General features: G+C 37.3%; 9 protein-coding genes across 9 annotated transcripts; 6 read left to right on the plus strand and 3 right to left on the minus strand.

Moving 5' to 3' along the window:
- Positions 1 to 6,620: 6,620 nt before the first annotated feature.
- On the minus strand, positions 6,621 to 7,455 carry LOC125237433 (STING ER exit protein). Its single transcript, XM_048144502.1, has one exon. The coding sequence runs from the start codon at positions 7,281 to 7,283 to the stop codon at positions 6,636 to 6,638; it is 648 nt and encodes a 215-aa protein (XP_048000459.1). The 5' UTR covers positions 7,284 to 7,455; the 3' UTR covers positions 6,621 to 6,635.
- A 186-nt stretch (positions 7,456 to 7,641) lies between these two features.
- LOC125237432 (mitochondrial import receptor subunit TOM40 homolog 1-like) lies at positions 7,642 to 19,717 on the plus strand. Its single transcript, XM_048144501.1, has 8 exons — positions 7,642 to 7,865; positions 9,175 to 9,242; positions 9,858 to 10,049; positions 10,946 to 11,077; positions 15,692 to 15,803; positions 17,222 to 17,298; positions 17,723 to 17,819; positions 18,245 to 19,717. The coding sequence occupies exons 1-8, from the start codon at positions 7,736 to 7,738 to the stop codon at positions 18,382 to 18,384; spliced, it is 948 nt and encodes a 315-aa protein (XP_048000458.1). The 5' UTR covers positions 7,642 to 7,735; the 3' UTR covers positions 18,385 to 19,717.
- Positions 19,718 to 33,678: 13,961 nt separating this feature from the next.
- LOC125237486 (adapter molecule Crk) lies at positions 33,679 to 54,513 on the minus strand. The gene is made up of 7 exons (XM_048144597.1): positions 54,062 to 54,513; positions 42,687 to 42,809; positions 39,904 to 40,144; positions 37,233 to 37,361; positions 36,255 to 36,359; positions 34,756 to 34,851; positions 33,679 to 33,907 (listed from the first exon to the last, which is right to left on the minus strand). Exons 1-7 carry the CDS (start codon positions 54,109 to 54,111, stop codon positions 33,803 to 33,805), a joined length of 849 nt encoding a protein of 282 aa, XP_048000554.1. The 5' UTR covers positions 54,112 to 54,513; the 3' UTR covers positions 33,679 to 33,802.
- A 322-nt stretch (positions 54,514 to 54,835) lies between these two features.
- LOC125237408 (ubiquitin-conjugating enzyme E2 H) lies at positions 54,836 to 76,516 on the plus strand. Its single transcript, XM_048144451.1, has 5 exons — positions 54,836 to 55,009; positions 64,917 to 64,993; positions 67,706 to 67,873; positions 70,363 to 70,491; positions 71,503 to 76,516. The coding sequence occupies exons 1-5, from the start codon at positions 54,957 to 54,959 to the stop codon at positions 71,682 to 71,684; spliced, it is 609 nt and encodes a 202-aa protein (XP_048000408.1). The 5' UTR covers positions 54,836 to 54,956; the 3' UTR covers positions 71,685 to 76,516.
- Positions 76,517 to 79,888: 3,372 nt separating this feature from the next.
- LOC125237334 lies at positions 79,889 to 85,289 on the plus strand. Its single transcript, XM_048144327.1, has 4 exons — positions 79,889 to 80,021; positions 80,198 to 80,278; positions 82,151 to 85,107; positions 85,196 to 85,289. The coding sequence occupies exons 3-4, from the start codon at positions 82,184 to 82,186 to the stop codon at positions 85,287 to 85,289; spliced, it is 3,018 nt and encodes a 1,005-aa protein (XP_048000284.1). The 5' UTR covers positions 79,889 to 80,021; positions 80,198 to 80,278; positions 82,151 to 82,183.
- On the plus strand, positions 85,278 to 87,742 carry LOC125237541. Its single transcript, XM_048144664.1, has 2 exons — positions 85,278 to 87,082; positions 87,668 to 87,742. The coding sequence occupies exon 1, from the start codon at positions 85,721 to 85,723 to the stop codon at positions 86,981 to 86,983; it is 1,263 nt and encodes a 420-aa protein (XP_048000621.1). The 5' UTR covers positions 85,278 to 85,720; the 3' UTR covers positions 86,984 to 87,082; positions 87,668 to 87,742.
- Positions 87,743 to 88,794: 1,052 nt separating this feature from the next.
- On the plus strand, positions 88,795 to 105,269 carry LOC125237499 (zinc finger protein 668-like). The gene is made up of 11 exons (XM_048144615.1): positions 88,795 to 89,636; positions 90,544 to 90,704; positions 91,315 to 91,360; positions 91,506 to 91,696; positions 92,955 to 93,083; positions 94,491 to 94,567; positions 95,396 to 95,512; positions 96,262 to 96,471; positions 99,443 to 99,544; positions 100,482 to 100,701; positions 103,924 to 105,269. The coding sequence occupies exons 1-11, from the start codon at positions 89,399 to 89,401 to the stop codon at positions 104,470 to 104,472; spliced, it is 2,040 nt and encodes a 679-aa protein (XP_048000572.1). The 5' UTR covers positions 88,795 to 89,398; the 3' UTR covers positions 104,473 to 105,269.
- A 3,069-nt stretch (positions 105,270 to 108,338) lies between these two features.
- LOC125237474 (carbonyl reductase [NADPH] 1-like) lies at positions 108,339 to 121,550 on the minus strand. The gene is made up of 3 exons (XM_048144584.1): positions 120,677 to 121,550; positions 112,647 to 112,705; positions 108,339 to 108,684 (listed from the first exon to the last, which is right to left on the minus strand). The coding sequence occupies exons 1-3, from the start codon at positions 121,308 to 121,310 to the stop codon at positions 108,550 to 108,552; spliced, it is 828 nt and encodes a 275-aa protein (XP_048000541.1). The 5' UTR covers positions 121,311 to 121,550; the 3' UTR covers positions 108,339 to 108,549.
- Positions 115,384 to 118,219, plus strand: LOC125237473 (piggyBac transposable element-derived protein 4-like). Its single transcript, XM_048144583.1, has 2 exons — positions 115,384 to 115,561; positions 115,894 to 118,219. Exons 1-2 carry the CDS (start codon positions 115,445 to 115,447, stop codon positions 117,475 to 117,477), a joined length of 1,701 nt encoding a protein of 566 aa, XP_048000540.1. The 5' UTR covers positions 115,384 to 115,444; the 3' UTR covers positions 117,478 to 118,219.
- Positions 121,551 to 121,896: the final 346 nt, after the last annotated feature.

The raw sequence follows: 121,896 nt of genomic DNA on the forward strand, positions 1-121,896 counted from the left end.
CCGTGTCTATCGCAATCTTATTTCGTTACCTTTATTTAACACATTTGGTAAATTTGCGATAGATCCAGGTAAAAATATGTTTTCAGAATTTGTGTGTTTGAATAAGTCAGGATATAATGAGCTAGATCATAGGGTATACTAGAAATTAAATAAGAAACCTCGAAAATCAGCAACCTGTTATGTATAGCGGAGTTGGAAAATATTTCTGTATATGTGAGTGTGCACGGGACGACGTCCCACTTTGTCGATTGCTATAAAGCCGCTTTGTCAGTTTATTCATAGAAAGATACAAGTAAAATCTCGCCTTAATGGTAACCAACAAAGTGGGACATTTTACTAAACACACTCACATATATCCAGTCGTTTTTAGTTTATAAACTGGTACCTAGTTGACGTTGGCCAGAGGAGCATGGTCGCGTGATAAACTACTTATATAACGTCAGGCCGTCCTTTTCGTACTATTTGTAAGTGAGATAGGGACGCACCGATGCGATGAAGTTTATCGAACTAGTATGCTACGACCACTAGGGTGGTCCACATTTGTATGGAAGAAAAATAAATATGACTAATCCTTTCTCCACATGGTTCCCTTTGTTTTATTATGAATTAGTAGTTTATGTACCAAATTTTAACCCATTTGCTCATTATTTACAGGTCGCTCAAGATACATTTAAAATTGGATATCTCCTATAATAAAATAAAAACCGGAATAATTAAAACATTGCAAACTGCCCGGTTCATGTTTTATTTAGCTCTAATGAAATAGGGAAAAATATAATTAAACCATTAAAATACCTCCATGTAAGATTTTTTCTTTAGTCAAGTTCATTTCATACATTTCAGTATGGCATTATTGCTTTATTTTGAGCGACCTCTAAATAAAGTCTGATTGTTCTCAAAATTGGTTGACATGATTTTAATAAGTTTTCGTGTAGAAATAACCATGTGGAGCTCAAACAATAAAAAAAAATTTTTTTTGGACCACCCTAACGACCACAGGTCTACAAAGTAAATCAATATAAATATGAAAACTATGTTAGCGTAAGTGATTGTGTCGTTGGCTAGGTACCCCGTAGCCAAGAGTACTGTCGTTAACGCTCCGTGGCGAACGATACACAACTGGCTCTGTCGCACTAACACGGAACAGCGATAGAGATAACTACGATACGCTACGGAGTGCCATCGATAGTACTTTTGGCTACGGGAGCTGGTTTCCCATTTGTTTGTACCAAGACAAAGAGTCCAACCGAAATTAATGGGACTTCTACATGTATCACTATAGTATAGCATTTTATAAAATTAAACAAAAAAATAGTTATTAAACTATTATTTCTACAGATTTTTATAAACAAATAGAATTATTCGTAATAGCCAGAATTTAATGAAAACAGTGGTAAAACTACCCTTTTTCTTTCAATTTTTTTTATTTTTATTATAGCACTATTTAGCGAGTTATTTCTGTAGGTAATCCGAAAAATAAGCCCTTCTTCTAAAGTTCTAGATATATGTTAATTATTTCCATAGTTCTACTCATGTGACAATACCTGACCAGGAAATCGTTGAACTGATAACATGTCTAAAACAGTAGAAAACACAATTTTCCGTAGAGATTTTATAGTTAGCAGTTGGTTTAGCGACGACTGAGATTTTATACTAAAGAACATTTCAGTGGCTCAAACCTTTGTACCATTAAAACACGTCGTATGCAGAAATAATTTGTAGGCAGAAAGAATTTAGAAAGGGGAATCTTGATATGATGGAAATAATGGTGGTTTTATACGACTTTCTGAATTACCCTAATGCACCTTACCCACTTAAATACTTACTAATATTTCAATTTCAAACTAGTCGGTAGTCAAAGATGACATTACACACTTTCATTTTAGGTACAGCGGGGCAAATCTCGACCGGGGGGCAATTGTAACTATTTTTAGGGTTCCGTAGTAACCTAACCTAACAAAACCCCCCCTACATGTAAAGTGGGGACTGATTTTTTTTTTCATTCCAACCCCAACGTGTGATACATTGTTGGATAGGTATTTAAAAATGAATAACGGTTTACTAAAATCGTTTTTTGATAATATTGATATTTTCGGAAATAATCGCTCCTAAAGGAAAAAAAAGTGTGTCCCCCCCCTCTAACTTTTGAACCATATGTTTAAAAAATATTTAAAAAATCACAAAAGAACTTTATAAATACTTTCTAGGAAAATTATTTTGAACTTGATAGGTTCAGTAGTTTTTGAGAAAAATACGGCAAACTACGGAACCCTACACTGAGCGTGGCCCGACACGCTCTTGGCCGGTTTTTTTCCATTATTACACTATGATGTTGAGTTGTACATGTATCCACTGAACAGTGAACACGCCTACCATTGTATCACCGGTGGCAACTCTATTTAATAATGCAAACATTTTAAAGCATGGATAAATGGACGAATGGATTTACCCCCCAGTCGACATTTGCCCCGCTGTACCTTACCTAGTTATCCATTAATAACGGGACGAAAAAAAAGTTTTAATGTAAATCCATTACCACATTATTTATAAGTATGCACGGTCCATTCGAGCTTACAAAGGAAGTTTCTAAGACAGTTTAGATAACTTTAATACCTATCCATACTTTATTACTTTATTATTATATTATATTATAAAAGGGAAAGTGTGTGTCTATTTGTTTGTCCGTCTTTCACGGCAAAACGGAGCGACGAATTGACGTGGTTTTTTAAGTGGAGATAGTTGAAGGAATGGAGAGTGACATAGGCTACTTTTGTCTTTTTCTAACACGAGCGAAGCCGCGGGCAAAAGCTAGCTGCATTAGCTACATATTACTATATTTAAAGAAAATTATACAACTTCAAAATAGTTCTAGGTGTCTAAAACCTTTAGTTATGCCTCGTTTACAACTGAAATTAATTTATTACTTAATTTTTATGCAAAATGTTAGCCGCAAAGCAGAAGGATTGTTTACTTTGGCTATGAAAATAGTATTTTAACTGATAGACTGTATTTTATATGAGCTACAAGAAAACCCAGCGTAATAAAAACCAATAGAAACATAAATAAAAATATAGGTATGAAATGAGTCAACTAATTGTTTTCGTTTCATTTACCGTGTCAAATTTTACAATTTAGCTTTGTAAGAACCCCTAGGAAAGTGCCCTTTTAAGTAATCGAATAAATGACGTAGTTTAGCTGCCATCTCTTCAAAAAAACAACATTCCGTAGACATAAGAAAATAACATTTAAAATAATACACAGATTTTTCGTTACGCCCAAAGAGAAAAGGTAAACAAAACAAGAAATAGTTGTACTCTTACAGTCAGTAGATGGCGTTAGTAGTAGAGATTTACTAACGCCATCTAGTGCAAGATTATGGGAAGTATTCTAGTTTCTTGTTTTCTCAGTATGTAATGAAATCGCACAATCATATGCTTCCCTATCTTTATACGTGCCAACTGCCATGTCTGGGTTTAAATAATGTATTATTTAAAAGACCTAAGAACAAAATTTTCTTTGGACGGTCGTGCAAATTATCTTGGCACTAAAAAGGCGAAAATTCTAATTTTCTATGAGACGATAAACTTTTGCCCTTATATTCATAAGTGTTATGGCTCCATCGATGCCGATGCCGTTGATGCTGATTCCGCCAACTAAGGCACGCGGTTTTTTATGAAGAGAATAGGCATTCATTCATTTATTTATTCATAACAATAAAATTATGTTGAACATTAGTTTAGGATTAGAAGTAATACTAAGCTAGTTTCCTATACCTAAAATAGAATATTTTATGCAGTGCACGAAATAAAGCACCACATAATTAGAAGAAAAATGTGGACAGTAGTTGCGTTTAAACATAATTTCTATTGAATATGTCAAAGAGAAAGATATAAAGTAAATGAATTGACCGTGACGTCACTCCTCAGTATTTCATAATAATTCCATATTAGCAAACCGTTTTGACAGTTCTTAAAAAGAAGCTGATTTGACTAGTAGGAAACTAGCCTCAAACCCTACATTTCGTCACTACTTTTAAAAAAACTTGTATCTTCTCTGTCAATGAATGAAAAGAAAATTGTAGTAAGTATGTGGAATGCATATAGACTTACTGCGTTTTAACTTTGAGGAACAGCGTGAGATACGAGATTTTTTAAAAGTAGTGACGATTTGTCAAATTTGCCGCCTTTTTTAGTGCTAAGATTTACTTGGCCGTCTATATTATGTTGTTAACTTTCACGATTATTTGATGATTTTTATTAAAAGTAGCACATACCTAATTATATTTACGTTTTTTTTATTGACCTAAATTGTGCCCACTTATTTCTCTTGATATTTAAATATTTGTGATTTCCTATAACCTAAATGTTTTGTTAGTCCTTGTTGTGTATATTTGTCTGTTTATTCTATGCTATCAAAGTTTATTAGAGATAAAAATATTAAATATTTTTATTAGTTAAGCATAGTTTCAAATGAGGAGGTACAATAACATTTTATCCCGCCAGGCGGCGCCTGTGCAAGTGTCTAGGCATGTCACTTGTGAGAGAGAGAAAAAATATCTTCCCGCTCTCACGTATGAAATTATTTATCTGTGCAATGGACTCGTAAGGTGGCGCCATCTGTCATAATCTTTGAGTGTGCCTCCTCATTGATAATTGTTGTGAAATACTGATGCTACAAGATAAAGTGAAATAATAATACAAAAAATGTATTAACACAACTTTAAGTTTGTGAAATTTCATTTGTAAATTCAAAATTATACTGATGAGATGTCTTTTACTATTTAATGTGCCTCGGACTTTTTACAATGGCCATCAATTTTAAAGTTGTTTACAAGAAAAACATTGTGTGAATATAAAGCTAGGAACATACTACGCGGACGTCCGTCGTAAATCGACCGCGACCGCGACCGACCAATCTGGACAATGAAATTACACATAAAGCTCGGAACACACTACGCGGACGTCCGTCGTAAAACGACCGCGACCGCGACCTATCAGTGTGCACGGAACAAAAGATCCAGCGAGTCAGATTTCGATCGGACGTCCATGCGCTCAAGGCCACGTCCGCGTCCGTCGACCGATAGTTTGCACGGTTATGTGTATTTCCATTGTCCAGATTCCCGTTCGCGGTCGATTTACGACGGACGTCCGCGTAGTGTGTTCCTAGCTTAACCGTGCAAACTATCGGTCGACGGACGTGGACGTGGCCTTGAGCGCATGGACGTCCGTTCGAAATCTGGCTCGCTGGATGTTTTGTTCCGTGCACACTGATCGGTCGCGGTCGCGGTCGATTTACGACGGACGTCCGCGTAGTATGTTCCTAGCTTTATGAGGAGGCACACTGACATTTTAATTTTATCCCGCCAGGCGGCGCCTGTGCAAGTGCCTAGGCATGTCACTGTCATTCATATATGAGAGGGGCAATTCCACGTAACTGTAATGTAAGTGACCACTTTATTGCATGTTTTTTTATTTATGATGCAAATTGAAGTCTTAATTTATCTCTAGATAAGCCTACTTTTAATCCTTAGATATATTGTTAGCACCATGAATAAAAAAACATGCAAATAATTGGTCACTTACATTACTCTGTTACATGGAATTACCCAGAGAGAGATAATAATATCATCTTCTCACTCACATATGAAATTCTTTATCTGTGAAATGGACAGTAAGGTGGCGCCATCTGTCATAACCTTTGAGTGTGCCTCCTCATTGTTGTGAGTTAATACATGTTTTTCAACTCCTACATTTTTATTTGTGAAAAAAATCAGGAAATAATCTTTAATTATTCTTTCAAACAGGAACTTATGCCACCTTTAGCGAATAGTATACAAAAATGTGTAAATAATGTACAAAATTGAATTTTCAGAATTTAAACAATTTGTCTTCTTTTTTAAGTAAGTACATTTTTATATCCTAGTACAGATTGGCTAGTACATCTGATTGTACATAGTTGTTGTAGTGTAAATACAAAATATAAGTGAAAGATATATTTATTCCGTCAGTCATATTAATATTTAAACATTATATTTATTGTTTAAAAGGAACATTGTAAAATTGTTTTCATTTAATAAAAAAATGGATGAGATTAGATTTGTTTCAATGTTTTACAGGGAATTTATGTCTATCATAATAAAAAAAACGGCAGCTCTAATAAGGTAAGGTGCATTAGGGTAATTCCGAATGACAGAAATGCTCTGGTAATTCCGAAAGTGGAATCTTGACATGATGTAAACAATGGTGGTTATTTATGCAACTTTCGTAATTAGACGACTTTCAGAATTACCCTAATGCACGTTAAATAAAAAACATTGCATAATTAGCCACTATATTGCATAATAGCTTGAAATGTGTCTGCAACTCTGCAGTTATTGATTTTATCCTCCTAAATACTCAAAATTCTTCTTCAAGTGCTTATTAAATTAATTTTAAATAATTTTCAGGTTCACAATTTTTTTTTAACATTCATACAAACCACAACTCTTTTTTTGTAGATTTTCCATTTATATAGCTGGGCCTAGTGAGTTCTTATTCTTATTCATTGTGTTATTGAGAACAGAAGTTATAAATAAAACAACGAAAATTAAATAACAAAAAGACTTAAATTAAAACTCCATAGTCATCAACTTAAATTTATTTATCAATCAAAGTCCCCCGCACTCTCTTCTCCTGGACCTGCACCGGAGCCTCCGCCTGCCTCTTATTCATGCCCTTCCTCTCCAACTGCTTCTCAATAATCCTCGCATTGTTAGCATAACTGTCCGCTACCTCTCTCGCTTCAATTTCATCCTCTTCTTCATCTATTGTTGAAACTGTCACCGAACTGAACTTGCCCATGTTCTTAGTGTGTTTAGTAACCATAATCTTCTTAGGCTGCGTTAACGCTACCTGTTTGTACATATCTGTAACGTTATTTTCACCTGCGGTTTGTACTAAGGCTCCTCTCATGATAAAAACGACATTGCTGTCTTGATCTGCCTTGTAGTAGATAGGGATCGCGCATTTTTTGCATTTTAACCTGTACTGTCTCTCAATACCTTTCTCACGCTTTAGATAAACTGTCTCATCGGGATCTGATGTAATTTTATGAGCATGTTTAGAACCATCGATCACGCGCGCTCCGTCCGTAGGCCGTAACGGTAATCGGTCGATCGTGCAGTCTAGAATCAGGGACATCTGGCCGCATATGCAATAGTAGATGTGAAGTGGCTTCGTCTCGTTGTATTCTTCTTGATCTTTAGTGTCTGAACAGACGATGCTACGGGATACTACTTTCGGCATTATGAAGGTTTGAAACAAAGTATTGTTAAGTAATTGGAGTCCTTAAAAGTTTCTGTTATTTCTTCTTTTAATTACACCTTTTACTTTGTTATTTTAATAGATATAGACATAGTAATGCTAATGTTACAAATTCAACATTGCAGGACGCAACGCAACTCCAAAGTCAACGTCAAACTGACAGTGACAACTTTTTTTTAACTTGTGTTGCCAGAATTACCACTTTATTTTTAAATAAAGTGACTTTCAGTAGTTTTAGTAGTGTCTTAAACAGCTTGAGGATCACTAATAAAAAAAATAATACTTGTTTATGGTTATCCGTTATGTTGGTACACATGTGTACTGTCAACTTCACACTGCTGCGATTGTCTTTTATTCGACAGAATTGTGTTTCATTGCACATGTTCATCGATTTCTGAGGAATTTAGGGAAAGTATATTAAATTCCTCAATAAAATGGGTGCTATAGCGAGCAGATATCGCGTCTCCAATTCTGGACTTACACCCACGGACATTAACAATTTAGAGAACGCGGAAAAACGTGAAAACCCAGGGACATTGGATGAGTTGCACAAAAAAACCAAAGGTGAGTCGTGTGGGTGGAAATATTAGTATAATCGTGATTAGAAATGATAACAAAAGGTATTCGCATCCTACGGAAATATTGTTGTTTTATGTTCATTCAGAAAAATTCATAACTTGAGGTCCCTCCAAAAGTTTGGTTATCTTGTGATGTAATATTAGTAAATTATTATAATGAATTCTTATATCTAATCATGGAATGCTAGGTGATCTAGGTAGAAAGTTATTTTGCGTCAATTTTGTCATCAAAGTGTGGTACTTGAAGTGAGCTATGTTCCGACCTAATTTTGATGTTTACTTACTGATAAGGACTGATTTATGAATACTGAACCCTTTTTATATCTTGGCAGCACTCCTAAAAGTGTTGCATGTGTCAACGAAGGTTTCTGTTGAAAATGAAGAATATATGATGAGCATGAAAAATATAAAAATAAAAATATTTTGACCTTGAATTCTTAATTGAGTAGCATCCATCCTACAATTCTGTGGCACTAACAGAAATAAATTTATTTATGCAAATGACAATTGGACAGACAAGGTATAAAGAATAATAATAAATACTAATTAATTTTTTTACAATTGTAAAATTATATATAAAAATAGTAGTATACCTACCTAAAGGAACCCGTTCCGTGCCATGCCAGGTCCAAAGGTCCCCATCACGCTAGCAGCATTACCCCGCTGTATAATAGCCAGACATGCAATTTAAATAGTGAAATACAGTAATACCCTGCTTAACGCGAGTGATGCGTTCCAGGAAAAATCGCGTAAAGCGAATATCGCGTATATCGGGGTCACTTAATTAAGGTACTAAATTTAAAATCAAACCGAAAAAAGTTTATATTTTACTTGAAAAATTACAATCAAATAGCTTGTTTAAAGAAACTTTAACATTTTACATTTAAAAAAACAATAATAGAGTGCTATTTTAATTAAAAAAAACAATCTAATGCTGTCTTGAGTGGCGTTTTGCTTCCGATCCACAAAATTTTAAAGTCGCGTTATAGCGAATCCGCGCTAAACGGGGGCTATTACTGTACTACAGTTATTTGCACAGCTCAGGTGCCGCAGTATGTTCATGGCGATAATCCAATAAGAAATCTTGCAAATATCTTTATCTATAGTCGCAGGAACAAGACACTTTTCTAAAAGCGTGATTTATATTTTATGACTTTAAATTTTAAAATCAAGACATCAACACTTGAAAATATAACAAGTATTGCTTGATAATTGCAGTCCTGCAAAAGTGAATTACTAATAAACCTATGGTATCATTTTATTCATTATATTGATATCCATTATTTGTGTCACAGATGTAATGCCAGTGAATTTTGAAGGAGGTAAACTAATGGTCAACAAGGGCATATCCAACCATTTCCAGGTAAAATTTAAACACTATTTTCTCTCACAATTTGTTCTTCTTTCAACCCCTTAATTGCCAACCCTGTTTGGAAGTACAGGTGTGTAAAAGAAATTAAATATAAGATAGCCTAGTTACCTCTGCCTAAAAATTGGAATCTCAGTGAAATAATTCAGAACACCACAGCCAAATACCACTAGACCCTACTCATAGTGTTGTGTTCCTGCTGGTGAGTAAGGCTGCCAGAGCTCAACGAGGGTGTGGTGTGCTGGTGACGGAAGGACCTATGGCACTTATTTGTTCCATCTATTGCCCTTTGAGTTGCAACCCAAACCCTCCTTAGAACTTGTACACTCTTTTTTGCTGTGTACAAGTTTCTAATGGGTCGGCAACGCGCACGTGACACTCCGTGAGTTGCAGGCGTCCATACGTGACAGTGACCTCAAAAGATCAGAAAGTTATTTTTTTATTATAGAGAGAAATTCATATTGATTGCTTTCGTTTCTTTGCTTGAGAGATATAAAATGTTATTTAAGAATATCACCTTGTAGGAAAAGATTTTTTTTTTCAGGCTAACTTGAACTCTATATCACATAGTAGTAATCATAAGCTTACTTTTTCCAACCATAATTCCAGATGTCACACACACTAACAATGAGCACAGCTCAGAACGGCTACAAGCTGGGCGCCACATACATCGGCACGAAGCAGCTGTCACCCACAGAGGCGTTCCCAGTGCTACTCGGAGACGTAGACCCGTCAGGGAACCTCAACTTTAACCTTATCCATCAGCTCACGCCGGAGATCAGGATCAAAGGAGCTGCTCAGGTGAGCTAACCCAAAAAATAATTGTAACCTCAAGTAAACTGAATATATTTACAAAATTAAATTCTTTGTTTTGCTACTTTAATCTGACAGTTAAGGGCCACAGAAAAAAAAAATATTCAGATTTTTTTCTTTTCCATAAATAACTGTCAGTGATACAAAATTGGTACAAAAAATCCAGATAAAAGATAAATTTATGTGGGATTATGTTATTCCTTGATTGAAGAAAAGTCTTCGTTTTATTTAAACACCAAATACAGATATTATATATTCATATCATATGATTCTTTCCTCCCTTTCGCACCTGTCATTATACTCCCTCATTTTTTTCGATTTTTAGATAGTAGACTATGTACTACCATACCAATAATATCTGCTCTGATATCTACTAAGATAGTAGTCAATTGATTAATGCAAATGTGTATCAATAGTTATTCACTCGTTAGTTTGTTTCACTCGGCGGCAAAGTTTGTTTAACCTTCGTGCCTTGAAACCCTCGCAACGCTCAAGATTCCACTTTTACTGGCTTACTAATACTGGCATCTTTCGCTTGCTCGGGTATCAATATTGGCACGTGCGGTTAAACAACAACTTTGCCCCCTTGTAAAACACAAAATTTTTCACCACACCAACACGAACAAAATACTGACTACAAAACATCAAACTAAATCAAATCCATCTATCTATTCAATATTTATGATTCTAAATCATAATTTATTGGTAAATTCTACCAGTCAGCTTAAGACATCAAGTTAAAAATTTTATGAAATTACTTTACACTCTTGTGGATAAAATCCAATTTTGCTATCTGTTTTCGAATAGCAAAGTAAGCCTTCACCAGTTGGTGTGGTGAAAAATTACTTTATATAAAAGTATAACACATTGTTTTGTCTCTCCAGGTTCAGGAATGCAAGCTGACAGCCACACAAGGCACGCTAGAATACAAAGGCTCTGACTACACATTGGCCATGGCCGTCGGCAAGCCAGACTTCAGCGAAAGCTCCTCCGTCTTCGTCGGACACTACCTCCAGGTATGTACAGATTACATGGAACCTGACAAAACCAAATTGTGCAATTCACACATTTCCACCCCCCATTTTAGGGAATTCGGGTGTTAGAAAGAGACAAAAAGTAACCTATGTCACTCCACTCCTTCAACTACCTCTACTTAAAAAATCACGGCTCCGTTTTGCCCTGAAAGACGGACAAACAAACTGTGTCTGTTTGTTTGTCCGTCTTTCAGGGCACACTTTCCTATTTATAATATTAGTATGGATGTAGAATTTCTTATCAAAATTATTTTAGAGTAAAGAGTAGCCAGTATTATAGAGAGTTACTGTCGAAGTAAAATGTGTAATCATAGTGCATAGACTGCCGTGCATAGACTGCCATCTCTTGACACAGGCTTAAAACTTTTGGACCTCAGTTTTGACAATTTGGCCCGTATTCTTAATTTGATATGTGTTAAAATGTCAAATATTAATATTAGCTCCATCTAGCTGAGCATACCCCAAAGGTGTAATGCCATCTAGGCCACCGTACCTTTATCTGTATGCAACCGAGGTACGTTTTTTTCTTAGACTTTATCTGTCTATACGGAGTTATATATGTCTTTGTTCTTATATTACAAGCAGAAGAAATTGGAAACAGAATACTGATTAATAACTATTGTAATATTTGCTAAAAATTGGTGAGTATTCGACTTTTCGTTCGACACATCTATTGACAAGTAGCAGTACTGATAATTTACGCTAGTTGACGCGTGATTGTCGCTAGATGTCACTTTTATTTTATTATTATTTTATTTTTATTCATAATAATTAACACAGCATTACAGATAAACCAAAGCACTGTGAAAATACATATATGATCCCTATATATACATAACGGGAAAAAGTTGACATACAATAAACACTAATAAGGCACAGAAGAAGGACGAACATCCATCATCTCGCTGAACCTCAGACATTCATCACGTACAACCATCCATCTACTAGCAAACACATCACATTCAGGCGCTGATGCGAGGAGTAAATTCAAGCTGTGTAATGCTCGAACAAAAGGAGAGTTCCTTCTCGACACTGTTCGGGAACTTGGCACTGACAGAAGACAGCGGTTTCGAGGCCGAAACTCAAATTTAGACGGTATCGGGACAAGCAGCCGTACTACTTGTGGTGTCAATTCGACACAGTCAGAGTCACCGCGTAGGATGGTACAAATTGCAGTGAGAAGTGCCGAACTGCGTCTTACCTCGAGTGAGTTATATCCCAGCATTCCTAACAAAAATTTGGTGGGATAGAGAAATGGGTAATACCCGTACAATTTTCTGTATAGGAAGCGCAAGAAAACTTTCTGCACTTTTTCAAGTTGCAAGACATATGTTGTCTCGTAGGGACTCCAAACGACAGAGGCCGTCTCAAGTTTACTCCTCACTAAGGCGTTGTAGAGCAGCTTTATTGTATGTGAGTCAGTAAAATCCTTGACACTTCGAATGACAAATCCTAACCTCCTGTAACAATTACGGGTCAATGCATTCAAGTGCTCATGGAAATTGAGACGAGAGTCTAGGATGACACCGAGATCACGAATAGAGCTAACACGAACTAAATTGTTTGAACCTAAAGTATATTCGTACATCAGTGGATTCCGAGCTCTACTAACACTTAACTATGCCTATACAAATAACCCGCATTTACCGATGTATGGAGTTCTCCCTTACTATGGTTTAATTTTTAAAAATGTGTTGCAGGCTATTAATACTCTAACCCCCTTATTCATAAACGTTCACTAAAGTTAACAAGCCGATAAAGTTCGTTTGTCCCTTTCTATCACACCAATACGTCGAAAAGGGACAAACGAACTTTATCGGCTTGATAACTTTAGTGAATGATTATGAATAAGGGGGTTAGAGTATAAATGTCACAAAAAATGTTACCACATGTTACTCCCAAGTATCGCATCTCCACTACAGTTGCCTTTAAGTCTATATCATTAAAATTTAATTTCTAATATACTTGCTCTTTCAGTATAATTTCTTCTACAGCATAATAGTGATGTTGGAAATGCAATTAGATTATTAATGATGTGAGACATAATGAGTGCTTGATCGTTAATTATTTCTGATGAACATTTTACTGAATATTGGAAACTGAATTGTAATAATAATAGGCTAGTTTCCTATACTTAAAATAAAATATTTTATGCAATGCACGAAATAAAGCACCACATAATTAGAAGAAAATTATGGACAGAAGTTATTTTTAAACATAATTTCTATTTAATAAGTCAAAGAGAAAGATATAAAGTAAATGAATTGACCGTGACGTCACTCCTCAGTATTTCATACTAATTCTATATTAGCAAATCGTTTTGACAGTTATTAAAAAGAAGCTGATTTGACCAGTAGGAAACTAGCCTATTGTTTAGAGTTTATGTTCAAATGATAGGTGAACTTGATGAAGGCATTTATGAACTTAATAGATGTATGTAATTATTTTTTTGTTTCGATGCCTAGACGGATGTCCCAGTGTTACATTATGCATGCAGTTTATATTGTGTTTTAATTCGAATGTATTTGCTAAGTAAAATAACGATTGTACGCGAGAAGTGGTTAATTATGTACAATGAGCTGCAAAATTTTATGGAGAAATTATGAATGAATTCATTGATAAAGTCGCCATGCGCTTTTGCAGCTGATAGCGTACCTATGTCGAAACTTCAAATGGCCACACGTACTGAGAAACGTAGGCGGCAACCCACACTCAGGCGACGCATGTCGTAAGACGCGGAACGGACGTCAGCACCGCGCCCCCCGCCCGAGTATAATTTAAAAAACGTCTCCTCAGTACACTTGAGGCGCGCGCCGCGTCGCTTGGGGCGCGTCTTACGTCTTTCCGATACAAAATGTACTGGGGAGACACTTTTTAAATTACACTTCTTCCGCGTCTTACGACGTGCGTCGCCAGAGTGTGGATAGTCCCTAACGCACAATACAAGTGCGAAGTGGTAACTCGTAACTTGTGTTTTTTTTATCCCCACTCCTTTAGACCTCCTTCTTTCTGCACTTGTATCGTAATATCAAAGAGGATCAAGTATTATAGAGAGTTACTGTCGAAGTAAAATGTATAATCACAGTGCATAGACAGCCATCTGTCGACACAGGCTTAAAACATTTGAACGTCAGTTTTGACAATTTGGCCCATATTGTTAGCTTGATATGCGTGAAAATGTCAATGAAATATTATTATTAGCGCCATATAACCGAGCGTTCCCCAAGGGTGTAACGCCATCTAGGCCACCGTACCTTTTTCTCTATGGATTTGAGGTACGTTTTTTTTTTTAGATTGTATCCATCTATACGGAGTGGACATATACTAATAAGATCAAAAATAAAATACTATCATGCCAGCACGCTATGGAAAGGAGAATCTTAAAACTAAGAAGAATAGACAAAACACGAAACGCAGACATACGCAACAAAACAAAAATTAAAGACGTACCAAAACACACCATGTCATGGACTTTGCTAACAACGAAGTGGCTTGGTCCCGCAGGAAAAAGACGAGATGGACGTCAAAAGGCAAAATGGGTCGACGATGTTGTAAAAACAGTTGGTAAAAATTGGATAACCACAGCCCAAGACAGACAAACATGGAAAAAGATGGAGGAGGCTCTCTACCCGAAAAGGGGCCATACAATAATATAAATACATATAAACATTGACAGAAGTATGCGCCCTTGGGCCCGGGGTACTTTTTTGTTCTTTTTGCGGTGGAAACGGCGGGCTGCTGGGTAGGGTTGCAAAAAAACGTTTTTTTTTCTGGCTTGAAAAAAAAACATGAAAAAAAACCGTGAAAAAAAACAGTTTTTTTTCTGGAGTATGTTTTTTTTCTAAAGTATGAAATCTCAAAATTTGCAAAGTAGTTAATACTTTTATACGGTTTTTTAGACTTAATGTTAACTATTAAACGAATTTAGTCAAATAACTTTAATTTCTGGTCTTATAAAAGTAACATTTATGAAATCTGTAGTTGGTAGTTATCACTATTTACTGTTGGCAACACCACCGCCTCTCCACGCTACACGCAGCATCGGGGATTTCCCAATAAACGTTTGTATACTGAATGTTAATTGAATTAAAATGTACGTTATTGTTATCGAAACACGTTACAACTCACGAAAAACCGTTATTGTCGTATTATTTGTTCATCTGAAAAAAAAACCATATTTAGAAAAAAAACCATAGTGCTCGGTTTTTTTTCATGTTTTTTTTCATAATTCTGAAAAAAAACATTTGGTTTTTTTTCTATTTACAACACTACTGCTGGGGCGCGGACGCGAAGCATTTTGTGCGTGACGTGGGCCGTCGACTTAGGTTAAAGGGTTCTGGTGCAAAGGCTGGCCGTAGCGATCCAACGGGGTAATGCCGCAAGCGTTATGGGCACTTTTGCACCGGAGGCGGTGCGGAGCGGTATCGACTAATTACTGTTTGTAATTATTTTTAGTTAAGGTTTTTTTTTATATTTCTTACCAATAAAACTATAGGTATTAAATATTGAAATATGCAATAACATGTATAGAAAAATAAAAGCTATAATAATACGGAGTTACATATGTATTTGGTAATATACTATGTTTGTTTGCAGTCGGTAACCAAGCGGCTAGCGCTAGGCGCGGAGCTGGTGTACCAGTCGGGCGCGCGCGTCATGGGCGGCGAGATCGCCATCGCGTCCGGCGCCGCGCGGTACACGATGGACGGTGAGTTCGCTACGCGGAACCTTGCCTTCGGACCCGCAAGCCCCGAGCACCCTGCCAATATTTCCTAGGAGATAGGACATAGCGAATGATCGGCTTTGTGTGGTAGGGCACAGCACAGCGGATATCATCTCGCTCGAATCTAGAGCAAAGCCCGACTGGGGAAATACCTCCGCCTTACAGAAGACCGCAGTCAAATAGCACTAGACCCTACTCATAGTGTTGTGTTCCTGCCGGTGAGTAAAGCTGCCAGAGCTCAACGGGGGTGCGGTGTGCTGGGGACGGAAGGATCTACGGAACTAATTTGTTCCGTATATTGTCCTTTGAGTCGACGGAACCCGAACCCTTCTTGGAACTTGTACAGTCCTTTTTGCTATGTACTTAACGCAAGTTTCTAATGGATTGGCAGCGCGCATGTGACACTCCTTGAGTTGCAGGCGTCCATAGGTTACGATGCCCGCTTTCCGTCAGGCGGATCGTATGCTTGTTTGCCACCGACGCAGTATTTAAAAAAAATCGATATGGAGAAGACGTCCCCGTAAAATCTTGGGAACGTGTCATGCTGTTTCAGTTAGTCCGCTATTCCATTTCTGGGCCATTTTTTCGAAGTGGTCCACCTCACTTTTTTTGTAACGTGAGTATTTTTAACGCGATTCATACTCAAAATCGCGAGGTCTTTCGATCCTGATAGGAGAAAAAAATGTCCCAAGATACATTCTTCAAACCTTCCAATCCATTACCGTTATACAAAATGTATGAAAAAATGGTACGGACTAAGAAAAAACCTGGGGACACTTTTTTCTCTTATTAGGATTGAAAGAGCTCGCGATTCTGAGTGTATCCACTACATCTGTACTAGGGATGTTACGAATATTTGCATTCGCATTCGCATATGCGAATGATTCGCATTCTTTTAAACATTTGCATTGACATTCGCATTCGCTTCAAACGATGCGAATGTTTTGCGAATGCGAATGTGTGCAAGTCGCAGCTTGTTCCTCGCCCGCGCCGGCCGCTCCAATTGCTACTTGTCGACTGTCGACTCGCGCATGCGCAGATAGGTCAAATTCGTACGGCGTGAAGTTCGTACTCGGCATTTTGACCAATAGTAAGCATTTCAAATTTTTTACCTAGCGGGTTGTTGGTGATTGCTTGGTTTTTATTTTGGTTTTTTATGAAATTCAGCGATATTCGCATTCGCACATTCGCATTCTGAATATTCGCATTCGCGAATGTGACACATGCGACATTCGTAACATCCCTAATCTGTACCTAGAAGTCAACTGTCTATCTGTTTGAAAGGACCCCACATGACCCCGATTAATTATATATAAACTGAATAAATATTCCATGGATACATTGAACACTTACATAATTGAGCTTTATTACAAAAAACCTTAGAAATTTATGAAATATTTCAGACTCTGAAGTATCGGCGACATTGGGAGCTGCCGGGTTCCATTTATGCTACTTCAAGCAGGCCAGCGAACAACTTCAGGTATGGATTTATTCAATAGGCTACTTGCCTTCTAGTCAAATCAGTTTCTTTTTAAGAACTGTCAAAACGAATTTCAACGTCTTGCTAATATGGAATTAATATGAAATCGAATTGAGTGACGTCACGGTCAACTCAGTTACTTTATATATTTCTACCTGACTAATTAAATAGAAATTAAATTCAAAAATAACTTCTATCCATATTTTTCTTATATTTATTTGATGCTTTATTTCGTGCATGGTATAAAATATTTTATTTTAAGTACAGTCAAGTTCCCTTTTAAAAATATAACTAATACAATTGAATTATTAATTAGAATTAGCACATATTTTAAACTTACTCTATAAACCCGAATTACTAGAAAAAGGAACTAAAATTGTAGTATTTTTTGTATGAAATTTATGTCTTTTTATTGTTATTTCAGGTGGTAGCAGAGATGGACACGTCCTTCCGAGGAATGGAGTCCGTCGGTACCATCGGATACCAAGTCACCATCCCTAAGGCGGAGCTGGTCTTCAGAGGTAAATAAAAAATCTAATCATTTTTGATCTTGTAATCTAATCTTTTTTGTATCAGAATAACTCATCTGATTCTTTGCTGATGCTGGAATATTTCTTAAACCTCTCACACTTTATATTATTTCCATTACGTCACAACGTGTTGAATAAAACTGCTATTCATGTAAAGGATATTTTAAGGTCTTTGATACTCTTCGCATTTCCTTAAAAAAATGATAACTTTGAGTAAAACTGAAGATGGCATCTATTTTTTTAGTGTAAATATTAAATTAGTTTGGATCTCGTGTGACATTTTGAATATATATTTCACATTTTGTGATGTTTATGTGTCATATTTTAACCATTTAAATTATATTTACGTCCATACGTACGTACTAAAATTTAGTCTTTTTGTATTTTTTCTATATATAAATAAAAATAATTTTCAGGGATGGTAGACTCAAACTGGAACATCGGAGCAGTTCTCGAGAAGAAACTACAGCCTCTGCCCTTCACGTTCGCCCTTTCCGGGATGGCCAACCAGGCCAAGCAACAGTTCAAGTTTGGCTGCGGACTCATCATCGGGTAGATCCCAGAGCACCACTCGCCACCACTGAATGTCTACATCATGTGAGAACTATCACCGTTACATATACTGTGTGTATTTGTAAGTGCTCTTGCACCATATGTTTACTTGTACAGGTATTCCATAGCAGCGGGCATGAATGGACTGACAGAACGAATGAATGTGACTATGTTTGTGACAGATTAACTAATAAAATGGTAGCTCCATGACTGTATATCGATATAGATATCACTCAAAAAATCAGTTTTGTTAATTCCATTTGTGCCAGCTTTGGTGTAACCTGTAGTCGCCATATCAGAGCAGCCAAGGTGCTCATAAATAGCTGCACCGATAAAACATCACGCCGTCCCTATCGCACTTACATATAATATGAAAGGGACGACCTGATGTTATATCATTTATCGCGCAGCCATGATTGTCTGCCTGAACACGCCTTTTCAAGAAGTTAGTATAGATGTACTGATATTTTGAACACCTCAGGCGCTCAGATATAGCTTCACCCTGACGAGTTCATAAAGAACAGTTATATTATAAAATGATTTCAAATCATCAATTTTGTTATGGACATTGAATGTATGAGTGAATTTTCCTTCCCGCCATTTTGTTTGTATGGTATGCTATTTGAATGTATGTTACCATGCCTTGAATCCAGTTGCATTTATGGGATCTTTGGTAATGGATAGCTCAAAGAATTAAAAAGTGCCCCTTTACCTGTGTGGTATAAAAGTAGATTTTTTTTCCTCGGTGACTGCGATCAGGCGGGCCGTATGCTTGTTTGCCAGCATCGTGGTTTACAAAAATTATGTTATATGGGGGGTGACTTTTTAAGGTACCTATTTTAAAACATGTCACTATAAGTGTTGCACTATTTGAAATTTTAATTTCCGACGTCTTTTTTTTTTTATAAATGGGCTTACTCTTGACTACAGACTAGCCAAATCTACGTCTAATCAAATAGTGTGATACTTCGTTAAGGGCATTGAATATTTAAGATAATTATAAATATTGTAACTTCTGTTACATAAAAATGTCAGAAAAATAGTATAAATATAAATGAAATTTCGTTAGCGAACCAAAAATATGTGAACTCAAATTTCATCACAAAATGCCTGAACAACATGTATTTGGAACTGTGAAATGTTGCAACTTTGACGTCTTTAGCAAAAAGCCACCTTTGCTATGCCATCTGAAACATCAAAAGTATATGTCTCAAAATTAAAATTTTGAAAAAACCCCCGACCGCGACATAGTGGACCGATTTTCATGAAACATGGCTAAGAACACTCCCGACTAATTCAGCTTTCAAACAAATAAAACTAAATTTAAATCGGTTCATCCATTCGGGAGCTACGATGCCACAGACAGACACACACACAAACAAACAGACAGACAGGCACGTCAAACTTATAACACCCCGTCGTTTTTCGTCGGGGGTTAAAAAATATGTTTGAAAGAAGAACACAGCATATTTGATTAAACTAAAATGTGAAGTCTATCTAAAATGTATAATTTTGTTGAACTTCGTACATAATAAATACTTAATTAACCGACTTCAAAAAAAGGAGGAGGTTCTCAATTCGACTGAATGTTTTTTTTTTCAAACGGATACCTTGCGTAATGTTGCCACAAAAAAAAACGGGCAAAGTTGCAACATTTTTCAGCACAGCAGTGTAATACCATGTATGTATTTTCTTTTTTTATGAGAGCGTTTTTATATTTGTTATATAAAGCCCCGCCAGAGAGCATTTATGCCACTCTAGGATATGCCTGACTTCGAATTGACTCATTGTTTTGAGCACATTCAGATTAGATCAGTCGAATATTTTACCAAAGCAAGTTCTTTTCTGAAATGTTACAAACGAAATGTGTCAATTAGATTTAACATGGTGCTTATAGCACTGGATTTGATTCGCAAGTCTGTGTGAGCGAGACAACACTATATGTGGCGTTGGGATCGCATCCAGTGTGTTATATATGCCACTTTGAGCCTATGCCAATACCTATATGGGTACACAGATTAGTATATTACGATACAAGTGCGGAAAAAAGGAAATTCGAAACGTTTGGCGAATTAAAACGACCGATGGATGAGTCGAATACGAATTCCCCCCTTCGCACGTGTATCGTACGACGTTATTCAGTACTATATGGCCCTTTCAAGTTTCACCTGACAAAAAATGTACTAGTGCGAAAAAAAGATCATAATGTACGGTCGACTACAAAGAGATGTATACACTTTTTCACCTTATTGCATTGTAACAAGGTGAAAAAATGGATACATCTCTTTGTAGTCGACTGTACTAATGTTATGTATTTTCAGTTCCCAAACACTGAGCGATTTATGTTCATTATGATTTATTTTTGTTATGTATACCTTGGTATAAACTTTGACGACTTGATGTGAGAGAGCCATAACCAAAAATTAGGTTTTGAATTTTGATATTTGCTTTCAGAACATAAAAATCTTGATTTAAACTTTCACGATTTTAAATAATTGTTATTCACTAAAAGACGTTTAAAATGAAGTTTTTAAATTTACGTCTGACGTTTCGAAGATAGCGTTGTCACCGAGTTTGGTGGAATGTATATTTTCCGTGCAATATTATAAACGGGAAAGTTTAATTCACACTAAAGTGATTAATTGACTGGAGTATTAGCCCGATACGCGAGTCCTAGAGTGGCCACTCTACCGCAGACCGCATGTAGATAATGGCATTGTACATAGAAGCCTGTTGTTGAAATGTTTATTTTTAATAGAGTTATGTTAATAAATCAGGCTGTTGTTTTATTTACTAGTTACCTATGAAACCCACCTTAAGACGCTGACAATACCCAATGGCCTTGACGCTAGCGTACACTGTCTATTCGTATGGGAGTAAGTGAGAGCGCGATGTCACTAAAAGAGGCGGCTAGGTACGAAAAGTACGGAAAAATAAGAAGCATCATTTGTGGAAATGTTTCGTTAGTGTATTAGATATGTATATTTTGCTATTGTAATATTGAAGAAAAGTAAGTCATTTGAACGACATAAAACCGTGTAATGACGAACTCTACACTAATCTTTGCTTTCTTTTTCTATCGAGCCGATTTCATTTAATCGAGTACGGCTTGTTCGTTGAAATGTAATGAATAATAACATATAATTTACTTGCCTTACTAAAACTAATAGTTTATCTTAAAATACTGCGCAAGTAACATCATTTTTGCGCAATTGGGTGTTGTCAGGACAACAGAACCATATAAATCATCTTTCGTAAACATAAAGATATCAGAAAATATCTATAAAATTCTAGGACCATTTGAAAAAAATCAATATATTTAAAAATATTTTAAGCGGGTTACTCACGTATTAAGTCGATATAGCGTTCGACATGTTTCGGTTCAATTTCGAGAACCTTTCTCAAGAGTAGCGACACCCCGCCTTTACATGTCGAGAGCGCGACGCATACTGCAACATGTCGAACGCTATATCGACTTAATACGTGAGTAACCCGCTTAAAATATTTTTAAATATGTATGAGTCTCACGGGAGTTTTATAGTTAAAAATCAATATGCCTAGTTTTTGTGTAAACCTGATTTCAAAGCTAATTTCTGATACAGAGCTCCCTCATCCATACTAATATTATAAATGGGAAACTGTGCGTGTTTGTTTTTTTGTCCGTCTTTCATAGCAAAACGGAGCAACGAATCGACGTGATTTTAAGTGGAGATAGTTGAAGGGATGGAGAGTTACATAGGCTACGTTTTGTCTCTTTCTAACGCGAAGCCGCGGGTAAAAGCTAGTATATTATATATTTACCCACGTTTGAAGATAAGAGACACATTTTTGTGAAGGATTACCGGTAGGGAGATAATAAAAAAATCATTGTAATTCCTTATTTTTATTACTAAGTCGTTACACATAACTAATTAAAAAATTAGACAAATTTCGATTTTTAAATGCCTTAAAGTATACAATATACAGTACATCATATGACACATAATCTCAAATAATCTATGACTCTATACAGTGAGATTTGGTATATACATTCCCAATTCGTTTATAATAACTAAGATTGAGTTCAGTAAGACTTAAGAAATTAAAATTGATTTGCTAAAAACTAAAGTAGGTAACAAAATATAATAAATAACACAACTATGAGAAAGAAATTGTGTAGAAAAATATATATGAATACTCCATGACGGCATGTTGAATATTATTTTTAATATAGGTAGCGTCCAAAAGCCAACAATTTTTTAAAAAGTGAAATAAGAGAGATATATAGATATATTATGTTAAGAGATATTAGGCATCTGTCGGACCGCTGACGACTAATTTTGAAAGCAAGTAATCTGTTCTCAAAATATCTCGGCTGATATCGTACCTTGGTACTAACAGCAACGCTTTTAACAAACCGTCGGTAGACTTTACGCCTTTGTAATAAGGATTACATATGTACAGCTAACAGTGTTGCCGATGGTACAGTCAACCAATTGGAACCCTAGGCCACTCTACAACCATGTCAAAATGACAAGCAGTAAGAGATTTCTTACAATCTGATTTATAACGTTATAATTATAACGTTATGACATAGTTCTACAGTGGCCTAGGGTTCCAATTGGTTGACTATACGTAGCCAAATGCACAAATCTGAATAAATCGGTAACGGTACGTTATTGCTTTTCCGCATTGGCGCGATAAAACCAATCCCGTTTCGATCGGAGTCTAGCGTCAATGACTGTGATTTCAGTTAGGCTGGCAGGGTCAAAATGACAAGACATAGACAGACATCAGCATTATTGTCATCTTAGGCCCCTGATAATCCCAAGATGTATAAGCATGCTACTTGAGCTTGAAAATACTTAACTGCTCGCTTTCTCGTCATCAGTCGGACAGAAGCCGTAATATAGTAGATTACATACCTAGGCCAGTAAAGTATTTTTTTTTTTATATTGGGGACACTTTACACCGATCAACTTAGCCCCAAACTAAGCAAAGCTTGTACTATGGGTGCTAAGCGACGATATACATACTTATATACATAGATAACATCCATGACTCAGGAACAAATATCTGTGCCCATCACACAAATAAATGCCCTTACCGGGATTCGAACCCAGCGGCTTAGCAGGCAGGGTCACTACCGACTGAGCCAGACCGGTCGTCTAATAAATGTCTCAAATCACATATCGGCCGAGTTCAACATATTACTTGAAGCTTTCTTACTTACTGGCCAAGGTGTGTGCTATTCTGTTCAACGGAGCCGGGAAGCAGTAACTCGTTTAGCGCAGCGGCCTGAAATTTAACACTTTCCGGCCGAAGGGCAGATTTATAAAATTGAGGGCAACATTTTATGAGCAAATGTTAATGATGCTAAGTAAAAAAAAGTTTTCAATGTGCCCTATTACATAGAATAATGATAACTAGACTATTATTATTGCACATAAAATAATGTACAAGATTAAGCACTATAGGTTAAATATTTGTGACTCTCCACGGAAAAGGGTCCTTATACACCATGAACCATTACAGTTACCATAAGGACGACATTTGCTTGTATCATTATACAAGTAACCGGTCAAAACGTTCTTACGGCAAGCGATAAAGACATGTTTCTGGAAAATTATACAATTTTTTTGTATAGGGTCTCTTCTCAGTAGTAAAGTCACATTGAAGTGAAACAGAATTAAGAATATATTTTATACTTAGATCCGCTCATGGCCGACTGACTACATACATAATACTATACTAAATACTTTTTGCACCAGCAATTTTTATAAAAATATTGACTATCATTATTTTGGAAGATTATCAAAGTATACATGAACGGTTGAGACACAGGTGTAGATAGCAAATAAAGAAAAAAATATATACATGCGTTACGTTCATAAGCAAAAAATAACACTTCGTTCTACTATACGATAAGAAGTGATATCTGATTATTGTTTTCTGTCACGATGCCTGCACGTACCAAATGCTTCTTTTTAACCCAGTGGTTGACTGGTAGAGAATGCCTTAAGGCATTATGTCCACCATTTGTACTTATTTTTTTATGTGCAATAAAGATTAAATAAATAAATATACTCGTAGAACGAAGCGGTTTATTTTATATTGATTTTATCTACATTCATACCATAACTTCTCTATAATCATAGCTGGGCATTAACTCGTTAATCCGTTAATCGTTAATTAACGAAGTTAACATTTCGATTAACGGATTAACTTTGAAGTTAACTTTAAAAAATGTTAACGGATTCGTTAACTTCCGTTAAATTTCATCGAGTCCGTTAATCGTTAATCCAGTACCCCAAGCGGCTCGCTGCGCCGCGAAAACCACGTTCTTACTGCTACTGTAAAAGCTCGTAGTACGGCAAAACCTAGGATTTATCGGTAAAAGCAGATCCGTCGGTTATAAACAGTCTAAAGACCAATTGGCGACTTTGGATCACTTATTCGAGAATCTTATTAGGCGTGCTAGATCGATCAATAACCTGGGAATGAGTGCAATCATCAGGCATGACAGACATCGCGCAACCGACGCCTCGAGTTAGAGTCCGGCGCGGGCCTTAGATTACTCTACCAAGTTATCGTGGCCCACAGCATCGAGTTGTCATCTCAAATCTCAATTTGAAGAACCGACGCACCACGATCGCGACCGCATGAATGACCCAATAATTACCAATCCGAAATAAAACCTAGGATTTAGTCAACCAACGGCGGTAAAAGCCCGAAGAGACCGTAATTACATTTCGGTTTTTTACCGATTGGTGTCACAGGTTTTAATGGTTTTTGGTGGATACTTAGTAAATAGAAATACATAATACCTACAGTGAAGTCCTATTTTTATGACATGTTAACGGATTATCGATTAACTTTAACTTCCGTTAAATCTACCGAAATGTATCGCTTTAACGATTAACGAAGTTAACTTCTTAAGTAACGGATTAACGATTATCGAAGTTAACTATTTGATTAACGGTGCTCAGCTATGTCTATAATATGTGAAAGTGCACGGGAAAACGTCCCACTTCGCCGATTGCTATAAAGCCGCTTTGCCAGTTTATTCATATAAAGATACTAGTAAATTTTGCCTTAATGGTAACCGACAAGGTGGGACGTTTTACTAAACACACTCACATATGTTTAGGAGCGATAAGCAAATGGCCTTAGGTATAGAAATAAATCTATATTAATGTAGATAAAATTATGTATGCAACTGTAAGGTACTGCGGGGCAATTATAAATAGTCCATTTTTTCATTTATTACACTATGATGTTGAATTCTACGTGTATCCACTGAACACTCTATTTAATAAAGCAAACATTGTAAAACATGGAAAAAATTGATCAGTTACATTTGTCCCCCAGTCGAGATTTGCCCCGCTGTACCTTACATAAAACACGAGTGTTTTAATGCCTGTCATTATGGACCTGTCACATAAATAACTATTATGAAAGTGCAAGATTAAACAAAATGCATATTATTGCTATATTGATATAGCTCATTATTGCATGCCAAACACACCTATGTTACAACCTTTTCAAGTTATAATATCTTATAAAATATATGTTCACGTATTTCGCAAGTACTCATCTGCAAATTATTTATCCTAAATGGGCATTTTCGCGAGAACAATCACCAAATATTTTTTTCTAAGGTAGGTAATTTTATGTTTTTCCTACTCAGAATCACGAGCCCTTTCGATCTAGGACAAAAATCAAGAGATAAAAAATGGTCCCAAAATTTTCTATTATTTTGCATACTTTCCACTTTGTAACCGCTGTACAATTTGTCTGAAAAATGGTAACGAAGTGGAAAAAATAAATATGGGACGATTTTTTCCGCCTAGTAGGATGAAAAGGTCTTGTAATTCTGGTAGGAAAAACATTAAATTTACCTATTTCGCGAAAATACCGAAATGGACGTAGTTAAAAAAAGGATCTAATAGACAAAAATCTGTCAATATAATTTGGACTTTCTGTCAACCAAAAGGTCCGAAAGTCATCCATTTCAAGGGTATTTTTGGTGGATGGATCCTTTTTGCTGAACTACGTCCAAATTCAGATGTAAGACTAAGTAGGTTGTTCTCATAAAAACTAACACCAATGTATGAAAAGTTTTTAGATTCAATGTTTTGAAAAACCAATAGAATCCGTCTAAGACAACTTGGCATCCGCTTAAAGTGTGTGACAAAGTCAAGAATATTATATACCATGAGGAAAGTCGCATAGAAATCACCATTATTTCCGTCATATCAAGATTCCCCTTTCGGAATTATCTGAACATTTCTGTCATTCGGAATTACTCTAATGCACCTTACTAATTTGTCAACCGCCAATAAGGTCCATTTCTATACCACTCTGCAGTTACTTTGCCTTACGCCACAAAATACGGTACAGTTTTTACCAGTGGTAAACTACTGGGATTTTTTTTTCAGAACCGTTCCAGAATAAGAGCGTGGTGAGTGTTGCAACACGAGGCTTAAAATATAACTTTTCTTTTACTGACACCTGTATTTATTAAAAAATGTTTCAGTCACTTTAAACTATCACAATAATATTTTGGTAGTAACTACTGGGAAAACTAATCCCAGTAGCTATCAACCCCCGGTGTGGTAATTAACAATGTGGGGAAAATCCCAGTAGTTAGGACAGGTAAAAACTTGGTGGTAACTAGTGGGAATAGCCACAAAAATATAAGGGAAGTATTTGTCAATGGGGAAATAATGAAATACTAGGAGGTTTTAAAACAGTATCTTTATTTTTAAGCGCCGCCCCAAATCTCAAGGAAGGTGGTTCTCAATTCGTACGTATTTCAATTCTCTTCGCATGTATATATATATATATATATATATATATATATATATATATATATGTATCTCAATTTAATGTTTATGCCACGATATCTCCGTCGTTACTGGACCGATTTTTAAAATTTCTTTCTGTGTCATAATCTTCAGGCTTAAAGTGCAAATCTGCAAATTGTCGAACGCTCTGAAACATTTCCTTTTATCGGTACAATCGACAGCCAACGCTGCCTCCTTCCTTCATCTTTTGGAACACTGAAAAGTTTAATATTATTCATGTTAATTGTAAAGACATAAACAATAAAGTTGGTATTATTATACTGTGATATGAACTATGAACATAGAAACCGTACCAAGTTGATAGATTTAGCTCCATTCAATAAGAGTAAATACCATGCAAGAAAAAAGATTGGTCACCCTAGTCGTAAAACCACACATAGCATTATTTTTCTTTAAAGGTCATATTTATCGTTCTAAACCTATTCGTGGGAATTTTGATATAATTTGAGACAATGAAAACAATATAATGATAAGAACTAACCAAGATTACAAGCAAAATAGCAGAAAATTTATTGCCAGCGAGGTTTATGAACATTTTGGTAAAATAAGTACTTACTTGTGAAATTTTACGTCGGATTTCGGTTTCCATTTACTTCCACAATGGTTCACTATGCAATACATAGCGCAGAACTTAAGTAAATCGTCGAAAAACGTTTATTTCGCAAAATAAATATCTGAATCGGTGAATGACTTTTGACAATTCTGACATATCGGGCATATTTTTTTATTATTAGTGTTCCCATAGTACGCAGGAGGTAAATACCGGAGAAATAAGGTTTTTGATTGAGTTTTTTTTCGTATAATACAAAGAAAAGTAAGTCAATTTGATTGAAGAATGTTTTATACGTTTCAAAGTCATAAAGTGACATTGTAAATGTCAAATATTCAAAGATATTTGACATAAACAATAACATTTCAGTACTTGATCATTGCAAATACCATACAAAGTTAAGATGGTCCGACACGGAACGGTCAGTCTTTGTGGGGAGGCCTTTTGTGCCTATCCAAGATATCTAAACATTTTTTTTTATGGTAACAACCTATTTTTCTCTATTCTAACAATAGTACAGATGTAGTGCCTATTTGCCTTCGTATTGTTACGGAAACTTACGAACGAAATTTCAGTCAGTACAAGATGTACTGACATTGACTGAACTAGCATGACAAATACGAACGTTTCCGGAAAAATACGAAGGAAACCCTCTTTTGCACTACATCTTTAGTGTGACACCAATTCCGTACTTCACAACTCTAAAAGTTCAGTAAAATATTCGTTAAGAACATATACTAATTACATAATGCCGTATGTATATAAAATGTTTGGTATAAAAATCGAACGACGCCCAAGATTCGATGTATCTTTATTAAAATATTCAATTCCTTATGGAGCTTTGAATGAAGTTACTTAAAATATGTGACGTTTTTGAGAAAAAAGTACCGCAAGGATGGATCAAGGTATTATTATATTATATGTATAGATGCGGTCAAGGTGCCAGAAATATGTATACACGACTTTATTTCTTACGTTTAGATTGTGGATTCATATGTTTGTCACTTCGTTCGCATCTATATTTAATATAATAATACCATATAATAGCACATATCGTTTTTTTTTCAGTATATATTAAATAGTATGGGAAGCGCATAAATGCAATATAGTGTAGAAAAGTGTATTAATAAGACTCAAAATGCATGTTAGGTCAAATGCCATATTTTTAGAAATGTCACAACATGCAAAAACATCAAATCAGTGATTAAAAATACATTAATTGAATTATCGATGTTTTTTGAATTTTAGTTTTTAATTGTGATCGGTAAGGCACTGTCCCACCAAAAGCGAAGCGATAGAAATTAACAAAAGATAGTCGCTCCCGTGTAAATAAAAGAGAGAGCGTCCGATTTATAGCTTACTAGCTTTTACCCGCGGCTTCACTCGCGTTAGAAAGAGACAAAAAGTAGCCCATGTCATTCTGCATCTCTCCAACTATCTCCAGTAAAAAAATTACGTCAATTCGTCGCTCCGTTTTGCCGTGAAAGACGGACAAACAAACAGACATGGGCTATTTTTTTCAAAGTTGTCCACCCCACTTTTTTTTGGATTTGGAAATTTTTATGTGGTTTCCACTCAGAATCGCGAGCTCTTTCCATTCTAATAGGAGAAAAAAAGTTTCCCAAGGTTTTTTCCCATTCCGTTACCATTTTTTCATACATTTTGTATGGCGGTAACGGAATGGAAGGTTCGAAAAAATGTATGGAAATCTTGGGACATTTTTTTTCTCCTATCAGGGTCGAAAGAGCCGATTCTGAGTATTAATCGCGTAAAAAATACCCATATGTGGGGTGGACAACATTGAAAACAATGGCCCACATACACACTTTCCCATTAATAATATTAGTATGGATAGCTCGGCGACGATCTATAATATACCTCGCTCGCGCTCAGGGTTCGAAAATATCCGATATTTATAATAAATATCAAAATATCGAATATATATCAACTTTGATATATATCCATTTTGTATGGAAGGCATAGTATCATTTTGTTGCATTATTTATGAATACAACTTTAGATAAGGAAAATTCTACTAAAAAGCATAACATTTAGTAGAAAAACAGTAACAAACACAAAAAAAACTATATTTTTAACAATGTCACATTTTTTAAAACCATTTTTGTATTGCAATATTTATAAACAAATGATAAATATCGGATATTTATATCCATTGATATATATCGTCGAACCCCGCTTGATATATATCCATTGATATATATCCGATATATACCCATTGATATATATCCGATATATATCCATTGATATATATCCGATATATATCCATTGATATATATCGTCGAAGCTTTAGTAGTTTCATGTGTTCTGCCTACCCCTATATGGGATACAGGCGTGATTGTATGTATGTATGTATGTATGTATATATCGTCGAACCCCGCTCGCGCTATCATCGCCCATTTATTTACACGGGAGCGACTATATTTTGTTCGTCTATCGCCGACAACTCATAGCTTACTAGCTTTTGGTGGGAGCAGTGCCTAATAATGGTTTTATTTCATGGCAGCGTTGTTTTCTATCATATCTCTCGGAAACGTTCGTATTTTGTCGTGCTAGCTCGGTCAAAGTGAAACCTTCTTGTAATGAGCCTGACTAAAATAGCATGACACGTTCGGGAGTTTCCGAGAAAATACGAAGGGGAAACATTTCGCACTACGTCTGTAATGGTGTAAGTTAAATTAATATTTAAAGTTAATAAATCTTATAAACCTTAGGGACTATCCACACTCAGGCGACGCACGTCATAAGACGCGGAACCGACGTCAGCGCTGCGCTGTCCGAGCGTAATTCAAAAAACGTCTCCTCAGTACATTTTGAATAGAAAGGACGCGTCGCTTGGGGCGCGTCGCTTGATGCGCGTCTGACCTACTGACCTTCCTACTGTTATTCCTATTCAAAATGTACTAAGGAGACGTTTTTTAATTACACTCGGGCGGCGCGGCGCTGGCGTCCGTTCCGCGTCTTACGACGTGCGTCGCCTGAGTGTGGGTTGCCGCTTAATCAGTTTATGTGCTCTGCCCGCCCCTTTTGAGAATATGTATGTATAAACTTTAATTCCTTCCTGCGCTGCCATGAAATCAAAATAAGATTACCAATCATACTAGTTTTAATACTTTTAAATGTTTTAAGTCAAAATATTATGTTTTAGTTACGACAAAACGTATAAAATACATATATAAATGAGTTTCAATAATCTCAATGTTAATAAATATTGGTGTTTAATTCGTTAATATTCTTGCAATTCATATGTTACATTTATTACTCCGTTGCCATGTAAAAATATTGTAGCCATAGGCAGCTAAAATAGATGGCTCTCTACGGCACTAGTTCTACATACTGTGTGTAGTTGCAAAATTGACAACTATTATACATAGATGGTATTGCACGGTCCAATACATTTTGCAATGGGTCAATTCTCGGCAAGAGCAACACGAGTCACGATTTTATGGCATGTTCCATTTATTCACGATGCAAGTTCAGGGGGCCGATTTTTGAGTCTCACGGCGTTCGAATTCAGAAAATTGTCACTGAAAATAATAGGCAATTCACCGTTTTCAACCGGTATTTTAGTGACAGTGAGACTCAAAAATCGACCCCCAGGTAGTAATCTATCTCTAAATAATTTCCTTAATTTCCTTTCATTTACAGCTGTAGTTCAAATGAACACTAAACGAAGTCGTGACTCGCGTTACGTTTACGTGGATTTACCCAATAACCCATGGAATAAAAGGTAAGGAGGAAAATCTGTCGAAGTAGAACAGTCGCAAAAATTACCTCTATTCTCCATGCAATAAGCAATGGCCTATTTCACCATCACTGTATGCTGAAATAGCCCATTGACATTGACAATTCCATGCCTATTTCTGGGTTGATACCAAAGAGGATCGAGTATTATAGAGAGTTACTGTCGAAGTAAAATGTGTAATCACAGTGCATAGACTGCCATCTCTTGACACAGGCTTAAAACTTTTGAACCTCAGTTTTGACAATTTGGCCCATATTCTTAGCTGGATATGTGTTAAAATGTCAAATATTAATATTAGCGCCATCTAGCTGAGCGTACCCCAAAGGTGTAATGCCATCTAGGCCACCGTACCTTTTTCTGTATGGTACTGAGGTACGTTTTTTTCTTAGACTTTATCTGTCTATACGGAGTTATATATGTCTTTGGTTGATAAGATAAGTAACATTGTTACTCAGCGTCAATATTTCCTTGTTGAACAGGCAATGAACGGCGAAGTAGCACTGTCGGGCGACAATTAATTGTCACTATTATGAAATGGGCCACAGATTGTCAAATTTGATAAACAAATTTTTATTTGTGACGTTCCGCAAGTAAAGGTACCTTTCAGCGCTTTAATGCTAATACGCTTCTCTGAGATGTAAGTGCCATAAAGTACCTTTTTCCATTTAACGTCACATTTTGGTGTTTGTACTGAACCATGAAATGTATATTTTGCACTATTTTAAGAGTTTCACTATTAATTTGCGTATTTTTATAGTAATCTATCTAATGCATGCACGGGCCCGGTCGGTGGGCAAATATCTATATATTGTTTACATGAGCATTTCACCCATTCCTCTCAGTCAGAAACGAAACAACCATTTGAAATCAGTCCGGTATTACTTTTGTAGAATTATATATTTTAGAACCCACTTACACGCGAGAACAGTAGTTACAATCTCAATCAAAAATCTTAGTGACAATCGCATTCAGTAAGTTCAGTTACATCTACGTAGTTACGAGGACAAAATTATATGAAAACTCTAATATTATGGCTATAAAAGGGCATTTTCACGAGAAGAATCACCAAAAAAAATGTTTTTTGAGGTAGGTAAATTTTATGTTTTTCCTACGACTCACGAGCCCTTTCGATTTAGGACAAAAAACGAGAAACAAAAAAATGGTCCCAAAATTTTCTATTATTTTGCATATTTTCCACTTTGTAACCGTTGTACAAAGTGTTTGAAAAATAGTAACGAAGTGGAAAAATAAATTTGGGACGCTTTTTTCCGCCAATTAGGATCGAAAGGGTTCGTAATTCTGAGTAGGAAAAACATTAAATTTACCTATTTTAGAAAAAAAAAACGATATTATTGTTCGCGTAACTGCGTAGAACTGAACTCGACTGAACATTGCGGGCTGTAGTGGTTACATACAAATGAGCACAGCACACCAATCAAATACTGCCATGTAATGAAACTATATACAGTCACCGGCATAAATAAGTGATGATTTTTGTACCTTAATTATAAGATGTAATGTTTTGTAAAGAAGTGATAAAGTATAAGATGTAAAGAAGTGGCCCGCCGAGTTCCTTGCCGGTCCCATAGTGGATACCCCCCTCCTACTGAGGGGGACTGAAAACTTCTCGAGGCTGAGGCGTAGGGTTAGAGCCGGCGTAGCTTTATTTGACGTTCATATGCGCATTGTAATATGCCTCCTTGAAAAATAAATATTTCATTTTCATTTTTTCACTTGTCGCTTTTAATCGTTTGATAACTTCGTATGACATTTCAAACACGACATTAAAGTGTCAAGGTACGGAAATCATCACTTTTTATGCCGGTGGCTGTATACAAGTTCTCGCACCATGTAAATGGGCCCCTAAACTTTTCTTTCTTTCTTCCTAAACTTAGTTCACTTACTCGTCGGCATTGAATGTGGGCATTTTTACGAGAAGAGTCACCAAAAATATTTTTTTAAGGTAGGTAAATTATGTTTTTCCTAAGAATCACGAGCCCTGACGATCTAGGACAAAAAACAAGGGACAAAAAAATGGTCCCAAAATTTTCTATTATTTTGCATACTTTCCACTTTGTAACCGCTGTACAAAGTCTTTGAAAAATAGTAACAAAGTGGAAAAATTAAATTTGGGACGCTTTTTTCCGCCTAGCAGGATGGAAAGGGCTCGTGATTCTGAGTACGACATTAAAGTTTTGAATCTTTTTTTGCGAAAATTCCCATGTATAATATTCGGTAAGCTGAACGTGAGTGGAGTAGCTTAGCTGGTGGGCTCGTCCAGGAACTCCACGTAGGTGAAGGGGAAGTGACCCGTCCGGCCGTTGAGCTCGCCCTCCCACTGCCCGTTTATGTTCATCCGGGTTACCTAAAACAGATATATTCTTTTAGACATGTAACAATCTCGAGATTTTGTCCTAGACTTTGTGTTTAAAACGAAAAAAAAACCTCAATGTCTGAAGAGAGAACTCGAGAAATAAACTTCCTACGGAAATTAAAAATAATACGCAATTTAATATCTAATCTCTCCGGATTTCCCATACACACGTAGTATTTATCCTCCCAAGACTCCCTAGATAGTCCGTTTAAAACGAATCCTCAGCCTGCAAGTTGCTACAGTCGGACCAAGCTAAGTTGGCAACGACTTTGATAGCCCTGCCTGTGTTACCCGTACACATCATAATTTCACCGAAGTTTTTCAACGACACTGCCAAATCTAGTCAAAATCGCTGCCTACTTACCTCGAGATGGCTTTACTTTCTGTCCATGCATTATTTTTCGATATGTTTTTTTTAAAGGTGCTGTTACAAGGGCAACATAGTTGCCAGCAATCCACATGCCATTGCCGCGTTTGCTCAATACCACAGTATAATGAAAGAGTACTATCGTACAATATGGCCACTCCCGCTCCCCGCTGAAAGTGCCGCCCACCCGCTCTCGGTTACCTTACGGTCACCGCCTTTCAAAAACACGAATAGTCGACCTGTCATATTTCACTCATACAAGTATAGTACGCGTTCACTTACACGAGCTAAGACTGTGTGCTAGGAATGCGCCTCTTTCAATATATTTGATCGCCAGTGTCCGAGGTGTGTCAATACTATTGCGTATTGAACAAACGCGGCAATGGTACGTGAATTGCTGGCGTTATCGCGTTATGGCAGCATTTTGCCACCACTCCAGTTGAAATTAAAATGGGTTAAAATAACGACTCACCCGGACAATATCTCCCTCTTCAAGCCGCAGCGCCGTGCGGTCGTACGCGTTGGGGACGCGCGTCTGTCGCACGCGCGCTAACGCCGGCAGGATACGCTGAAACATACAAACTAAGTATTAAAAGCTCGGCCACACATGCGCGTTTTGATAGCGTAGGCGGAGCGATAGCGGAGCGTCAGCGGAGCACAACGATAGCGGTGCGCCGGACGAACGCTAGCGTTCCGCCCAGCGGACGCCGGCGGGAACTAACGAGCGCGGATTGCGAGAGGAATGCGCGCGGATTGCGAGCGGAACGTCATCGGGACGCACCGCTATCATTGCGCTCCGGTAACGCTACGCTATCAAAACGCTTTATGTGAGGTGGAGGCTTAAAAGTTACGCTAACACACAATACTTCATGGTCCAACCACAGACACGAATACCCGCCTCGAGGAGGAATGGCCGCTCAAAATTGGGTTGACAACTATCAAAAGGGTGAATCCACGTAAAAGTAACGCGAGTCACGACTTCATTGCGTGTTTATTTGAACTACAGCTGCAAATTAAAGGATCTATGATCTATATATATATTTTTTTATATATCGGGAAAGTAACACTTATTTAGAGATAGATTATCACTTGAACTTGCGTCGTGAATAAATGTAACATGCCATAAAATCGTGACTCATGTTACTCTTGCCGCGGATTGACCCAAAAGCTCGCTCCTATTTTGTCTCCATCATAAGAAAAAAACATGTTTGGATTTTAGATAATTGAGAAGTCTATGTTGCTGACATATGGTAAATACGTCAACTGCCCAAAACAATAGCTTCGGGCCAAGCAAAATCAATCGCGAACGCCGTTCCTTGTAAGGGACCATCCACACTCATAAGACGCATGTCTTGCGGCGCGCAACGGGCGTCTCCGCCACGCCGCCCGAATGTAATTCAAAAAACGTCTCCTCAGTACATTTTGTATAGGAAGGACGTAAGACGCGCGCCACGCCGCCTGGGGCGCGTCTTACGTGGCGGAGACGTCCGTTGCGCGCCGCGAGACACGCGACGCCTAAGTGGGGACGCTGCCTAAGATAAACATTTACAAAGCAGAGATCGTTTAGGTACATTAAAGCCTGGCCAGAAATATATCGTCACTACTTTTAAAAAATCACGTATCTCACGCTGTTCCTCAAAGTTAAAACGCAGTAAGTCTATATGCATTCCATACATACTTAATACAATTTTCTTTTCATTGACAGACGAAGATACAAGTTTTTTTTTTAAAGTAGTGACGATATGATTACGCGCCATGACGCAGAACTATTTTCTTCATACTTATACTGAACTGTCATCGCATACATCAGAATAACAGCGCTTTCTTAACAATAGTCATATCTTTCTGGTCGGGCTATACATCGCAAGGTGGCCTGTTCTATGTTGAACCGGCGCGGCCTAATTGGTTATTAATATGTAATTACTAGTATACTAGTTTGATCAGTGTCATTTGTATTGAAATTAATCTTACCTGCATGTTGGTTCTCTGCGGGTTCCTGTTGGTGGGCGGACTCGGCGGGTCGCCGAGCTGTGTCATGCCCTCCGTCACTATCGGCGCTCCAGAGGCCTCCAAATTCTGGAAAACACATTCAATATTTTAGTAATAGTATGGTATTTATTAATCAATATTTTAAACGATTCAATTTTGAGGATAACTAAAGTTGCCTTTAAACTCATGAAAAAAAAAAACAATGTCAACATTATCAAGAAGTTGCTGGAGTTAAAAATTGATATTTGTAAGAGCTGTGTTAAAGCAATATGTTCCCCAATTTGTTACAGAGAAAAAGATTTAGCGGCGCAAAATGTAAAAAACTTTTAGCTATAGGGTAACTTGGCTGGCACATGTCAGATTATCCTAAATACAATACGGAATGGGGATGTGACTGACTAACACTAGCCATCCCCTAATGTTCATCACGTTTCTCACCATGAGACATTATCAGGGGTAAAGGTAAGTCCTTTTTAGGGTTTCGTAGTCAACTAGGAACCCTTATAGTTTCGCCATTTCTGTCTGTCCGTCCATCCGTCCGTCCGTCCGTCCGTCCGTCCGTCCGTCCGTCCGTCCGTCCGTCCGTCCGTCCGCGGATAATCTCAGTAACCATAAGCACTAGAAAGCTGAAATTTGGTACCAATACGTATATCAATACGTTTCACTTCACCACTGCGCTCTCCGGGTAAAGGTAAGTCCTACAATAAGTGTAACAGGGTAGAAGCACATCTCGGACAATGGCGATCAAATATATGAAAGAAGCGCGTTCCTACGCACACAGTCTAAGCTCGTGTAGGCGAACGGACCATGCTTGTATGAGTGAGATCGACTGGTCGCGTTCTTTACAGGCCGGTAACTGTGAGACGAGAGCGGGTGGGCGGCACTTTCAGCGGGGAGCTGAGAGTGGCCATACTGTACGATAGTACTCTTTATTATACTGTGCTAGCTATGGGTACATACCCTCTGCACGTAGGGTACCGGTATGGAGCCGGTCCTTCCTTGTGAGTTGCGAGCCGTCCACCATTGCTCTTCGTCACGGTTGATCACCATGAGACGCTCGCCCCGTCTGAATGGTAGGTCGTCTGGGTCCTGTAAAAAATACGTTAAGAAATTAGCACTCTTGTTTTTACATATTTTGACGACTGGTCTGGCTCAGTCGGTACCCTGTGCCTGCTAAGCCGCGGTCCTGGGTTCGAATCCCGGTAAGGGCATTTATTTGTGTGATGAGCACAGATATTCGATCCTGAGTCATGGATGTATTCTATGTATATATTTATCTATTTAAGTATGTATATCGTCGCTTAGCACCCATAGTACAAGCTTTGCTTAGTTTGGAGCTAAGTTGATCTGTGTAAGGTGTCTCCAATATTTATTTATATTTTTTTTATATATAATCCATACTGATATTATAAATGAGAAAGTGAGAGTATCTCTGTTTCTTTGTTCGTCTTTCACGGCAAAACGGAGTGAATTGACGTGATTTTATAAGTGGAGAGAGTTGAAGGGATGGAGAGTCACTGCCAGAGCCACTTTTTGTCTCTTTCTAAACCCCCACTTCCCTAGAATGGAGGGGTGGAAGTTTGTAATGGAGCAATTCACAGCGTTTCACCAGGTCATTACATCGGAACAGATGGTGCAGGAAGTCCGCACACGATGTTTATTTTAGGCCCACGGGAGAAAAATGACTTACGCGACTCCGCGTTGACAGCTAACCCAAGATTTGGCGTAGGCACTAGTTTTTACTTGGCACCTTCCAACCCGAAGAGTAACTAACTTACAGACAGACAGGCAGACACGTCAAACTTATAACACCCCGTCGTTTTTGCGTCGGGGGTTAAGAAGAAGACAGGTCGCATCAGCGACTAATGATGTAATGAGACCAATTTTTTATATTAGTAAAAGTGTTGGAGACCGTGTTCAGATATTTATGCACAACTCGTCCGCTCGGACAAATTTGATGGCGACATAAAGTTTTCCAGGTCATTAGATCGGAACAGATGTTGCAGGAAGTCCGCACGTGTGTTTATTTTCGGCCCACGGGAGGAAAACTATTAGTTAGTCAGCTACATTACTGGAGTATAATAATAGTTATTAGGCCATACAGTTTTCGGTATTTTTAAGATACAGTAGGCCTAGCACATGATGGTCGCGAGAGTATATCGCCGCGAGATAGATGACACGTCTTCTAACTGTATTAATGACATAAGGACGGGTGGTCTATCTGGCGGCGACATACTCTCGTGGCCATCATGTGCTAACCCTGCAGTTCCCTGTCATCTTAGTTACGTCACACTATGAAACATATTCGATTAGTCTTTCGTGGTTGGGACGTGAGTTTAATCCGAATTTTTGGCGTTGACAAAGTATTGTAATACGAGACGTATATTAATACTGTGGGGAAATAGTGTTAATACTACAGAGCTCTTTATTTTACAAAAGAAATGTATAAGAGAACTTGTAAATATAAACGATGAGGAAAGTTGCAAGCCTCACTTCCCTAATCGTAAGTGCATGTTTGTTGGTTGTACGTCAGAGTGCCTGGTAGATTTTTTTAAGGTACATATCGACGCTTAAGAATCAATATTGTCTAAGTAACATGTAATCTAATGTTAGTTAGACAATATTGATTCTTAAGCGTCGATATATCGATTTGCTGGAAGATGCACTGATCTCTTTTAAATGAACACAGAAGGTGCAATGTTTTGATTAACACCTGGTGCTGTTGCAGCAGTGCTTTTAGCTGGTCCGATTTTTTTTTGAAGAACTCCATACTGTATAGAAAACCTCAGCAGTGAACTCATTCCACTACCTGGAGAAAATTAACGATCTACATCATTGATACTTACGTTGCCCACGAAATGGAACCGCGCCACAACTACTTCTAATACTTGATATTGCCGAGGTGCCTAACACTGGCATGTGGCAATGGTCAGACCATACGGTGTGTCCAGAATCCAGATAATGTAGTCTGTAGGAGAGAAGTGCTGGTATGTCGAAGAGCTGAACTCTTATGTGCTATAAAGGCCACTCTTAAACACTTACATTACCAACGAAATCAAATCGCGCCACAACGACTTCCAACACTTGATGCTGCTGAGGAGGAGGCTTAACACTGGCTTTAGATAATGGTCGCACCAAAGGTGTAGTGTCCAGATAATTTAGTCTGTAGGAGAGAAGTGCTGGCATATCGAAGAGCTGGACTCCTATAAGTTGTAAAGGACATTCTTAATACTTACATTGCCAACGAAGTCAAATTGCGCCACAACGACTTCCAACACCTGATGCTGCTGAGGAGGTGCCTTTACACTGGCTTGCGGCAGTGGTCGCACCAGCGGTGTAGTGTCCAGATAATGTAGTCTGTAGAAGGAGAGAAGTGCTGGCATATCGAAAAGCTGGACTCCTATAAGTTGTAAAGGACACTCTTAATACTTACATTGCCAACGAAGTCAAATCGCGCCACAACGACTTCCAACACCTGATGCTACTGAGGAGGTACCTTTACACTGGCTTGCGGCAGTAGTCGCACCAGCGGTGTAGTGTCCAGATAATGTAGTCTGTAGAAGGAGAGAAGTGCTGGCATATCGAAGAGCTGGTCTCCTATAGGCCATAAAGGACACTCTTAAACACTTACATTGCCAACGAAGTCAAATCGCGCCACAACAACTTCCAACACTTGATGCTGCTGAGGAGGTGCCTTAACACTGGCTTGCGGCAGTGGTCGCACTAGCGGCGTTGTGTCCAAATAATGTAGTCGGTAGAAGGATAGCAGTGCTGGCATGTCGGCGAAGAGCTGGTCTCCTATGCGGAAGCGGGTTGAGCCGTCCTGGGAGACCACGCGGTTTATTATGTAGTGCGAGACGCGGTCGTCTTCTCTGTGGAAGAAGAAATAGCCTTTAAAAAATCTGATACTAACATTTTGTACATGGAGACTGTGGTATCTCCTCGTGTGGTGCTGAAATGCATATAGGCTACATATAGGACAAAAAAATGTTAGATCTTCTCCGAAATACTAAGTACACAATACAAGGCCTTGGTCCTTCTCGACTGCCAGCGGAGAACGACCACCGAACGGTTTCAAACATAGCATATAAAGGCCGCGAACAGAGAGGTCAGAACAACCGAGGCCTGTGAGGTTTGATAGGTCACCTTGGAGAATTGGGTTAGTTAGAGTTTAGACTATCCGGGATCGGGACCTACGGCTCTGCCCCTTCGTGCAGAATAGGCACCAGTCGTCAAGTTATTTTTTTTAATACTACGTCGGTGGCAAACAAGCGTACGGCCCGCCTGATGGAAAGCGGTCACCGTAACCTATGGACGCCTGCAACTCAAAGAGTGTCACATGCGCGTTGCCACCCCATTAGAAACTTGTACATTCCCTTTTGCTGTTTTAAATACACGATAAAAAGGAGTGCACAAGCTCCAAGGAGGGTTCGGGTTGATGCCGACGACTCAAAGGACAATAGATGGAATAAGTCAGTTCCGTAAGTCCTCCCGTCATCAGCACACCGCACCCTCGTTGAGCTCTGATCCTCGTTGATCTGATTTAAATCTAACTTGACGACTGGTGATTTTTTTTTTATCGAAGTCTGTGCAGACAACTTAACAGTCAACCTACAAATTTCGTTACTATTTGTTGTTTCGTTTAACCGCAGAATTCCCATAGCCACATCCGATCTTCATAATCATGTCAGTTCATCATAGTGCGTTGTCAATTTGTTGCCTTACGTACCTACTTCAGCACAATACAATCACAAATTCTTGACAAGGAAATATAAGTTAAGGATATAATGTTTTTAATAATTGTTGGAATTCGCATTGTTTTGCCGCCAATACAACACGTCATGGTGAATTTGTAAGAAGTTAATATGATACAATGCACAATGATTGACGTGAACGTTGCGTTTGTGTTGACCGTTTACTATGGCAGTATAGAATAGAATTATGTAATGAGGCGTACAATTTAAAATCTTGGAGGTCCTTTTGAAGCCGGCAAAAGCCAGTCCCTGGGATTTAGGGTCCCCCCACATCTAGCGTCTCGCGAGCGTCGCGTCGGGCCAACTGTATGGAAAAAGACGTCGCGTCGACGCGGCGTCAGGCTTTGCCCATACAGTTGGCCCGACGCGACGCTCGCGAGACGCTAGATGTGGGGGGACCATTAGTGTTACGTCCTTTATTAGACGGAGGCGGGTTGTCCATCTTCGCCGCAACTGACTTGCTATGGGCATATTTAGAGTTGTGCCGTTCTCGGGAACGTTCTCATTTTACTATGGAGAATATTCTCCTGAGAGAACATTTCCCATACAAACGGGAGAACATTCTCGGGAACGGCACAACTCTAGGCATATTCTCCATTTTTACAAGCTTTTATTCAACTTGCTCTGTTAATATGTTAGTTTGGGTCAAAACGTAGAAGCTAAATTTGACCCACTTCCCGGTTTCTGATTGAGCTGAAATTTTGCACACATACTCGTATGTAAATCACGGCAATATTATGGTATCATGGACCTGGCCCCGTAGCCGAATGGCATTTCTCCGACGCCAAACGAAAGCGATACGCCGCTGGCTCTGTCGCGCCAATACGCAAGCGCGATAGAGATAGATATCTACTAGCGCTTCGTTTCGTGAGCGTTTCGTGAGCGATTGTGCCATTCGGCTAGCCACCCTGATCTGATGATGAAACAGAAAGGTGGTCATAGGAACTCTGATATGAAACGTCGTATCCCCATCGAGTAAGGGGTGTTTGGAAACGTCTCGGAGAGCAGTAGATGACTGTAGAAGAAAGGTCAGCGATAAAAGCTTGTGCCAAAATAGTACATTACGCATTTCCTTTTCGCACGTGTATCGTACGACGTTTTTCAGTACACGGTTACAATACAATGCGCACACATAAGACACCTTGGGCGTCATCCATATATTACGTCACAGTGTAAGGGGGGGGGGGTCATACTAAATGTGACAATCCCTGTCAAAGGGATACAAAAAAGCGTGACATAGGGGGGGAGGGATCCAAAAACCTGAAATTTGATGTGACGTAATATGTGGATGATCGCTTGGGCCTATTTCTCAAAACTGAAAGTTACGAGTTACAAGCTGAAATCTCTTTCCAACTTGTCATATTAGACATTGACTACCGCTTGTAAATTGTAACTTTTGGTTTTGAGAAAAAGGCTCCTGACGTATTCGTAAAACCCTAGCTGAGTATACTAATGACAAGACTACAAGAATGACCCATGGCAGAGTGATTTTGCCAAGCCGACTCTTGCCAGCTATTCTCGAAGGTGTCAAAGTGGTCCTGCCACTCCATTTAGGCCTGCTACGTCCGCCCTTAATCGGGAGCTGTGGAAATTATGGCAGACATTTGTCCAGCAGTGGGACACGATAATGGACTGATATAGAAAATACTAGTTAAATTACCTGACGCACAGCACGTAGTCGCCGTGTATCGTCCTGGAGTCTCTGACCAGGAAGACCCCGCTTTCAGTCTCGCTGAGTAATAGTCGTGTGGCCTCCGGCCGGGAAAGCCCGCCGAAGTACCAGCTGCAACAAAAAAGTTCAGGTTTCATAGGCAGCAAAGTTAAATCAAACTATCATTTGTGTCGCTTAGTTTCAAACTTGGGTAAATCCATTCTGCGTTGCTTGAATATATAAAATACATAATATTAAGTAATCTGAAAGATAATCAACCTTATAGCAGAATGGATTTACCCATGTTTGAAGTTAAGCGACACATTTTAATTCAGAACTTCGAGCCTCGAACCCACATCCTTAGTTTGACCATTTGTCAGACTGCGAATTTGACCATTGCATTTAATTTGATACCAAGTATGTAAAAACATAGAAGACAAACGATGGAAACGATGGAAGCAATTTTCGGCGCCTATGGACACCTATGACACTATAGCGTTCGCAAGTGCTTCGCCGGGACTCAAAAAAGGACACTGTATTTCAAAGGTCAGATCATTTAACTGTCCTAACAAGTATGTATTTATTAAGTGTTTTATTTTGTCTTCGTACATCAGTAACAAAATAATCTATCAATGATAGGAGTTGGGCAAATCAGAGTAATTTAATCCTGCTTTTTCATGACGGATAAGATATATTGATTTATTTAAACTAACACGATTTGCACTCATAATGAGATGTTCGAAACGTCGGGCCAAATATGTGTAATGTAAGTGTTTACGCATAAGATGTCCACTTCCTTCATATTGACACAGTATAAAAAAAAGTATTATCGTACAGTATGACCACTCCCGCTCCCCGCTCAAAAGTGCCGCCCACCCGGTTACCTCACAGTTACCGCCTGTCAAAATTCACTCATACAAGCATTACATAGTACGCATGTACACGAGCTTAGAATGTGTGTTAGGAACGCGCCTCTTTCACATATTTGATTGCCAGAGTCCGAGATGTGATATTGAGGAAGCCGGCCTGCTTTTTGAAACTTAGATGGTGTATTCGGAGTCTTTTCGTAAAACCCCCATACAAACGGTTTTCGTTCAAGGCTGAAATGATTAGACGTTCTTATAAGTCCTCGGCCTTTGTGATTAGACGCAATTAAGGATGGTTAAGTCTAATAGCGTATCAACAAACTATTGTTCAAAAATGTGGCTTCTAATCCAATAGGTAAAATATCAAAGCAATGGAAAATAATGAGACATGACGATAGACGAAACACGTAAGTCTGGTGGTACTGTTTAAAAAATAGATAAAAACCTTTCCCTCTTCCCTCGGTCGTGTTTTAATCTATCGCCACTTGTTTCGAATTCTCTCTTTTCGGGACTTCCCTTTTTTATGCGAGCGGAGGCAAAACCAGACAGGTCCCCTGATGGTAAGTGATCACTGCCGCCCATGGACACCCGAAACACCAGAAGTGTTGGAGGTGCTTTTCCGGCCATTAAGATGGGTGTACGCTCTTTTCTTGAAGGTTTAAAGGTCACATCGGTCCGGAAATACCGCAGGCGACAGTTCATTCCACAGTCTAGCTTCCATTTTAGTATTATTTATGTTACGATCGCTCAGAATTACAGAATCGCTTACGGATAGACTTTGTTCTTCGGTTCTACAATCCATACTAATATTATAAATGGGAAAAGTGTGTGTCTGTCTTTCACGGCAAAACGGAGCGACGAATTCACGTAATTTTTTAAGTCGAGGTAGTTGATGAGATGCAGAGTGATATAGGCTACTTTTGTCTCTTTCTAACGCGAGCGAAGCCGCGGGCAAAAGCTAGTAATGTATATAGACAAGTATGTAAATAAGTATTTGTCGTACGGCAGTTCTCAACCATCACCTTTCTTGCTCTTGACAAGAAATGAGAATGCAATGTAATCTCAAGTAAACCGCTAACCACTTTCGCCGATCAGCAAATAATTGCTTTCAATAAAAAGGAAAGTCTAGCACTTGTATGACATTGCATGTTGAGTTGTAGACTGACAAACAGCGTAAAACACACGGGATTCGACATGCGAGTTTGTTCACATCACTTTCTCTGTGATTTAGTATTATGTTAGCTCGGTTACTAAGTAGTGACTTCTGCATATTTGCGTAAGCAAATAGTATTGAGAATTTATTACTAGTCATATTGGCACTGAGCGAGTGACGTTGATTGTCACAAATTTCCTTTATTTATGAGCATGTCAATAAAGCATTAATATGCTATCGGCGGCAGTTGGCATTAATTTGACTGCATATAATGTTTGAACTGCAGTAACATACGCTTAAACAGGAATAAAAACCACCATACTCCACCATATAGGCTTAAGTAATTAAACTGAAAAATTGACATCGGTCTATGCGTTTGGGATCTAAGATGCCACAGACAGACAGACGCATCCAACATAATCACCATTGTTCAGTACTATTCGGTAGCTTAGCAAATTAGTGGATATAACTTTAACCAAAAACACGTAACACCATTTTTTTATAAAATAGGCAGCAAACGAGCAGACGAGCCGCCTGATGGGAAGCAATCATCGCCGCCTGTCTAATCTTCGCTGGTCTCAGGTCTTCGTAGTGGTGGTAGAATAATAAGCGGACTGTAGTTTTAATCTGGTTTAATCCGAATTGTGGAAGACAAAGAAAAGTGGTACAGTGTCGTTGAAGAGCAGAACAACGGAACAATAACAACCGTAAGTTTTTGAAAGCTCTAAAAGCTGTCAAATTTGAATTAAAAGTTGCCATAATGAAATTAATGAAATATGAATAAACAGATTTTGACTTAAGATTAAATGTATACAATGCACTGAATATTTATTTAAAAATATGCAATTTGAGTATAATTGATTGAAACATTATTAAATTAAAATTTGAATATTAGAAAACCTTGAAGAATTTGTACATTTTGCATTTTGAATTAAATTAGTTATTGAAATATTATTAAAAAGTGAATTAAATTATTTATAAAATTATTAAATGAATTGGCTAATTGCGACACAGAAAATAAGGATAAAAAATGAATACAATTTTTGAACGTTTCTGAACATGCTCCCGCCTTGGAGTCTATGACTTCAATAATGTGTTGACAGGGAGAGGGTAGATGATATTGAGAACCCGTGCGATGCCATCGCTGTCATGGATGCCTTCCGAAGTGTAGCTGCCACGAACCGGTGAAGTTTGAGGGCTGCAATCTGTGCATGTGCATGAAAATAATGGATCGCCCTGTGAGGAAATGGGAAGGAATCAAGGGATTTTAGGGACTGAAATTAAATTGGATAAAAATTGCCGTAATTTGAAACAGTGATGTACGACATGTAAGTTAATGTGTGTAAGTATGAATGTGTGAAAAAATAATAAATGTATGGGTGAATCCTCTTAACGCCTCATGCTCTCTTGATATGGTGCCCATTAAAAGCTGCACCGTTTTCCTGTTCAAAAGAGGCCCTGCATGAAAGAATGTGAGTCGGTAATATTTGAATATCAAGATGTACTTGTACACATGATGATACTGTATGAAACTGAGCAACCCTGGGCTATCAAGAACGTGATCGTAAATATGGTTGCTCGGTCTTCCCACCACACGACTGTAATTGCATCTGTGAACTGTATAGCCATGTTTGGCTTCCAAACTACGCTCCATGTGAAGAGACGCAGCCGATGTATACTGATATGAGTGCCCCTGAACTGACGGCGGCTCATTCAACTGTATGGATTGCTCGTCAGGATCAGCTTTTGAAAACTGCTCCTCACAAGCGTTTTGTTCTGGCACCAAGCTGTGCCTGGGAACGATTGAACCTGACTCCCTAAAAATCGAGACCTGGATATTTGAATCTAAATGAACGTCAAGTGCAGATGTGCATATATTTGTGTGAAAAGTAGACTGCAGATTGTGTGTTTTGCAGTCTATATTGTTTTTAAAAGCCTGAGTGGATACTTGAATGGTTAAATTAGGCCTTGAATATGTATGTATCAGTACCTTTGCACGCGACATGCTAGCGAAGTAGCCATCCTCGAAGAGTGCCCTCTCATCTCCGATATCTGCTCCGTTTGTGAATTCTGATAGTAATATGTCTATATCAGTTTGTATTGCATCGAATTCGTCATAAATATGTCCTATACTGTCAAATCTTAATTTCAATTCAGCAAGCTGCAAGTCGCTTAACTGTGGCTCGGCTGCTAAATTTGTAACAAACCTCTGAAAGGCTGTAAGTTTGCCTGTAATAATCTCACGCCTGTAAGTAAGTTTGTGTAAATCTGGGTCAAAAAACATTGTGACATAATAAAATAATTGAATTGCCTAAGAAAATAAATTTAAATAAAATGTCATGAATAAAATTTGCTATTCGAAAGTATCAGGCGCTCAAACTTAAATGCAAAGCTGATACGAGATGAGATGCACTGATGGTTATGTAATCACTTAATGAGTTTGTTTACACCTTACCGGCAATCTTCAGTTAGACATAAAATTGACCTAAAAACGTGTTCGCGTGAGATTAAAAGTGTTTAAAATTGAAATTAGACGTGTGAATTATAGAAATGACTGTATGATTAATGAATAAAAGTTAGGTATGAAGTTAAAAGTGAATTTGTGAATTTAAATGTTATGTATTGCTACGAAATGTGTTGAAAGGTTAGGATATGCCTACAAAAATGAATATTATGTGAATAAGTGTGAATATCTACTGTGTACCTACTGACCAAATTATGGCAATGAAAACAATGAATTTACTATTATGTGAATTTGATAGAATAACTGTTAATATGCATTTAATATGAATATAATTGAAATGTATGAATGGATGGAGCAGTTGCAAAAAAAAAAAACAAAGGAATGTGAATGGAATAGAAGGAAAAGGAACGATCTCACTATTTCGTGCTTCCTCCTTCTGCGCTGACTGCTCCTGAATATGATGGATGGCTGCCGCTGTTCTCCACTGGATTGCTCCTGGATTGGTCTGGTTGGTGCTGGATGGGCTGGATTCCGTAACTGTCTGATGGTTACGGTGAATTCCCACTGTAGTGAGATGCTCCGTGTGTCCGGTGGATGCTGTGTATGAATTCACTCGTCGCTCCTGACTGATGGGACGCGATGAGTGGCAGCTCCGGAACTGGCACGTAGCTGGATGTGCCCTACGCCAACCTGGATGACCCACGGCTTCGCTGAAGAAAGTCCGTTGAATATGTGGAGCTCGACTCGGTGCCACAATCTTGCCCTCTCGCAATTCCGAAGGCTCGAATGGACCATAGAAAATCCAAATTACATGGATATGGATTTGAAATTGTAAAAAATGTGAATAAATGCAAATTGTGGGGACAAAGAAAAGTGACACTGTGCCGTTGAAGAGCAGAACAACGGAACAATAACAACCGTAAGTTTTTGAAAGCTCTAAAAGCTGTCAAATTTGAATTAAAAGTTGCCATAATGAAATTAATGAAATATGAATAAACAGATTTTGACTTAAGATTAAATGTATACAATGCACTGAATATTTATTTAAAAATATGCAATTTGAGTATAATTGATTGAAACATTATTAAATTAAAATTTGAATATTAGAAAACCTTGAAGAATTTGTACATTTTGCATTTTGAATTAAATTAGTTATTCTACCGAAAATAAGGATAAAAAATGAATACAATTTTTGAACCTTTCTGAACACCGCCCATGGACATAAGCAACATCAGGGGAGCCACTTATACGTTGCCGATCTTTGAGAACCCTAAATACAATAGACCAGGCCCGATTACAGGCAGACCGAAAAGGAGAAGGTAGAAAAATCGACGGCAGGGTGGAGTGGAGTAAACTATAGGAGTGGCTTTGCCTAGTAGTGGGGACTAAAAGCTATCATCAGCCTCCTTGCGTTATCCCGGCATTTGGACGGCTCATGATGGGAGCCTGGGGTCCGCTTTTGACAACCAATCCCAAGATTTAGGCAGGCACTAGTTTTTAAGAAAGCAACTGCAATCTGACCTTCCAACCCGAAAGGTAAACTAGACCTTATTGGAATTAGTCCGGTTTCCTCACGATGTTTTCCTTCACCGAAAAGCGACTGGTCAAATGGCATTTCGCACATAAATTCCGAAAGACTCATTGGTGCGAGCCGGGGTTCGAATCGAACCCGCGACCTCCGGAACGAAAGTCGCACGTACTTACCGCTAGGCTACCAGCGCTTTTTATATAGCTTTTACCAGACTAAAAGCTATATAAAAACAATATAATTAAATAGAAAACACAATGAACCATGTCTCTTGACGACAGTCTGCTTTAAATACTAAAGGGATCCGTAAACAAATGTTTACAATGTTTAGGTTATTGCTTGTTTACATTTGGCGGCGATTAACCTGTCTTCTCTTTCTGGGGCGGTCGTAAACCGGTTTAGACAACGGACTGATTCAGTTACTATGTTAAACAGGGGAGACTAAGGCGAAACGGATCATGGGGTGACTAGGGTCACGATCTCACGATTAAAGATTCTGTTTAAGAGGCTACAGGAGCGAAAATGCTAAAATGGAAAGCAGCCCCAATTTCAATTTGGGAATTTTAGTTAAATATAACACTATTATTAACTAGATTTATCGAAAAAAATTGTTCTATAGAACAACTCAGTTAAAAGATATTGCGAAAAAATTTTTAAAATCGAGGTTCCGCTCTCAACTGTTTCCTCCTTCAAAACTTAACCAATCGCAACGAAATTTCAGAATCTTAATAACAATGAAATAATCTATGTCCGACCGTTTAGTTTTTTTGGCTAAGTCTTAGCAATTTTGAATATAACACCTTTTTTTGCGACATAATCAATAAGGCCGTTTTTGGAAAATGTTGATGGGCTCCAGCGTCTTTAAAAATAAGAATATCAAAAAAATCAAAACGGTCTGACACAGATAAAAATAATAACAATCTGTGTTGAAAAATCAGCGCTCTATCTTCAAAAACCAGGGAGAAAATAGTCGAGAGCGTTTGTATGGAGAATTGACCCCTCCTGAATTGTATTAAAATATTACGCAATAAAATAATATCACATCGTACATGTTTTTCTTTACATCATCTGAGCCTAGTTTTCGACCCTGAATCATGAGTTTTCGACGTTTTAGAATAAGTCTATTGGTACTTGATAGCATGAATGTTACGGAAGATGTATGTGATTTTTTGTTCTAGTAAGTAACCGAAGGGGGGTTCTGTTCACCTTATCCATACATCCATAGCCATACATTTTTATATGATTTGAAGGCGTACTTTTGTTTGCGTTGGGCTACCCAACAAAACAACGATGACATACAGATTTTTTTTTTTAAATGAAATGAAATATTTATGGGAAGGACACAGATTGACGCGCAAATGCCAAAGTGGCCAATGTGGCGCGTATCAAAGTCCTTCCTATAAAAAGTACCTACTATGAGGAGACGTTTTTTCATAAGGATTACACTTTCGGCGTAAGTCACAGAGGTCCGTTGCTATGCTTACTAGAGAAATATGTAAACCTTGTTGACTTAAAGTCCTTTTGAAAAGACACTCCTCATATGTAGGTACTCTGTGGCCATATCTATCACAACATTAACAACAGTATCAACACATACTTGTTCCCATGGAAGCAAAAGGCACTTCGCAATAAATATATGGGGGAAATTTATTTATTTTCCTCATAGATATATTTTGTACAACAATTGTGATGTCATAAATGACGTTATCATGTGATTCCAATGTGGTTTTTCATACTGACTTTTTATAGACCAGCAAAAAAGTACATTACGATACAAGTGCGTAAAAAAGGAAGTTCGAAACGAGTTTTAAAACACGAATCATCGATTACACATATAAATAAGATGAGCATACAATTTTTCGCACTAGCACCATATGTACTGAAAAAATATTTTGAATCATTAAATACAATTACAGACATATATATTTGGGTGCCCATTACTGCCGTATTTTTCAAGTGTTGTATTTATAGATGGCACAGACTGAATGTAATAACAATAACTTTTTATTAAGGTCATGCCTGCTTAGGGCAAGTTAATGAAGATTACAATTTTGTTTTAGTGGACCAATAGGTAGATAAAATAGAATATGTAATATCATCATCATATCAGCACTTTATCGGCCTCTGCTGAGCATGGGCCTCTCTTCTAGTATGCCACTTCTCCCGGTCCTGGGCTAGTCTCATCCTGTTGTGACTCGCAGTTTTCAGATGTCATCGACCCCACAAGCCAATGGATGCCAGGCACTTCTTACGTTTGCTAGTGGCCACCATTCCCTTAACATTTTAGTCCACCTGCCATCACTCTGCCTAGCAACATGTCCTGCCCAACTCCATTTTAGTTTGGTAATAACGAAACCTACGTCTTGCACCTTAGTGCGGCGATGGATCTCGGTATTCCTCACTCGATCTTGCATGTTGATACCGACCATGGCGCGCTCCATGGCTCTCTGTGCTACTCTTAATATATAATATGCAGACCAAAAAGGAAATGGTGAGAAAACGCAAACAAAGAGTCAAGTGGAGAAAATGAGGGAGGCCACTGCCAAACAGCAGGACATAATTAATCAGTGCCCTTCTCTTCTTTTAGGAGCCAAAGCTTTTCATGTGCATTTCTTTAATTTGTTATTCTCTTATTTTTCTTTCTATTATTTATAATTATTTTCTCCAATACATGTAATTATCAACATTTTTGAAGGCATGTTTTTAGAGTGATTTCATCTTGAGTAGAGATGGGCCGAATATGGACTTTGCCGAATACGAATATTCGGCCGAACATTCGGTTCAGCTGTTACCGAACCGAACATTAGGCCGAATGTTCGGTTATGCCATATTTAAAGAGGATGTTCATTAAAACTATTAAATGATTTATAATGGTTACATATGTTACTACAACTATGTTCTTATGATTTAGTGGATAACGAAAACTAAGTTAAAACTCTGAAGTTTGAACTCTTCTCAACTCTTAAAATACGGTTTTCTAACTTTTTTCCAAAACAATTTTGAGACATAGGTAATTTTCTCTTTTTAGTAGTTCCTTAGAAAGCTACTAAAGTACGAGCTTATTATCCAAATCGTCATTAGTTATTTACTTTATTTATTCGGTAATTATTCGGCAATGCAACCGAATTATTCGGCCAATTACGAACATTGAAAAACTTGCCGAATATGCCAAATACCGAATATTCGGCCCATCTCTAATCTTGAGTATTGTTTGTCCTCAGTTTTTTTTTTATTAAATATATTTCAAACCCAAGGGTTGCAAATGTTAATAATGATGTTACAAAGAATGATGATAAATCTTCTAGATAGGTATTTAAACAGTTGCTAACAGTTTAGGTACTAATATTGTGTATACATAATTAATTGTTTTAATATTCACAGTAATACAAAAGTCCAAATGATTCACTACTAGCAGGAGACTCTACAAAATGACAAGCAGTAAGATATTTCTAACAATCTGATTTATAATGTCACTATGACATAGTTCTACAGTGGCCTAGGGTTCCAATTGGTTGACTGTATCTTGCTATAAACTGAAATAAATGTCATATACAAAGAAAAAATGACCAAGGCTTCCAAGTTTCTTTTCTTTTTCTTTGTATATGACATTTATTTCAGTTTATAGTTAAAATAATAGTAGTATGTCTACTAAAAAAAAACAAATTAAAATATTTCATATGAAATAATTTAATTTGGTCTTAGAGTGTACCTTGCTAAATCTGATATATGACATTTCCACTATAAATTTAAATATTATGTTGTTTGGAAAATAAATTAGATATAATAAATTGGTATATATTTATATATTGCTGGTCAAATGAGTTTCAATCTTCCAGATTGCCATGCAAGTTTGTTAATCCTTTATCTAGCAAATTTCTGCAGCAGGAATGTAAATTTTATTTAATTGTTAGTAATTTAGTATATTGATATGTAATAATAGTTACTAACATATAAGCTAGCTTTTAAGTTAAGTCTTAGTTGTAAATATGTTCATGTAAATAAACCATTCCAACATATCGTCACTACTTAAAAAATCTCATATCTCATGCTTCTCCTCAAAGTTAAAACGCAGTAAGTCTATATGCATTTCATACAGACTTACTAGAATTTTCTTTTCAGACAGACGAAGATACAAGTTTTTTTTAAAGTAGTGACGATATATACTAAAGGACTTGGTAGGTATTTGCATAATTTTAGGCATTGGCCATCCATTTTGACATCAATATTTCAAAATACTTATTTCCTTACTTGTTTCCCTGAACAATTTCCTGAAACTTGTTGTTTCTATACGACAATCTAACCTTTTATCCTTTCCTTTTTCATGTTTATGGCTTATTTGCAACTGTATAATTTTGATACATATTCTAGTAAGGAGAATCTTTTTAATGTTATATATGAACTTCAGTAAGAAATAATGCAGACAGGAAACAGACACTTAAGGATGCTTTCAAAAAAAACGTCAATAAAATGTAAAATTGATAGTTTTAGTCGGTGAAATACTACACTTTCCGCTATCCAATAGATTTATTTAATTCAAGTTTCAGTTAGAGCATCTTCTTATCTTGATTTTTATAAGACTGGATTTTTGAAAACTAACTCACTAAATTATTTATGAATTTTTTTCTAATGCACATTTAGAAAAACTCACGTATAGAGCTGAATTAGTCGATCTTATTTGTAAAATTTGGACAATTTTGAATACTAAAACAGGTAAATTTATAATTCGTATATCCTGTACTACAATCATCTCAGACTACATTTTTATTATAAGGTTTTGAAAAAGAGTAAACGAGGCTAAGACGAATTCAATTTTTTCAGAAATTACCTAAAATTAAGTGACAATTTCTTTGAAAATCAACATCACATCGAAGTAATTTTTGTACCTAATTAATCTGCAACGTTTACTTAAATTGCTGTTATACCTTAGTGATTATAAATGGCTATTATTTATTTTTGGCAATTTTTTGAAAACGAGCCTTCACTGGTACAATTATTACCACTTTTGGACATTTTCTCATATTTTGTTAGACCAAGTAGAAAAAGTCCTATAATGTGATATATATTTGTAAACTACTCGCAATGCCCTTTAATTTGATACCACACACGGTATGATCAAGCGCTCGGTTGCGATTTCACTGTTTTTCACACGAAAGCCCTCTTAAAACACAACACCTAGACTTGTCAAGTTACAGTCCGCAGTCTATTTTAGATGCCCAATTACAATACATTCTTAAGAACGAGATAATTCTGCCAATTAAGGCAATCCGACTTCGAACACGAGATATAGACACCTGCTCCCGCGGTAATTAGACCAATAACCTGTTGGATCGCTCCGCCCGGCGTCCGCGGCAAGACCCTCACGTTCCCACGTACCTGGACATGTCATTCTGGTCGAAGGAGGCCCCAATCGCCGGGTTCGCCATACCAAGGTCGACTTTTAATCCAGAAAACTTCACAACCCCATCAAATGACCGGAAGCGGCACAAAACCTCAGTCCGTCACTCGCCGGAGCCCTTGGGCTGTCCGCCGACACATTCAGACACAATTTGTAACTTTTACACGTATTTTTATCACACACTATCAACTCTCCCACAGCCCCAATCACAGGCAATTAGGATTTAGGATTTGTTGTTGCACTTTCTGATCGTGTCATCACTTCATAATGTTCACGTCGGAACACATGTTTCCGCATTCATATCGCACTGACTAAACGTCTTGGTTAACGTGCACGCCTTCGATATATTCTTCTGAACTTATAAACAAATAGGTCTATAATTAAAACTGAATTAAAAATATCTTCCACGGAGTCACACACGCGAAGATTCGCTGATGAGCCATAGACAGTATTCGTTTTTATTTTTGTTTGATTGACGCATAATCTTCTACACTTCTTTTGTTTATGGTCAGAGGCTCAGAGCTCTATGTCACTGAAATGTCAAACTTTGATAATTTTCCAAATTATATTTTAAATTAATAAATCATTTCATGTATTTTATTTCATACTTTAAATAACTTGTCACTGTTTTTGATAAGCTAGTCAATGTTTTCACAATTTAAAGTAGGTGTAACTATTTTTGATGGGGCAACACTAATGTCATTACACATCACCTTCGAAATTTTAGTCTATGGTTTCTGTCCATTGTTTTTCTACAATGTTATTTTTCTGACTGCTGCAAGTGGACGAGAAATTTGGTCTCGTGGAGAAGTGAGTGGGTTTGTGCTGGTGTTCGTGTTCGATATTGTGATTTATTAGTAATAGATCACGAAGATGTCGTCACCGAGCGCTGGGAAACGTCGGATGGACACAGATGTCATCAAACTGTATCCTTTCTTTGTTATCGTCATTACTAGCCACCCTACTGCGTTCGAGGGCTTCCATGTAAATAACTGCCTGAAGGGCCATCAGCTGATTGTCACAGCCCCTATTTAAAATCGATATGGTCTGTGTATATATTAATGTTTCATGTTTTTATCCTAGGATTCATCGTGTGGAAAGCATTTGGTACATAATTGTTAATGTTGATTAGACCTTAGACTATTTATCTGCAAAAGAGCGTATAGTCTTTGTGTGACTCCGTGGGCCTACGTATCTATATATAACACGTTGATAAACACGTACATTACTACGGTCGCGCATTCACGGCGCTCTTCCGTGTGTTAGATTGTGATATTGTATTTCGTAATTCATTATGTAGGCCACGGTCTTAGTTGCGCATTTTTTTTTCTACACTTTGTTACGGTCCTACACTCGAATGGATTATGAAGATGGTCAATTTTGTTACACGCAATTAAATGCTAATTACATAGCGTTTATAGCTACATGGTAGAATGAAAATATGATTATGTAGTGGCCTCACCCTTGGATGTTTGTTACATGCCTTTGTCAACACGAGTTTTTAATTGATAAAGTAATAAAAATGTACAAATAGTCTATGTCTATCTCAGTGTGTTGACCTTGCTGGTATTTAATTAATGAGTATGGCTGTGGTGTATTTAATTTTATCAAATAACCTGGGGTCAGTGTGAAGTTCATTGTTTCCTTGGTATTTTGCCAAACAAAGAAAATGTATGGTTTAACAATTATTATAAACAGATCTGCATGATAAATGTGTAATATCTTCTAGAATACATGGAATTTATTGAATTACAGTAACCAGGTTTTGGATAGATCTTAGTATTGAGTTTTGAAATAGCCCTCAAGACTTATTAAAACAAATTTATTAGTTTGATTTGAATGTAGTATAACAATGTTTGTTTCTTAAGCAAATTACTTCATCTAGCTAGTTTAACACTTTCGAAACCGGGCTCTACGCGGCGCTACGACATTTTCGCTACATACGGGGAAACCCATGTAATCGGCTAAGCTTCTACGAGCGGTGTGCCCGACAGTCGGGTTCTTGGTAGCGAAAAAAATGAAAGTTGTAATTTTGACAGTCTCTTATTTATTAAAATGAACATGTTACTTCTTTTGCTTTAACAGAATCTTCTGGTGATTATGATTAGATAAAGTGTAACATAGTTTTTGTTTTCTTTGTTTTTTTTTTATACTGGCATTGGTTTTGATTCTTTGGTCTGCTACTTTATTTATAGTAATTACATATATTAAAATCATTATTTATATCAGTTTAATTTATTCAATGAGGCTGAATTATTGGAGAAGTAAACAGACAGCTTTTGAAGCTTAAATTTTAAATTATAAATTTTTCATTAGATTCAAAACAACTGTATTAAAATTATTACGTGTTCTACACCTTTGGTACTAAATAAACTTGAGTGTGTAAATAAAATTAAGTGCTTAACACATAAAACAATGTAAAAAATGAATATAGTTAATATGAGGTCCAAGTTTAATTTATTATTCAAAATGCATCTATTTGTTTACCATAGACCATTTTTTTACAATATTCATTGAACTGAAATGACTCCTACTTTTTGACATTGAAAGAGAATCATAATGAGTTAGTAAAATCATTAACTACCTCATTAATAATCATTATAGACAGGTAATGAATGAATGAAATTCCATTTTTTGCCATATTGTTTTGTTTTCATACCATAGCAACAAGTTAAGGAGCTCACATGATTTTCATCGCTTTTTGACAAGTTTTGAGTTCAAACTCCTAAATTTGTCCTACAGATGGAATTATAAGACCAACGGCCATCGGTTCTTCAATCTGTTATTTCTATTTGTAAGAGCTGTATTTAAAAAAATAATTACTTATTTTTTAAACATGATCTAAAACAACACTTTTATCGATATTTGATTTTAGTGGAGAGTGGTACATACATGAAATCTACATGTTTTGATTTGACTTTTCTCAAAATTCAACAGAGATTTTAATTTTACAGTAATTAAAACAAAAGTTATGACCAAAAAGTTTTTGACCCTAAAATTGTTCAATTTTGATGCCAAAAATCACAGAAACAATGAGCTGTGAAGGAATTATGAGATACTATTTTGTTTAAAGGTGATGCTGTTAATATGATTGGCTTTGTCCCTTTCTATCACACCAAAACGTCGGAAAGGGGCAAACAAATTATCGGCTTGATAACTTTAGTGAATGTTTATGAATAAGGGGGTTAATATACAGGGTGCCCGGTAATTAACGGACAACCTTTTATTTTAATACTACCTAAAATTTTAAAAAGTGTGAAAATCTCGAAAACCAGGCTTTAACTAAACCTTAAAGTCGATTTTCTGGACCAGTATAAGGTGCCCTCTTGGTGGTTAAAAGGTTGTCCTTTAATTACCGGGCACCCGGTATAAATTACTTAAATAAAACGTCAATGTCTGTGTCCTCTGTTGCACTCATATAAAAAATTGATAGAAAGATTTTAGTTTGCTATGCAGTTTGTTTGTACTTTTGGCTATAGACCCAGGTGTCCATAAGGGATGGCAATTGCTTTTCCCCTTTTATACTTTATTTTTTCATAATTACTACACAGCCGGTGAGTAAAGTTGCCAGAGCTCAACGAGGGTACCGGGTGTTCTGATCGGCAACGCGCATCCAGAGTTGCAAGCGTCCATAGGTTACGAAAACTCCTTATCAGGCGATTCGTCTGATTTTTTCTTCTTATTCTTTCATCATGCAAATTTTAAAATGTCACTTCCGCCATTACTCATACTCTAGCTATCGCGAATCAGAGCCAACAACCCAGACATATTGATTTTCAACATTACCCGCTGACGTGCGGCTAATGCCCGGCAATCAATATTAATGCATTATTTAATATAGCGTCCGAGGGAATTTGTCTGGTTTTTAAAGCAACAGTAAACGGGCATACGGCCCGCCTGATTGGTAATCAGTAACTGTAGCCGTAGCACCTAGCACATGCTACTCTCGCGGCAATCATGTGCTAACCCTGCTGGAAGCTATGACCTGATCATGCAGGTCACCTGATGCCTGCAACTACAGAGATGCGTACTGATGTGCCGACGGAAAGTTTTCAAAATTCTGAAATTTTCACATAGGAAAACTTCGGAAACTTTCCATACTTTTTATTTCACTTCATAAATTTAAATTCCCTTTATTTTTCGTGAGTTTCGTGAAATTTTCAAGAAATTTAAGATCTTTTTGGAAAGTTTACGCAACTTGCACATCACTAGAGTTGCGCTTTGCCGACATTGTACAGTCAACATAAAAAGTTCGAAACTCTCAGTAGCATAAAAAGTATCGGATCAAGTGGCCGAATGGCATTTCTACGACGCGAAACGAAAACGAAACGCCGCGAAAGGTAGTCTGGCTCTGTCGCGCAAATACGCAAGAGCGATAGAGATAGATATCTACGAGCGTTTCTTTTTGTGAGCGTTTGTGCATTCGGCTACGCACGCTGACAATGCTTAAGAGGGCTTTCGTGTTAAAAATAGTGAAATCGTAACCGAGCGCTCGATCATACCGTGTGTGGTATCAAATTAAAGGGCTTTGCAAGTAGTTTATAAATATATATCACATTATAGGACTTTTTCTACTTGGTCTAACAAAATATGAGAAAATGTCCAAAAGTGGTAATAATTGTACCGGTGAAGGCTCGTTTTCAAAAAATTGGCAAAAATCAATAATAGCAATTTATAATCACTAAGGCATAACAGCAATTTAAGTAAACGTTGCAGATTAATTTAGTACAAAACTTACTTCGATGTGATGTAGATTTTCAAAGAAATTGTCGAACTCAATTTTGTCTTGAAAATACATCGAAACAAGTGATCATTTCTCCGAAAATCTACATATGTTACTTAATTTTAGGTAATTTCTGAAAAAAATTGAATTCGCCTTAGGCTAGTTTATTCTTTTTCAAAAACTTAAAATAAAAATCTAGTCTGAAATGATTGTGGTACAGGATATACGAATTATAAATTTACCCGTTTTAATATTCAAAATTGTCCAAATTTTACAAATAAGATCGACTGATTCAGCTCTATACGTGCGTTTTTCTAAACGTGCATTAGAGAAAAATTCATAATTAATTTAGTGAGTTCGTTTTCAAAAATCCAGTCTTATAAAAATCAAGATAATAAGATGCTCTAACTGGAACTTGAATTAAATAAATCTATTGGATAACGGAAAGTGTAGTATTTCACCGACTAAAACTATCAATTTTACATTCTTTTGACGTTTTTTTTGAAAGCAGCCTTAAGCAACTACCGTTCTGTTCTGTTACCGCTAAACAAAAATATATGTGTCTATTATATAGAAAGAATAATTGAACCTTAAAATTTCTGACCATGTTTTGTACAGAAACATTCGACACACATTCGTATCTAGAAAAGTTTCAGGATTTCAGATCAGATACTTTTGGTGCGTTGATTCATCCGCTTGTAGAGGTATTAATGCTGGCTGACAGTACTTTTTTAAAGAACCCCCTCCCCAAATATACATAGAATCCCCTCCCCTCTCAATCCCTCGGCACAGAGCTACGCTAGCTAGGCTTGTGCCATTTCGTTCGTTGATCGGAGCGCTCCGATCTCGTTCAATCGCTCCCACGAACTAGTTCGCTCTTTTAGGTCTTTTGCTCATTTAGTTCAGCCAGACCAATGACCACTGCGGTCGGAAAGATCAGAATGAATGGGACCGAATAGTGTCAAAATGATACGAATAGTCCACAGATAGTAACATTCCGGGCCGAAAGGTTGTAAGTAACCGAAGTTTAATATGAAAACTTGACGTTTTTGTTGTTGCTCTGCTAAGTAGCTCTCGCTCTTTCTCGCGCAGTCAAACACTCGTTCTCGTTCCGAACCGCTCGCGCTCACCGATCCTATACTGAACTAAATGAGCAAAGACCGATTCACAGAGCACGGAAAGATTCAGTTCATTTCGGTCATTGATGGGATTTTATTCCCAACAGTTCATAGTTCGTGAACGACACAAGCCTAACGCTAGCACTCCGGTCAACTGTCAATTAGTGCATGTAACTCAGTATGCAAATTATTAGTGACATTGGCCAAAAGGGTATTGTCGGTTGTCGATAAGGCTATTTCCATAAGAGCTGAAATATGAAATCGATGTCGACAACCGACAATCCATAACTAATATTTTAAATTGGAAACTTGTGTTTGTCCGTCTTTCAAGGCAAAACGGAGCGACGTATTGACGTTATTTTTTAAGTGGAGACAGTTGCAGTAGGCCTAGCACATGATGGCCGCGGGAGTATGTCGCCGCGAGATAGATGACACGTCTTTGTCTAATTGTATTAATGCCATAAGGACAGGTAGTCTATCTCGCGGCGACAAACTCTCGCGGCCATCATGTGCTAGGCCCGCAGGGATGGAGAGTGAGATAAGCTACTTTTGTCTTTTTCTAACCCCGCTTCCCTAAAATGGGGTGTGGACGTTTCTAATTCCGCAATTTTCGAATTTATGTCATAAAATATATCGGAGCAGCCAAAGTTGTCCCACGCCTCTATTGTCAAAACGTTAAAGTGTGCGTTTCGATATTTATGAGAGCGTTGGCATGATTGGTCTACTATGTCGTCTATGTCGCTGTCGGGGTTTTTTTCAAAATTTTAATTTTGTGGTTAGGTTATTTCCTAGTAGCAATGGTGTGACATCTTGACACTGACAATTCTGTGCCTATTTCTGGGTTCATGATAAATAATAATAATAAATATTATAGGACGTTTTTTACACAGATTGGCTGTGAGTGAGCCCCAAAGTAAGCTCAAGGAGGCTTGTATTGTGGGTACTCACTCAGACAACGATATATATAATATACAAATACATATATACATAGAAAACATCCATGACTCACATACAAATATCTGTGCTCATCACACACATAAATGCCCTTACCGGGATTCGAACCTGGAACCGCGGCTTAGCAGGCAGGGTCACTACTCGCTAAGCCAGACGTAAATGATAAGTAACATTGTTACTCAGCGTCAATATTTCCTTGTTGAACAGGCAATGAACGGCTAAAGCCTCCGCCACACATAAAGCGTTTTGATAGCGTAGCGTTAGCGGTGCGCCGGCGGAACGCTGGCGTTCCGCTCGCAATCCGCGCGCATTCCGCTCGCAATCCGCGCTCATTAGTTCCTGCCGGCGGCGGCCGCTGGGCGCAACGCCAGCGTTCTTCCGGCGGCGCACCGCTATCGTTGCGCTCCGCTACCGTTCCGCCTACGCTATCAAAACGCGCATGTGTGGCCGAGCTTTAAGTGTCACTGTCGGGCGTAGCGATGAAAAAAGCCGGAAAATTCCCGTTTTTTTCCATATCCTTTGGTTTTTTTCAGAAATTTATGGAAAAAAACCGCGAATGTTTCGGCTCTTATTTTTCAAAAAAAAAAACATGAAATATGAAAGAAATTTGTCATTGTTTGGACGGACATATACCAGACATAGAAATCGGTTATTGCCCGAACGATTTTAAAAATTAATCTTTATTCGGGCGAATTTGCACTTCCAAACGGGCTACACCGACGACATGGAAGCAGAAATGACTGAAATACAGACGGTCAACCAAATCTTGGCACTAAAAATGGCGCGAAATTCGAGTTTTCTATGGGAATTAATCCTTCGCGCTTACATTTTCAATAATTTTTTAAGTGTCGTCGATGATTCCGCCAACTTCAAGGTTTAAGAAGGCACGCGTTTTCTCTCTCTCTCTCTCTCTCTTCCAAGCTATTAATCCCACATGGTGGTGGGGTCAGCTTTCCTAATCAACCACTTCCACTTCGCCCTATCCTTGACGTCGTCTTCGGACACTCTGCACTCAGCCATATCTTTTAGCACTAAGGAAGAAGGCACGCGTTTTATGAAGACAATTCGCCGGTGAGTCCTATATTTTTCAAATTAACCGCCTTTTTTACTGCCAAGGTCAGTTGACCGTCAGTACATGATGAGAGTGAGAGTGATTAATAGAACACTAATTTTAATAACGTATTTGTTTTTTTCTTAAAAAACCCGAAAAATACCGAAAAAAACGAAAAATTCATAAACTTCGGGAAAAATCATTTGATTTTTTCCGCTTTTTTCAACGCTAGTCGGGCGACAATTGTCATTATTGTGAAATGGGCTACTGTAATCTTGAATTTAGCCTTTATCTTTCGGACATTCAACCATTTTTCTCACGATGTCACGAAAGAGCTATCTTATCAACCGCGATAGTAACATGTGCACGAACGCCGTTTATCTTATCTTTTCTTTGCCGTATTTTGCCATAGTGAGTGCTTAGACTAGTTGGAGGCTTGAAAACCCAAACTTAACTTTAGTAAACGATACCTGGTTAAAGGTCACAATCGCTTCTAAAACTCGACTTTAAGACGCTCATTTTTTTTAATCTTCCATAATCTTACGAGTATCAATGAATTTATTTGTATTATTTTACATTACATATAGGATATATTAACTACGAGCGTCATATTCTGTATTAACCCTTAGGTCACAATCGCTTCTAAAACTCGACTTTAAGACGCTCATTTTTTTTTAATCTTCCATAATCTTACGAGTATCAATGAATTTATTTGTATTATTTTACATTACATATAGGATATATTAACTACGAGCGTCATATTCTGTATTAACCCTTAGGTCACAATCGCTTCTAAAACTCGACTTTAAGACGCTCATTTTTTTTAAATCTTCCGTAATCTTATCAATGAATTTATTTGTATTATTTTACATTACATAGGATATATTAATTACGAGCGTCATATTCTGTATTAACCCTTAGGTCACAATCGCTTCTAAAACTCGACTTTAAGACTTTTGACGACCGGTCTGGCGCAGTCAGTAGTGACCCTGCCTGCTGCGCCGCGGTCCGGGTTCGAATCCCGGTAAGGGCATTTATTTGTGTGATGAGCACAGATATTTGTTCCTGAGTCATGGATGTTTTCTATGTATAAAAGTATTTATATATTATATATATCGTTGTCTGAGTACCCACAACACAAGCCTTCTTGAGCTTACCGTGGGCCTCAGTCAATCTGTGTAAGAATGTCCTATAATATTTATTTATTTATTTATTATTATTTATTAAGACGCTCATTTTTTTTTAATCTTCCGTAATCTTATCAATGAATTTATTTGTATTATTTTACATTACATAGGATATATTAACTACGAGCGTCATATTCTGTATTCACCCAGATAACCCTAAATGCAAAAATTCTTGCCCCCGGACTTTTCGGGATATTTTGGTATATTGTCACTTACCCACTAGAAAAAGCCAAAAAAAAAGAATCGGTGTTATAACCAGAGATCGGATTTTTGTGCGTCATCTCATACTAAAAGTCATTAAAATGACGTAAGTCACTAAGAATGTCGCAAATCCGTCCGATCTCTGGTTATAACACCTGCCCCTCTAGCACAACTTGCCTTGTCGCGCGCGAGTCCATACTAAACTTGAAGTCGCGTTTGATGTATGGACTCGCGCGCGACAAGGCAAGTTGTGCTAAAGGGTCAGGTCAGGTGGTGGTCAGGTTAAGTGGGTTAAAACGAACTGTTATATTTATATGCTACTAGCTTTTTCACGCGGCTTCGCTCGCATTAGAAAGAGACAAAAAGTAGCATATGTCACTCTCCATCCCTTCAACTATCTCCACTTGAAAAATCACGTCAATTCGTCGCTCCGTTTTGCCGTGAAAGACGGACAAACAAACAGACACACACACTTTCCCATTTATAATATTAGTATGGATGTACGCAATAATTACCAGCGCCAAGTTATGCCATAATTTTGTAATACTAATTGCATTGCAAAGTTAAGTATATGATTGTTGATTAATTTTAGCCTATGGTAGATATGACTAATTTCAAAGTCGTATCAAGAATGTTTTTGTTAATAATAATGATTCATTAAACTCTTACAGTAACGTCATTCAAAAGCGGTTAACGTCTATAATGATCAGAGATCGGACGGATTTGCGACATTCTTAGCGACTTACGTCATTTTAATGACTTTTAGTATGAGATGACGCACAAAAATCCGATCTCTGATAATGATAGACCTAGAGGAGTCTAGAGTGGTAATTTTTATGCAATCTGTGAACCCGATAAAATGGTTGAGCAATTTTGCATTTTCTTTTTAACCCCTGACGCAAAAACGACGGGGTGTTATAAGTTTGACGTGTCTGTCTGTGGCATCGTAGCTCCCGAACAGATGAACCGATTTAGATTTAGTTTTTTTTTGTTTGAAAGCTGAGTTAGTCGGGAGTGTTCTTAGCCATGTTTCGTGAAAATCGTTCCACTATGTCGGGGGTTTGATCAAAATTTTCATTTTGTGGTAAGGTTATCAAAAATAAAATAAAACGTATATATATTATATGGCCGGCTTCCTTGTACAACGTATCAGTATTGTTATGACGATGAATGCCGCTAGCACCCTTGGTCCGATGCTTCAACGACTTTAGGGACCATCCCCATTCAAGAGACGCATGTCCCGAGGCGCGGAACGGACGTCCGCGCCACGCCGCCTGAATGTAATTTAATTTAAAAAACGTCTCCTCAGTACATTTTGTATAGGAAGGACGCGCAAGAGACGTCTCTTGGCGCGCTCCATCAGGCGGCGCGGCGCGCGCCAAGCGACGCGCCGCTTGGGGGCGCGTCTTACGTCTTTCCTATACAAAATGTACTGAGGAGACATTTTTTAAATTACTTTCAGGCGGCCGGCGTGGCGCTGACGACCGTTCCACGCCTCGGGACATGCGTCTCTTGAGTGGGGACGGTCCCTTATATTTAAGCTAGTCATTAAGTTGTATGCTTATACAAATAATGAATTTCCTTAACGAATAATATCAGTATTGAAAGCAAGCACGAGGTGACCATATTGGGCGGGCTGAACGAGTTCTGCGTGAAATTCTTCGGACCCCCAGGAAGTGAGTAATACATACATACATATCCTATCATTATCCATAACACATTTATGTACAACCAAATAGAAAAGATAAGGCCCAAGGTACGCCAGCAAAATATAGTAAATACTAGAAATGGTGTTAACAACAGCAAACAGAATTTTTAACTGAATTATGGGGGCTTTTAAACAAACATTTCACTTTTTTTTTGCAAGATAGCAAAAATCAGCCCTTTGGGAATTGCTCAGCGTCTAAGCATAAGTTCTGTCGCGCGAAATAGCCTGACAACGATTTTCTTACAACCATATTAATATATATTAATTATATAAGGGATTATTAATTAATAATTGTACCTACATGTTATATCGCGGGCGAGATTTTGTCGCGGAACTTCTATCCTAAACTTAAAGCCTCCGCCACACATAAAGCGTTTTGATAGCGTAGCGTTAGCGGAGCTCGCAATCTGCGCTCGTTAGTTCCCGCCGACGTCCGCTGGGCGCAACGTCGTCCGGCGCACCGCTCCGCCTCCGCTCCCAAAACGCGCATGTGTGGCCGAGCTTTAAAAGTCTAACTTCAACGAACATTTATCGCTATGTCAATAAATAACAGTACCTACCTACGATATATCTTTCTTACTGTGTAAATAAATCACACAACCTAGATTTCGTGACCTAAAATGAAGTTTAACAGCAGTTACGGAAGCAATCATTTCCGGTAGCAATAAAATAAATTGATAAAAATACCAAGTTTTTTCGATTGGGACTCCCTTTCCGCCCCACTGGCCGACTCACTGATGCGGAAATAAACAAACTATTTGCTTTCAAATCTAACAGATAATGTAGAGATAACTAGATTATCATTTCGCACAAACTTCAGGGCGAATCAACTTTTTGAGTTTTGACCGACGTATAATTTTCTATATACATAAACGATTAAATAAATTCAGCGTGAGTGACTCGGGTCTGGCTAAATATGTATGGTAGATCTAAAGGAGTCACTCAGCGCATATTAATAGAGTCGAATTAGCCGTGAGTGACCCGTTTGAGTATTTATATTTAAAACGTCATATTGTGTTTACATCGCAAAGTGTTCCATTTGTAAATTGTGTTTACGTACGTTTATAAAACGCTAATGACCTTGAGGCAGAATATAGACCTTCGTCCTAAGGTTTGTTTTTATACGATACGTGCTCGTAAAATAATTACAGATAAACACCATATTGAGATAGTGTTTAAGAAACAATGAAAACGTTTTATTTTTACAGCAAAATCAATCTGATAACATTGCGAATGTTTAACAATTTTTTGAATGCTTAGAAAATAGATTATCAAAACACAAGCAATTACTTTCCGGTTTTACTTTATTTTGCAATACAAATGTTAGGCGACTAGCGGTAGTACTTAACAAGGAGAAAGGAAGAATGTCGTTTAAATTTTAGTCGGTGCTTTATTACGTTACACGCAATTGTCTAAAAGAATGCAAATTAGCATACCGATGTAACCGCTATATCCATGCCTATCTTTATTCTTCAGTGTTTATGCAAAGGTCAAAAAATCTCTCTAATTATACTAGAATTAAAAAACACTAATGTGCAGTTTTTGGTTTTTACTTTTGTAAAATATTTTAATGTAAGTATATAATTGTAAGTTCTGCAGGTTCTTCTTGTATTTGTTCCATGGAGTTCCTATCCTTATAGTTAACAAAGGTGTTTAGCAATGCAAGATTGTTCATCACTTTGTCTGTCACTACCTTATGTAAAATGTAAATTGGTACCCAGTTTATATTAGTATACATAATTCATCGTACACGGTCTTAGAGTATGTACTAACATCTTTAGACATAATATTGTCTTCGGTTACCGCGATAGTTACTCATGAAATAAAACTATGGAAACGGATTAAATCGCGTATAATGAATTTAAAATTCATCCCGACGTTTCAAACTCTTTACAGCGTTCGTGGTCAACGGGTGACTGAGGAAAAATTACAATGTGCAAAAGCTACCCACATACAAGAAACTTGTCAATTTTGTGTAGATTAATTGGTTAATTATTTTTTAACATAGTAATGGTAATTTTTTTTAATATTGTATAACTAGCTTTATTAATAGTGTGTGTACCTGCCTTAGAAATCTATATTATTTGTGGTCATGGTTCGTTAATATTTCTTGTATGTGGGTAGCTTTTGCACATTGTAATTTTTCCTCAGTCAGTTGACCACGTGCGCTGTAAAGAGTTCGAAACGTCGGGATGGATTTTAAATTCATTATACGCGATTTAATCCGTTTCCATAGTTTTATTTCATCTTTAGACATGATAACAATTGAAGGAGTTTCGTCGATGTGAATAACGTTTGAATAAATTATTTATTTTTGTTATAAATGGCATAAAAAGGTTCGTCTTGAATCAGCACTCATCACTGAAATGCCTTGTGTGTCGTAGACATAGATATTTTATTAATAATATTATAAATATTACACGTCCATTAATTATTTAAACAGCAATTAAATTAAGATTAAAAGAATTTCAGTCTAATTACAATTTCGAATATTAAATTGAAAGATGCATTACTTGATTACATTATGTCATTCATATTTGTAACTAGGCTCTCTAAGAGTAATAATAAATAAGTAATAACTGCGTTCGTCGCTATTAATTTTAACGAGTAAGTTGATACCCAAAAAATCGTAAAACTAAACTAAAAAAATAAAATTAATATCTTCGTTTTATATTTCCAGCCCCATACGAGGGTGGTGTATGGCGCGTTCGCGTGCACCTCCCAGACCACTACCCCTTCAAGTCGCCCTCCATCGGATTCATGAACAAGGTGTACCACCCCAACATCGACGAAGTATCAGGCACCGTGTGCCTTGACGTTATCAACCAGGCCTGGACCGCGCTTTACGGTAAATATTTATTTATTGTATTTGTCGCGCTTTCCACCACTGAATCAGAGTATATGACTGCGCCTGAAAAATCTTGATACGAGCACACTACCCCTTCAAGACGCCCTCTATCGGATTTATGAACAAGGTGTACCACCCCAACATCGACGAATTATTCGGTAAATATTTATACATATAATCAGGGTGTCCACTTTCTGGAAAGTCAGGGAAGCTCATAGTGGTCATGGAAAGTCAGGGAAAGTCAGGGAAATGACTTGGAGGTCAGGGAAAAACTTGGCACCAAGAAAAAAAATCAAAAAATATTAAAAAAATAATATGATTTCTTGGGTTGACATAGTACCTGGCCTCCATCCCAGTGGTTGCTAATGAGAGATGTCAGAGATATCTCATGCTCTAGCTGACCTTAATTTATTCGGCCCAAAATCGTAAATGCGGAAAAATCCAGTTTTTTTTTACATTGCGTGCCCTACCCACATATTCCAAAATGGCGAAGGGGGTCGGGAATAAATTCAGTTATTGTGATTCAGATTAACTGGAAAGTTGCACCACAATGTCACCATATACAAAATTCATAATTTGCTTTTGCTAGGGTGATGTGAAAACGACAAAGACAAAGTTACGTCGCTGTCCAAATTCTAACCCCCTTATTCATAAACGTACTCAGTTATCAAGCCGATAAAGTTCGTTTGTCCCTTTCCGACGTATTGGTGTGATAGAAAAGGACAAACGAACTTTATCTGCTTGATAACTTTAGTGAACGTTTATGAATAAGGGGGTAAGTATCTATCCGACAATCCAAAGCGGAGTTCCTCATAAAGCCAATGGCGCATAACGTCACATAGAGGCGCAATTTTGTATGAGTCAAAGGAGCATAGGAGGATAATAAGCGTGACGATGAGAGAACTTCAAACATTTGGAAACCTAAAGGCATGTAGTGGCAAAACACCTAAATGGGCATCCCGACGCTGACAACAAAGAAAAAATTTCGCGTTCGCTTCGCTCGCGTTTAGTATTTTCCATTTCATCAATTTTAATTTCCTTTATTTTTCGTGAAAGTTTCATGAAATTTAAGATTTTTTGGAAAGTTTCCGTAACTTGCTCATAACTACTTCTGCTCTGATAGACTAGGTACTCTATTTTGTTTCCTATGTTATGTACATAATAACTACTATCAGCCCCAGGGACGTATAAAAGTGGAAAAATTTTCGCGCTCGCTGCGCTCGCGATGTTTTTTTCTAGCGTAGATTACCCAAGGGCGCCGAAACTCTAACTCGCTCTACCCTGATAGAATGCACGGGCCAAAAGTAAATGGCGATAACTACCAACTACAGATTTCGTTCATGTTAGTTTTATAAAACCAGAAATTAAAGTTTGATAGTTAACATAAAGATAAAAAAACCGTAGGTATAAAAGTATGAACTGCCTTGCAAATTTTAATATTTCGTACTTTAGAAAACAAACATATTCCAGAAAAAAAAATCTGTGACAGACGGACAGACAGACGCACGAGTGATCCTATAAGGATTCCGTTTTTCCTTTTTGAGATAAGGTAAAAACTTATTTTTTTCAGGTTTTTTTTTTTCAAGATAGAAAAAAAACCGTTTTTTTGCAACTCTAAGCAAAAGTGGTAATAGTTGAATGAAAATTTGGTCAGGGAAATTTTCTTAAATGGTCATGGAAAGTCAGGGAAGTCAGGGAATTTTTTTTGGGTTTAGTAGTGGACACCCTGATAATGTACTCGCGCTTTCAACCACTGAAGCGGAGTATGTGATATCGAATTTTTCTTTTTCCTTTTTTTTATTGATTAAATTGCAGTTGTAAGGTTGAATGTGTTTCTTGATACTATCTTTATAGACAACTGTTTCAAGTGCAAAGTTATATTGTTATTTTAATAATTAATATCGTGCAAAGTTATTTGCACTTTGAATTAAGTGGCACTGATACTTACCTCAGGTCGAAAATCAGCTTCAGAGAGAAAAACATAACATAAAATACTGTTTGCTAACGCCAATATCAACCACGCATGCGGACCTTGAAATGTCCCATCAATATTTTTATTTGTAAGGCTCCGCTTGACTTTATAAATACTAGTTTGGCACTGGCAGGTATGGTATGTCCTTGATTCCAGGTCACGTTCTACTAATCAACCAGTTTTTTAGCTATTGACCCTAGTCTAACCCGATGGAAAGCGGTACTATTATTGACATTATAAACTCCCACGATTTGGCACAGAAAGTATTATTTTGATTACTTATTATTTTAATATTTTGTTTAGTAGGTTTAGTCTAGTTAGGTACAGGTAGAACATGCTTGTTAAGCCAATGGTCCCGGTTCCAAATCCTGGTAAAGGCATTTATTTGTGTCATTGTTATATCCAATGTATATCCTTTATTTTCTAGACTAACTATGCTTAGTTTGAGACTAGGTTGATCCTAGTTAGGTATATTTTATAATATTTATTTATATTGATTAAATCCCTCGTGTTTCAGATCTGTCGAACATATTCGAGTCGTTTTTACCACAACTGCTGACATACCCCAATCCAATAGACCCGTTGAACGGAGATGCTGCCGCCATGTACCTGCACAAGCCTGAAGAGTATAAGAAGAAAGTTTCAGGTCTGTATTCTATTTTAATATCTGGACTTGACTATATTTAATTAAAATAAATATAGTCAAGTCCAGCCCAAATAAATTTGATTTGTGGAGCACAGACGAAAATGCTTAGGCAAAATTAGTACAGAACGAAACGCCAGTAATGCCAGTATCTCTAATCTGTATTACACTAATATGGAAGTGGAGACAGATCTCGACACTTCGCTATATGTAGAGGTACCTTGAGGCACCAAGAGGCACCTTGGCTATTACACACCCCGAGAGAACCGCGTAGTTTATGTATGTTTTGTTCAGTATACCTATTTTAAACTTTGACGCAGGAGGTGTTATTTATGTATTCATTAGTTCATTATGTCTATAATTTATAGCAAAGAAGCCGAAGTGGTGTAAATGTTAATCTAAACTAAACATGAACATTAAGTGTCGACATACATTTTGTATGTTATGAGTTGAATAAACATATTTGAACAATTTATCAATGACTCAATTTATTTAACGTGTGTATGTTTCTGATAGTATAGACTTAATAAAATAGTAGTATTATTATAAAGAAACCATAGTAAATCCTTTATTAAATGATCTTAAAGTAAGAGGGGATACAGAATTTAAATTATAAAATCAGATTACTTTTCTGGTCTCTGACAGCGAGCCTTCACTACTTTTCAATTAATAAAAAGAGTCGTGATACAGTAGTTTATTTTTTATAAAATAGGAGGTAAACGAGCAAATGTATCACTAGATAGTAAGCGACCACCCGTATCACCAGTGTTGTTCAGGTTTTTTGATGAAAGCTGGAACGAATGGAAAGAACAAACTTTGATAGTACTAGTGCCATCTGTATCGCTAATATGTATACAGTCGTAACTGACACGAGCCTCCATTTTATCGGTTAATCTGTCAGACACATAGATAGACGTTTTAATTCACTCATTCGTTCCATTCGTGCCAACTCGTGAATCGACCCGTATATATACATATAGTCGACAGATCGTCACGTGGCCAACCTCTCCCCAGATTACGTCCGAAGATTCGCCACAGAGGAGGCTCTGCTCGAGAAGGACGCCATCACCGGCATGGGGGGCGCGCCCGCGTCGTCGTCGGCCAAGTCCAACGGCGCCGCCAACAACAACGCGTCCGACACGGAGAGCTCCATGAGCGACTTCAGCGACGACGAGGCGCACGGCATGGAGTTATAACGCACGCCCGCGCCCGCCGTCCGCGTCTCGCGCTCGCTCACCGCCGCCCCCCGCGCCGCCGCGTCCCGCGCCGCCGCGCCGCCCGGGTAGCTTTTGAATTTAGAACGTTGGGTTTCTTGTACGTACTTCAGGTTCGTCTATGGTTTAACTGAAAAAGATAGGTTTGAAAATGGAATAGTCTATGCGACGAATAAGCGACCGGGTACATGGAGTTATGGCTTAGGTCGCTTCAAAAATGAAAAGCTGGTCGCTTTATGATCGAACGTGTACTAAACTGAAGCAGTTATTGCTTAGCAATAATAAAAGCGAGAGACCTTGATATGTTATAGTGCTTCTGATTTAGTAGATATGAGCGATTTCAAAATTACTCCGTTTTCGAAATTGCCCAACAAACGTAAGTTACGCATATGCAATTCGACAGTAAATAGTCGAAATTAAATACGAATAAACTACGGAAGGATATTTTTGTTACGTTTACTTGGTAGAGTTGGAGGTAAACGATCAAAGTACAAGACGCGGTTAAATGTAGATATTAATGTTTGATATTTCAATCATATCAATGCAGCTTAATATGTAAAGTAAGTTATTTTTCTACTATTTACGGTCGAACTGCATATGTACTAATAATTTATCGTTAAAATGTAGACGAATCAAAGCCTGAACTGCGTACAATAATTTGAAATCCACCAATAAGTTGTTTGAATTTGGATCGTTGGAACGTATCGGGAGCTGTTTTGAATTTAGAATAGGTTCGGATGATCGGCTCTGTTTGAATTTCGAATTTTGCTGTTTTAAGCGATGACCTCAGTACGGGACTATGGTCCGGGGATTTAAAAATCAAACAATAAATATCAATACATCTTATAACCTAAAAATTGTTACAAAGTGTATTGAAATGATAATTTTCAGGGACCATAAGACCAACACCATTTTGCTCTCGTGCTGATTCGATTCGCGAACTGTATTTTAGTCCATCTTATCAATTTATTATTAACGACTAATGCTGTAACTATAATTCTAATAATGGTTGGTAAAATGTTAAATCGCGTGATATATCGATGTCTGTCAAGTGGCTTCTCAATTATAATTATAATTTCGATATACAAATTAACAGACCTAAGGATGGACATTTACTGGTACAGAAATGTATAACATTTTATATTATTCTGAAGGCCTAAGACCCAAAGCCAAAAAAAACTGAAAACTTATACCGTAAATTGAAATCCTACTGGTCTTTTCATTTTAATGGCGTCTTTTTTTATAACTCACTATTACTTCATTTACTTCCTATTTACCAAGATAATGATGAGTTATTAAAAGAGAAGCTCTTAAAATATTGAAAATCAGCAATAAATTGCTATTTTCTTAAAATAGCAGTGATGCCTGTAGATTTGAATCGATATGTTTTTACTCTGTCCTCGTTTTTTCTAACATCAACGTAGACACAATATTCACACCATATTTACTAATATATTTTATTATTAAATTTAATAAGTGTAGATCCCCGGGAAGGATAATAGGATAGTTAGAAATCATCCCTTAACTAGGGGTAGAAGTTTCTGTGACCGAATAACATGATGCCCCTTTTACTAAAACTGGTCGGTCCTCGGTTTTTAGATTGTTACAGCAGGTCTGTAATAGCTACATAAAAGTTACAGACATTTTCAATAGTGGAAACGGGACAGAGTAAATTTTTTAATCATCCTCACCTCAATATACTGAAACTGAATTTTAAAAACATTAAAGACATATCTACCCATAGAATCACCGGGAATAAAAGCTGTATGCTTTTGTCATTCCCACGCTTATGTTTCCATTCAAACATGTCGAGTAACATTCAACAATACGTGAGTGACCCAATTTAAAGAGTGCGGTAGTTGACTTCAAATTTACTCTTCAAACTTACTTCAGAATTCGGTTTGCAGTTATTGAGGTGACAATGATTCAAACACTCGAATAAAACTTGTAAAGGGTTGTTCGCATTTTAAAGTTATCGGTGTGTTAAGAATTGATTCATAGTTGGCTTGTCTTTTGTCCTGCTCTTAGGCTAGCAGCAATATGAATAGGGAATAAAGTGTTCACAAGTTTCGGTGTAACTAACTCTAGGGGTGCGGTTATGTAGCGCTGAGTTTAGGCACGCTTTTAAACAAATTTATCTTTTAAAGAGGTCCTAAACATATCTATTTATCCAATAGTTTTTAAATACGAAATTTTCTTGTTAGTTTAAACTTAAACATATCTATCCGGGTCACTCACGCTTTCAAACTTGCCATTATAGCGTGAGTGACCCATGACAGATTAAATTATATAATTTTTATTTTGCATTCATTTTAACTTTTGTGATGGCCATATATTTCTTGATCTTATACTTATCCATTTGTAATATTTGTTAATGGCTAAACAACACCAAAGTGCAATTTGGACCTGTTACGAAAAGGCAAATTTTGTTTAAAAGTGCTTGAATTTTTCCGTAGGTGTCTTGTATCAAACATGTAAACGTTAGATTTTAAATGTGTATGATAACATACTCATACTAAAAACCTTTTAAAAAACCCAAGTTTTAACACGCGAGCGAGCGAGTGAGCGAGGTAGCATTTTGTAAATATCTTAAATTCTGTCCCCATAGCATAAAACAACTTAAATCTAATGAGCCCGTCATGGACTACAGTCATCACTTTATATCTCATAGGTATTTAAATATTTTTTATCGTAGCATTAATTTTTAAACGAACGATGTGTCATGTTTTGTGTTTTCCCTTGACATAATTTCTACGGCAACATTTGTCTATTGTTTTTGACTCTGTTGTGATTATGAAATGCGAAATCTACATCTGTGATTTTTTCTCGATTTTTAAAGTGTCAATTCAGTGGTGAGGGATTCATTCAGTACTTATGTGATCGCTCGTTCTGACAATAGGCATATTTGTTCTTTTAGCGCAATTTTTTAGACTTGCAGCGTCTCCGACCAATTTAGAACCAGACCATGACTATTATATGTGCCACAGTACCATTATATAATTCATGTTCCCTAAATTGGCGATTAACCTCTTAAATCTGAAAAATATAGCTCGTGCAAAACGAATAGGGGACGAACAAAAACCAAATTTATAACATAATTTTTTTTAATTTGAACTAGGTATTTGTCAAATATTACAATTTTCAACCTATATAAACTGGGCCTTTTTACAGTACTGTTACACATTCAATCGTCTTGTTGATTTCATAATAAAAATCAGGATGGCGTTGTAAGTTATTTTAACTTTTAACAGTTTGCTTACACCAAATAGGTAGCATTTCTGTATGACTTGACAGTTGACAGTAGCTACGCCGGTCCTGCCAAAAGGTTTGGTGTTGTCAGATGTCCTTCTTAGCATAACTACATCAAAAATAATCAATATGATCATAGTTTTTATTACGACATTGTCATTTTTAAATGTGAAGGACATGATTCCTGTAATATGCATTTTTGAATCTGTTATTCATATTCTTATGAATATATAACAAGTGTATTTTTTTCAACTATTTTTTATTTTATTTTAAAATGATAAGATTTTTCAATTAAAACAAAAAGAAATCATATTTTGTTTCACAATAATACAAATTTTTAAATCTTTTTAACATTTGTAAATGTTTAAGATCAATTTAGATTTTAGCCCAAACGTTAAGAAGGACATCTGAAAACTAAATAACATTACAAAACAGATCTCTAATATGACATGTTGCGAACTATAAGTGTTGCAATCGTCGGTAAAATAAGTTTAGTATAGATTGAGTTCACTGGTAGGAACTATAGGTATTATGCATAATAATTTCCTATCAGAAATCAATTTACTACCATCTCGCTTATATTTTTTTAATTTTTTATCATATTAATATGCTTAAGAATTTAAAAAATTCAAATAATTACAGCGTGTTATTTGTGTTTCATTAGTTACCGGGTCGATTATTATTATATTACAATTATAAATACAAGGATAATGTTCTAATACTGTCATAGTTCCTGCCGGTAAGCGCTTTAGATATAACACGAAGAATATATGAATATTATAGATATTAGACATATTGTATCTTTGAAATGATAACTCAAGCCATAATAATATATTTTGGTATAAGGAGATAACAGAAAATTTCTCGTTTTTATTGTGAGTTGGGTTGGCAGTATTGTTTTGGTATTTAAGTATACATATTATTGAGCTTGTGCCAGACCCGGTTTTGGATTGCACGATAAGCGATAGTTATACAATCAATATATGGAATTGAGAAGATTTTTGGGCGCAATACTACTGTCTCTGGTAAGCGGTGATTTTATTTCAAAGTCGCTACGCTACGTATTTAAAAAAAAAAATGGAAATATCACCGTTGTGCATACCAAAAAACTTCTCAATGCGAGTTATTTTGACGTGATCCTGTGACAAAGGAACTTAAAGCCTGCATATTAATGAAATTACCTAATCATATTATATAAGCCTTTTGGTTGTTTTTCTGTAAGCGCTGTGTTCAAAGCTGACTTTTTTATAAATATTTTAAATGTATTTGTGTGGGCAGTCGCATTTAATTACAGATGTTTCGTATATCATTATATAGCATTATATTACAAAAATATGCGGCTTTAAGGAGAAAAGTAAAAATTGTGCAGATGCTTTAAATTCTACCTCAACAGGGCGGTATATGTTTATGGTCATGATCACGTCACAATGACTTTTTTTTATCGCTATATAAATAGAATCAAATCAATGGTGTCCCGCCCATAGCGGTTGTACATGTGAGAATAAAGCGTTTTTATTCTATTTTTATTTCATTACATGTAATAAACTTACGTTATTTTTAAACTATGGAGTTCTTTTTATTTTTAAAATACTACTCCCCCGTGAAACTCGAACATTTACCATTTATCGCGGGTCACTCATCTTTTTCTTACGTCACATTGAATTGCGTGAGTGACTCGTGTTAAAGTATTTTTTACATAATTAATAATGTATCTGTTTTGTTTAGCCCAATGGTTGGCTGGTAGATAACGCCTTATATTTTTTTTAAAGTGCAATAAAGATTTAATAAACAAATAGTTATTAATGGTCAAAACAGAACATAAGGAAACTGATGAAGCTCCTCGGTCCCTATTTTCGCTTATCCTTGTTTTATTTAAGTATATATTAATCTTATTTTAAGGTAATTGATCAAATATAAATCAAACACATTCTGAGAGTCGAAAATGAACACAGGCGAATCATGTGTTAGGTACCTATACCAATTATCAAAGCAAGCCAATATGGTGATGCTTCATGAATTTGTGTGGAAATGTCTGTATTCAGACTATTTCAGACGTACCCAGCCATTGGTACTATAATTTCTTTGCTTTTATACTTAGAAATTAAAGCCTGACCAGAAATATATGACTATTGTCAGGAGGGCGCTGTTATTCTGATGCATGTCGTGACAGTTCAGTTTAGTATGAAGAAAATAGTTCTAATGAAATTCCGCAACATGGCGCGTAGTCATATATTTCCGTTCAGGCTTTATGTGAACAAGGAAAAAAACCTTCCAATGAAATTGAAAATTTCATTTCACGCCTTTTCTACAGACAAGATTGTAAATTTTTATGGCAAAAAAAACAAGAAGTTAAAGCGTGCGTGAAGCGTGAAATGCGTGAAATGTCATGGAAATGTCAAACTCAAACCTCAAACCAGGGAGAATAGAAGTATAAAGGAGGAACATCTGTCGAAGTACAACAATCGCAAAAATGACCGGCTGAGGCCTTGTAATTGCAGTTACAAATCTCTCCGCTTGGAGCGCATGTCTCGCTCAATGATCAGCGATGTGACACTGACATGACATTAGACGTTCTTTTCTCTAGGCTGATTTCGTCAGACTGAGCAAGTCAAGACGTAGTCCCGTGGTAGTGCGCTGGCTTCGTACGCAGATGTTCTCGGGTTCGATTCTGACAGCGATCTTTTTGCTTTTGACGTGATAACGTCTAATAACTCGTTACTACGGGCTGCATGCACGAAAAAGATGATGTCATTGTCCCGTTCCTCAAGGCCACCAAGCAAGAGCAAGTGGTTTGTGTATGGACGGTTGTGGTATAAGCAAAAGGGGCCCGATTTTAGGACTTAGAAAATTTTTGTTAAAAATTTTCATTTATTATTTTTGAGTGTTTGTAATTTAAAAACATGAAAGATTGCATTAAAATAAGCATCTTTTATAGAATGAAGTTGCTTGAAAAACCTACTTATTTAGGAGTTAGAGCAGTACGAAGTTGCGAATTTTCCCATAGTATTTACTAAGGCGCCAGAGACAGAAAATTTACGATGATTTTTTTTACCAATATAACCTATGTTAATAGTGATAAATCATATAGAACACGTTTAAATAAGGATGTTGTCGCGAAACACGCGATGATTGTAAAAATTGTAAATAGCAACATTATGAAGAAAAGAAAAAATAAGTAAATTTGTCTATGGGTGAGTGACATCTTGTTTTCATATTTTGTGAGTAAACTCTTAAACTTTAAATTCATAAACTATATTAGAATCAGTGTTTGTGCACGAAGATCTCCAATTCGCAGTTAACGAGATAAAGCTAAGTATTTAGAATAAACCAATATTTATAAATATCCCAATTAGAAAGTATAAAACGACGATCGACATGATGAATTAATTTATATGTTACCATGCTTTCATGAACTCTAATTTCTTTAGCCATGTCGGGCTGGATAGAGACTATAGAAATTGTGGATACGGTGCACCGTCGTCTTAGTATCAGATCTGGAGATGTCTTCCATATAGGTTGTTTCGAGATTTCCAGAACCTTAGCACGTGAGCTTCATGTTTGTAGTCAGGAGATCCAACAGAGTGACTGGCATAACCTGATGAATGAGGGATGTATGTTGAATGTTCGCATGTGTCCACCTTTGAGAATGTCTTGAACGTTTAAACCCAATAATTCTTATTGTGTGAAATAATTCCTAACCTTGATCTATCCATAACTGTGTCTTAGATTAAGTGCTTAGTGATTCAGAAGGAATCAATTTAACAATCTTTAAACAGATTGGAGAGATGACTACCATTAGCTGTTAATGAAAGGCTGCGATGGTTGGGGACCTTCGGAGCACTGTAACATATATATATATAGAGGTAAGGATGACCACATTATAATAATAATATTGATGCCTTATAATTGAGATATCAAGTTTTCTAAACCCAGATTAATTATATATATAAAAGCGAAGCAGTAACTGAATATTCACTGAGTTATAATTCAATGAGAACTCAGGCCAGTATTTATGATTAAAGGAACACTAAATAACTATTACTAATTATCATAATCAAATATGTATTGAATATCCCCCTTTGGTACATATTTTTGGTGGAATGATGATGGGGATCTGATTAATGAGCATATATTCTACTTATATTTGCTATAAAGTAAACAAAGGCTTCAATAAAACGAATGTAGTCATCCTATTTTGAAATACAGTCAGAAAGATAAATAAATGAGAATAATTAAATCATGTGATTGAGGCGACATCTGTGGAGGAGCGGTGCAAATACATTCTACAATACATGGACCCTGAAAGGGTGTAGTAAGATTGGTACTTAATTTACAGTATCTTAAATCATAAGTACCTCGTTTATAGTACTTAAAATATGTTATCATGTCAAAACATTTTCAGCATAATCTCAGGTGGAAGCTTCAGGCGACGAATTCTTCAAAATAAAGAAATTGTTTGTACTTTATTTATTATACCCTCAGTTTGTGATACCCTTTTCAGCTAAAGATTGGATAGAGTGGTCTTCATAGTTTGACTACTCTCTCATAGATGGCGTTAAAGCGAGAGAGTCTTCATGGTTTGACTACTCTCTCATAGATGGCGTTAGAACGAGAGAGTCTTCATGGTTTGACTACTCTCTCATAGATGGCGTTAGCGCGAGAGAGTCTTCATGGTGTGACTACTCTCTCATAGATGGCGTTAGCATAGGAGGAGACTTTTAGTTTGGCTACTCTTCCGCAGATGGCGTTGTCAACCGTATATTGGAAAATCGATATTGAAAATCCTTTTATTTGTAAATAAATTCGACTTTCAATAATGAAAATTAATCACAGTAAATAATAAATTAATTTATGCCATTATTTAAATAAGAATTTTGGCAAAATTTGAAATTGAAATAAGTATTTCCGATCACTGAACGAAACGTATTAGTGAAGTGACATTAATGACGTTTTTACAGTAAGCAATCACCATCAGTGTGGAAGAGAACTTTGTTTATTTGCAAGTTAGATAAACTTTCAAGCAAAAGTGCTCGTGAATCAAAAATAAGGAACAAGCTATTGTCCTTACAGGTGAGAACATTTATGTTACATACTTCTAAAGCGTTTTGTTAAGTATTAGAGATAAAATGAAATCACAATGGCGGAAACTTTCCGCAATTTATAAATTGAATTAAATTGTCACTGATTTTAAACTACAAATACTAGGAAACACCTCATAATAAAGTAATTGTTATTTACTCACTAAGGTTTCCCATCGCACATGGAAATGTGAGAAAATTTCACGTGAAAAGGCTACTTATTGGAAATCAGTTTCTTGAATAAATCAGGTACGTAAATTTCCTACTTACAGTGAAATGATTTGTCCTAAAAGATTGAACTACTCTCTCACAACTAAACTCACATTGATACTAGATAAATAACTAATTGATAATGAGAAATAAATCAGTTTATAATAGTTACATACTACATTGTTTATCAAAGACAATTAAGTACAAATAAATATAACATAAGAGAATTACTTGTGAGTAATGATGTCACATTTACATTTCATACTATGAAGGATCCCTTTGTGAAAGGGGCAGTTTAAAATTACTAAAGCAGTGTTGGCTACCTGAAATTACATGTGATCTTAAGTATTGTCTGATAACACATAATAAATTAGATATTTGTGTTATATGAAGTGAACATTTAAAATAAAGCACATGGAGTAATGAATGAAATTAAGTTTAGTCATTCTAAACTAAATAAACAATGAGTAGTCAATTGCATTAATGAAAAATAAATAAATGAAAAGGGTTTAATTAAAAGAATTGTTTGTGCTGTCTGTGAATATTTAAAATTAAAACTAGAAATTGTTTCTAAGATCCCTGTTACATTAAAGACAGACCCAATGTGCATGGTCATGGCCAGGTCGAATCAAGTCAATTAACGGTGGCAAACAAAAGGTTGTGTCATCTGGTCGGTAACCATCCTAAGCCGAAATAGTGGGACTTCGATTCGAAAATTAAATATACCCAAGGGTTTGGCCAGGTTGAATCAAGTCAATTAACGGTGGCAAACAAAAGGTGTCATCTGGTCGGTAACTATCCTAAGCCGAAATAGTGGGACTTCGATTCGAAAATTAAATATACCCAAGGGTTTGGACAGGTTGAGTCAAGTCAATTAACGATGGCAAACAAAAGGTGTCATCTGGTCGGCAACTATCCTAAGCCGAAATAGTGGGACTTGGATTCAAAGATTAAATATACCCAAGGGTTTGGCCAGGTTGAATCAAGTCAATTAACGGTGGCAAACAAAAGATTGTGTCATCTGGTCGGTAACTATCCTAAGCCGAAATAGTGGGACTTGGATTCAAAAATTAAATTAACCCAAGGGTATGGCCAGTTCAAACCAAGTCAATTAACGGTGGCAAACAAAAGATTGTGTCATCTGGTCGGTAACTATCCTAAGCCGAAATAGTGGGACTTGGATTCAAAAATTAAATTAACCCAAGGGTATGGCCAGTTCAAACCAAGTCAATTAACGGTGGCAAACAAAAGATTGTGTCATCTGGTCGGTAACTATCCTAAGCCGAAATAGTGGGACTTGGATTCAAAAATTAAATTAACCCAAGGGTATGGCCAGTTCAAACCAAGTCAATTAACGGTGGCAAACAAAGGGTTGTGTCATCGGGTCGGTAACCAAACTAAGCCGAAATACTGGGACTTGGATTTGAAATTAATAATGATCAAGGCATGGTCGTGTCAGCTCCAGGTCAATTAAGAGTAATAAACTATAAGATGTGTCACTCCGGTTTGGTAATTAGGGCCTGTGTGCCTAAACCAAACCATGTGGGACCTGGATATGAATATTAATTAATAAAAGGGATTAGTTTCACGTCCAAATTAAATTAATGAAACATTTAAATGTAAAGTTTGTCATGTTCGGGTATTAAAATTAAATAAACTAAGCCGAACTATGTGAGGGACGTGAATATAATAAAGTTTTGATTGACAAGTTTAATTTCTAGAATGACGACCAGTAATTAATAAAGTTTAATATATACCATAAAGGGATATTGGTCGATGAAATAAATTCACAGTCGGTACAATCAATCAGCAAATTTTAACTAGAAAGTCACTTACCGTAAACAAATTAATGAATAACACTGAGTCTATTAAGAGACTATATGAATAACCGTGGAATTATGATGATTTCAGGTTTCATTATAAGAATTGCAGTATTTTGAAAAAATGGAAGAAATCCATATAGAAAGATTAAATAAATTTGTGTCAGAAATAAAGAATCTATCTAATAAAGCCAAGGAGCTTTGTGCGTCAAGATCATGGAATGATGAAGAATATGATCAAGCTAAGATCACTACAGCTAAGTTGCAAGCTGTAGTTACCCGTTTCAATACAGAATTGTACCAGTATTTTAAGATGGCTAGTAACCCTAATGCGGATGATATAAGCATCTTAACAACTGAACAATTAGAAGGGGAAGAGTCCTTGGCTGAGATCAAGTCACGAATTCTATCCCAAAGGGAAAAAACTAATACTTCCTCCTTCCAAAGAAAGCCCAACGTCAAATGCAATATGCGTAAGAAATTTAAACCAACTTTGACAGCGTTTACAAAGACATATCATAACAAAAGAAAACTAATTGATGAAGAGAATACCTCTGCACCTGTTCAAAAGAAAGGGAAGTTTTCATGCATATTCTGTAGTGGAAATCATTTCAACGATGAGTGTACCAAAGTCAAATCATTGCAACTCAGAAAGGCAAAACTGAATAATCGCTGCTACAAGTGCTTAGGGCTGGGCCATTTAGGAAGAATGTGCAAAGCTAAAATACAAACTTGCCCGCATTGTGGTAAAAGGGGACAGCACAATAGAGCACTCTGTCCATCTAGGGACCAGTCTAAGAAAGAAACGACCACTTCTTTACATGTCAGTGACTGCGGATCTACTGTGCTTGAGACGATAATTGTCAACGCTATAGGAAGAGACAAAACTGCACAGAAATGCCGTGTACTTTTAGATAACGGCAGTATGAGGAGCTACGTCTTACAAAGTGTTGCGAAAAATCTCAATTTAGAACCTGAAGAAAACCATCACCTCACAGTATTCACTTTCGGTAAGGAAGAACCGCGCGAAATTGAAAGCCCTCTAGTTAGACTTTGTCTGCAATCGAAAAATAATAACTCAAGGATTATATATGTCAATGTAGTACCTACAATCACGAGAGAAGTATGCACACAAAATAAAGATTTCTTAGACTGGGAACACCACAATAAGTATGTTTTAGCCGATGACGGATCTCTGGAGGATCGCATTGATATCCTGATTGGTAACGATTACTATCAATCCATTATGTTGCCTGAAAGGGTAGAAATAAAAGAAAATTTATATCTTGTGAACTCAATGTTTGGTTGGATCTTATCCGGTCGGTCAAGAAAGGAAAGGGGAGATGATTTATCTGCACTCACGTACTTTCAGGCCGCATACGAAACCAAATTAAATGAACCTGACTTGCCACTGGACAATGCATCGATGAAGACTTTATGGGATCTAGAATCTATAGGTATCGTCGACTCACCTAACACAAATAGAGAAGGAGAAGCTATTAAACACTTTAATGAAAATACCAAGCTAGTGGAAAGCCGATATTATGTCAGTTGGCCTTGGCAGGATTATCCCCCAGAGTTACCCACCAACTATGGATTAGCATATGGAAGACTGGTAGGACTAGTAAAAAGACTAGATAAAAACACCTTGTCGATATACGACAAGACACTGAATGAACAATTACAGAGAGGAATTATAGAAAGGGTCCCTAATGTTAAAGAGAAGAAACATCCTGTACATTACTTACCTTTTCACGGAGTAATGGCTCCAGGTAAGGCTCTCAGACTAGTGTATGATGCCTCAGCAAAGGTAAAGAATCAGAAAAGTCTTAATGAATGCTTATATGCTGGTCCCATGATGCTGGAAGATCTAACTGGTCTATTGATTCAATTTAGATGTCACGATATAGGATTGACAGCAGATGTTGAAAAGGCATTTCTACAAGTTGGATTGAATAATGACGATAGAGATGTAACTAGATTTCTATGGCTTAAGAATACTGAAAAACCTGTTACAGAAAACAATCTTGTACAATACAGATTCACTAGAGTTCCCTTTGGAATTATATCCAGTCCATTCTTGTTAAATGCGACGATCAAAACTCATCTCCAAACATGCGAAGGAAATTACACAAAACAACTTGCTAAAAACATATATGTAGACAATTTACTTACCGGTACAGAATCATTAGATGAAGCAATCGACTTGTACAAAGAGGCAAAGGAAAAGTTCTCCGATATATCAATGAACCTACGAGAATGGAGCTCTAACTCAAAGGATTTTCTTGATCAAATACCAGATGCAGCACCAGAAACAACAGTGAAAACTTTAGGTTTAAACTGGAAATTACAAGAAGACTCATTACATCTTAGAGCACAGATAAACAAGACAAATGCTATAACTAAAAGAGGAATTCTTAAAACCATTGCTGCAATATATGATCCGTGTGGCTTTAGTGTACCCATAGTATTACCAGCCAAGTTACTTCTACAAAAACTATGGAAGGAAAAGATCAAATGGGACAGCTCGTTATCTAATGAAAGGAAACAAGAATGGATAAATATACGGGAAGACCTAGATGAAATTCAATCAATAAGTCTACCAAGAAAGATGACTGTACCAAATGAGAAGAAAGCACAATTGCATTGTTTCACAGATTCTTCGATGGTGGCATATGCGGCTGTTGTATACTTGGTACAAGGAAATAACGTACAATTTGTGATAGGTAAATCAAGACTTATACCCATCAAAGATCAAGAAAATCTGAAGATACCTAAACTCGAATTGTTGGGCGTTTTAATTGGAAGTAGACTTATAAACTATGTACTACAATTCCTGCAGTTGAATATAAGTGAGATGATATTATGGACTGACAGCCAAATAGTGAAAAGCTGGTTTTACTCAGACAAACTATTGGAACCGTTCGTGTCCAGAAGAATACAAGAAATCAAAAAGAACAAAAAACTGGTTGTGAGATATGTTCCATCTGGACAAAATCCAGCTGATGTCGCAACGCGGCCGAATGCCTCATCAGAAGAGAGGAAAAGGTGGCTAGAAGGACCCGTCTTCTTAAAACATGATGTGAAAACTTGGCCGAAAAATCCGAATATTGAAGTTTCTCTTCTATTGGGGGAGGGTCCGTCCAAGACAGAAGAACATCAAGGAGCAAAAGCCTTGTCAACCAAATCTTGTTCTGGGCCTAACCAAGACCCTGAAGTACAAGAAATAAGACAGCTACAAGAAAAATGGTTTTTAGAAGAAGTACAAGGAAAAAAGACAAGTCTAGCTCGCAACTTAGGTTTGTTCTGTGACACAAATGGAATCTTACGCTGTGACGGTCGCTTGACATATTCAGATTTAACATTTGATGCAAAACATCCAATCCTTTTGCCAAAAGATTGTGAATTTACTGAAAAACTCATAAAAGAGACTCATGAAAGGAATCTTCATGTTGGGGTACCTCATACCTTAAGCCTTATACGTCAGAAATATTGGATACCTCAAGGAAGATCAAGGGTCCAAAAAACGATAGGTAAATGTCCAAGATGTGTGAAACACGGAGGAGGTCCATACGAACTACCCAAGACTCCTGCATTACCGGTAGAAAGAGTAAAGTATACAACTGCATTTACTTACACAGGAGCAGACTACTTCGGACCCATGACCGTAAAGACAGAAAACGGTCCAAGGAAAAGATGGATCTGTTTGTTTACATGTCTAGTGATAAGAGCAATACACTTGGAAGTTGTTAAGGACCTGAGCACCAGTGAGTGCCTCATGGCATTTAGAAGATTCATAGCCACTAGAGGGGTGCCAGCACTTATATTGACTGATAATGCAACACAATTCAGACTGCTAGGGGAAACACTTGCAGATGAAGAAAGATTCAAAACTAACTTGAAATGGAAGTTTATCCCCCAACTGGCCCCTTGGCATGGCGGAGTATATGAAAGATTGATTTCTATAGTGAAACATTGTTTAAAAAGAACGTTGGAAAAGCACATTTTAACTGATAACCAGTTATTGACAATAATGAAAGAATCTGAGGCAGTAATCAATTCAAGACCGCTCACATATGTGGGAGCAAATGTAGATCACATTCTCAAACCTGCAGATTTTCTGACACCAGGAAAGTGTTTCAGTGTCGAAGTACTCACTGAAAGCTTACCATTATCCGGTTCACTTATTAAAAAACAACTTATAGAAGGATGGAACCGAGGCAACATGATAATGGCCGAATACAAGGAAATGTTCTTAAACCAGTACTTGTTGAGCTTAAGAGAAAGATATCGAAATTCACCCAAACAAGCAAGGGTGAGGTGTCAGAGAATTCCAAGGATTGGAGATGTAGTACAAATAAAGGGTGAAGCCAAGAATAGGGAAGGATGGAAGGTGGGAACAATCTCAGAATTAATCAAAGGAAAAGACGGTTTATGTAGAATTGCAAAGGTTAAAGTAGAAAACGGTGTATTCACAAGGTCAATAGCACATTTATATCCTTTGGAAGCTGATGAAGATACGTCTTTCCAAGATCCTATCAGAACATCCTTAGACAATGAAGCTAGAGGCGTATGCATTAACTTAGAAGAAGAAGAATCTCAGACCTTACCATTGAGAACTAATGAGACTCAGGCGTACGACTCTACAAGTGCAGGAAGTTCTGAGGACAATCATAAAAATTCAAATAATGATATCGAAAATGAATTAAATTTAAATGACCACAGTGAATTGTTGATAGATTCAGATTTGACACAAAGAGAGGATACTGCTCCAGTACAAACTCCCATTACTGACACAGAATCTGACAATGAAGAAGCCTCGAGTCAAGCTGTTGATTCAGGTGCTCAACGCAGAACTGCCGCGGTCCAAGCTATGCAAAAAATTCATAGATGGACGCGAGATTTGATGTCAGCCATAAATTAATTTCTGAGAGGCGGGAGTGTCGCGAAACACGCGATGATTGTAAAAATTGTAAATAGCAACATTATGAAGAAAAGAAAAAATAAGTAAATTTGTCTATGGGTGAGTGACATCTTGTTTTCATATTTTGTGAGTAAACTCTTAAACTTTAAATTCATAAACTATATTAGAATCAGTGTTTGTGCACGAAGATCTCCAATTCGCAGTTAACGAGATAAAGCTAAGTATTTAGAATAAACCAATATTTATAAATATCCCAATTAGAAAGTATAAAACGACGATCGACATGATGAATTAATTTATATGTTACCATGCTTTCATGAACTCTAATTTCTTTAGCCATGTCGGGCTGGATAGAGACTATAGAAATTGTGGATACGGTGCACCGTCGTCTTAGTATCAGATCTGGAGATGTCTTCCATATAGGTTGTTTCGAGATTTCCAGAACCTTAGCACGTGAGCTTCATGTTTGTAGTCAGGAGATCCAACAGAGTGACTGGCATAACCTGATGAATGAGGGATGTATGTTGAATGTTCGCATGTGTCCACCTTTGAGAATGTCTTGAACGTTTAAACCCAATAATTCTTATTGTGTGAAATAATTCCTAACCTTGATCTATCCATAACTGTGTCTTAGATTAAGTGCTTAGTGATTCAGAAGGAATCAATTTAACAATCTTTAAACAGATTGGAGAGATGACTACCATTAGCTGTTAATGAAAGGCTGCGATGGTTGGGGACCTTCGGAGCACTGTAACATATATATATATAGAGGTAAGGATGACCACATTATAATAATAATATTGATGCCTTATAATTGAGATATCAAGTTTTCTAAACCCAGATTAATTATATATATAAAAGCGAAGCAGTAACTGAATATTCACTGAGTTATAATTCAATGAGAACTCAGGCCAGTATTTATGATTAAAGGAACACTAAATAACTATTACTAATTATCATAATCAAATATGTATTGAATATCCCCCTTTGGTACAGATGTTTTGTTATATAAACTTTTTCTTTTCCATTAATATTTACTGAGATATTAGGGTTCTAAGATTAGTAAATGGCACTAGCACTTTAATAAAATTAACGCGTGTCTCGCAAATGGTCTAGGATACAAAATGACGACTTTTATATAGGTATAGGTTAGGTTCGTTAGTTATCTTCAAACGGCCGAAGGCCAAACTGCACAGAATAGGAGCCCCGCGTAAGCGTAAGCGGGGCTCCGTCGATATCGCTTTCTGTCTCTGGCGCCTTAGTAATGCTACGGGAAAATTTTGCAACTTTGCACCACTCTAACTCCTAAATTAGTAGGTTTTTAAAAAACTTTAATTTATAAAAGATGCTTATTTTAATGCATTCTTTCAAATAAGAACAAAAAAACGTGAAAAAAGTCCCAGAATCGGGCCCCTTTTGCTATACTCTGACCACCCCTGTCTATACTACTGTAATGTTTGACGTTATCACGTTAAACTACCGTCCGTAAACCGACTTTACAGACAACCAATTTTTTTTTTTATACATTAATTTTCTTTTTGTGTATTTTTATTTGTGTTAATTTATTGTTTTATTCAGACAAATGTTAATTTAAGCCCTTTTACATTGTTTGCCCCATGTTAGGATTCTTAGGTAATGTTGTAAGTCTTGCGAATGAAATTTCGAAAAGTAGTAACAAAACAAAATATTTTTGGACATTAAAGAAATAAAAAAATTCAAGAAAGACTGTTTGCGTTTTTGACCTCAAACTTTAAAAAAAATAGTACTAGAAAAAAAGATGTCCACGCCATGACCGCCATCCCCTCAGAGAGTATTATTAGTATTAGTACAGCTTCCTTTTCCCTTTGGGCTCCCTTCCTCTGAAAGGAATTTGTTTTGTTTGCTACTAATTTAGATTTGATACAAACAGAGACTACATTTGATTAAATTAATTATAAAGATATATCACATCGTATTTTGCAATCAGTTCGTAAGCCGGGCTCGAATGATTGTTTACAAATTGATATATTTCGCGTTAAAATAGAAGATAAAAGTTTCTGACTTCTAAAATATATTGATTTTTAGTTAGAATAGCTGAAAGTTACTTGCGCAACGCTACTGGACAATCGATTGCCGTATCAATTGTCATTGTCAAAAACGCTAGGTTTGGGAGATAAAAACGAATATACGTACACACATACAGAACAAGATCAGCCATCTTTTTGGGGTTTTCGGCTAAAGTGATTCGTGTAAATGTGAATTTCAAGTTCTTAAATAGTGAAACAGTGAATAAACTTAATAAAATGTGCCAAAAACTTTAAAATAAAGTGAAAAACTTGTGTTTCATCTATAAAAATAAAAAGGATGTAGTTCTTACAGTCATAAACTAATTCGTTAAATGAAGCAGAATTTTACTCTTACCTTACCTAAATAAAAATGGCAAATGAGGAAGAATTACAAAATCCTCTTTCAGTTGTGAATGTTGTGATAAAAAGTGAGCCTATAGAACATGTTTTGGAAATTAAATTGGAGCCCCTAGATGAAGAAGAGACAGGTCCAGAAGAATTTAATTCCAGCGTTAAAGAGAAATATGAAGAAGGAACGGTTGATGAATTTGTTTCTGATGCGCCTGAGGAGATAACTATCAAGGTTGAGCCTACTTTTTATAGCAGCGGTAAGTATAATAGTTCTACAGTTTGTTTTCTCACACCGCTTTTTATACTTACACTTATATGAATAACACAACATATAGATAGTAGTCAGGAATAACATAGTTCTGATAAACATTCAAAAGCTGTTATCAGGATTTGAACTCAGGACATCCTGCCTTGTAGGCTTACTTAGGTACTACTAATTAAATGAATAAATATTATAGGACATTCTTACACAGATTGACTGAGCCCCACAGTAAGCCAAGAAGGCTTGTGTTGTGGGGAAACGGTATATATTATATACAAATACTTATATATACAGAAAAATTGAGGGGTTGGCAAACTGTGTGTCAATAGCTTCATGCCATCGATTGTGGCTCTTTGACATAATTGAGTGCCAAGCAGCTGATTTTCAATACAAAAACAAAATTAACTTGAGTGTCTTGTTCTTGGCCTTGAAAATATTGTCTTTAGAATTCCTTACACTGCTGAAAGCAACATTCGCGACCTTTGAGCTGCCAAACCCAGGGATTACAAATGCAGTAGACCAGTGGCCAAGGGTTTGTATCCGGCAAGCTATCCTAAAAATGTCTGTAAAAATGCATTATTCGAGTAATTCTGGTCCACCTCCGAAATTCATTCCAATTATGAAAGTTATGAATGAATGAATGAATAGTTTTATTTCTTGTGTAACCATAGACACATGTTATTAGTAGGACACAAACTAAGGGGTTAGTGCATAAAATATTAAATTTAAAAGTTAACAACACAACACTCATTGGAGAATGCATCATAATCCACCGTTACAGTAGACTATTCTTAAAAATATCATCTACTTCCAGTATAGCCCTTAGTGGATTATTAAGCCGGTTTTCTAAACTACCATCAGCCAACAAACTTTCCTTATCAATGATAAACTCATTTCCACAGATGATGAACTGGACCTAGCCAGCTACGTCTTGACGAAAGCTCAAGAAACTGCCTCACAACAGAATTTTTTTACCCTGAGCCCTCATGTAAAAAAGCCAAGGATTCCAAGGAAGGCAAAAGATCAGGATGAGGACTATATGCCGTCGAAAAAAAAGAAAAAGGTAAACTATGAGTAAACTACTATGGTTAATTTCGATTTTTATCATGACTGATACTACATATTCTTAAATTACTGGACGGATGGACTTGAACTGAAGCTGCAATGCAAAAGCAAACCAAAATAACTATGGTTGATTTTTTTATTCAAATTTTGTGGGACTCCATGTTCATGCACCTGGCCAACTCTATTGTAACGCCTGCAAAAGAGTCTTTAAGACCAAGTTCGGCCTGGCCAGCCACATAAGAGCCCATAACAGGCAAAATAATTCATAATCTGCTGAGGTCGCCGTCATCGAAACCAATGAGAAGGACTATAAGTATATTCTTATCTGAGAATTTATGTTTTTAACCCCCGACGCAAAAACGACGGGTTGTTATACGTTTGACGTGTCTGTCTGTCTGTGGCGTCGTAGCTCACGAACAGATGAACCAATTTAGATTTAGTTTTTTATTTTGTTTGAAAGCTGAGTGAGTCGGGAGTGTTCCATGCCATGTTTCATGAAAATCGGTCCGCTATGTCGCGGTCGGGGGTTTTTTCATAATTGTAATTTTGTGGTTAGGTTATTTTGTGAGATTTCATGACCATGTTCATTTATTGTATGTTTGTTTCAGATTAAAAATAACGTAGTGAAGAAACCGTTTACAAACAAGACAAAGAGTAAGTGTAATATTTTTTACACAATTGTACGCTGAATAATCTTTAATTAACCATGCTCGCGGTTCAATATTGGAATCTTTCGCTTGCTCGGGTATCAATTAGATTGGGTATCTTTGCCCCCTTGTAAAACGATTACCTTTCACAGAAAAAGAAAACTGTTACTCTGACGAAGTAAACAAGAACATAGAGTTAGTGACCATAACGGAGGAAGAGAGACAGATAGAGTTCCGTGAGCTCTGGCAGACCCGGAAACATATGCGGTACTTCTGTGGGGACTGCGCTATCGGCTTCGTCATGGAGGAGCCCTATTTGACGCATATGAAGGGTCATGCTCCGGTAAGTATACCTCTTTCTTTTTTTCCCCTCACTAGCTCGGAACGGAAACACGTGTTTAGTCCTATAATACCAGCGGGTAAAAACGCATTTTATCCACTAGTGGGTAAAGTAATTTGACCTTGAATAAAGTCAAATTAACTGCTTCAAAATTGATAAAAGTAGGTGAATCTAGTAATAAAGATGATTTACCACCTGTGGAACTACTGGAAGCAGTGATAAACGCATTTTTTGCGTTGTAGTTTCCTCGCTATAGTGAGGGGAAAAGTTTTGTGTTACACTCGGGTGCAAATGTATTTTACTTCTCGTGTGTTAAAAAACTCGCAAGTTCAGGATTCTATTGATCAGTGTGTGTTGAGGAATCCTTTCACTTGCTCGTTTTTTAATTCCACACTCGGCATTAAAATACAACTTTGCCCCCTTGTATAACAAATAACTATTAGTCGCAACTTGCGTGACAGAGTGGCGCTAATTACATAAATACATCATCATCATAGCCTTTTATCGCCCACTGCTGAGCATAGGCCTCTCTTCTAGTACGCCACTTGTCCGGGTCCTGAGCTAGTCTTATCATTATGACATAAATACGTGTCATCTTATGGGCTTGTCCAACATTGACGCTAGCGGCGGCCGTTGGAACTAATTGGGACACAAAATACAATACAATTTGAAGTGTTTCCCTTGCGCTATGATATGGGGTTCTTCAAGAAGCAGGTATTTAGGGTTCTCAAAGGTCGGCAACGCATATGGCTCCCCTGATGTTGCTTATGTTCATGGGCGGCGATGAATGCTTCCCATCAGGCGGCTCCTCTGCTCGTTTGCTGCCTATTTCATAAAAAAGTTTAATACGGTAAATCCGACAAAATGAGGGACTATTTTGAACAGGTGACCTAGGGCCGCCATCTTGCCGAAATGTAGTCTGGCTCTGTCGCGCCAATACGCAAGAGCGATAGAGATAGATAGCTACGAAAGAGACATTATAGAATAGAGTAGAATAGAATAGAGTCATTTATTGCAAATCACATTACAAGCATGGATGGATGGAGTGGAACATAGAGGTATACATGTGACACCCTGTAAGGGCACAGCAATATAGAGGGCTACACTACAAGTAGGTAATAATGAGCGTTTCGTAAGCGTGTGTGCATTCGGCTACGCACACAAGCTTTACAATAGTACTGTAATTTTATTTTGAATTCCGTTCGCACGATAAGCTGAAATTCTTGCTTGCAGCGGACTTGAACTGAAACTTTTTTCGCAGGAATCAGGCGAGTTCATGTGCGAGATTTGTCGATGTCGCGGCAACAATAAGGAGCAAATGTACAAGCACAAACTGCGGCATTACCGGCGATACCGCTGTGGTATCTGCAAACGGGTGTTTAAAGACAAGGTATGCTAACTAAATATACCCAATAATCTAGACCCAAAACGACACGACTAATAAGTATCAAAAGGGAGTCTGCGTGTTGACTTCGGCTCCGCACAACACAATTCTTCCGTGATGGGAAAGACAAACATTTTACATCATGAGTTATTGTTAAAAATAGGTACTTACTTCAACATTTTAGAGCTACACGATTAATTTGTGCCGTCGGCGACGTCTAGTGACGTAGAGCGGTACTAATGAATTTGCTAGTTGCCGCTAGATGGCGGTTAATGTTAAGAGAAATATGCCCATATCCAACAACTAAGACATTACTCGACCGCTACATTGCCTGCGGCCGTTACGATACCGCTGTAGTATTTCCAAGCGAGTATGATTAAAGATAATTTATAGTAACACTAGTTTTTACCCGCGGCCTCGCTCGCGTTAGAAAGAGACAAAAAGTAGCATATGTCACTCTCCAACCTTTCAACTATCTCCACTTAAAAAAGCACGTCAATTCGTCGCTCCGTTTTGCCGTGAAAGACGGACAAACAAACAGACACACACGCTTTCCTATTTATAATATTAGTATGAATTATTAACTAATAACATAACCACAAAATTAAAATTTTGAAAAAACCCCCGACCGCGACATTGTGGACCGATTTTCATGAAACATGGCTAAGAACACTCCCGACTAACTCAGCTTTCAAACAAAAAAAACTAAATCTAAATCGGTTCATCCGTCCGGGAGCTAAGATGCCACAGACAGACACGTCAAACTTATAACACCCCGTCGTTTTTGCGTCGGGGGTTAAAAATAGCTTTGAAGGAGAAATTACAACATGCCAAAAAAAGAAAATACAGTAGAACCCGGTTAAAACGATCACGTTTAATACGATTTCCCGCATATTACGCCATTTTACGCCGGTCCCTACAATTTGAGACCTGTTTTCAGACATTTTTTCACGGTTAATACGACTCACGTCTCCGCTTAATACACCATCTAAAACCTTGCATTACTTTACAACTTTATTTATGCGGGTGACAAAAATTGGAACTAATTGTACTGTACTAATTACGCGATTCTGGCGACGCCGCCACCCGTAAAGATAAATTTCTTATTTGTCGTCCTAACTCAGCGGTTAGTGCGATAGTTCGTACCTAGCTACATACACTTCGCTTATTATCACTGCTGCGGTGTTGAGTTTCGGTGTTGGGTTTATGAATTCTTTGTCCCATCTTTGTTCAGTGATGTCAAAAATGAGAAAAAAAGCATTATCGTTCCAAGAAAAAGTAACCATATTAAAAGTTTACGATGAAACACAATTTTTTCACGTTTAATACGATTTCCCGTATAATACGCTTTTTTGGCTGGGTCCCCTCAGAATCGTTTTAAGCGGGTTCTACTGTAATTATAAAATTCCGCAGGAAACGGCATCGAGTCACGTGATGAGCGAACATGTCCACGAAGCTTTCACCTGTGGAGAGTGTGGCAAAGGATTTAGGTCAGTATAATATAATAATAGGTACAGTCAAGTGCAAAAAAAATCGTTTAGTTTTGAGATAGCGCTATCTAGTAGGGTCTTACTTACCTACTCACTTAGCTTATATAGGTATTTAATACAATAAGGTGAAATAATGTTTTTTTTTTAAAGTGATAAGATTTCATTGATAAAAAAAAAATTAAGCGGGTTACTCACGTGTTAAGTCGATATAACGCTCGAGCTCGCGCCGCGCTCTCAACGTGTAGAGGCGGAGTCGTTACTCTTGAGAAAGCTCCTCGGAAATGGAGCGAAACATGTCGAGCGTTATATCGACTTAATACGTGAGTAACCATCTTACAATTTTTTTTAAATTAAAATAAAATGGAGCGAAACATGTCGAGCGTTATATCGACTTAATACGTGAGTAACCCGCTTTTTTTTTTTAATATGTCTGAGTCTCACAGGAGTTTTATAGTTAAAAAAGATTTTATTTAACTGCACGGTTAGAACAGTTGCTAACCTTTGCATGATATTAGGTACTGTGACTAAAATCTAAAATTTGACCTACTTCTCTGATTAAATAAGCTAAAAAATTGTTAGGTCCCACTTCCCGATTTCTTATTATGTTTGGAGTGGTTAGAAATGAGGAGTGACTTTTCAAAAGGACTTATTTCTATAAGTCAACAAGGTTTATTTCTCTAGGAAGACATGGATAAAAATAACCTCTGTCGACTTATAGAAATAAGTCTTTTTGAAAAGACACTCCTCAAATGTACAAGCTTGTATAAAAACAAAATAGTTTACTACTAAATTAAGAAAATAATATAAAGATCGATATTTTTCTCTCAGGAGACCAGCCTACCTCAAGAAACATGTCGCGCAACAGCACACAAAAGAACAAGAACACGAGTGCCCAATATGCGAGCGAGTGTTTTTCCACCGAAGCATGTACAACACGCACGTGAGGTATGTCATTTTACGAAAACTCATCTGGTATGAGACGGTTGTTTAGTAGATACAATGAGACAAAGAAATTTTAGAGATTAAAAGGTGTCAAGGCAAATGGCAACACTGTGCGCTGTCCCTATTCTTACAATTTATACAATTTCCTGTCGGACTTTACGCATGAGTATGATGCATTTGTGCTTAGCTTGTATTAATATGGGGCTATATTTTGGGGATAACAATGTACCTACTTACAAGACACACATGAAGTATGTCATTTTTAACCCCCGACGCAAAAACGACGGGGTGTTATAAGTTTGACGTGTCTGTCTGTCTGTGTGTGTCTGTATGTGACATCGTAGCATCGTAGATTTAAATTTAGTTTTTTTCGTTTGAAAGCTGAGTAAGTCGGGAGTGTTCTTAGCCATGTTTCATGAAAATTGGTCCACTATGTCGCGGTCGGGGTTTTTTTCAAAATTCTAATTTTGTTTAATATTGTCTTTAATGTTGTGTGGTTAGGTTATACAAAAATGTTTAGTTGATTGATACATACTAGGTTTGAGTATTGCGCCTTTGTTCATGAAGTAAGTATTACAGTATTAGATCATATTTTGGGGATTGTAGGTTCTTACTTCTTATATTCAGAAAACTCGTATGTAACTGATGAGCGTCGACTTTAATTTAGTTTGCGTTTACATTGATTGGTTGTTTCATGTACTGTACTCAATCAATATAAATTAAATTGCTTACGTTCGTCACAATACCCACAGGCGACACAATGAAGAAGTCCGCAACCCAATCAACCAGCTCTTCATCTGCGATCTCTGCTCCAAGCATCTCAAAACGAAGCAAGCCTTGCGGCGCCATCTAGCAATCCATGAGAAAACTCGCAACATACCTTGCTCGCTCTGCCCATCCGTATTCCATACGAAGAAAGGTCTTAGACTACATGAGCGTAATAAACACTCAGAAGATAAAGAGTAAGTATATTTTTTACGAATTCTGTCACATTTTAAAAGCATGCAAGCCTTACGGCGCCACCTGGTGCTGCATAAGCGACTTCGCAACATACCTACCTTACTCGTTGTGCCCATCCATATTTCATACAAGGGATTAAGATTGCATGAGATTAATCAAATATTCGGGAGACAGACTATATTTTGCGACTTCTATTACATCTTAAAAGCAAGCAAGACTTACGGCGCCATCTAGTGGCGCCCGAATGAATTCGCAATATACTCTTCCATGTTTCATACAAAGAAGGGATTGAGACTTCATGAGCTGAATAAACATTCCGGAGATAAAGAGGGAGGATTTATATATATACTACGTCGGTGGCAAACAAGTATACGGTCCGCCTGATGGAAAGCGGTCACCGTAACCTATGGACGCCTGCAACTCAAACAGTGTCACATGCGCGTTGCCACCCATTAGAAACTTGTACATTCCCTTTTGCTGTGTTAAGTAAGTACAGTCAACCAATTACTCACTTCACTTCACTCACTCACCAATTAATCACTACAGGATAAACTAGAACGCCTACCTTGCATACAAAAGCAAGCACGCCTTAGGCCGTTTTCACACTATCCGATCCGATATCGGATGTCGGAAGGATTTCAATAGAAAAAATCCAAGATGGCGCCTGCAATGTATGGGATATCGGTCCGACATCCGATATCGGATCGGATAATGTGAAAACGCACTTACGGCGCCACCTTGCGGTGCACGCGCGAAATCGCACTGCAATGCAACCCATGCTCAACTGAACTCCAACTTGTATGGGAACTCCACCAAACGCGTTGCAGTTGGTTAGTCTTTTTTTTTTTTGACAATTAGAATTTTTTTTGACTTTTAGAATTTATTCGACGACCGGTCTGGCGCAGTCGGTAGTGACCCTGCCTGCTGCGCCGCGGTCCCGGGTTCGAATCCCGGTAAGGGCATTTATTTGTGTGATGAGCACAGATATTTGTTCCTGAGTCATGGATGTTTTCTATGTATATAAGTATTTATACATGTATATTATATATATCGTTGTCTGAGTACCCACAACACAAGCCTTCTTGAGCTTACCGTGGGCCACAGTCAATCTGTGTAAGAATGTCCTTATAATATTTATTTATTTATTCTAGAAGTTTCTAGATTAGTATTTTTTATACAATTTATACGGACGATCTTATTGTAAAATAATAATTATTAAGATTGAGATTATTTTATTAATCCAATATAGTTTTAAAACAATATTGTTCATTGCATCAAAGAGGATCGAATATTATAGAGAGTTACTGTCGAAGTAAAATGTGTAATCAATGTGCATAGACTGCCATCTATTGACACAGGTTTAAAACTTTTGAACCTCAGTTTTGTCAATTTGACCCCTATTCTTAGCTTTATATGTGTTAAAATGTCAAATATTAATATTAGCGCCATCTAGCTGAGCGTACCCCAAAGGTGTAATGCCATCTAGATCATCGTACCTTTTTCTGTATGGTACTGAGGTACGTTTATTTCTTAGACTTTATCGGTCTATACGGAGTTATATATGTCTTTGATTGCATCAATAATTAAAATTAAAATTAAAAATTAAAATTAAAATTATTTATTGTTACACATTACACAGTAATACATTAAATGGTTTCTCTGGCGGATCCCAAACTAGGCTGAGCCTGTATCTTGGGACCCTGGAGTGCAGTACGTCTTTATACAATCTAGAGTTAACAGTGAGATAATAAACAGATATTGCAGTATGAACAACTTAGCTAGTTAATACTACTTAATATACAGAGAGAAAAGAAAAGAAAAGTGCATCCTGCGAATAAGTGTAAGTGTGTATGTGTGTGTGTGTGTATGTGTGTGTGTGTGTGTGTGTGTTTGTGTGTGCGTATAATTATGTGAGTGTATCAGGTGACTCGAAGAAGGGCCTCCGTGTTATGATAGGATAGTGTTAATAGCCACTTTTTTACGATTACCTTAGTGTTACCCAGAGTGGATTGTTGAATATTATGTACTTTGCAAACATTATTATAGATACGGAGATGCATGTAGTCAGGTGAACGCCTAGCAAGGGTTGATTTATAATTTGGAAGGGGAACTCTAAATTTCCGTTTGGCCAGAAGTTGGGAAAAATTTGGTAATTTGTTGGTTATCATATGGGCTCTAATTACCGCCTTCAGCACATATAACCGTCTGACGCTTAGAAGCTTTGAACCATGGTAAAGGGCATCCGTTGGAGAAAGGAAATGTTTCCGCAACATCACCTTGATAACTGCGCGCTGTGCTATTTCCAGCATTAATAAAGTGCATTTTGTAGCGCTACCCCAGGCCATGATACCATATTGCAGTAGCGATTGACAAAGGGAGTAATAAACAATTCGTAGCACATGCTCTGAGGTACAGCAGCGGATTTTCTTCATTATATAAATACATTTCCTAACTCTTACGCATAGTGCCGAAATGTGTTGTTTAAAGGAGAGTTTGTCGTCAATTATAAGACCTAGGTATTTGACTGTTTCAGCAAGGGCTATACTATTACAGGAGTATGTAGTGGGGCCATTGACCGGGTCATGACAATCACTAGAGTGTATGGTTAGCATTCTGCCCGAAGGAACGGTAGAGGCAGATGTTTTGGTAAACGCGAGGTAGTTAGACTTGGCTATATTTAGAGTAAGTAGATTACTGTCTAGCCACAACATAATCTCTCTTAATCCAGCCTCTGCGAGATCAAACACTTTATCCCATGACTTGCCATGAAACAACACCACAGTATCGTCGGCGTAACAAATTATATCTGCACTATCTAGATTAAGTTTAAGGATATTGTTTACGTAAATAAGAAACAGCGTGGGACCGAGGATACTACCTTGCGGTACCCCAAAAGAGATTTGCGCTGATATTTAGAATAAGATGATAATTGTACATTGTTGACTATTTAAAAGTGCTATATTTGTTTTACAGACGCCGTATGCTACAGCAGTGTCCACAATGCGACCGCGAATGCACCACTCCCGCTTTGCTGCGACAACACATCAGGAGGATGCACACTGATAGGACCAAAAAGTAAGCACTTTGTTCTACCAAACCTTTACAGTTTTCAAATACTAAATTGACCCTTTTACTGTCCTAATTTGTTCAACAAATCTGTAATAGGCTACTTGCCTCTTAGTCAAATCAGCTTCTTTTTAAGAACCGTCAAAACGAATTTGAACGACTTGCTAATGTGGAATTTATATGAAATTGAATTGAGTGACGTCACGGTCAATGAACCTAGTCATTATCAGGAACCACCCTGTATATCAGTTTTGGTTAAATTCTCATAAAAAAAATTTTCATCCTTTTTATACATAATAAATGAATTTATTAGTGTGAGAGACCCTTAAGAATAACATTCCAGTAGTGTCAAGTGATTGACGGCAATTATGCGGTGCTTTATTTCGTGCACTGCATACAATGTTTTGTTTTAAGTATAGGAAACTGGCCTATTGAAGCTCACACAAATTTCTGAGTGGACGCTCAGAGCGGAGCGTTCGAAGGCCCTATGAGCAATTCCCGGCAACTTTGTACATAGCCACGTCAGCAAATTTTAATTGATCCTATTTTGTTACCAACATTTAGTAATATAAGTCGACTTTCGTAAGATATATACAGGTTAATTGTTATAATTAATAAAATATACATACTAGAAAACCTTAATGACGAAATAAAACTTAATAAAATCTAAATTCATCAACAAAATCTTGGTAACAAAATAGGAATTAATAAAAACAAATTTAACTTTTTCCTTAATTTTTGTACAAACTTTTCGAGAACTGCTGCTATGCAGCGTCAAGTCAGAGCACTTTTATGACCTTCAATTGTTTGACATGCACTCTGCTCACCCCGCTTCGCTGCACACCCAATATGAGCGACATGAGTGTGCACTGAGACAGGCAGGTAATCTTCATTTCAGTACAGTGTCCTCTAGCTTGTTTTGAATATAACTTATTTTCTTTCCCAGATACCAGTGCGACCATTGCAAGCGTTTCTACTGGAGTAAAGGCGAGATTCGTTCCCACATCGTGTGGTCCCACGCGCCGAGTCGCGGCAAACGCGCGCTTTTCTGCTGCGGGCGCGAATTCCGTACACGGAGTCGATTGAAGGACCATATAGCGATACATCATTTGGGACACGAGAGGGAGAGAATACATAAGTGCGACCAGTGTGACAAGGCTTTTGCGGTGAGTTTTTTTCATAAATTAAACGTCTATAAGATATCTGGTCTCAGGCACCGAGTCGCGAGTGGTAAATGCGCGCTTTTCTGCTGCGGGCGCGAATTCCGTACACGAAGTCGATTGAAGGACCATATAGCGATTCATCATTTGGGACACGAGAGGGAAAGAATACATAAGTGCGACCAGTGTGACAAGGCTTTTGCGGTGAGTTTTTTTCATAAATTAAATGTCAATTAGACATATGGTCTCAGGTAGGTACCAAGTCATGGCAAACGCGCGTTTTTCTCTTGCGGACGCGAATTCCGTACACGAAGTCGATTGAAGGATCACATAGCGGTCATACATACGTGTGACCAGTGTGATAAAGCATTCGCGGTAAGTTTTTGTTATAATAAGTGTGCTAGAGCAATATCGAGATCTGGTTTCACGTTCCAAGGTGCGGCAGCACCGTTTTATTTTGCCAGGTCGCGAATTCTGTACACCAAGCCGCGACAGAGGAAGACACATAAATTATAAATGCGAACAGTGTGATAGCTTTCAAAGGACCCCGGGCCTAAAGTATGGAAAATGTGGTTTCAGTTAAATGGGCTGGAATTTTGATATTCTGTAGACGTCAGTACTCTGAACAAAAGTCTCTATGGGTGCTACCACGGTTTCCGAGACCCTTTCAAAGTTACGACTGATTTTGTGCCAGATAACAAAGTTCTAGGCGTTGATAAGATTTAATCCCCGTCTATATATTATTTAAAACAATTGACATAATATTATTTCCAACCTATTTTGCGATAAACTGGCCGTCAAACAAAGATAAAATGTAAATAATAAATAAATAAATATTATAGGACATTCTTACACAGATTGACTGAGGCCCACGGTAAGCTCAAGAAGGTTTGTGTTGTGGGTACTCAGACAACGATATATATGTATAATATATAAATACTTATATACATAGAAAACATCAATGACTCAGGAACAAATATCTGTGCTCATCACACAAATAAATGCCCTTACCGGGATTCGAACCCGGGACCGCGGCGCAGCAGGCAGGGTCACTACTGGCTGAAATGTAGCAACGTCAACTTCATAATCTTCGAAATAAAAAACGACATTTAGTAAAACCCAGTCTAATCGTAGCCCCCGATGGCTATATTTTAGATATACACGGACCTTACTTTTCTGACTCTAGAAACAATGATGCGAGCATACTTAAAGTTGAGTTTGAAGAAAATGTTGCAGGTATAGATCAATGGTTTCAAGTTGGCAATGTATTTTTAATGGATCGAGGATATCGAGATTCGGTACCATATCTTCAAAACAAAGGCATGCACTGCAAAATGCCAGCAGTTCTTGAACGTGGGCAGCGACAACTTTCAACAGAAGCAGCCAATGAATCGAGAATAATTACCAAGTCTAGATGTATAGTTGAAGCACGCAATGGCCATTTAAAGTCGATTTTTAAGTTTTTTGATGGTTTGCTTCCTATGGCACACATTATCCATCTTAACAATTTTCTTAAAATAGCTGGTGCTATAATTAATAGATATCATGTTAATATCTATATGGAGGATGCAACTATTCCATTAGCTCGGGAGTTACTGAATAGGATCCATGACGTTAACTTAATGCAAGCTCGAGTGGAAGCTGAAAATAACCTTCGTAGGCGTAACGGCAATTGGAACATTTTGAATAAAAACAATTTTCCACGGTTTCCCAGACTCGACGTGGCTTATTTAAAGGAACTGACTATTGGTACTTACCAAATCAATTTAAGTCCCGCATACATACAAGACAAACTGCTCATGGACAATAATGACGTTTTTGAGTTCGACGAACTAAATGAGCATGGTCTAATCCGTTTAAGAATACGCTCGCGTTTCCGAAACGCTGTGAAATACCAATTGTGGATAGCGTTTCAAAACGAAACGCAGGACGAACTTAGGTTGTTGTGCTCATGTCGCCAGCGTCGTATGGACCTGGGTTATGCATGACATCAACAAGATGTGAAATACCCGAGTACAGCCCTATTGAACATCATTCTGGACTGTGCGAATATCAATGAATAGAACATAAGACATAACAAGTTTTTTGATAGATATTATTCTTTTATAGGTGTGCAAATTAAGAATATTGTATTGCATATAGACTGATTACTTACTCTGACGCGGGTTTTCTTTTATTTTACCCTTAATTTTACATTTCATTGTTTTTGTTTTCTCAACTCGTAGGAGGGTATAAAATCAGTCGTAACTTTGAACGGGTCTCGGAAACCGTGGTAGCACCCATAGAGACTTTTGTTCAGAGTACTGACGTCTACAGAATATCAAAATTCCAGCCCATTTAACTGAAACCACATTTTTCATACTTTAGGCCCGGGGTCCTTTAATCGGGAAATTACTATCTACATTTTGTAGTCTCTTCTTTAAACCGATTTAAGGCTGCTTTCGAGAAAAATGTCGAAATAATTTGTAAAATTGATACTTTTAGTCGGTGAAATACTACACTTTCCGTTACCTAATAGATATATTTAATTCAAGTTTCAATTAGAGCATCTTATTATCTTGATACTTATAAGACTGGATTTTAAAAAACTTATTTACTAAATTAATTACGAACTTTTCTCTGATGTACGTTTAGGAAAACCCGCGTATAGTGCTGGATTAGTCGATCTTATTTGTAGAATTTGGACAACTTGGAATACTGAAACTGGTAAATTTATAATACGTGTATCCTGTACTACAAACTTCTCAGACTACATTTTTATTATAAGGTTTTTAAAAAGAGTAAACAAGGCTAAGACGAATTAATTTTTTTTTTTCAGAAATTACCTAAAATTAAGTGACAATTTCTTTGAAAATCTACATCACATCGGAGTTATTTTCATATAAAATTAATCTGCAACGTTTACTTAAATTGCTCTTATGCCTTAGTGATTATAATTTTCTATTATATATTTTTGGCAATTTTTTGAAAACGAGCCTTCCCCATCACAATTATTGCCACTTCTGGACATTTTCTCATACTTTGTTAGACCAAGTAGAAAAAGTCCTATAATATGTTATATATTTGTAAACTACTCGGAAAGTTCTTTAATTTGATACCACACACGGTATGATTAAGCGCTCGGTTGCGATTTCACTATTTTTCACATGAAAGCCCTCTTAAGTTCATCTAAAGACAAAATCACCAAATAAACAAGACAAAAATGTTAAATAATAACTCTTGTTTCAGAACAAACAAGTCCTAACCCGCCACAAGAAGAGCCACGCCGACTTTACCTACCCCTGCCCCGAGTGCGGGCTCCGCTTCAAAAGCGGGGCCTACGTCAAGGTGCACCAGCAGCTCAAACACCTCAACATGACACGGGCAGAGATCAAGGCTTTAAAACAGGCTAGGAAAGCTCCGCCCAAAGGTTTGCGACCCCTGTCAGTGGCGCCCGGCCAAAAAGGTTTACGACCCCTGTCAGTGACACCCAACGGTTTGCCACCACAGTCAGTAACACCAAACCTAAAAGATTCACCCAACGGTTTGCCACCGCTGTCAGTGACACCAAACCTAAAAGATTCACCCAAAGGTTTGGGACCTCTATCAGTGGCGCCCAACCTAAACGATTTATCATCGGATTTAAAAGGTTTGCAACGCATGCCGCTCAATGAGCCTGAAGATTTAAGTGTGAGAAAGATGAGTTTTGAGACAGTGTTAGTGAAACAAGAAGTGGATAGTGAAAATGAGTATAGTGTGCCGCTGTTCGATTTGGAGGATTTGAAAAGTAAGGTGTAATGTAATAATATAAGCCAGGGTATAATAATGTGAGTCTAAAATGACTAAAAAAGAGGTCACGTAATTAAGGCACTGGTCCCACTGCGAGCTAGTAAGTTATGAGCTATCGGCTATAAAAACGAACAAAAGATAAGCACCCCCATGCAAATAAAAGAGACACGGCGATTTTAATAGCTCACCGCTGGGCGAGTAACTATAAACATCGCCGTGTCTCTTTTATTTGCACATGAGTGATATATCTTGATATCTTTTGTTCTTTTTTATAGCCGATAGCTCATAGCTTACTAGCTCGCGGTGGGACCAGTGCCTTATGGATGACGCCTACTTAGTGAATACCCCCAAAAATTAAAGCCATTTTGATAGTATTTCTGTTTAAAGCATTTATCTAGTCTTCACATTGTATTGTGATGTAAAATAGATTATAGGAGAGTAGTGCAAATGTTAAAGTATTATAATCAAAGGTGGACAGAGGATCAGAGTGTGATAGAGATAGAAATAGGGTCGTGTTACGAAGTTATTCGTACTCAGTGTATACGCATACTTTAGTTAAATTTTACAGACTATTAAGTATATTCGTTAAGTTAGTTACCAAAAGTATCTGGTGGATTCACATTACCGGACACAGATGAAAATATTAATTTAGTTACCCATGTGTCGCGTAGTGTTGTGTAGGAAGCGTTGGTAGCCTAGCGGTAAGTACGTGCGACTTTCGTTCCGGAGGTCGCGGGTTCGAACCCTGGCTCGCACCAATAAGTTTTTCGGAATTTATGTGCGAAATGTCATTTGATATTAGTGCAAGAAAACATCGTGAGGAAACCGGACTAATTCCAATAAGGTCTAGTTTACCCTTCGGGTTGGAAGGTCAGATGGCAGTCGCTTTCGTAAAATCTAGTGCGTACGCCAAATCTTGGGATTAGTTGTCAAAGCAAACCCAAGGCTCCCGTGAGCCGTGGCAAATGCCGGGATAACGCAAGGAGGATGATGATGATGTATCGCGTAGTGTTTTGTGGAACGGAGACAAATGGGAAGAAATTGAGTAATTTGTCTAATACAAAACTATCTTTGTAAGTTCTAGGTAAAATAGTTAATTATTATTTGGAGGGCTAAGTAAAACTACAGGACAAAAGAATCTTGAACATGACACAATGACATTAAAAACTATAAGGTACAGCGGGGCAAAAGTCGGCTGGGTGGCAAATGTAACTGGTCCTATTTTCCACGTTTTACAATGTTTACATTATTATATATAGTGTCCACCGGATATATGTATATGTATATGTTAAGCGTGTTCAGTGGATACATGTAGAACTCAACATCATAGTGTAATAATGGAAAAAAATTATCAGTTACAATTAATTGCCCTCCAGTCGAGATTTGTCCCCTAATCACAATTGTTATGTACAGTATGCATACATATGTAAAATTAACATGAAACTAATGTATGAATACCTATTACCTATACACAGCATAAGGTACCTAAGGTTAGAGGTATTCTTGAAATGAAATGGTGTCGATGCCTATAAATGGACCTCTCATACGCCACGGTTTCTCCTCGCCCGAGGGATTTAAGTTCTTCGACCTTTCTGTAAGAATTCTTTGTATTTCAGTAGCTTAAATAGCATCAACCTACCTCATAATAATATGAATGTAGATAGTAGACCTTCAGATTTCTTGAGTAATATTTCTCACTCTGACAAGTCTGACAGAAAAATAAATTTAAAAAGTGGCAACATTGTACAATAAAAATAATAAAAGTAAGCAAGACGACGGCACGCCTCGGACACTGGCGATCAAATATATTGAAAGAGACGCGTGCCTAGCACACAGTCTAAGCTCGTGTAGGTGAACGCGTACGCTTGTATGAGTGAGATATGACAGGTCGACTGTTTGTGTTTGACAGGCGGTAACTGTGAGGTAACCGAGAGGGGGTGGGCGGCACTTTCAGCGGGGAGCGGGAGTGGCCATACTGTACGATAGTACTCTTTATTATACTGTGACGACGGTGTTGCCGCTTTTTAAGTTTACTTTTCTTGCCACGCTGTATTTTCATATTTTGCTATTTTACGCTACGCAAAAAGGGGTGTTTAAAAAGGTGTTAACGGGTAAACCGATTTTGTATACGTTTTTTTTATTTGGTAGAGAGATTGGGTATTTTCGCGAAAAAAGATTTAATTTTTTTTTTCTAAAATAGGGCGAAAGGGCTCGTGATTCCGAGTAGGAAAAACATAAACATACCTACCTTAAAAAAATATTTTTTGTGATTCTTCTCGCGAAAATGCCCGATTAGGGGTTTAGCCGTTTTTGTAATATCCAAGTTTAAAATGGAACTGTCGGGGGTTTTCATATTTGTAAGTTGTCATATTTCATAACGACTGGTATCTTAGTGGTGCAATTTTGTACAATCAATAAATTTATTGAATTTATTTTTACATGTCATTTTTATCCCATTAAAAAAACCTAAATGTGAAATGAGGACCAAGTTCAATAATAAATAAATATGAGTCGTTTACTTCAACAACAAAAGTAGAGGGGTGCTTAGCAGGCAATGTGTTAAATACCACATTACGATACAAGTGCTGAAAAGAGGAAAGTGGAAACGGGTAGCGATAAACTAAAACACGACCGTAGCATTTTTGCTTTATTGCTTTTAAGTTTAAAACAATTATGGTTCCCGTTGCAATAGAACACGACTGTTTTCATCTTTTCAGTTCGCTTTAAAACTGCAGTTGTGTTTTTTTAATTATATTATCCCTCTTTATGTAGAACAGAATCGTGTATTTAGGTAATCTACAACCTAGTAATTAATACTTGAACAGCCCCCAACCAAACCCAGTTAATAAACTGAGACAACCTTGCTATTGTACGTCCTTTTAGAAGGATCATCGAATTTTGAACTACAACGTGCTAAATTTGAAAAATACTAGTATTCCTACACCTATTATTATAAGACATTTTTGTTCATAATTTGTAATTCTATTTTGCTTTTTTTTACTTTTAACAAACGTGTCATATAATCATAGCTGGGCATTAACGCGTTAATCCGTTAATCGTTAATTAACGAAGTTAACATTTCGATTAACGGATTAACTTTTAAGTTAACTTTAAAAAATGTTAACGGATTCGTTAAATTTCATCGAGTCCGTTAATCGTTAATCCAGCACCCCAAGCGACTCGCTGAGCCGCGAAAACCACGTTCTTACTGCTACTGTAAAAGCCCCGTAGTACGGCAAAACCTAGGTTTTATCGGTAAAAACAGATGCGTCGGTTATAAACAGTCAAAAGACCAATTGACGACTAAATTTGGATCACTTATTCGAGATCTTCTAAATCTTATTAGGCGTGCTAGATCGATCACTAACCTGGGAATAGAGTGCAATCATCAGGCATGACAGACAAATCGCGCAACCGACGCATCGAGTTAGAGTCTGACACGGGCCTTAGATTACTTTACCAGTATGCTGTATTGTGCTGCATCGAGTTGTCATCTCAATCTGAAGAACCGACGCACCACGATCGCGACCGCATGAATGACCCAATAATTACCAACCCGAAATAAAACCTAGGAATTAGGCAACCAACGGCGGTAAAACCCCGAAGAGACCGTAATTATTACATTTCGGTTTTTTACTGATTGGCGTCACAGGTTTGGTGCAATGGTTTTTGGTGCATACTTAGTAAATAGAAATACATAATACCTACAATGGAGTCCTATTTTTATGACGTGTTAACGGATTATCGATTAACTTTAACTTCCGTTAAATCTACCGAAATGTATCGCTTTAACGATTAACGAAGTTAACTTTTTAAGTAACGGATTAACGATTATCGAAGTTAACTATTTGATTAACGGTGCCCAGCTATGCATATAATTTAGTTACTGACAACATTAACAACGAAGTTATTACGTAATACGTTAATGGCCCTTAAACCAGTAGGCCTAGCACATGATTGCCGCGAGATAGATGACACGTCTCCTTCTAACTGTATTAATGATATAAGGAAGGGTAGTCTATCTCGCGGCAATCATGTGCTAAACCTGCAGCCAAAAACTTGGGGAATGTTGGAAGATATGGGAGGTTAACCTTCAGGTTTCTCCCCGTCCCAGGAGACAACCTTGCTATTGTACCACACGTACTGGCCACGCACAGAATCACCGGCGTCCAGGGCTAAGAAGAGTGGGGCTGAAGCTCCTTCGTCGATCGTCAGCGGGCCCTTAAATAGAAAAAAGTTGTCAAGGTCAATAAAGGACACAAATTAAAGAGACTCGGTTATACAGTCAGTAATACATACATACATACAATCACGCCTGTATCCCATAAAGGGGTAGGCAAAGCACATGAAACTACTAAAGCTTCAGTGCCACTCTTGGCAAGTAAGGGGTTGAAAGAAAATGAAACTGTGACATTACAGTGACAGGTTGCCAGCCTCTCGCCTACGCCACAATTTGGGATATAGGTTATCCCACAGTCGCCTTCTACGACACCCACGGGAAGAAAGGGGGTGGTGAAATTCTTAACCCGTCACCACACAGGCATACTAGAGTCAGTAATATCATAAATTAAATATAACAAGATCATACCATCCCATACATTAAAATGCGACCGCCTAAGATCGCGCTTACACTCCACCACACATAGATGGCGCCACAAAAAAAATGTCTTGTAGCTTTTGATTATACTTGTAGATGGCGTTAATTGTTACTTTTGACATAGATTTACGGCTCGGAATTGACACTTAATGCCAATCTACAAATAATCGGTGGCAACAAGGTATTTTTTTGTGGCGCCATCTATGTGTGGTGGAGTGTAAGCGCGTTCGTAGGCGGTCGCATTTTAATGTATGGGATGGTATGATCTTGTTATATTTAATTTATGGTAATATACAATGTAAGCGGACTTATCCCTTAATGGGATCTCTTCCATTCAACATTTGAGTAAACCTTTGTGTCATAAGGAGAAATACGTCTGGCCTTAACTTTGGTAACAAATTACAAATACAAACAAATACAAATAATTTATTAATAAAAACATAATTGTACAGTGATTGTTCTTAAAGGCTAAGAATTGTTATACATATAAGAGATGTTTTATACAAATGCCTGAGCTAGGATAGTTCCTGTGTTTCAGGCAGAGGAAGGACTAAATTAGTGATTTATTTTTAATTATTCACTAAAATAAAACTTTTAAGAAAATAAACACAAGACTTATTTTCGTAGATTCCGAACTATTACATTACATATATATTCATTGTATATTCAATAGGTAATTATTTTACAACCATAAGTAACTTTTCTGTATCATCGTACGTCATATTTTGCAGGCCTCGTCGTAGAGCACTTTTACAACAAACATAGCTAAGTGGATATAAGTCTAATTTTGCATTTAACCTGTTGTACAGAAATGGCCCCAGAAAGACGAAAAATCTAGATGAGAAAACGTGTTTTCTATGTACGGTTTGAATACAAACGATATCTTTCCGCCTTTTGTTATTATAATCTGTGTTGAAGGATATTCGGCCATGCTGCTTTAATGTTGCGCTTAAAATAAACAATTGACGAACAGTTAGTACTTGACATGATTGATAAAGAAGATCTGTAGGGTATAAAAAAGGTCGGGAAGTAGCTACTTTTAGCACCGCTCGCTGGGCTCTTTCTAAGTTTAATAGAGTGGTTTTAGCTGTGCCACCCCAAGATGAAATGCAATATGTTAATATCGATTGACACAGGGCAAAGTAAACTTGCTTGATTAAGTTGTGATCACTGATAGAACGAAGTTTCTTGAATACATAAATTAATTTCCTAACTCTATTACACAGTACTTCAATATGATTTTTAAAAGAGAGGGTTTCATCAATCATCACTCCTAGATACTTGATTTTATCTGTACAGGCTATAGACGAAATTGAACTGTTAATAAACATTAATAATTGTCATAGCTGGGCATTAACGCGTTAATCCGTTAATCGTTAATTAACGAAGTTAACATTTCGATTAACGGATTAACTTTTAAGTTAACTTTAAAAAATGTTAACGGATTCGTTAACTTCCGTTAAATTTCATCGAGTCCGTTAATCGTTAATCCAGCACCCCAAGCGACTCGCTGAGCCGCGAAAACCACGTTCTTACTGCTACTGTAAAAGCCCCGTAGTACGGCAAAACCTAGGTTTTATCGGTAAAAACAGATGCGTCGGTTATAAACAGTCAAAAGACCAATTGACGACTAAATTTGGATCACTTATTCGAGATCTTCTAAATCTTATTAGGCGTGCTAGATCGATCACTAACCTGGGAATAGAGTGCAATCATCAGGCATGACAGACAAATCGCGCAACCGACGCATCGAGTTAGAGTCTGACACGGGCCTTAGATTACTTTACCAGTATGCTGTATTGTGCTGCATCGAGTTGTCATCTCAATCTGAAGAACCGACGCACCACGATCGCGACCGCATGAATGACCCAATAATTACCAACCCGAAATAAAACCTAGGAATTAGGCAACCAACGGCGGTAAAACCCCGAAGAGACCGTAATTATTACATTTCGGTTTTTTACTGATTGGCGTCACAGGTTTGGTGCAATGGTTTTTGGTGCATACTTAGTAAATAGAAATACATAATACCTACAGTGGAGTCCTATTTTTATGACGTGTTAACGGATTATCGATTAACTTTAACTTCCGTTAAATCTACCGAAATGTATCGCTTTAACGATTAACGAAGTTAACTTTTTAAGTAACGGATTAACGATTATCGAAGTTAACTATTTGATTAACGGTGCCCAGCTATGATAATTGTTTAAACAGGCTAAATGTGAAGGCCAGACACAATTATTGACATTTTTTAAAACTCATTTACGGCAAAGAACCGGCGCCAGTCGGGTTCTTTTTTTTTTTTTCAATCTTTATTTGGGGGCTTTTTTATTGAAAATGGGGTAGCGAGTGACGGGCTACGAATATTTACCCTCACTGCAATATCATAATTTCAATTTCTTTCAACCCGAGCATTGCTAAGAGTGGAACCTGTGGAACAGAGAACTTGAGCAATTTAATGTGCTGTGCCTACCCCATTTGGGAATACAATTAATGTGTATGAAAATAGGGCGCTTGGCGCTGAGTGTTTAGCCACATCTCGGACACTGGTGATAAAATATATGAAAGAGGCGCGTTCCTAGCACACAGTCTAAGCTCGTGTAGGTGAACGCGTACAGTCAAGTGCAAAAATACGTATCGATTTTATCCGCTCAAAAATATGTACCGAGACCTTATTCCGCCGACATAAAGTGCTATGGGACATATTTTTGATAAGTTGTACGCACCCATATTTTTACACTTGACTGTACCATGCTTGCATGAGTGAAATATGACAGGTCGACTGTTCGCGTTTTTACAGGCGGTAACCGAGAGGGGGTGGCACTTTCGGCGGGGAGCGGAAGTGGCCATACTGTACGATAGTACTCTTTATACTGTGGTTTAGCACTAGTCTCCCTAGAGAAATATCTAATAAATGGTTAAGTACGTAACTACGTATACACACACATATCGTCTTTCCCAGTATCATCCACAACTAGGGTACGTAGTCGAATGGCACAAACGCTGGCGAAACGAAACGCCAGTAGATATCTATCTCTATCACTCTTGCGTATTGGCGCTATAGAGCCAGACTACCTTTCGCAGCGTTTCGTTTTCGTTTCGCGTGGCAGAAATGCCATTCGGCTGCGGCACCAGATCAGAAGCAAATTTTTTAACCCTTAAATGCATGAATTTTTCTTTTAACGAGATATTAATACATGTGATAGACAACGGTTTTCTGACTCTGGGAAAAATAATAAAAAAAATATTTAATACCGATTTTAATACTAAATCAGTGTTAGAAGTTAAATAGGCCAAAACGTATCTATATAAATATTGGTAAGTTTTATTTGTAAAGTTTTACTTCTATTAGAAAGGAAAACATACTAAAAATCGCCACCATCCTGTTTTTCACACTTTTCCGCCATTTCATCTTTATCCTTAAATAATAAATACCTTAGTAAATCATTATATTATTTAATTTTATTTAATTATAAAGCTATAAATGTGATTTTGAATAGCTACATATTGAGCCACAGGCCATCAAATATATGATGCATATATACATCACCATGCATTTAAGGTTTAAGGGTTGAATCAAACTTACCTTGTGGGAGGACATGTCTGTGTCCACGTAACCAGGGTGCACGGCGTTCACCTTTATATCTGGCAACAAATAATCACAAATATAATAAGTTTTGTCCCTTTCGCTTTTTTTCTCTGACATCTTGACGCGGTATGATAAGTTTTTGTCAATAGAAGTGTTTTTGCAGTATAAGGCACTGGTCCCACCGCGAGTTAGTAAGCTATGACACATCAACAAAAGATAAGCACCCCTGTGTAAAAGACGACGATTTTAATAGCTCACCGCTGGGCGAGTAACTATAAAATAAACATCGCGGTGTCTCTTTTATTTGCACGGGAGTGATTATCTTTTGTTCGTTTTTGTAGCCGATAGCTCATAGCTTACTAGCTCGCGGTGGGACCAGTGCCTAAATTGATAATATGTGCCCTATTTTTAACCCCCGACGCAAAAACGAAGGGGTGTTATAAGTTTGACGTGTCTGTGTGTATGTCTGTCTGTCTGTCTGTGGCATCGTAGCTCTCGAACGGATGAACCGATTTTGATTTAGTTTTTTTGTCTGAAAGCTGAGTTAATCGGGAGTGTTCTTAGCCATGTTTCATGAAAATCGTAAAATAAATGATATGATATATGAATGATATAAATATACAAATATATGAATCATAAAATCGTGGCAAACCAAGAACAAACGAGCCTCTCGCTCATTTTTGCCCAGAACATGCAAGTTGTGGAATGAGCTACCTTCTGAGGTGTTCCCCTTGCGCTATGACATGGGGTTCTTCAAGAAGCAGGTATTTAGGGTTCTTAAAGGTCGGCAACGCATAGGTGACTCCCCTGATGTTGCTTATGTCCATGGGCGGCGATGACTGCTTTCCATCAGGCGGCTCGTCTGCTCGTTTGCTGCCTATTTCATAAAAAAAATAAAAAAAAAAATCGGTCCACTAGGTCGCGGTCGGGGGTTTTTTCAAAATTTTAATTTTGTGGTTATTATGTTAGTGATTAAATATGTGGGTTAAATCATGGAGGCCTGACCCGCTTACCGATTTTCAATAGTTTTTTTATCCATCCATACTAATATTATAAATGGGAAAATGTCTGTGTCTATTTGTTTGTCCCTCTTACACGGCAAAACGGAGCGACGAATTGACGTGATTTTTAGTGGAGATAGTTGAAGGGATGGATAGTGACATAGGCTACTTTTTGTCTCTTTCTAACCCCCCACTTTTCTAAACTGGGGGGTGGAAGTTTGTATAGAGCGTTACGCAATTTCGAATTTAAAACAAGCGAAACCGCGGTCAAAAGCTACTAAGTAGTAGTGCATATGTAAATTGTAAATCGGGTGACAATGCAATGGAATATTATAATGACGTAGTCCGGACCTGATGACGGACCGGACACAATGGCCATGAGACCTCTGTGATGAGACTGATGAGATGAAACAAACAAAGATGAATTTCGTTTGTAGTCGTTAAAATTGTCTTGGATTGTTGTACGGACTGTAAGCAACAACGGATACGCCCAAATGGAGACATGAAGACAAATTAAGTATATCCAAAGATTCCAAAGAAAGATTCCAAAGTAAATAAACATTACGATTTGGATATATGTATCAAAGAGGATCGAGTATTATAGAGAGTTACTGTCAAAGTAAAATGTGTAACCACAGTGCATAGGCTGGCCATCTCTCGACACAAGCTTAAAACTTTTGAACCTCAGTTTTGACAATTTGGCCCATATTCTTAGCTTGATATGTGTTGAAATGTCAAATATTAATATTAGCGCCATCTAGCTGAGCGTACCCCAAAGGTGTAATGCCATACAGAGTGGCGATCAAGAGTCACAAGAGTGTCGGTGGCCAAGATCCTATGTGACTGAGCCAGTGAAGTAAGTAAAAAAAAACTAAGTCCAAGATACAAGTACAAGATATTTTGCTGCGAAGATTTGAACTAAACCGTTTTAGTGAAACTCCATGAAAGCCTGAATTCAGTTGGAGTAAAACAAAGAACAGGCTACAAATAATAATGGCCTGCAGTTCCTCATAAATCGATCGAAAATTGCAACAAAACTATTTATAGACAACAAAGGGGTGCAGAAATCATCGCCCTATATTTAGGGCAAATATTGCCAGGTTTCCTATGTAATAGACCTAGATTTCTAGGTCCGTTACATAGGAAACTAGTTTTAAGACCTAGGTAGAGTCAGACCCAGTTATAAAATAATTTCGTAAAACTTTATAAATTGTAGGAATTATTCTACTGAAGCCGGACGTATCACCTTATTGAAAGGAATACTTAAACGTTAAACAATAAAACAAAATTTCAAACATTTTCTAAGCAACAGAGCACTGGTCAAAACATGGAACAAAAATTACCAGAAGACGTGATCTCAGCACTGAGTGTCAACCAGTTTAAGAACCGACTAGATAACTATTTAACAAATTTAAAGAACACAGTCATCTTAAGAAAGAATAGTTGAATACAGGCAACTATCAGTTGTTATAACTGCCTGTTTGATTAATAAATAAATTTATACTTTTCTAACAAAATAATAATACTTATGACAGTTACCGATTATGATAGTGACTCGACCAATATACGTAGGAATGGTTATCAACTTAAAAAAAGTAAAATACAAAATAAATTATGCCAATTTCCGCATGTTTTCGTAAAATTTCCCACAACTGGCAACACCGACGCGCACCCTTCATGCGCAAACCCCCAATCGATATCGCCGACAAAACAAATGAACGTCAAACCGAGAACACAATTCCAAATTTAAAATTCCTTTTCCAAATTTAAATTGTTTATAGTTCCAAATTCGAAATGACGGCCATAATGGATGACGACAAGTTTACGGACGAATTGTTGAGGATGATGGATGCGGAGTCGCATTTTGAGATGGATGAATTGTCGGAGTCCGATTCTATGCTTGGTTGTGAGGTGAGTATGTTTTAGTTTTAATTCAAAACATTTTGGTAGAAGTGTTTTTACAAAAGCTTCGCTTAAACTTTTAGTTTGGAACTGGTAACTAGGAACTGCATATTAATACTTACTTTATTATTTACTAAAATTATTCTTTAGTGTGTCCCGTTTCGTATCAATAACCTTAATAAAGTCAAATTTTTTATGCACATCCAAATGTTTCAAAGGTTCCTTTGCATCCTGAGACTTTTGCTTAGAATAGGTCTCTGAAAACTTTTTAAGAGCTTCCGCAACTTTGTAGGCTTATGCACAGGAATGAGGGATTATACTATGACTTATTTGTTCTTCAGAGCTCCGAAGACGAACCAGAAAACGACAACGAAACGGCCGATAGCGAAGATGTCTCGGAGCCCCTCTCCAAGAGAAACTCCGAGTTCAAGTGGACTTCCGACAGGTTCGAACCCAACATCGTCCCCTTCACAGAAACCCCCTTCGAAATCGACCCCATACTCATGCTCGAAGGAACGAGGGAAATAGACTACTTCCTACACTACTTCGACCCAGACATTATGCTGCAAATCGTCGAAAGCATCAACCAAACTTACAGAGAATACATCGATGATCAGGAATCCAGCTCGCATTTAAAGAAATGGAACGATTTAACAGTTCCAGAATTCTACATCTTCCTCACTTTGTGCATGCTGATGACGAGAAACAAAAGAACTAGGCTGGATGAGCATTGGTCGACGGACCACCTCTTGTACTCTCCAATTTTTGGTACCCTTATGAACCGCACGAGATTCTCAACTTTACTCTATCTGTTACGAAAACCGACCATGTCCACAGATGTCAACATCATTGATATCCTAATACATCATGCTCGAACGAAATTCAAAACTGTCGTAACAAGTCCATCTAAGAATCTCTCTGTAAATGAGACTATCGTACCCTTCAAAGGGGTTATGACTCGGCATGATATGAAGAAGACGGGCATAAAACTCTTCATGCTTAGGGACTTGAAAACGAATATAATACATGACTTTACGCTTTATTTCGGCGGAGAAAAAACAGATCAATTCATCATGAATGGATTGAGGGCAACTGAAACCGTGATAGCCAGTTTGTTGAAGGATTATTACAATACTTATAGACACCTGTATGTTGATGAGCGATACACAAGTCCAAGGTTGTTCAAATATCTGTATGAGAACGGAATTTACGCTTGCGGAAAGACGACTCAAAAGAAAGCGGGAATGCCTCACTTCATAAAGAATTTGAAGCAGTATGAAGTGTCCGTTGGGTACTGCCAACCGCTCACCGCAATTCAATGGCATAGTCACAGACATTACACCTACATGTTAACCACCGTTCATAACGACGCAATGCTAACTTTAAAGAAAAGAGACCAGACCACAGGGAACTTCATAAACAAACCAAAAGCATCCATAGACTACTCGAAGATCATGAACATGAATTTTGCGGACAACTCCGAATTTATGATGTCGACACACCGGAGTTTGTGCCCACTGCACTGGCATAAGAAACTACTGTTTCATGTTGTTGACATGCATTCACTGAACGCTTTTAACTGCTGGCGGATGACTAAAGATCCGTATAATAGAACATCTTATGCTACGTTCCAGCTGCGGCTTATAAGACAGCTGATAGAAATGTATAACGGCAGTACTATAAGTATAGATCGACCTGTGAAGAGGAATATCAATAACTCTGTGAACACTTTGCCTGCAGCGGCAGCGCAGCATATGCCGACAAAAGCTGACAAATACCAAAGATGCAAAGTCTGCTCGAGGCAGAAGAAGCGAAGAGATACTAAACTAATGTGCGCTATGTGCCAGGTATATCTATGCGCTTGTCCATGCTTTCAAATATTCCATCAGGGGCCTAATACAACGGAGGGAGAGGGATTTTCGTAAGATGCTGTTTTGATAATCTACTTTATTTTTTCTCGCGCTATTTTTTTTTCAGAAAGATGCTTTGTAAATTGAGCTAGATCTAAATTTACCGCTTAACTCAAGACAATGGTATATAATGGTATGTTGGTTTGGCTGCATGTGACTGATTTGTTATGCTAACTTAGTAAAATTTAATCCATAAGCTAGATTTAGTCCAAAAATAATTTCTATTAGACAAAAACAAGAAAATTAATAAAGAGTTTTTAATAAAAAAAAACCAACCTTGTTGGAGTTAAGTGGTAGAACTTTAGCTTGTCAGCTTTTAAGTGCGACTTATTTAAAAATTGGCGACACAAATAGTTTTGGTCGGCAACGTTTTCCTGCGTCGCCAATTTTATTGCCATTTATATGACGTCATTTAAGGAATGGGCTAGGCTGGGAGAGATAGTTTAAGACGGACTTACTCTAGACGTGGATCCTCACACCGCTACAAGCGGGACAGATATATACTTTCATAGCTCTGTCTCGCTCGCACATCGGTATGCGGGTCTACAATGTGGTAACCGCGTAACGATATTAAATATATGGAACAGATTGAGACTGACTTGGATGTAGATATTGGGTATAGGTAACGGTTTCAGCCCTTCGTTCTCATATATCTCATTAAAGAAAAGTGTAATTACTCATAAGTATCATAACTCATATTTATAGTTGTTAAATGGTTAAGTATCAAGTGATTTACTTTTAATTATTTAATAGGAAATTGTTATATTTTTAAATTAAAACGGGACTTAATCGCGTAAAACTTACGTTTTATATTTAACCCGACGTTTCGGACATGACATTACGTCCGTGGTCACGGGTAGACTGGCTGGGAGTTGTATCAACATCTTCTAGCTGTACGAGTTTTTCGAACTACCCGCACTTGATTGTCATCAGTCACTTTTACGCTAGGGTTGCCACTCTGCCTACATACAACACTCACGACATCCGATGGTATGGGACGGGAAGTTTTCTCACGTTTACACTTGCCAATCACTGGATTCCACGAAGATGAAATCCCTTGCCCTTCATTTTGATTGAAATTACGATGTTTCCTGATTTCAATCGCTTCACGTACTTTCCTGCTATAGTAAAGACGTTCAGTTGAAAGGACTTTGGGATTATGCAGTTCAATCCAGTGGTTCGGTCCTGACTCTAGCAAATGCTCGGCAACCGCAGACTTATTTATTTGTCGTTTTTTGACCGCCGCGATATGTTCTTTGACCCTTTCCGCTATGGTGCGTTTGGTTTCTCCAATATAAGAACTACCACAGCTACAGTCAATCTTATAAACGCCTGGCGTCTGATATGGAATAACATCCTTTGCTGACCTTAGTTGCCCCGCCACCCTCGACAACGGCATGTACACAGTCTGTATCGAATACTTCTTTAGTATGGTACCAACCTTGTCTGTCACTCCCTTGACATAGGGCATAAATGCCGGTCGTCTTGCAACATTCGGATGCTTCTTCGCAGGCTTTCGTCTCGGTTGCCGACAATCCACCCTGTACCCATTCTTCCTAAGAACCTCCTGAATGTGTGACATCTCACTCTCTAAAAATTCAGGGTCACAAAGGTCATGTGCTCTGTTCTTTAGGGAATTAACGACGGACAGTACCACGGACGTAATGTCATGTCCGAAACGTCGGGTTAAATATAAAACGTAAGTTTTACGCGATTAAGTCCCGTTTTAATTTAATAATATGAGTGAAGATCGTGTTAGTTTAAATCAATATATTGTTATATTTGTTGTTGAAATTGCATTATGAGACGTAGAAAATTCTTAGATGTTATGTTAGCAATTCTATTATTATGTGTGGTAGTTGCATAGCGACAGATACTTTATAATAAGTTGTAATTTATTTATAATGTGATATTTTATTTTGTTTTAATGAATTGAGAGCAGTCAGATTGTTATTACTCAAGTCTGATGAACTGATATTATTACTTTATTATATTAAAATGCTGATTTACTGCCACTCACCAACAAAGTAGCAGCTGACATTCATGGGGGTTCATTATTCATGGCCGTTAACCACTACTTAGTGTGATGGGGACAACTTAAGGGGGACTTTTTAGGGTTCCGTAGTCAACTAGGAACCCTTATAGTATCGCCATGTCTGTCTGTCCGTCCGTCCGGGGATAATCTCAGTGACCGTTAGCACTAGAAAGCTGAAATTTGGTACCAATATGTACATCAATCACGCCAACAAAGTGGTAAAATAAAAAGTGGAAAAAATGTTTTGTTAGGGTACCCCCCCTACATGTAAAATGGGGACTGATTTTTTTTTCATTCCAACCCCAACGTGTGATATATTGTTGGATAGGTATTTAAAAATGAATAAGGGTTTACTAAAATCGTTTTTTGATAATATTAATATTTTCTGAAATAATCGCTCCTAAAGCAAAAAAAAGGTGGTTCCCCCCCTTCTAACTTTTGAACCATATGTTTAAAAAATATGAAAAAAATTACAAAAGTAGGACTTTATAAAGACTTGATAGGTTTAGTAGTTTTTGAGAAAAATACGGAAAACTACGGAACCCTACACTGAGCGTGGCCCGACACGCTATTGGCCGGTTTTGACTATGATTTAAGTTATAGTTGTTAGTTAATTTTTATGTCATCAATTTCTCTCATTGAAAAACATTATTTTTGTTTAAGGTAAAATCAAATGGTTGGTTACATGTTCTAGATAAAATTAAGAATTGTTGTAACTTAATTGCTAACTGAATTTGTTTCAGTCACAAATACAGTGAACTTTAGCTATTGCCATTTTAAATTGTCATAATAATGTTGAACACAAACTGTAACATATCAAAACCAGTTTGTATTTTAATCTTAAGACAAATACAGAATTCGTCTACTTATCAGTATTTTATTTCAGTTCTTATCTAAGCTTATAATGCAATGAGAAATTAAATACACTATCCACGGCCTGCAAAACACTTTGATAGGTTATCTGATTAAAAATACAAGCACTTTATATCTTTTATGGTAAGCAACAAACATTTTATCTGCTTGATAAAAACTATATAACCCGGCAACCTACAAATCAAGAGTGAACAGGCATCTTCTAGGCGAGCTCACTCCCTCATAGGCCACGTCTTTGCCTTTAGCTAGTCTGTGGCCAAGAGTAAGCCCATTTTTAATAAAAAAAAATAAGTAAACATTACTCACCTCTATCATTGACCATTCGTTGCTGGATCTTGGTCAGTGCAGTCACTCCAACCTTAGACACCACATACGACGAGTTGCCCCACTCCGCCAGCTGAGTCCCCTTCCTAGCCGCCTCTATATACTCCTGCATCAACTCTCCTAGCTGCTCTACGGTCAAATTAGGGTCTTTAAATCTCTTCTTTAAAGCCACACTCGGTATTTGAGTCAAATGACCAGAAGAGCTTGAAATATTCACCACACGCGCCCCATTACGCAGTATAGGGAATAATATCTCGCATGTAGACAGCAGACTGAAATAGTTCACGAACAAAGTTTGTTCAGCTTGAACAGTCACCGGTTCCTTCGCGTTGTTTTTAAATGCGATAGCCGCGTTGTTCACAAGAATATCAATCCCCCCGTACTCATTCTTTATGTAATCGCGAAACTTCTCAACGCTTTTCACGCTAGTTATATCCAACTGGTGATATTTTGGGTGTAAACCCTCTTTGCTCAGTTGTATCACAGCGTTTTCACCACGAGTTTCGTCGCGCGATGTAAGGTAAACTACGCCGTCGAATCTCTTGCAGAGGCCTCGGACGATCGCAAAACCTATTCCTTTATTCGCTCCGGTCACTACAGCAACTTTGGTAACCATTTTTGGTTTAATTAAATAGTTTTGCAAAGTTCCTACCGCACTTTTTGGAAGAAGCAACGTTTTGACTTTTTGAGTGTTTTGACTTTTGACTTAGCTTGACAGATGCCAAAAGCTTGGCACAGACAACGAGAAGAACTACACCATCAATATTATCCCGCGACACCAAATGTCAATAAGTAATTAAGTAATAAATATTGATGATTCGAAAAGACCACCAAACTTTAAGTCCCTGAGAATATTGTTCAAGTATTTTGAAACGAATAATATTTATAGTGAAACTCTTGTTATCAGTTGTTATGTTACTCACGGCATGGTTGTTATCTTCAACAAACACTTGAATTAAATGATAGGTATCTTTACTTTGGTTTACTGACGATTCGCCAAAACACGTTTCCCAAAGTTTCACATTCCAAACTATTATTCCCAAATTATCATTTCCCAAATAAACGTTTGGCAAAACAACTTATCGCAAATTGACATTTAGCAAAACTTTTTTTGGCAAGTATTTGTTTCCCAAAATATTTACTTGGTCAAATCCTATTTAGTCAAATGTATTGTTAGGCAAAATTTCCATTTCCCAATATAT

This window comes from Leguminivora glycinivorella, chromosome 21, assembly GCF_023078275.1.
Source record: "Leguminivora glycinivorella isolate SPB_JAAS2020 chromosome 21, LegGlyc_1.1, whole genome shotgun sequence".
Classification (NCBI taxonomy): Eukaryota; Metazoa; Arthropoda; class Insecta; order Lepidoptera; family Tortricidae; genus Leguminivora; species Leguminivora glycinivorella.

Bases quoted from the DNA above. Each gene is read 5' to 3' on its own strand.
- LOC125237473 (XM_048144583.1), top strand. From the start codon at position 115,445: ATGACGGCCATAATGGATGACGACAAGTTTACGGACGAATTGTTGAGG. The intron at 115,562-115,893 runs GTGAGTATGTTT...TTTGTTCTTCAG, and splicing joins ATTCTATGCTTGGTTGTGAG to AGCTCCGAAGACGAACCAGA.
- LOC125237474 (XM_048144584.1), bottom strand. From the start codon at position 121,310: ATGGTTACCAAAGTTGCTGTAGTGACCGGAGCGAATAAAGGAATAGGT. The intron at 112,706-120,676 runs GTGAGTAATGTT...ATTTGTTGCCAG, and splicing joins ACGAATGGTCAATGATAGAG to ATATAAAGGTGAACGCCGTG. The intron at 108,685-112,646 runs GTAAGTTTGATT...TTTCTATTTAAG, and splicing joins CAGACATGTCCTCCCACAAG to GGCCCGCTGACGATCGACGA.
- LOC125237541 (XM_048144664.1), top strand. From the start codon at position 85,721: ATGACCGTAAAGACAGAAAACGGTCCAAGGAAAAGATGGATCTGTTTG.
- LOC125237408 (XM_048144451.1), top strand. From the start codon at position 54,957: ATGTCGTCACCGAGCGCTGGGAAACGTCGGATGGACACAGATGTCATC. The intron at 67,874-70,362 runs GTAAATATTTAT...CTCGTGTTTCAG, and splicing joins GGCCTGGACCGCGCTTTACG to ATCTGTCGAACATATTCGAG. The intron at 70,492-71,502 runs GTCTGTATTCTA...ACCTCTCCCCAG, and splicing joins GTATAAGAAGAAAGTTTCAG to ATTACGTCCGAAGATTCGCC.
- LOC125237334 (XM_048144327.1), top strand. From the start codon at position 82,184: ATGGAAGAAATCCATATAGAAAGATTAAATAAATTTGTGTCAGAAATA. The intron at 85,108-85,195 runs GTGGCTAGAAGG...CTATTGGGGGAG, and splicing joins TCATCAGAAGAGAGGAAAAG to GGTCCGTCCAAGACAGAAGA.
- LOC125237432 (XM_048144501.1), top strand. From the start codon at position 7,736: ATGGGTGCTATAGCGAGCAGATATCGCGTCTCCAATTCTGGACTTACA. The intron at 10,050-10,945 runs GTGAGCTAACCC...TTGTCTCTCCAG, and splicing joins GGATCAAAGGAGCTGCTCAG to GTTCAGGAATGCAAGCTGAC. The intron at 17,299-17,722 runs GTATGGATTTAT...TTGTTATTTCAG, and splicing joins AGGCCAGCGAACAACTTCAG to GTGGTAGCAGAGATGGACAC.
- LOC125237486 (XM_048144597.1), bottom strand. From the start codon at position 54,111: ATGGCGAACCCGGCGATTGGGGCCTCCTTCGACCAGAATGACATGTCC. The intron at 40,145-42,686 runs GTAATTTAACTA...CTTCTTCCACAG, and splicing joins GACTACGTGCTGTGCGTCAG to AGAAGACGACCGCGTCTCGC. The intron at 34,852-36,254 runs GTAAGATTAATT...TGTATGTTTCAG, and splicing joins CGCAGAGAACCAACATGCAG to CGTATCCTGCCGGCGTTAGC.
- LOC125237433 (XM_048144502.1), bottom strand. From the start codon at position 7,283: ATGCCGAAAGTAGTATCCCGTAGCATCGTCTGTTCAGACACTAAAGAT.
- LOC125237499 (XM_048144615.1), top strand. From the start codon at position 89,399: ATGGCAAATGAGGAAGAATTACAAAATCCTCTTTCAGTTGTGAATGTT. The intron at 89,637-90,543 runs GTAAGTATAATA...TCATTTCCACAG, and splicing joins GCCTACTTTTTATAGCAGCG to ATGATGAACTGGACCTAGCC. The intron at 91,361-91,505 runs GTAAGTGTAATA...TACCTTTCACAG, and splicing joins GTTTACAAACAAGACAAAGA to AAAAAGAAAACTGTTACTCT.